Consider the following 144179-nt stretch of genomic DNA (forward strand, 5'->3'; position numbering starts at 1 on the left):
CAGAGGGAAAACCACCTTATCTTGACAATAGCAAGGCCTTCATTGTTATGCATTCTGCTTCCCTGGCACTGAATTGTGGTATGAACTTGTAAAACCATATGACTATACATAGCACAATCGCAAAAACATTAATATCCTTTACAACAGTAATCTTACCCCCAGCAATATAGCTAATGGGAACAATTTTATAGAGGAAAGAAGCCACGTGGTAAATAGGAAAGATTCAACCCAGTGAATTTTGAAGATCTAACTGGCCTTTATTGAACAATTCATGAATTTGGTGGCAGCCCATCTAGCAAGAAGACAGGAGATCCAAAGGACTACACAAAGGGAAAGGTTTTTGAAGGCAGAACGAGGAACTCATAAGTGAAAACAAGGATTGTTTTCGATGAGGTCACCTTCCTTTGGGGGAATGAACAGGTCTGTTAGGGGGATCTTTTCATCTTCCTGTAGGGACTGGAAAGAGCTTACGCGGCAGATTACCTTATTGGAGTTGACCAGAAACTTCTAGACTGAATAGTTAAGATTATATTCCTGGGGAAGATGGAAACCTCAATTAGGTTAAGCCTCTGTGGGCTTAGCCCAAGTGACTCCATTTTGGTCCTGTTGTTTCCTTTTAAGACACAATGTGTGTATGACAAATCTCGCATGTCAATATTCAAAAGAAAGACAAACAGATAAGGCTTATGGGAATCAAGATTTATATCTCCCTGTCTTAACATGGTTGATGGTTCCTTTTTGAACTTTTCTATAAATGTTTATATATGTATTTTTAGAAATTTTGTTTTGATGTATATTAAGTGTTCTGCAAGACCAGGCTATCTTTGCTAGTCACCGAGGAACTTTTTTTCCTAAATGACTCAATAATTTCAGCTTCGGGTCAATTCTGTGATAGGTTCCTTGGAATTTTAGCCACAAACAATACAATCGTGATAACAATAGCTAACAGTAGTTGAGCTCTCAATTATATACTTGTAGCAGGATTCTTACACAGAGGGAGTCCGGACAATGAGGCTTTTCTTTCCAGGAAGCAGCCTTATTTGTTGTGCCAGCAAGGGGTCAGTGGGTTCGTACCCAAAAAAACTGAGCCCCAAGCACAGCAGGGTATAGCCTTTTGTACAATTTTTGCTCCTTTGTCTCCCATACATGGTAACATGCAGTCTGAATGGGCGGTCCATGTTACAGAGTTGGGAGAAATGTCACACAAGCACACATGGACAGATTGCCTTCCCTTGTCTTGAGGTTTTCCTTAGGCACATTCCTTAGGGAAGGGCTCTATCACATACTATTTCAAGTTACTTACATATGTGTTAAATCAATATTCAAACAACCTACTATTATCCCCATCTTACAGGTAAGAGGCAGAGGCACAGCAAGATAAATGAACTTGCCCATTTCAACAGAGATAAGAAGTAGTAGATAAAGCCAAATATCTCACTCAAAGCTGTACTGTCCTCACTTCCCACCCTCAGCACCAGGCTGGGCCCTGCTGGGCCTCTCTGAATTTTTCTGGGTTAATCCACAGTTAGATAGGGTCTGCTTCTGGGGTATAATAATTGTGGCATTCGCCTTCCACTCTAAGTATAGAGTAATAGATGTGAAGCCTTTTCCAAACTTAAGTTTAAGTGACTCTAAAAGCACGCCATAAGCATTTACTGAAGATTTTTAAGGCTGTCCATAATTGTGTCAGGGGTCTCAAGAGTACCTTCAGGTACAATGATTTGGTAGAAGGATTCACAGAACTCAGTAAAGCCATCGTACTCATGGTGAGTATTTATTACAAAAAAATGGTACAGATTAAAATGATCCAAGGAAAAAGGTACATAGGTCAGCATCCAGGAAAAACCAGGCATAACTTTCCAGTTGTACTCTACCAGTGAAGTTATTGGACAGAATTTAATTCTCTCAGCACATAGGTTTTTGGGGTTTTTTTGCTGGGGGTCAATCACATAGGCATAGCACGCTTGCACGACTGACCCTAACTGTTCAGGCTTCAGCCCTCCCACCCCTGCTCAAAGGTCAAACTGATACAGTGTGGCCCAGGGCCCCAAGGGAACAAAAAAGATATTCATCATAAGTCACATTGTTGGCATAAATCTGACTTATCTCGAGTCCTCTGGTACATAAAGACACTCTTATTAGGAACAGTCACAGGGGCTTACAGGTTATTTTGCAGAACCTGGGAAGGGCCAATCTTTTCTTTGGAATATGCAGGGTTTGAGCACCCCCCACACCGCTGAATTAACCCTTTACCGCATAGCAGTAGAATTTAGCAATAGAACTGCATCTACCTCAAATGATAGAAAACTCTCCTGGTCTAGCAGTTCCAAACATGTTCTAGAAAAGCACATGTTGAGACACTAAAGCTTTAGCATTCATATGCATTTTATTTAAGTCAGTTATTACGAGGTGAATTATTTGATTTTCTGTCCCCTTAAACTGAGTATCATGTATTGCTTATTTATGGCTCATCATAAATGCCATGAAAACCAAGTTTTACAACATTTTGAAGTGAGCAGAATAAACTGCCACTTAGACTATCATGTTCTTTATTTTGCCTGTCTTTTGTCCTACATCTCTCTTTCTCATATTATTGTCAGGGTTTTCGCTTCATTCTTCATGGCTTTCTATGACCTCTACTTTTGGGGCACCTGGTAGTTGAGCATCCACCTCTTCATTTCAGTTCGGTCATGATCTCATGGTTCGTGGGTTCTGGGTTCAAGCCCTGTGTCAGGCTCAGAGCAGATAGGGAGGACCCCGCTTGAGATTCTCTGTCTCCCTCTCTCTATGCTCCTCCCCTGCTCACACTTGCTCTCTCCCTCTCTCTGTCTCAGAATAAATAAGTAAACATTTAAAAAAAAAAAAAAAGCCTTCTGCATTCAATGCCCTCCATCTTGGTGGATCTTAGTGAATCAGGAACTCTACAGTCTAAGTCACTGAGAATATGCAGACTCTAAAAAAAAGGCTGAAATGTAATGCATGCTCTTTGTCATGTGGGAAGTGAATGCTTAGAGGCCTCTCTTTCCCTCCAGCAGTGCGTTGGCTACATTCCAGAGAGCCGGGATTATTACACAGATGCTACTAAACAAGCTAAATTTTTGGAGACGATAAAACCGTTCATCTGTAGTCCTAAGTATGTTTTTCTCATCTCTAAAAGCTGTACATTTCATTTTGTAAAACATTGTGATTGCAGGCACACTTTGGGATGGGCTTCCAAATCAATAAGTAAAGAATTGATTAATCGATACATTACATTTGGGTAAATGGTTAGGCATGTCGACAAAATAAAGTCACTTCCCTCATTGTCAACTTAGAATAAATCCAAGACCGATTAAAAATGTACTTGAAAACCTAAGGATTAAACAGTAGCAAATATTAAGTGAATATTATAATTTGTCAGTGTGGCATTATGGGAAAAACTCTGCAGAAAAATGATAGTTTTGACCATCATTTTAGCAAGTAGTAATCATGATAAATCAAACTGAAAAACCATAAACTGGGGAAATTCATCCTCAAATTATATGGCAGAGAAAGATTCAATATCCTTGACAAATTACATCTCTTACAGCTGAAGTTATTTCAGTGCGACAGTAAATGTATTCTACGTTGTAAGCTCTTAGAACAGTGTTTGGCATGTAGTAGGTGCTACATTTTATTTATTTATTTTTTTAAATTTTTTTTAACGTTTTTTATTTATTTTTGAGACAGAGAGACAGAGCATGAACGGGGGAGGGGCAGAGAGAGAGGGAGACACAGAATCGGAAGCAAGCTCCAGGCTCTGAGCCGTCAGCCCAGAGCCTGACGCGGGGCTCGAACTCACAGACTGCGAGATCGTGACCTGAGCTGAAGTCGGACGCTTAACTGACTGAGCCACCCAGGCGCCCCTACATTTTATTTTTTAAATAAATGAATAATGCACAGAAGATTTGAGTAGGTAAGTTAGGAAATTTGGGGTGCCTGGTTAGCTCAGTCAGTAGAGCATGCAACTCTTGATCTCATGGTTATAAGTTCAAGTCCCACACTGGATATAAAGATTACTTAAAAATAAAGTCTTAAAAAAAAAAAAAGAAATTCAAATAGGGACGCCTGACTGGTTCAGTCGGTAGAGCATGTGACTCTTGATCTCAGGGTTGTGAGTTCAAGCCCCACCTTGGGCATAACAATTACTTAAAGAAAAACTGTAATAGATTCAAATAGAAAATTATGGTGTGAATATGTTCAACCATCTAATTAATAAAAAACATAGAGTAAAACCAAAAGAACTTTGGCTTCTGTCTCTCAGAGGGTCTGTGATCATAACTGGTAATAGTCAACATAGCAATTTTGCCACTGTGTCAGGATTCCAAATTCGTACAGTTAGTACAGTTAAGGTATCTGCAATAAAGAGTACAAAGGGGACTGAGTTTAAAGGAAGACAGGGCTAACTTGCAATGTTGAATGGAGAATATTCTGTTACCACAGCGGGGACTCATGCCATCACAGCTGCTGGCAAAGATGGGTCACAGGTTTAACCACGGTCACAGTTCTCACCTTTTTAAATTCTTTTTTTAACATTTATTTATTATTGAGAGACAGAGAGACAATAGAGCGTGAGCAGGGGAGGGGGCAGAGAGAGAGGGGGAGACACAGAATCCGAAGCAGGCTCCAGGCTCTGAACTGTCAGCACAGAGCCCAATGCCGGGTTCGAGCCCACAAACTGCAAGATCGTGACCTGAGCCGACGTCAGTCGCCCAATCAACTGAGCCACCCAGGCGCCCCTTTAGGGAAAGAATATATATTTGAGAACAATTGATTATTGAAAACAGGACATAGAATAGAATAGAATAGAAGACAACTGGGTCGCTCAGTTGGTTGTGTCTGGCTCTTGATTTTGGCTCACGTCAGGATTCCAGGATGAAGCGGCTTGAGATTTTCTCCCTCTGCCCCTCCCCTGCTTGTGTGCTTTCTCGTGTGTTGGATTGCTCTCTCTCCCTCTCTAAAATATAAAATAAATTAAACAGAATAAACACATCCCAATAAATTCTTTAAAAATGTAAATAAATAAAAAAGAGCAAAGGAAATTGACTAAGAATGAAAATAATCAGGTTCAGGAGAACAATCATGAGGCAGACATTCAAATCACTAAAACGTGGCCATGGTGAGTGAAAACTTGCACAGTTAAAAGTGAAAGCATTCAAAATGGTTAAAAGGTGAAAGTTTTGTTACAAACTCTGAGAATGCAATCTACGGATAATTAGCATGAATAGCACTGAATGGAAAGAAAGACAAATGTAGCAGTAATAATAGATAATATAGGAATGACTCTTGAACAAAAATGCAGTTTGCAGAGAAAAGGATCCATTAAGTAAAAACAGTGAAAGTAAGCTCATTATCTCCTTTAAAAAATAACTCAAGAGCACACCTTGAGTATATGTCGAAAATACTAATTCCCCGGTTTGCTCATGGATAGTACGATTCAGTAAGTTTGGATAGATCCAAGAAATCCAGATTTGCAGCCGAAGCCCATTGTGATTGTTATCATCCAGGTAAGTCTGGGAAATTCGAATCTAATGGCAAAGAGAAGGCCAAGGAAGAAACTAACTAACAAATCCGGTAGGTCTACAAACCAAGAAAATGGCAACACAAGCAGAGAATGACAGGAAATATAAAGTAACGTATTCTCCTCCTTTTATATGGAAGACAGTTTTTATTTTTCTACCTCTTACACTACTTATTGAAGAAGTAAATTTCTAGTATCGGTTTAAAACTTGCAGCTAACACATGAAATGTATAAATGGGTATAAGTTCTCCAAATATTGGAGAAAACCAAAGCCAAATAAGAAAACGTAGCTCAAAGAACAAGGAGGAAAAAATAATGAGAAAAAAAAAAGAAGACCAAACATGAGTGATGGTAAAACATTTAATCAAGACCAATACACTGATCACCCTTATAGACTGGATAACAAAAACAATGAGCAACTGTGTTTTCCAAAATAGATTTTTCTAAAATAGGGTGAGATAAAATTATTATCAGTAAAATGATAGACTATTTTAGACCAAGAATAACTGACAAAATACTGAAGCAAAATATACACAATGTTAGTTAACTGATACAGAATTGCAGAGCAAAAACTTTAAATGCAAAAAAAGAAGACTATTTATAAATTAAGGAAATGACAACCCCCCAGGAAATGAAGTACAGGTCTTTTGAAAAGACTAATTCTTGGGGCGACTGGGTGGCGCAGTCGGTTGGGCGTCCAACTTCAGCCAGGTCACGATCTCGCACTCCGTGAGTTCGAGCCCCGCGTCAGGCTCTGGGCTGATGGCTCAGAGCCTGGAGCCTGTTTCCGATTCTGTGTCTCCCTCTCTCTCTGCCCCTCCCCCGTTCATGCTCTGTCTCTCTCTGTCCCAAAAATAAATAAATGTTGAAAAAAAAAAATTAAAAAAAAAAAAAAAAAAAAAGAAAAGACTAATTCACTAGAGAAAACTTTTATAATCTATTTTTAAAAATGACTGAAAAAAATCTACAAAGTCATGAATAAAAAAGAGTATATAACTAATGAAACAAGGGGGATTTTTAATAAATAATCTAATATGTAAAACTCTGCAACAATAAGTTTTATTTCCTTTGAAATATTGGAAGAAGATATGTCCAATTGTCTCAGATAATTTTATGACTTCAATTGGCCCAAGAAAAAAAATACAAGATGTTAATTGACCATGGAGATGGCAGAAATGGAATTTAAAAAATATATCTGAGGGACCCTGGGTAGCTCGGTTGGTTACGCTGCCAACTTCAGTTCGGGTCATGATCTCATGGTTCAGTTTGTGACTTTGAGTCCTGTGTCAGGCTTTGTGCTGACAGCTCGGAGCCTGGAGCCTGCTTCAGATTCTGTGTCTCCTTCTCTCTCTGCCATAAGTCCCACTCACGCTTTGTCTTTATCTCTCTCAAAAATAAATAAACATTAAAAATATATATATACATCTGAAAAATATTGTAGTCCCAACTAATAATTCTAAGTCCACTTTTACTATGCATTTCCAAGAAGATTGAATGTCCGTAAGAAACTTATGTCAGGTTATAAGAAAAACAAGATAAAAAGTTTTCCAATTCAGTTGACCAAATTTGCATATTCCTAAAGCATATACCTTATAATGATAGGGAAGGAGGGAGGAAGAGAGAGGGAGAAAGAGAGGCATAGAGAGGGAGAAACTTATTTAAGAATATAACCCCCAAATTCTAAAGTAAATATGATAAAAAGTGGCTTTAGAACTATTAAAAGGCCATGACATAAAAGACCAAGGATATCATATGACCATTACCAAAATATAGAAAAAGAAAAAGAAGAAAGGAAGAAAGAAAGGAAAGGGGAGGAAATCACCATAAAAACATGTTTGCCTTCCTTACTACTCAAGCAATGCTGATTAAAGTTTTTTTGCTATCATGGCCATGGTCATAATCATCATCGTTGTTAGTGGTGTTGAGTATGTGAGGAAATAAATATCCATTTATGACCAAAAATTCTGATAAGTTTTCCAAAAGTTTGTGAAAATTCTCCTGGCTAATTCTAATCAAGAGCTTCCTTCATAGGAAATCATCAAAGATGCCCACAAAGACTTATGTGCAAGAATATTCAATATATTTTTATTTATGGTGACAAAAATTGGAAACTTTAATGTCCAATGACTTAAGTTCATTTAAATATATGATAGCCTATCCATAATGTGGAATTTTGAGATCCTTCCTAAGGACTTGGCAAAATGATCTTGATATAACATGAAAAGAAATAACAGTATATAGTAAGAGACACATTTAAAATAGATACATTTAAAAATATTGTGCCAGGATAGCCAACACAATATTGAAAGAGAAGAACAGAGCTGGAAGACTGACACTTACCTGATTTCAAGACTTATAAGCCTACAGTAATGAAGACAGAGTGATATTAGCAAAAGAATAAACAGATCGATGGAGGAAAATAAAGAGCCCAGGAATTGACCCACATAAATATATGCAACCTACCTTTGACAAAGGAACATAGATAATATAACATGATAAAGACATGATGTTCTACAAATGGTAGTGGAGCATAGTACATCCACCTATAAATGAAAGAATCTAGACACAGGACTTACAATCTTCCCAGAAATTTACTCAAAAAAGTGTCAGGGAATGGATGTGATAGTCATTCTGTAAGGCACACAGAGAAGCCCTTAAAGACAATTTAATAAAGATGGTTATAAAAGCACAAAATATTTAACTGAAAATGGAGCACAAATCTAACTGTAAAATGTAAAACTACAAAACTCCCAGACTATAACGTAAGAGAAAACCTAGATGACCTTCGATATGTGGTGTGTTTTTATTAGCTACAACACCAAGGACACAATCCATGAAATAAACAATGAATAGCTAGCCTACATTAAAATTAAACTTGCGCTGTGGCAAAGACAATGTTGAAACAATAAGAAGAGTCACAGACGAGGAGGGAGACCTGATAAAGAAGTATCATCCCAAATTTACAAAGAACTCTTTAAACAATAGGAAAAGAAATCAGTTTCAAAGTTGGCCAGAGATCTATCTCAACAGACACCTCGCAAAAGATGAGAAGGTACAGATAGAAGAGTGAGCATATGAGAAGATGTTCCACATCATATCTTATTGGGGAAACGCAAATTTAAACAATAAGGATATACCACTACACCTCTATTAGAATAGACAAGATGTGGAATGCTGATCACACAAAATGCCAGTAAAGATGTGGGGCGATGGGAACTCTGATTCACTGCTGGTGTGAATGCAAAATGGTACCGCCATTTTATAAAACAGTTTGGGGGTTTCTTGCAAAACTAAACATAATTTCACCATATGATCCCACAATCCCACTCTTGGTATTTACCCAGGAAGTTGAAACTTATGTCCACACAAAAACCTACGCACAGATGTTTATAGCAGTTTTATTCACAATTGCCAAAACTTGGTGGCAACCAAGATGTTCCTCAGTAGGTAAATGGATAAATGAACAACCCAGACAATGGAATCCTATTCGGTACTAACGGGAAGTGAGCTATCAAGGATGAAAAGATGCAGAGTGACCAAAGATGTGTATTACTAAGTGAAAAAAGCCAATCTGTGAAGGCTACCTACGGTTTGATTCCAGCTGTGTGACATTCAGGACAAAGTGAAACCATATAGGCGGCAGAAAGACCAGTGTTGTCATGAGTTGGGAGGGAAGAGGAATGAGCCGAGAAAGCACAGACTTTTCAGGCCAGTGAAAAAACTGTGTGATACCATAATAATGGATGCATGCCATTCATGAAACGGTTATCCAAACGTGTAGAATGAATCCCGATGTAAACTGAGAACTTTGGGTGGTTTCTGCTGTGTCAATGTTGGCTCATCGGTTTTAACAAGCGTGGCATTCTTTTGTGGAATGTGGATAATGGGGGAGGCTATACGTGTGTGAAAGTGGGGTGTATACGGGAAATCTCTCTACCGTTCTCTCAATTTTGCTATGAACCTGAAACCGCTCTATAACAAATTTTAAAAATATTGCATATATGGTCATCTGCCGTACACATGAGGTAGATAAGCAGAGAGGTAAATTTGCATAATGGAATTTATCTATGATGAATAAATGTCTATTGTATTAACAGTATTTATAATTTTGGTTTAAGGACTTAAAACATTTTGTCTCCCTTCATACAGCTTTGTCTTTTTTCCCAATTTGTACAAAGATCACGTCAGGATTAGTGGGGGTAAAGACACCTCTAGGTCAAAATAAATACTATGTAAAGTAAGCTTGAGGCTGCCTGAGTTTTGGAACTCTTCCTGGGGATCTAGAAATATCCAATTACAGACGCTATTTTAAGAAAGAATGTGATTCTATTATTTGGTGGCTGTCTGAATTGCACGTCGTGTTTCTTACCAGTTCATTTCAAGTCACATGCCCCCATAACTCAGAGGAGGCTGATCAGTAGACTTGCTCTGTGGTCAGCAAGGCTTTGGAGGGAGGTGCTGTATGCTTTCATTGTCAAAGAAGTCAGCATCTTTCCTTAACTAATTGTATCTGGTAAGCTCAAAATTTACTGTTGCTATTTTAACTGTTCCGAGAAAACCATTAGAAGGTTTTAGCTAGAGTGTGTCTATGAATATTCATAGATAGTCAGCTTCTGTATTAAAAACCACACCCACATCTCTGCCGTATCTGCAGCATGAATAAGGGCTCTGTAGGGCAACATGAAAACTTGACACTGGGCTGCCTGCAGAATGCACATAAGGGCTGCTTTGCTGTGCTGACTTTTATAGTTTATAGAAAAGCCTTTCTGCTTTACCTTTTTGTGTCATGGAAATGTTTTTAAGCTTCGTTTGTCTGTTTTGCATGATGTGCCTAATCGCAAAGCCCTCATAAAATTAAAATTGTCATTTTCTAAAATCAGAGATTGATATGTAGCTTTAAAAAGAGTGCATATACTATTGTATTATTTTGGGATGTACAATGAAGCAGCATTTTGCATATATACATAGTAATGAAAGTAGAAAGGCGGTTAAATATATAGACAAATATGGTTCATACTAAACATCTCGATAAGGCTATCATTTTGAATTTGAATTTGATATATGAATATAGGCGCATAGATAAATGAGTTGACATAGAGATAAATATTTGCAACTTGCCTAAGATCACATAGCCAGCTGGCTAAATCCATTAAAATACATTTCATCCACATGCATCATTTATGTACGTCTATACTGTGTAACACAAAGGTCACCTGGAAATTTCCTGTCCCTGTGGGAAGCAGGGAGCCCTCTATACAAATTTTTTGTCAGTTCTTACGGCCCAGTCTCTCATGACCTCCTCTATCTTGTACATTGTCTTTTAATTGCACTAAGTAGGCAAAGTGGAAATCAATAGATCTTTGAGAATTGACCACGCCTTTCCTGCCATGCCACTGAATCCACAAACACAAAGACATCAGTGAACTATGGACTTACTGAAGCTTTCATGTGAGGACAGGAATTTAAAGCTGAGCATAGAATTTCAAATCTCTTTTGCCATGTTCCTGGCGGGGTTTCTGTGGTCTCACTAAGCATCTGGCCTTTCTTTCTTGTTCTCTTTCCCCCTATTTTTCTCTAAAGCATTTCAGTTCTTCTTTCAATCTGCAGAGTAATACAGTGAATTTGCATATCCCAAATTTGCTTGTCCAAGCCTATCAATGTGTGCTCGACATAAGGCTTTTCTCATTAACATAATGCACATAAGAATAGTTGGGATTATATAATATAAAACTTGCTTTTTTTTTTAAACTGGACACACAATGCTTTTTCCAAACATTAGTGCATCCAGGGTTACAGTTTTGACTGCCCCCTCATGGCGTTCTTCCTATATACCCTTTTCCTTCTCCAGTGTTTCAAACTCTCATTTCTATTACAGTGACCTGCGAATTCCTGTCTCAGCTTCTTCCTCCTGCAGTGCAAACCCACATCCAGATCGGCATACTGGACTTCTAGATATGAAAGCCCCTCCACCACCTTAAATTCAACACGTTCAAAGCAACCTTACTATATCCCGCAAACATCCTGCAGTTTCTTTTTGTGCTCCTTAGATCTGTTCATGCCGCCGCTGTTTTTACAAGCACCAGAGCACTGAAATCTAGGAGCCACTACTAATCCCACCTTTTCCTTGTAATTAACATTACCTCACTAATGGAAGCCTGTCTCCCCTAAAATCTGTAGTCTTCTTTCCAGGCCCATTAGCCCACTTTGAGAACATCAGTGTTTGTTCTCCTAGGCTCTGGGAACTACCCAAATCCCTTGACTTGGGTTTGGTCTGTTCCAACTCCGATCCGTACTCTTCTGTTTCTGCCAGGGAGAGCTTTCTAAACTAGAAATCTGACTCTCGTTCCCCTCCCTCACTCAAAGGTCAAGCCCAAGTACAGGAAGTATTAAATATTAAAGTACAACGTCCTTCACAATCTGGCTCTAGGTGACTACTGCCCTCATGTGTTCCCATCCCCTCCAAACTGCCAGCGCTGGGCCCAGCGTCTTGCTGTGTTCCTCAGTGAGCCATGTCATATCTGATGTTTGGTTTCTGTACCTGTTTAAGTGCTGTTGCTTTGACCTTGAAAGACCTTCCCTGATCTTTTTTTTTTTTCTTGACACTGGTAAATGCTGACTCTTCCTCCAAGACCAGACTGAAAAAAAAATCTTCGTCTGAGAAGTTCTACTTAAGTCTCGTTCTTTTCTCTCCTGCTTAGCATTAATTCCATCCCTGCCCCTGTGTTCCCTTACACTTTCCTCAACACATTACTAAGGCATCTGTTGTCTTACATTTTAATCATTAACTTAACACCTTCGTCTCCCCATTAGAGTGGGGACTCCCAAGTCAGGATGGAATCGTACTCAAATTGATTTCCTCCATATTTAGCACGGTGCCTACAGCAAGGTCAGCAGATGCAAATGGTTGAATTAAATAATGGGTGATTCTTACTGAACTATTGATATATGTAGACAAAGGGACTTCAGACGGGCTCTTAAGGTGACCTTTTATGTGACAAAAAGTCTCCCCTTGACCCAACTTTAGCCAGGTTCCTCTGAGCATCCCTCCCCGCCACCCCCCCCAACTCATTTATTCTTATTTATTTATTTACTTATTTATTTATTTTTATTTTATTTTATTTCTTGCTAGAACTTGACCTTGGGTCCTGTCCTTGACCTGCCTAGTTCAGTTTTAGCAAGAATTTTGCTAAGTCAGTTTAGCAATAATCTCCCTACCCTTGATATTTTATTACCCACAGTATCTGATCAAATTCCTGATCCCCCATGTTTGATGTATAAACCTCTGGCCTGCCTTCAATAAGAATCCTATTGAGACGGTTTAGCAAGAGTCTCACTACCCTTTACGTCTTCTCTTAGTACTTTTCCATCCCCTGACCCGCTCCCTCTGCTCTTTGGCTATAAATCCCTAGGCGTCTTTTTTTTTTTTTTCATGCAGAATTAAGGCTCATCTCTCTCCCCTATTGCCATAATCTTGACACCTATTGCAAAAGTCCTGAATTAAGTCTTCTTTTACTCTAGTATATGCCATGTTGATCCTTATGAAGATGCTACCCTCTGCACATACATGAGGACCTCTGAGAGGTATGCTGATCATTCCAGACCTCTTTTTTTTTTTTTTTTTCAACGTTTTTTATTTATTTTTGGGACAGAGAGAGAGACAGAGCATGAACGGGGGAGGGGCAGAGAGAGAGGGAGACACAGAATCGGAAACAGGCTCCAGGCTCCGAGCCATCAGCCCAGAGCCCGACGCGGGGCTCGAACTCACGGACCGCGAGATCGTGACCTGGCTGAAGTCGGAGGCTTAACCGACTGCGCCACCCAGGCGCCCCTCCAGACCTCTTTTTGTCTACATAACTGAGCTTAGCTAAATGTTCTTCTCAGCCTCCATGATGTTTAACTTACATTCAGAGAGTAACTTACTGATACGTCAGGATGTGTCCATATTTAAGACATTAGATAAACTTTTAAATGATCTCATTAGCACATATATGTGGTCACACTTAAACATGTGAAGGACTGGTTTTATAAAGAATGCAGAAGAATATGTACATTTAAATGATTATTGACCACTGGGATTCCCTGAAAAAGGCTGAAGAAAGAAAATCACCCATGTCTGAGTAATATGAGCATTCATCATATGCTGCTTTCTCTTTTTTCCCTAATCAAAATAATGTCCTTCATGTCCTTAGTCAGTTGTACACTTATTCTGATAATTTTGACACTGATTGAATGCCAGAAGTCTCTTCTGGGGACGTAGAAATTGTAATATTTGTAGAATCAATCCTAACACTTCATAATTACACTTTGGTTTTCTTTAAATATTAAAATATGCCATGCATACCTCAAATTAGATAGTAAAACAACACCTTTCATTGGTACTTTGTTAAATATTTTTTTAAATCTTACTGCTAGACGCTGAGAATGTAAGGGGAAAATTCAGACCAGGTTCTTGTCCTCATGGAGTTTATTTTATAGTGCAAGAGAACGATAGACAATAAGCAAGAAAATATGAAGTCTACCAGATGACGGTGAGAAATGTGGAGGAAAAACACAGCAATTAAAAGAGGTAAGGTTTGTATAGAAGATGCCATTTTATATGGAGTAGTCTGAGAAGACTTCTAAAAAGGTAATCCTAGGCAGGGGCGCCTGGGCGGCTCAGTTGGTTAAGCATCCGACTTTGGCGCAGGTCATGGTCTCATGGCTTGTGAGTTTGAGCCCCGCATCGGGCTCTGTGTGGACAGCTCAGAGCCTGGAGCCTGCTTCGGATTCTGTGTCTCCCTCTCTCTCTGTTCCTCCCTTGCTTGTTCTCGGTCTCTCAAATAAACATTAAAAAAAAGTAATCATAGAGGAGAAACCTGGAAAAGATAGAAACACACACACACACACACACACACGCACACAGAGGAAGAGAGAGAGAGGATTGGTTGGAGGGAAATCCCATACGGAATAAATTCCCAGTGTGAAGGTGAGGTGGGAAAGTTAAAAGTATTCAAACAGCCGAAAGAGGCAATGGTAAGAGAAGATGTAGGTAATTGGAAAACAGGTGGTGGTGGGGCCAGCTCACTGTAAAGCCTCTGGCTCTTATTTTCAGTGAGCTGGGACCACCGGAGGGTTGGGAGCAGAGTGACATAGCTGACTTACTCTTTTTTTTTTTTTTTTTTAACGTTTATTTATTTTTGAGACAGAGAGAGACAGAGCATGAACGGGGGAGGGGCAGAGAGAGAGGGAGACACAGAATCGGAAGCAGGCTTCAGGCTCTGAGCCATCAGCCCAGAGCCCAACGCGGGGCTCGAACTCACGGACCGCGAGATCGTGACCTGAGCTGAAGTCGGCCGCTTAACCGACTGAGCCACCCAGGCGCCCCTGACTTACTCTTTTAAAAGAATCCTTCAGGTTGTTGTGTGAACAGTAGACTGTATGAGGGCAGAGGCATGAGCAGGGAGAATAGTTGAGAGTTCCTTGTTATAACGCTGGGGAAGGTGACAGAAATTTCGACCAGAGCTGTAGCAAAGCAAGTAGTAAAAGAGGGCCTTGTTGTTGCTATCTTTTGAAGATTGGCCTACAGGATTTTCTTATAGACTCATGATTGAGTGGAAAGAGAAAAAAGAAAGCAGGGTGACTCCTTGGTGTTTTGTCGGAACAGCATAAATAAGGAGATTACCAGTAACAAGCATGGCAGGAGTGATGGCTTTGGAAGGTAGGAATTGGGTCATAAGGATATCCAGAGTTCTGCTTTTTAAATATGTTCATTATCTATAACCAGCCCTATCTCCCAGAAAAGGAAGGATTTCTTTTTCGCATTTCGCATTTCCTTTCTTTCCAGCAGTAAGACGTGCCCGTGCAGGGGGCTGTAGGGCTGCATGGTTTGCCATTGCAATGTGAACGAAGTATGCTGTTTTCATCAGAGCCTAGTGGGTTTAGAGATGGGAATGAAGTCTCTCAATGCCATGGCAACCTACCAAAATTTCACAAGGATAAGAACAATGTTCTAATTAATTAAGCCTCAAGGCAGTTTGGCTTGGGTAGAACAGTGCCCAAAGTAAGCCTGCGACTTTCTCCCTAGTATTAAAGCACAGATTGCTTTCCTAGCCCCTGAGATTCTTTAACATATGGAAGTGCCACTTCTAGCAAAGAGGCTTTCTGTGCTCGCTTGTAAAGGGTGCTAACATCACCTCAAAAAGAACCCATCGATGCTGTCTTTCTTAAAATAATAGGCAACTCGGGATGTTGCGATCAACATTTACACGTTTCAGAACGCTTGCACATACAGTATTTAATTAGATGCCCTCGCACGCAAAAATTCTATGAAATGGGTTGGACTACCACAATCGTCACTGTCAGTGACGCAATCCGAAAGTTGAAGCAAAACAGGAACAAAAACAAAAACAAAACAAAACGCCCCAAAAGCGAAGGCACTAAATTCCGGAAGTAGTAAGTAGCAGCACAAGGTTGCAAAGGTGACTGCTCCAGAGCCAGAACAAAGAACCGTCTAAACTTGTAGCGCGGTATCCTTCACACCACAGCACACAAATATAGTCAGTGAGCATTTCCCTCTGTATTTATTAATCTCTTATGTAGGTTTTCTTTTGGAACCAGCAGCAACTTCTGCAGTCTACTTTATATATGAGTGCTGTTGGGAAATAAGTCAGAGGAGGCGATTGGCAAGTTGAGGAGGGACCTGCTTTTATTGAGCGATCATAAAATATCTTATATAAGCAACTGGAGGCTATCCAGTTCTTTCTGGTTGCAGAGAAACTTGTCCTCCAACTCCTGGAAACAGGAATTTTAGACTCAACCAATGAAGCTCGAGCAAATAGCATTACCTCATTGCAAGAGCGTTTCATTGGCTGTTCACTTTCCAAGTAGCTTTAGAATAGTTTCTAATACTTTAACCCTTGTGTTTATAAACCCTGCATAGTGCCGTGTTGGAGCTAACTAGATTCTAAAGACATTCTATGCGATGTAACATATGATTAAATTAGAGAAGCAAATGCCACTTCTTTCCATCCAAAACCTATAACTGTATAATGGTCAACTTGAGTTAAAAAATTTTTTGATTTTCTTTTTGCTGAATCATAATATCTCTATTTGCATGCTAGAAAAATATCGGTCCTTGAGAAAAAAAAGAGCAAAGAGAACCAGAAACTGATGCTCTGCTCTGTGTGCTGGGGCCTCTGAAATAGCCAATATTTTCCACGGGTGATGCCTCCTCACACATTCGTCTTTGTCAAATGAAGAGTTAGCATTGGGTGTAAGTGCCGGAGAGGGGAGTAGAAATAGAAGAAAGATGGAAGAAAACGACCATCACAGCTGAGCGATGGGAAGAGTGTTAAAGGGATCCGGGGGTGGAGAATTCCTGTTGTTTCTCCTGAGCAGATATTTTCTCTTCCGGTTATAGGAACACCTTTACCTGTCTTTCTAATCCCATGGATCCTTTAGGCAAAAGTAAAATCTCACTTATTCTATTTAAAGCAGCTGTCACTAGTCTGACCCCACATTTTGACCCCTCACCTTGGTTCTTCTGTTTCATGGCAGTTCGGCTCTAATACTGGGACCTAGTATATTGTCATCTAATAATTTTTTATGTTGTCAATTAGACTGCAAATCCTATGAGATCAAGATTTAGGAGTTACACATTTTGCACCTCCCTCAGAGAACCTAGCACAATATGTACCTGAAGCCCAGTCAATGTGGTGAGAGGTCAAGTCAGAACTTGAGCAAAAGAATTCAAAAATAACCGTACGTCTTAGCTAACAGAATGGGGACAGTCCACTCCAGAAAAGGAGACCTGGGTTTTCTTCTCTTTTTCAGTTCACAGGTCTGTTGGCTCCGTCGTCAGGTTGCTGAAGGTGTAATGAGCTTAGAAAAGATCCAGATTTGACACCCAGCTCTGTCACTTTCTGTACTGTCACGTTGGGTAAGCTATTTAAATATCATGAACTTCAGCTTCCTTATCTAGGATGATATGGGAGAAAACCGGGAAAAAATGGAGCCTGGTTCCCAAGATAGTTGTAAGAATTAAGGGAAGGTGCATAGATCCACCCACCTGGCCATCTTCTGCACCATCTTTCCTTTACTTTGGGTGAGACTTCTTCATTCTGGATGGTGAGAAAGAAAATTTTGTACTTAGCAAGAACTTTCTGGGATCACTTCCTACTTTACTCATTCCTGCTCAGCTATGAGATGCTGAAGCATTTAACTTGTGCCTTAACCTTCTTCTAAGTCGCTAGCCAAAGCCCCGGAGACAGAAAGAAGTGCATTGGTGGCATCCAACTTGTGAATTACTAGATTCCGAATTACATTTGTCGTCATTGACCTACTTCATCTATGATGAACCTTGAGCATATGAATGTCACCGGGCTATAGCCTTCAGTTTTACCTCTGACTTATAGGCCTCTTTGTTCCAAATGGCTGTGTCTTGTTTCCTGCTCAACGCTTCAGCTCCATGTTGAGGTGAAAGTCTTAACCTCAGGTGCAGCTACTTTATTAGGACTTAAACATCGTGGCTGGCAGCTGGCTTTCCTCTAGACTGGGCTGCACTCTCTTCTCAAAGTATGGGGACTTACTGTCATCAAACACGGGCTTGACATAGATTCTGCATTATCACTGCTCGTAACTATTTGTCTTCATGTCTTCGGGCATTACGTTGGATTTCTAGGCAGACAATTAGCAAATGCATCCTTCAAGCTTAGTTAATTCATTCACGTTTCATTTTTTCATCCATTCTTTCATCCATTTCCTTAGAACATTAACTCTATTTCACCCTTGCCTAAGTGCTGGGATGCAGAGTTAAATATCGTTCCACTGGTTTTGATCTGACCATGTCTCAGCTTTACTGACTACTGCACTTATCCCAACATGACTCATAGCTGAGCTTGAATTATCCTTAAATGTTACCTTATACTGTTTACAGGAAAAGATATTCAAATGGGAAATGAAGAAAATGTTGTTAACAGATCCAAATGCATATTGAATACTTTGGAAATTTCCTGAAACCTAATTCACCTCAAAGCAATGGCAAATGATCTTTCCTCAGTAGAACTATTTGCAGTATAAACAAGGGACCAACAAAATAAGCTAGCACAGAGAAATCTTTAGAAGTATAGTTAAGTAACATATTGCACTTGCCTAGTGAGAGGCAGAGCATGAGCCAAAGCAAATTTAATGCAGGACTCTGTCTTCTCTACACAATTCTAGTTTTAATAGATGGCTGATTTCTTACAGTTCTAATTAAGTAAATGGAAGTAATCAAAATCTTTCCAAGTATTTCTTGCTTTTATTTTAAAAATCAATACCCTGCTTTCCATCAAATTATGATAAGGAATCAAGCCAATATGTAGACTTTACAGAGACTGCCAAGGGTGTCGATTTAAAATGACCTAATGCAGGGACAAATACCCTAAAGTCTTTGTGACTCTCCAGTGCTCGACCCACTTGCAGTAAGCCTGGTGGACCCCGAGCCAGCTCTAATAAGTACAGGGACCATAAATGACAGTTACTCCTCTCTTGTTAGACTTGAGGTTAAGTCACACTCTCCAGCCTGCATTTTAGTGGTCCCATGGAATCCAAGTTGACCGCCAAGTTGACCATGGATCTTGTAAGTGGAAGTGAGCCCATACCACAGCCAGAATTTCAGCCTGGCCCATAGGACGCCAACGTGATTTCCATTTTAGAGATTTCTCTGCCTGATTCGGAAATGTTTTTTTCTTTTTTTCTCTTCTGTCTGGTCTCCAGGGTTAGGATCCTGTTGTTCTGTGTCGGTTGTTCATTCATCTATTTTTGCAACAAATATTTACGTGAACCACTACACTGTGCCACCTAGGTCCTGGGGCAGAGCAGGAACAAGGAGAGACTCCCCTTTCACCGTGGAGTTTGAGGTGATAGATCTTTAACAAGACATTACTAGCAATGTAATGAGTGTTACTAGAATGATAGCTGCTGTCTCCGCTAGGGGCTTGATCTCGACCTGTGCTCAGTGAGGAAATTTCCTAGAACCCTAACAACAGTTGACCCGCTTGCCAAGAATTGTGCAACCAGGACTTCCTCCCTCTTTGATTTCCCGACCCCTTGTCCTCCCTTCCGGATGCTATTTCTCCACACTGACCACGTTGAAATTCGTAATTGAGGCCTGGCTCCCTGTTTCACTGTGCTCAGAGCTGCGTGGTCATTGCGTAGCCAATCCAGTGACTTCCAGCAGGGCTCTGGCATTTGTGCCCCAGGATACCACTGTGCCTCATTCTTCCCCTCAGTTCATGTTGCAAAAGTCCCCGAATCCTGCACATATCAGCCTGTTAGGCTACACAGATCTCTCTGCAAATGGATTTTCATGCAAACTTTGACTTGAAATTGCCTCTCTCTGTGGCTAGACCATGTGGGTGCCTTCTTAAGATACAGTGCGCTGTTTCCTTAAGGAACTTGATCCACTTGAGGTTCCCTGCTGTACTATACCCTTTCTGAATCAGGCATGCACTGTTTTCTCACGTGCAAAATGCAAATAGTAAATACTGGTTAGAGGTAAGTGTTGCTAAGAGAGAACACTTGAGAAAATACTTCCAACTAACTAGCTGCAATGCATCCATCCTACACCCACGTGACCAATATTTTTATAGCTGCTTGCTACGGGATACCCTAGTGGGATGAAAGAAATATTATGACCATCGAGATTGGCTTGCTCGTGTCCAAGAGAGTAAAATTTGTTCTTCCTTGACTGTGGATTTTCCCTTCTCTGAAATGAAGGGATTGCGTTGAATCCTTTCCAGCATTAACATGGCTTCTGCGACACTGTTGTGTTTTGCGGATGCTTGAGTATTTCGGCAAGATCAAATAATAGACAGATCTATCCTTAAATGTTTATTACACACAGAGCAAGTACAAGGAATCATATTGAGCGCTTGGGACAGACAGTGATTTCACACGTGATCATGACCGCTGAGGGACTTTTCTACTTTGGAAGAGAAGCAGCACATATGGAAACGTAGAAGTGTCAGCACGGAGTTCAATATTCAATAAGTGACACTAGAGACAAAGATACAGTCCCCCAGGTAGGGGACAAGTGAGTCACGGGAATAAAGAGCAGATACTTGGAATACAGTCAATGATATCGTAATAGCCGGGCAATGGGACAGATGGTAACTACACTTGAGGTAAGCATACCATAAAGTATAAACTTGCCAAATCACCAAGCTGTGCACCTGAGGCTAAGGTAACCTTGTCTCAAGTCTACATAACTCAAATTAGAAAAAAAATATATTAAATAAGCGACACCAAAAGTATCTGGAAATCAAGCGTGGGAACAAACTTTTACCGAGAGGCGATGCCCCTTATATTCTTTAATCCTTATGATAAATGCAGGATTTATTTTGGTATCCCTGTTTTGCAAATGAACGATATGGCGCTGAAATAACTCCCGTAACTGAACCAAACGAAAACAGCTGGCAACAAACCACACGCAAGTTAATTTTATAACAGAATGTAGGTTTTGGCACAAAGCCAGACATTTGAGGAGTGCCCAGACTACAAGCTTCTTACCGCGTCATCCGCTACCCAGACGGAGAAGATGTGAGACCACAAAGCGGCACTGTTGATAACTACCATGGAACAACAAGACGGCAAAGAGAAATGACCTGGGAAAACCAGGATGTGCGGGCATGCTACTTAACCATGTTTTATTTAAAATGTGACAAAAAAAGAAAAGGGTGTGGGAATAAGTTGGAGAAGGATGGCAGGCAAGTGTCCCTATCACCAGCTTGGTGGAAGGGCCATCTCTCTGCTCTCCCACCACCTGCAGCTCTGTTCTCAGACCTCCAGTGCCCAACTCTAATATTCTCTAGCCGCATAGTCTTGATAGCTTCCAATGATTCTTCTTGCGTAGACCCAACAGTCCTTTGCATGAAACTTGCAGTTAGTTAATACTGTGATCACGAACTTGGGATCACAGGATGGGTCCCCCAAGGAACCTGTGAGTTTGAATAGTCACCGCCATAACTTGTTTCTAGATAGCTGCCTAATACTTGGTACGTCGAACAGAGGGGTGGTGTTTTGGAGTCACCAACAGGCCTAGGTTTGAAGCTTCCCTTCTCTTCTTAAGTGTGCGATATTTGGCAAGTTACTTAACTTGTCTTCGCCTGACTTTTCTCATTAGTTAAAAGGGATGGGGCGCCTGGGTGGCTCAGTTGGTTAAGTTTCCGACTTCCGCTCAGGTCACGATCTTGCTGTTCGTGAGCTCCAGCCCGATGTTGGGCTCTGGGTTGACAGCTCAGAGCCTGGAGCCTGCTTCAGATTCAATGTGTGTGTGTGTGTCTCTCTCTCTCTGTCCCTCCCCCACTCACGCTCTATCTTTCTTTCTCTCAAGAATTGACAAACGTAAAAAAGGAAGGATGATGATGGTGTCTCTGAGATATAGAAAATTCTTTCCAAAAATATTTTTATCTACTTTTGGTGTTAGTATCAGATAATTAGAATTTTATTTCTTTCTACCAAGTACAGGATGCAATCAATGGCTCAATAAGCATGATTTCTGGACACTTGACAAAGAGAGTCACTGGTAGCAGAGTTGGATTCGAGGTTACAAGCCTTGGGTGAAGGTCCTAGCTTTCCCATGGGCAAGTTGCATCACCTCTCTGAGTCTCAGTTCCTCCTCTGCATAAATCAGAGCAATGCTGACCTTCACACAGTAATGTCTACCTCACAGGGTCATTGTAAACATCAGAATAAAGTATCCTCTATTCCAAAAAATGTTACCTAAAAGTAAATGATTATAACTTGCAATCCTAGCATGTTTTATTACAAAGAATTTAATAATTACTCCTAAGAAAATGTGTATGGCACTTGGCACCGTTCAAATATTTTTAGGTAGAAACGTACTCCTCGCAGCTCTTGTATCGCCTGTAACCGAAAGGTGAATTATTCGCAGGATTGAATTAAGATCTTTAAAAGAACCCAATTACCATCAGTTTTTGGTGACATAAACTCTTGTCCAGAATTTGCTTACGGGACAAAAGAGTTGCCAGGGAAGCAGTCGGATACAATCCGCTCATCATATCCAGGCGTTTGAAGAACAGACGCCACCCTCTTAATGCACTCCATATGCAAAAATTGAAATAGATCATACCTTAAAAAATACAAGAATGAGAACATTACCGGGGTTAGGGCTAGCTCTGATTGGAAGAGATTCGTGGTGCATTGCAGAGAAATATGAGTAGCAATGATGAATCCAGTGATAGAAGTCAGCTTCAGTTCCCGTTTGCAACCTTGGTCAAGCAGCCAAAGAAACCAAGAGAAGGAGAGTTCAGCAACTGGCCAGAGAGAACCCCCTGGGGCAAATTTTTCAGAGAAAGGTGATAAATCAGGTGATGGAGAAAAGCCTCCACACTGCTTTCAGTTACTCTAAAAATCAGATTCGATGCAGAAGTTCCCAAGCGAAAAACCTGTTAAAGCAAGCAATCAAAAGTAATTTTGTGTAAAATTTGTATTTTAAAAGGACATCCTGAGATTAATATCCACTGCCCTTGGAAAACATGTGAGCATCTCAATCATGATTCCCAGGGCATTTTGGTGCCATTAATGCCATTATCCTGATCATTATTCCCAGCAGGCAGGACAGTACCATTTTCCAGTTGGAGAAACGGATTGGGTTAGCTGCCCCAAGCTCATGACTGGCCATTTTCAGGCTTGTTCTTTCTCGCTGGTAAACCCCGCCATCATTCAAATATGTCAAGCAGAGAAATTTTATAAAACGCTTTTAAAACTTAAGTGGTTGAAAGAGCTCATGGTTGCCTAGCAACAGAGCTTCCCGAGGTAAGCAATGTGACATACTGAGGAGGTCTCTGGAGAAGAGAGGAAACCTTGCTTCTAGCTGTAGCTTTCTCACCATAGTACGTGGGAAAAGCATTTCAGCACTGAGGCTAACTCGCCAATAAAATGACATGCTTGAGCTAATCATCAGCAGAATTGCATTCGCTATTTTATTGGATGAACCATCAAGTTATAGTCTTAGCCTCTGAGGCACGACACTTGGGTTTAGATCCTCATTTTGTCATTGATTACAGCATCTTTGGTTATTCCCAAATTCCTTAGTCACTTGCCTCTACGTAAGACAAACACACGCCGTCAACATATGGATCTTTCGCATGATTTGCTTAAAGAACAAATTATTTCCAAGCAAGCGCAGTGTGCAAGGCACTGACCTTGTACGAAGGGAGTAAACGTGAGTAAAACACAAGCTCCATCTTTCAGAAGCTTGTGGTTCTGCAGACGGAAAGCATGCACAAATCTTTTGAAAACTTGGAGACAGTCATGCAATTTGCAGTGACGTTAGAGTTCACCTAACAGACTTCTATTTGGCTCCCAAGGTTCCCTAGAGACCCGGACGCCATTTATTTTATGATGAGGTTTATATTGCCAGGTGTCCTGGGAAGTCTGATGCCTCTCCCACATTTTGACACAAGGGAAAACTGAGGCTCAAGGGAAGTGACTTGCCTCAAATCACTCAGCTGATAGGTGGCGAAGGTCAAATTCAAACTCACAGTTTCTGGTTACACATTTCACATTTTCACGTAAGGTGGGCCCCTGACGTAAGGTGCAAATTGATAGACGCACACAACAGCTATAAAAGTAAATGATGGTCTTTGAAAGGAGGGAAGAATTGCATCAGGAAGGAAATGGGGGAAAAAATCATGGAAGAAATGGCATTTGAATTGGAGATCGTAGGCCATGCGGACTTACGTCTCTGAAAATATTAGGAAAGATATTTTTGGCAGAGGGGATATTATGAGCAAAGGAAGCAAAATGCGCATAGAAGGACCACGCAGTTCAGGGGCCTTGATTTCAGTCAGCAGGCAATTGAGAGATGATAACCTTTTTAAGCAAAGGAATGGCATCGTTGTACGTATGATCTTGAAGGAATTATATTATGGTAGGTATAAAGTGCCTTTGTAAAGACCAATCAGGTGGCTGCTGCAGTTGTCCAGGAAAAAGCATGAGATTGTCAAGCAGAATGACAATGGTCAGGGCAGGGAGGACAGAATGGACCCATGTGATTGTAGAGGCTCAGAGAATGATATTGTGGGATGAGGTGGGGGAGTGCTCAAGTGACCACATTGTATCGAGTCTGGTTGACAAGAGGGCAGCCATGTTGGTGCTACAACTATAGATTCTAGCATCATCTGCCCATAGGAAAATATTGCCGGGATGAAGGTGGATAAATGGGTAAGGGAAAGATCATGTAGTATTGATAAGTCTGTAGTCACCACACTAAGTAGCAGGGACTTTGATTGCAGGGACTATATTTTTATGTTTTAATGATACCTAATTACGATGTGACATACATTCAGCAAAGTGCACAGATACAAAATGTGAAAATGTCTTTTCACAGAGCAATTGTAAGAAAACATTATCTGCATCCCAAAAGGCACCCGCATGTCCCCTTGATTTTCCTCTTCTCCCCAGAGATAACCACTAATTCCTTCTTAGTTTTCCCTGCTTCTGTCCTTTATATAAAGACAACCATCTAATATAAGTTCTCTTGTGTGTGGCTTCTTTTACTGAAAATTATGCCTGAAAACTCATCTCATCTATGATATTGCACGTAGCAGCAAATCATTTTTTTTTTCATTCCTGTGTAGCATCCTATTGTATAAATACACCACGATTTACTTACACAATCTGCTATTCAGTGACTTGAAATGAAAAAGACACTCTCACGCGCGTTATTCTTGCACATTTTTGACATTCTTGTGCATCAGCTGTGTGTACGCATGGGCAAAAACCTGGGAGTGTTATTTCTGGGTCTTAAAATGCACACACACAGGGGCGCCTGGGTGGCTCAGTCGGTTGGGCGTCCGACTTCAGCTCAGGTCACGATCTCGCGCTCTGTGAGTTCGAGGCCCGGGTCGGGCTCTGGGCTGATGGCTCAGAGCCTGGAGCCTGTTTCAGATTCTGTGTCTCCCTCTCTCTGACCCTCCCCCGTTCATGCTGTGTCTCTCTCTGTCTCAAAAATAAATAAACGTTAAAAAAAAATTTATCTTCCTATTTTACACACACAGAGACACACACACACACACACACACACACACAAGCCTTTTGTATTGTATCAAATCAGTTTAGGAAGAACACACATCCTTAAAATATTGAGTCTTCAAAGCCATAAACATGATGCATTTCTTCGTTTATCAGACTTTCTATTATTTCCCTCCAAAATGTTTTATAGTTTCCAGTGTAGAGGTTTGTATACATTTTTGTTAGATTTAGTCTTAATTACACAATTTTGAGTCGTCTCGATAGTTTTTGTTAGTGTCACGAGATGCAATTTATATCTGCATGTTTATACAGCATGGCTTTATTAAATTCACTTAAAGTTGTAACAATCTGGGGGCACCTGGGTGGCTTAGTTGGTTGGGCAACCGACGTCCGCTCAGGTCATGATTTCACGGTTCGTGGGTTCGAGCCCCGCGTCGGGCTCTGTGCTGACAGCTCGGAGCCTGGAGCCTGCTTCGGATTCTGTGTCTCCCCCTCTCTCTGCCCCTCCCCTGCTCACGCTTTGTGTCTCTCTGTCTCTCAATAATAAATAAACGTTAAAAAAATTTTAAAAAATTGTAACGATCTGTAGCTTCTGTTGTTTATTCAACAATGCAAAGTCACATTATCAAAGCAAATTACTGCCTCCTCTGGGTCTTTGTATTTCTTTTCCTTTTACTTGCCTTAATATACCAGCTAGGACTGCCGATACAATGTTGAATAAGAGTAGCAGTAGGGGGGCGCCTGGGTGGCGCAGTCGGTTAAGCGTCCGACTTCAGCCAGGTCACGATTTCGCGGTCCGTGAGTTCGAGCCCCGCGTCAGGCTCTGGGCTGATGGCTCGGAGCCTGGAGCCTGTTTCCGATTCTGTGTCTCCCTCTCTCTCTGACCCTCCCCCGTTCATGCTCTGTCTCTCTCTGTCTCAAAAATAAATAAAAAACGTTGAAAAAAAAATTAAAAAAAAAAAAAAAGAGTAGCAGTAGGATTGGTCCTTGCCTCATTTCTCATGTCAGAGCCAAAGCTACATATTTTTAACTATTAAATATGAATTTTGCTTTATATGGTTGTAGCTGCTTTATTTTTTTTTAATTTTTTTTTTCAACGTTTTTTATTTATTTTTGGGACAGAGAGAGACAGAGCATGAACGGGGGAGGGGCAGAGAGAGAGGGAGACACAGAATCGGAAACAGGCTCCAGGCTCCGAGCCATCAGCCCAGAGCCTGACGCGGGGCTCGAACTCACGGACCGCGAGATCGTGACCTGGCTGAAGTCGGACGCTTAACCGACTGCGCCACCCAGGCGCCCCAGTTGTAGCTGCTTTAAATCAGATTAAATAAACATCCTTTTATTACTATTCGACTAAGAATTTTTGTCATAAATGGATGTTCCATATTATCCAATGACATTCCGTCTATATCAAGATGCCTGCATAATTTTTCTTCCTTAGTCTCTTAGTATGGTGCTTTATATTGATTAAATGTTAATGTTAAATGAACCTTTCTTTCTAGAATAAAGCCAACTTGATTGTGATATATTATCCTCTTTATACCTGAATTAATTGTATTTGAACCTATTTTGCTTTTGACATTTGCAACCATATTCTTTTTTTTTTTTTAACGTTTATTTATTTCCGAGACAGAGAGAGAGAGAGAGAGAGAGCATGAACAGGGGAGGGGCAGAGAGAGAGGGAGACACAGAATCTGAAACAGGCTCCAGGCTCTGAGCTGTCAGCACAGAGCCCAACGCAGGGCTCGAACTCATGAACTGTGAGATCATGACCTGAGCCGAAGTCGGACGCTCAACCAACCGAGCCACTTAGGCGCCCCTGAAACCATATTCTTGATTGGCCTGTAATTTTCCATTTGGAAATATCCTTTTCTGTGTTTGGCATCATGTTTATTCTCATCTCATAAAATAATATGGGGGAGAGTTTGCATCTTGCTACTTATAGAAGAGTTAGTGTAGAATTGAAACAGTTAATCGCTTAAACACTTGGTAGAATTCACTGGTTTAGCATCTGGATTTAGGGCTTACTTTGTGGGAAGTTTTACATTTTTGTCAACTCTAGCTTTCATATTTTAAAATTTAGATATTAATATTTTAAAATATTAAAACTATTTTAATATTCAGAATTTCCATTTCTTCTTGTATTGGGCCATGTCTCCTTAATCTTTTATTCTTCCCCTGCTTTCCAATGCCTGGCATGTTGTAATTGCTCTAATACTATTTAGTTTGTATTTAATGAGTAAATGAAGAAATGATTTAGAAGTGGATTGATCATATGAATACATGAGAAAATACCTCCTAGTAACCCAGATTGTATATTTGTGTACATGCATCTACCCTTATACATACATATAAATGTGTGCATGTGTAATTCTAATTTTTTTTAATGTTTATTTATTTTTGAAACAGAGAGAGGGAGACAGATATGAGCAGGGAAGGGGCAGAGAGAGAGGGAGACACAGAATCTGAGGCAGGCTGTCAGCACACAGCCTGATGCAGGGCTCAAACCCATGAACCATGAAATCATGACCTGAGCCGAAGTCAGACTCTCAACTGACTGAGCCACCCAGGTGCCCCTGTAATTCTAATTTTTAAAGTTTATTTATTTTGAGAGAGAGAGAGCGAGCAAGAGAGAGAGCACACATGAGCAGGGGAGGGGCAGAGGCAGAGGGAGAGAGAGAATCCCAAGCAGGCTCTGAACTGTCAACGCAAAGCCCCACGTGGGGCTCAAACTTACGAACTGTGAGATCATGTCTTAAACTGAAACCAAGAGTCAGATACCTGACCAACTGAGCCACCCAGGCACCCCTGAGGTTCTAATTTTTTTAAATGCTTATTTATTTTTGAGGAAGAGAGAGAGAGAGTAGGGGAGGGGCAGAGAGAGAGAGGGAGACAGAGGATCCGAAATGGGCTCTCCACTGACAGCAGAGAGCCCGAAGTGGGGTTCGAACTCACGAACCATGAGATCGTGGCCTGAACGAAATCGGATGCTTGACTGACTGAGCCACCCAGGAGCTCCTGTCATTCTACTTTTTAATGAAGCATGGCTATAAGAGAGCCTGTTATGGGGCATGTTAAACCATCTTAGCTTCTCACTGAGAGTAAGAGTAAGTAGACATAGGCTGGATCACAACTGACAAACCCAAATCTAGTCCTGATCTCTGAGAACGTAAATAAACCTTACTGAGATTATCCACAAGCAACGTTACTTAATTAATTAATTGTTATTGATTTATTTTTTAACTTCATTTATTTACTTAGAGAGGACGAGTACAAGTGGGGAGGAGCAGAGACGAGGAGAGACAGAATCCCAAGCAGGCTCCGTGCCATCAGCGACAGCCTGATGCGGGGATTGAACTCACGAAACATGAGTTCACGACCTGAGCCGAGACCGAGAGTCAGATGCTTAACTGACTCTGCCACCCAGGCACGCCCACATTAATTGTGTCCTCATCCGAGGTGTCATCTATACAGGGAGTGGGATCCCGAATGCTGCAGATAAAGAGAACTTCTAGATCGTGGACAGACACCTCGTCAAACAAAATCAGCATCGTGTTTGCAGGTGGTCTATTCAGTGTAAACAAAACAGAAACCAACAAACGAAGCAGAGAACACAGTTCCAGCCGCCAGAGTAAATACCAATGAAGCGTACGTATGTCGTAGGGCAGAATGCTATCTAGTTCAGTTGGGATTCAGCTCCGATTTCCAATGCCACTGGGGACAGCAGTACCAACCAGGAAATAGAGAGGGAAGCCCAGGCCAAGGTCTGGGGACTGATGGTGGAGGTTAGTGCAGCTGTTCAGTGGACAACTGAATGCGAAAAACGAGACAGAACGGCCCCTGGGCTTGGTGAAGTAAGACTGATCCTTGACCCTCCCTAAGGGAAGCAGCCAGTTTCCTTAGAGGCTTTTTTGGTTTTGTCTAATTTCGTTCAGAGCTGAGTCTTTGCCTGCTAGGCCAAGGGCTACAGCAAAGCCTGACGGGCTAAGGCAGCAATGGGCTCATCGTCACCATATTGCAAAGTTTTCGAACCCTATGTGTTCAAAGGAGGTCTAATTCTAAGTAGAGTCCCTGTTTCAAAGACAAAATTAGGAGTTTTATTGCCTTACTGCTTTGGAAACCATTTTCTCTTCTCAGTGGCATGTGAAATCGAGACAGGTACAATCTCTGAGTTATACATAAGACATAGAATCAGAAATAGTGCTTCCCCAGTGGGATTCTAACGAGCGTACAGGAGGAGGACGTGCCAGTAAATTAATTGCAGTGGGTATACACAGGCAGGAAGTGCCAGAAAATTAATGGCCTCAAAAGCAAAGCTTATAATAACTGTCGTATGATCAGGGCATTCGTTTTTACTCTAGGATGTGAGAGTGACCTGGGGGATCTGGGGATGTGTCAAATATTTATTCCTACATTTTTTTTTTTAATTCTGAGAGAGAGAGAGAGAGGAAGAGAGAGAGAGAGAACCAGCAGGGGAGGGGCAGAGAGAAAGAGGGAGACAGAGGATCCGAAGTGGGCTCTGTGCTAACAGCAGTGAGCCAGATGCGGGGCTCGAACTCGCGAACCGTGAGATCATGACCTGAGCCAAAGTCGGACGCTCGACTGACTGAGCCCCCCAGGCACCCCTATTCCTGCTCTTTAATGATTAACTTTTGCTTTCAGGTTTCCCTGTTTTCCACTGGGCCTTTCAGCGTTCATAAATATATTTAATAGAACATTGTGGAAGAGAATAAAAACGGGGAATCATACAGTTCATGAGGCTATTTTTAACATGGTAGTATTTGCTGATATGTACTAATGTTTCCCATATACAGACTCTGTCCTAATGGCCTTACATATATTAACTCACTTAATTATTACAATCACCTTATTGGGTGGGTACATTATTACATTTACATTTGAGGAAAATAAGGCACAGAGAGGCATGAGCACTGGACCAGGTTAACATGTGTAAATAGTATAGTTAAAGTTCAAACGCAGGCTTTCTGGGTCCAATCTATACACTTAACCACTATATACACCCTGCCTCTTAATGATGCCCGAGTGCTATAGGCAATAAGTAGACCAAATTCAAATTTATTCAAAAGACCTAACTTCACTATCTTCTATGACACTGAGCTGTACTCTAGGTGTGATAAATATATGTCAGACAAGTTGTTAGTAAGGTATAGAGATATATACCCCAAATTACAGACATGGAAAGGTACCCAAGTCCAGCTTTTGATTCTAAGATTACTCAAAAAAAGTTAGCGCTCAACTAGGAGCGAGTTCGGGTTTTTCTAGCCCCTGGCTTAGACTTTAGTTGTAACCCAGTCGATTTTAGCCACGTTTTACAAAAGAATTGGTTTCCGCAAATTTCTCATACCTGCTGACGGCAGTCTTTTGTCACTGTTCCATGACTTGTTTTGTATTTTGCTCATGATCTAACTAGACTTTTACAGTCTACCTATTTCTATAGCTGGAGGTAGCTGAGGAGACAGACTCCCACATCTTAGTTCAACCTTGCAGCCGCTCAGTACCCTTTAAATAGACCATTTGCAAGTATTCAGTTCTGCGAACGATGAGACCAGAGTCTCTGGAGTACTGGTGTTGCTAACCAGAGGCACCTGCAGTATAAACCAGACTGACGTCTATGCTGTGTGTGAGTACATTCACACAGCGTAATCAATACGGCCAAAGGAAAAGGGTGTGAGTGCAGTCAGCCTGTCGGCTACTGCATAGAAATGTTGTGACACTGGGACATCGTCTCCTGTTCTTCCACCCAGTAGGTGTTTATTACATATGCATTCTTAGGTGGCTTGGGGCTGACGGCTGTTAAGTTGCATAGAATCATTCAGATTTCCGTGGTGGTAATGAGACTTCCACAAATCACAAACATTAGATCCTGTGACTCCGGGATCTCTATTTGTAGCATTTTTCATTCTCCGCTTTAACAGGGAGACCTGGTATTTTAGAGATTAGTTGTCAATGGCCTTGGCAATGCTATACCAATTTTATACTTAAAACTGATGGGCTTATCAACCTAGGATAGTGACAAAACCCCAGGGAACTTTAAGCACTGTAATCCTTTCCTTGCCTCTGAAGCTGTACAATGCCAGAACCATCGCTGCTTAGGGCCCCTCCCTGTGTCTTGCCTTCTTTTTTCTTTTCTTTTCTTTTCTTTTCTTTTCTTTTCTTTTCTTTTCTTTTCTTTTCTTTTCTTTTCTTTTCTCTTCTCTTCTCTTCTCTTCTCTTCTCTTCTCTTCTCTTCTTTTCTCCTTTCCTTCCCTTCCCTTCCCTTCCCTTCCCTTCCCTTCCCTTCCCTTCCCTTCCCTTCCCTTCTCTCTTCTCTTCTCTTTCTTTTCTTTTCTTTTTAAATCACTATGACTTCCAAAAATTGCTTGTAAAGATTTTCCTCTTCAACCAAGCAATGAAAAAGGAGGCAAAAAAAAGGAGGCATTTGGGAAATGCAAAATGCTACATAAGTTTAAGCACACTTCTGTTCATTCTAAAGCCAGAACTATACACATATGATTACCTTGCATGAAAGCAAGTAATTGTTTTTGCCTAATTTAGGGGAAGAGTTGATGCATTCGAGGAGTAAACTGGTGAAGACCAGAGTTTATTTTCAGCGCTGCCACTTACTGGATATAAGACTTGGACAGATTACCTTTCAAAGCCCATTTTCTAATCTACATAGTAAAGGTAATCACACACACACACACACACACACACACACACACACACACACTCATACCCCCAGAGACTTGTGACAGCTGAATGAGATAACGCAGGCAAAATGTTTAGCATTAGTTTTCCTAATGTTTGACATTCTGAATTATTAGAGTGGGCGGTGCTCAGTTTAAGACACAGGCCAACAAGTGGTTCATCCCAGCAAAGTTGTTACAAAAGAAGAGGAAACCCTGTTGGTGTCCTTCTTTCTCTCCCTAGCTGTTCTCCTTGGAATAAGAATCTAAGTGGCCCCAGAATAGTGTTGAATGAATACAGGGAACTCGTCTTGACTCTTTTGGATACTGCTCCGTAATGGGTCCTTGGAAGTTCATTCATAACGAGAAAATTACATTGGATAAGACATCAAAGACACATGGTGCCGTGGAAGTGATACTGGAAAAGCGCCAGGTGCCCGGGGATCTGGTTGCATCTGTTTGCTAGCACATCCTCCAGCCTTTGGGGGTGTCGTTTTCCTCTCCTGAACCAAAAAAAATGAGAAAAAATGGCCCAATGACCTTGATAGCCCTGAACCATTCTTCAAATTTGTGCAATGAAATGCCTTCATGAAAGAGAGATTTTCTGCAGCTCAGAAAAAAGACCAGTTGCTAAAGAATTGCTATGAGCTTTCAGAGCAGGCAAGACACTGATTTCTGTCATTTCCCGAATGTGAATTTAGCTTAAGCAGTCTCTGGAGCACTGGCTTTTGGCCAAGCAGGGGCTCCATCGCTGAAGAGTAAAGCATACATGACCTTCCTCCAGATAAAATTGTTGACTGTAGACGCAGCAGCATGTTTGGCCGTTTCATTAATAGAGTTGTGCTAGACCTTGAGGATTTTACAACAAAGTCATCTGTAGTTAACAGGCATTTCATGTGGAATATTTTTAAGAAACAACCCACGCATTTTGAAAAGCCTATTGTGTATTAAGATCCCGCAATGCGTTTTTGTTCTTTCCCAACACCCTGTGAATCCAAATGCGTTAGACGCCTCCATTGGCATTTCAGCCTCCTCCACATTAATGCACCTTTTCTAGGGCAGGGACCTTGGGTTGCTTTCCTCATTATGCATGGAACGTAGCATGGGTACTCGGTTGCTTATTCAGTCAATATGATAATGAATCAGTGGTCACAAAGATCTTGTGAAACACTGATCTGTGAGTGAAATAAGTGGGCATTCAGTGCAATGACATTCTACCAAGAGATTTAAATTTAGAAAGAAGTCTAACTCGGACACTATCAGATGCAGGTAAGTAATTTTCACCTCTCTGAAGTTGAACATCCTCCTTGACAAATGACAGAGTGGAACAAGGTGTCTAGCAGGATGTCTTATCTTAGTTTCCTATGTTCTAGTTCTAAATTCTATGCTTTCATTCTACATATATATTGGAATTTTTGATAATCCCACAATTGTTTTTGGAAAGTACACAGATTTAAGGGGTACTAAAAACTATAAAATGACTTCCCAGCATCCTGATAAATTTCAAGTACCTTACACCTGGCCTTCAAATCCTTCACAACATACTGTTTATCCCATCAACATGATATATTTTCTAGGTTACTGTCAACATACAATAATCAACAAACATACAATATTAGAGGTCACAATGGTCCATTCCCTACCTTTGTAAAAATTCCTTGAGGGAAGGATTTCTGTTTCAATTTTCTTTGAGTCCTCACTAACACCTTGCACATAAGAGCAAAGATATATAAAAATAGAAGTGAAGAAATGACATTACATTTTATTTTCTTTTGAACACACACAAATGAAGGAACAAAGGCAAACAAAGAAATAAACAAACCCCATGAAAGTGTCAGGAAAGGAAAACAGAATGGATCTCCTTCAACCAGAGGTTTGATTTAGATCAGAGAGAGAGAGGACTGGTTGCAGGCAGGCAGGAACTTAGCTCTGTAGCACACCTGTTGAAAATTCTTGGAAGAAAACGCCGATCTATGGGGTTGCGCGTAGACACATCCAGAGAGACTGTTTCTGTACAATTATACCAGTGAGTAGCCTATGAAATGCATTGATTGTTGATGATGGGGCGTCCTGCTTTAACGCCTTTTGCTGTGTGATCCTGATGCAACCACCTCATACCCCTGTGCGTAATAAAACTGTTATTAAATGAGCAAATGTAAAGAATGTAGCACAGCGCTTGGTTCTGCTTAAATGTTCAAAAGTATATTATTTTTTTCCCTTCCACTAGATGTGTATTTCTATGAGATAAAAAGAAAAAGTCGTACCCAGATCATTTAGATGACCCCAAAGCTTGGGCCACTTTGTGACCTGTAATCTTTTTATAATATATAATTTATTTTCAGATTGGTTTCCATACAACACCCAGTACTCATCCCAGCAGGTGCCCTCCTCAATGCCCATCACCCACTTTCCCCTCTCTCCCACCCCCCATCAACCCTCAGTTTGTTCTCACTATTTAAGGGTCTCTTATGGTTTGCCTCCCTCCCTCTCTGTAACTTTTTTTTCCCCCTTCCCCTCCTCCATGGTCTTCTATTAAGTTTCTCATGATCCACATATGAGTGAAAACATAGGGTATCTGTCTTCAGACAGACTGACTTATTTCCTCTGACTGACTTATTTCACTTAGCATAATACCCTCCAGTTCCATCCACATTGTTGCAAATGGCCAGATTTCATTCTTTCTCATTGCCAAGTAGTATTCCATTGTATATATAAACCACATTTTCTTTATCCATTTGTCAGTTGATGGACATTTAGGCTCTTTCCATATTTGGCTATTGTTGAAAGTGCTCCTATAAACATTGGGGTACAAATGCCCCTATGCATCAGTACTCCTGTATCCCTTGGGTAAATTTCTAGCAGTGCTACTGCTGACTCATAGGGTAGGTCTATTTTTAATTTTTTGAGGAACCTCCACACTGTTTTCCAGAGCGGCTGCACCAGTTTGCATTCCCACCAACGGTGCAAGAGGGTTCCCGTTTCTCCACATCCTCCCAGCATCTGTTGTTTGCTGAGTTGCTAATTTTAGTCACTCCGACCGGCGTGAGGTGGTATCTCAGCGTGGCTTTGATTTTTATTTCCCTGATGATGAGTGATGTTGAGCATCTTTTCATGTGTCTGTTAGCCTTCTGGATGTCTTCTTTGGAAAAGTGTCTATTTATGTCCCCTGCCTATTTCTCCACTGGATTATTTGTTTTTTGGGGGTGTGTGGAGTTTGGTGAGTTCTTTATAGATTTGGATACTAGCCCTTTATCCCATATATCATTTGCAAATATCTGTTCCATTCCATATGACCTGTAATCTCATCAGAGTCCGTGCCAAATGGACATGTTTGTAGCCAATTCTGGTCCTTTTCATCTCTCTGCCCTTTTCTCCATTAGTGGTTCTTCTAGACTGCAAATCAAGCAGGGTGTCCTTAGAGACGAAGCATGGGCCTAAAGAATTACCATTGACCCATTTTTCAAGAAACGGAAATTAAAAAATTGTTCTTGTGTGGCAACTGCTTCTGCATCAGTTTCTGAACACTTGGACAGCTTCTCAGTTTCCAAGTGCAGAATTATGTTAAAGACCTATTTATCTGTCAGCTCTCTTCTGCTGAACAAAGATTTAGAGAAGCACCATAGCTATCTGTAAGATCCCTTAACTAAAGATTTCAGTATTTCCACATGAGCCGTACTGGGAGAATTAGCCTGGCTTCTACTGGTTTCCACACTTTCCTGGAGGTCTGTTGTAGTCCTTCTGAGGTGAGCACCAACACAGATCCAAAATCCAGTTAAAGTAATTGAAATTGCTAACACAGAATTTCTCCTGTGGTCTAGCTACATTTAGCGTATAACTTCAATGTTTTCCTATTGTCATCTACATCTACTTTAAATATTTCCACGTTGGGGCGCCTGGGTGGCTCAGTCGGTTGGGCAGCCGACTTCGGCTCAGGTCATGATCTCGCGGTCCGTGAGTTCGAGCCCCGCGTCGGGCTCTGTGCTGACAGCTCAGAGCCTGGAGCCTGTTTCGGATTCTGTGTCTCCCTCTCTCTGACCCTCCCCCGTTCATGCTCTGTCTCTCTCTGTCTCAAAAAATAAATAAACGTTAAAAAAAATTTAAATATTTCCACCTAGATGTTAAGCTCTTCTGACTAGTGGCTCCGTCCACCCATTCAACCCCAACTTTCGTTGCTCCTCAGTACATGGTGCCCACCGTCTATTAATGTTCTACTTTGTTACCCTTCTGTAAATGTTACATTTCTCTGATGCTAAATGTTACATTTCTCTGACGCGTATTCCAAGCTCCTTAAGGTAGCCTCATGTTCTTTCTCTTGTCAAGATAAAATTGGTCTCAGGGCGCCTGGATGGCTCAGTCGGTTAAGTGTCCAGCTCTTGATTTCGGTTCGGGTCATAATCTCAGGGTCCTGAGATCAAGTTCTGGGTGGGCTTCATGTTGAGTGTAGAGCCTGCTTAGGATTCTCTCTATCTCCCTCTCTCTCCGCCCCTCCTCCACTAGAGTGCGTGCGTTGTCTTTCTCTCTCTCTCTCAAAATATATAAATAAACTTTAAGAAATTATTTTTTTAACAGATCAAATTGGTCTCATATTGTTCATAAAAACTTTTTTAAAAAAAATTTTAATGTTTATTTTTGAGAGAGAGAGAGAGACAGAGACAGAGGGTGAATAGGGGAGGAGCAGAGATAGAGGGAGACACAGAATCTGAAGCAGCTCCAGGCTCTGAGCTGTCAGCACAGAGCCCGACGTGGGGCTCGAACTCACAAACCGTGAGATCATGACCGGAGCCAAAGTCGGACGCTTAACCGGCTGAGCCACCCAGGTGCCCCCATAAAAACTTTTCTGATGAGTCCAACCTTTGTAATTCTGAGTTTCTTACCCAACCCCTATCCCCACACCTCCTGCAAACACACCCATTTTTAAAAACATTTTTTTAGTTTATTTATTTATTTTGAGACAGAGACAGAGAGAGACCGCACAAGTGCGAGTGGGGGAGGAGCAGAGAGGGAGGGAGCAAGAAAGAATCCCAAATAGGCTCGTGTTGTCAGCGAGAGCCTGACACAGGGCTCAATCCTACCCCCATGAGATCACGGCCTGAGCCAAAACCAAGAGTCAGATACTCAATGGACTGACCCATCCAGGCACCCCAAACACACCTACTTTTATGATTGGAACTGAGAATGTTTCGCTCGGGATAAGTTGGCGCTCTGTAAGCCAGGCCCCTTCCCTTCTTATGCACGGTCCAGCCATGCATACAACTTTGCATCCAGGTCTTATGCCTGGAAGGGGAATTGTGAATAGGAGCAGGGCCTAAAGAGAAGGACGGGGGGAATGCTTTTATTTCTTTATTTATTTTTGCCTGTTTTCCAAGACTGTAGGGAACTGAGTTTCATGGGATGTGTTGTAACTGACTTAACTGGGTATAAGCTGATCTGCTCTAGGGCTCATGTAATTGCACTGGAAAAGGGGGGGTCGGGGGGTGGAGGATGAATATTCCCCCTGCTTCTGCATGAAACTAAGTAGAATTAGGACACTGTAGCCATCAGGGTCTGGGCCAATCACAGAAGCCATACATGGGGTCATTGGTGAGTGTTACTGAAAGGGACACGGGGGGAGAAATTGCTGTTTCATAAAGAGGTGTGATTAGGGTTTCAGGAGGCTCAAAAATGATGGTAAAGCATCCCGAGAATGTCAAGAGGAGCTAGGCCTTACCATCCTTAGTCTGAAGGGGCAAAGGAGGCCACTGTTCCTGCGAGGGAAGGAGGGGAGGAGAGGGGAGCCGGGAGAGAGACTGCTGTGGGAGAGGCTGCATTGCATAGCACCCGCTGCCCTGTAGTCCAGTGTGGAAGGATCAGAGACATAAAAGGATTGCTGTGCTGCCCTCTCCCTAAATTCCTGTCTGCTGTCTCCACTTAGACAAACCCAAAGGCAAGGCGAGGGTAGAAAGTGAATCTCAGGGGCCCCCGGAGAGTACCAGGGGCCAGCGGCCTGATGATTGGAAGTCTTGCGAGACCTGCAGGAGAGGAATGGACAGCCCAGGTGACAGAGATGAGACACAATCGAGCATGCCCCCAAGCAGGTGAGTGGGTGTGACTGAAGGCACCCTGGGATTTGTTGGTGAGAAACCCTGGGGGGACTTCCCAGAAATAACTGGAGGGCATCTCGAGGTCGGATAATGTCTTCAAGGGAAGAGCACAGAGAGGTCCAGTAAGACCCAAAAATATACCACTATCTTGTGTCAGAGCCCAGAGGTCCAACGGGGCAGGGGGGGTGTTGCTGCAGAGCCTGCATTGTGGGGACTTCGCTTTTCTGCCTCTATTTTGTACAGTACAGAGAGACTTGAGACATGTGGATTGTAGAACACTTCCTATTCTGTGCCCTACAGACCAGGTTTGAATGGCCTACACTTTTGTATTATTTATTGGTAGATATTACTTTCACTATCTAAATCAAAGGGTGAGAACTATTTTTTCCCACATTTGTCATATATATTTAATATCTTTAAGGACTGAGCACATGGCAATTATATATTTGCTGATGGCTTAACAGCCTTTGAAAGTAAGATTTTGATAAAATCAGTTGATGATAGATGGAAAGATAGATAGATAGATAGATAGATGATAGATAGAGACAGATAGATAAAAGCAACTGTCTGCTTCTGGCTATCTTATCCACATAAACTTTCTAGTGAATGACCCATAAAGATGCAAATGAGTATCTATAAATGAGTTTCTAGAAGCTGCTTTCTGGGTATCTCCATTCCCAGTTGCTCATGCACTTAACAGGGGAAGAAAGCTATTACATTTTCTATATCTGGTGTGCATTGTCGCTGGTAAGAACAAAGGATGTTAGGATATCGGGAACAGGAATTAGTGAGAATTATTTTGGTACTTTCTATGGAAAATTAAAGAGAAATATCATCCAAAGCTAGAGTCAATGCTTTGCTGTATGAATACATCAGATCAACTGCTGTGTTCTACAAATGACTGTCACTATGCAGTTCATTGTTATAACAGGGGAAGTGGCTATTCTCACTTAAAATTAAACAATGAAAAACTGAGAGAACAAGACAGGCCAAACATTTCACACCAACCGGATGCAAAAACCTTCCTATTTAGTATACTTAGCGTCCTTCCAAGGTCTTGTGTGTGAGTGTATTTGTTTTACAGTTTATTTTGATTTGTTTTGAGAGAGAGCAAGAGGGGAGGGGCACAGAGAGAGGGAGACAGAATCCCAAGCAAGCTACTCGCTTCAGCTCAGAGCCTGATGCAGGGCTCGAACTCACAAACCCTGAGATCATGACCTGAACCAAAGTCAAGAGTCGGACGCTTAACCAACTGAGCCATCCAGGTGCCCTTGTTTGGTTGTTTGTTTTTTAACTTTTATTTTTTTTTAAAGTTTATTTATTTTGAGAGAGACAGAGACAGTGCACTTTGGGGAGGGGCAGAGAGAGAGGGAGACAAAGAATCCCAAGCAGACTCTGAACTGTCAGCACCGAGCCCTACGCGGGGCTTGAACCCACGCAACCATGAGATCAGGACCGGAGCCGAAACCGAGAGTCAGAGGCTTACCCGACTGATTCACCCAGGCGTCCCCTGTATTTTTTTTTTCATTTCTATTTTATTTTATTTTATTTTATTTTATTTTATTTTATTTTATTTTATTTTATTTATTATTTTTCTTAATATGACATTTATTGTCAAACTGGTTTCAATATAACACCCAGTGCTCATCCCAACAGGTGCCCTCCTCAATGCCCATCACCCACTTTCCCCTCCTTCCCACCCCCCATCAACCCTCAGTTTATTCTCAGTTTTCAAGAGTCTCTTATGGTTTGCCTCCCTCCCTCTCTAACTTTTCTTTCCCTTCCCCACCCCCATGGTCTTCTGCTAAGTTTCTCAGGATCCACCTAAGAGTGAAAACATATGGTATCTGTCTTTGTCTGTATGACTTATTTCACTTAGCATCACACTCTCCAGTTCCATCCCCGTTGCTACAAAGGGCCATATTTCATTCTTTCTCATTGCCACTTAGTATTCCATTGTATGTTCGTTTTTTAACTAGGATTTCTTTCTCATGTTATTCATTGCGGAAGCCGCATGGAAGGAAACAGGGGCCCAGTATCCTCATCCTTAATTCTTGTTCTCCAAGAACGTGGAGGGCAGGACCCTGAGTAGCTTTCTGCCCAGGAGACAGGTGGGCAGTGGGGCTGAAAATGCGCTTAACGATCTCCCTTCGGCGCTGGCAGAGAACGAGGACGTGATGCCTTTGTTACGGAAGAAGGTCATTTGTTCTGGTTCTCACTGTTCTAGGGCCTCAGACAGCCGTTTGCTATGGTGACAATGGAGGTGAAATTCAGACGTCACTCATTTTCCACCTAAAAAACACATTGTTTCTTTTTAAATTACAAAAAGTAATCTCCATTTGGCCTTAACTAGTAAGTGATGCAAAAGAATACAGAGGAATTTAATGATCGCCTTGTCTCTTTTATTTTCTCTGGCCCATAATAATTATAAACTTTAGAGCCTGAGAGATAGTCTTTCTCAAGGTCCCTCAGGTTCAGACCCCCATATGCTCACGCATGATGTAGTCCACTCTGTGCTCCTAATCTATTTAAAGTTAGTGCTTGCCACTTTACATGGGGTTTTTGCTTTACACATTGATCTTAAATCCCAAGCTGGTATAAGGGCCTTGAGAACAAGGATGATTTTAAAGGTTTTCTGTGCTTCCTGTCAAATACATTGCCACATCCCAAACCCACCCTAGCCCACATGGCACCAAAATGAGTTGCCGACCCCATCTTGGCCTTTCCAACCATATTCTGGTTACCATTAGAAACACGGAAATTTCGGGGCGCCTGGATGGCTCAGTCAGTTAAGCATCTGACATCAGCTTGGGTCATGATCTCGCAGTTCGTGAGTTCGAGCCCCACGTCGAGCTCTGTGCTGACGGCTCAGAGCCTGGAGCCTGCTTTGGATTCTGTGTCTCCCTCTCTCTCTGCCCCTCCCCTGCTCACATCTGTCTCTCTCTCTCAAAAATGAGTAAACATTAAATTTTTAGAAAAAAAAAAAAAAAAGAAACACGGAAATTTCTGTGAGAAAAATGTGAGTGTAAAAAAGGGAAGGGTTTTAACCACACGATTGCAAATATTAACATCATTAGCTGATTGAATTTGAAATTCTTCCATGTGATACGGCTATTCCTTTTCAGGAAACCATCACGACTGGTCTTACACGTGTGTGCGTTCTCTGAATCCACGAACGCAAATTATTCCTAGTGATAGAAGGAAAATTGCACTGTCATCTTCGAAATATTGTGGAGTAATGCAAAAGAGTTCAACCATGAACGCATCCAATTAAAATAGTAAATCACTTTTAAAAACCCTCACGTTATTATCGAAGGTTTGAGCGTAACCGTTCTATATTAGCTGTGCTCCTTAAAGCAAAGAGTTGTGAAACAAGCACATGACCCACAAACACATGACAGCCTCACTGTTTTTGACGAAGAAGCCCAGCCCCATGAATGATGCTGTTTCAGCCCTGCAGCAAAGCAGGGTTCTCGTCTTGATCACTCGACCTGCAGACGGATGATCTCATCTACCTCATTTATTTCGGTGGCTCCCAGAGGCTGTGCATTGCATTTCACGATAAGAGAACAATTTACCCTCGTGTGTGTGTGTGTGTGTGTGCGTGTGTGTGCGTGTGCATTTGTTTAATTTTTGAATCCTCCCTTCGTGGTGTTCTTTTACATCGCAGCCCCTTTAATGGGTGAACTCTCAAATGCCCACGTACGGAGAATGCATCTAGGAGCGGTGGACTTGGGCTCCCCTCTTTGGAATTATTCTAGACCACTTCCTGTTTCGCTCATTGCAGCCAGTTCTCCACGAAGTACGGCACTCTTCCATTCCAGTTGATTTCAATAGACAGGCTCTCAATGCATCCTTTGTCACTGAGTGAAGGACCTGCTTTGCGCACGTCTCTTTGGATCAGCGTCAGTTTTGTCCCTCAGTTGCACTTTTACATTGTCCTTGTAGCACCATGTAGGGATGACGATGGGACCATCTTGCTGCTTGCTGAATCAGCCCCTGAACACACTGCCTTCAGCCTGCCTGCCTGGGCTCTCCACTAAGAGAAACCAACTTGAAATAATGAGGAGAGATTACAGTGAAGGTCAGAAAAAAAATTGCATTTCTGGGCATATCAATCAGAAAATCAGGATGTTAAAGTTTGATCAAGTCACTTATTTATTTATGTGAACCAGAACTCTAATTTCTTTAAAAAAGTTTTTTATGTTTATTTATTTTTTAGAGAGAGACAGAGCATGAGCAAAGGACAGGCAGAGGGAGAGAGAGGGAAAGACAGACTCCAAAGCAGGCTCCAGGCTCTGAGCTGTCAGCACAGAGCCTGATGTGGGGCTCAAACTCACAAACTGCAAGGTCATGGCCTGAGCCGAAGTCGCACGCCCAACTTACTGAGTCGCTCAGGCGCCCCCAGAACTCTAATCTCTTAATTAGATTCCTGAATCTCATGATTGCCATATCTGCTTTAACATTGTTTTTTCATTAGTTTCAAATATCAAATGATAGTATCAGATATAGTTTCAAATATCAAATGATAGGTAAAGATTTACAATGAAAGACAGGAGCCTCTCTCTCCTACTTTCTCATTCTTGGTCTCCATTCACTGCATCCTAAACATTCCATACTTGTCTGAAACTCAGGGTTTTTTGACCTTGGAACTACTGACATTTTGGTCCTAGAATTCTTTGATGGGATGCTAATGGGCAGGAGGCTGTCCTGTGCACTGTAGGATGTTCAGGCACATCCCTGGTCTTGTCCTACCCAATACCAGAGGCACCCCCATCTTGTTGCAACAACCACAAATGTCTCCAGACGTTGTCAAATGTCTCCTGAGGAAAAAAAGAATCACCCTCATTGAGAGCTACCGCTCCAGAAGAACTAGAAACCACATCTCAGAATCATAAAGACACCTTGTTCTCAATCAGGTCAACTGTTGTTGATTTCCTCTTGGGGACGGCTCTTCTGGAGCTGTCAGTGGTCTTGCAGCTATGAGAGGTGCTCCCTAGGGCTCCCTAGCACGGCAGTCATCCCAAAAGTTCAGTTCACCCATCTCTGGGAAGCGCCTTTTCTTTCCCCTCTGCTGAATCATCTGTTTACCAAATCTTTTGTCTCCTTTATGTTTTTAATCCTCTAAAATGTTGAAGCACAACCTCTGCTACCTTCCTGTAAGTGAACAACAGGTAAAATTTGGATGAATTGTATGGTGAAAATGTCTATTTTCTGTTCATCTGGATTATTAAGTCCGGCTGAGTTTAGACTTCTAGGTTTGAAAAACATTTCCCCTCAACATTTGAACATACGGATCATCTTACTTCTATAACCTTCCGCCCTGCATTGAAAAATATAATGCCCTCCCTGATTCTCCAGTCTTTCTTTATAACCTGTATTTTCCCTCTGAAGGTTTTGAGTTCTTCCCTTTAAACCTGATGATTTGAAACTACTGTATAACTTTTAAGACAGGTACTTCACATCTGGGAAGTCACAGGCTCGAGTGCTGATTTTTTTTCTTTTTCCCTTGCCATTTCCTTCTTTCTCTCCCTACTGGAAAATATTTAGCTGTAATTTTATGAATAATGTCTACTTTGGGACTACAGCTAGATACAGCTTAATCTTTTCACCTTCTGCTACATCTTTAAACTATTCTTTTATTCTTTTCCTCCAACCCTATATCATTAGGCTGCCTTCTGGATATGCTGCTGAACACAACCATATTTTTTTAATCTTAATTATTTTATGGATATATTTAAATCTACAGGCTAGTTTGGTTTCTTATTTCTGTTGTTCTCTGGTCTTTTAACGCTTTAAATATATGTGACTTTTTCTATTCTGAATCTGTTAATTCCAACACCAATTATCTTTGGAAACTTTCATCCGCCGGTTATTTTTTCTAGTGATTCTTCTTCCTGACGACTTAATTCCGCTTCTGCTGTGCAATTTTATAACATGTCATATCCTGTCCATCGGACCCTGACCGTGAGATAAAAATTGAGTTTGTCATGAAAGTGGCTTTTATATAGCTCTCGATTCACATTTGTCAGTGTTTCTGGACTCTGAAATTTTCCTTGGCTTTCTTATCAATACAACAGTGAATCAGGAAAAACAAAGGTATTCCAAAACCTTTTGGTATTCTGTACCAGGTATATTTCTTTAGCGTTCTAGTTCGCCATATTGCCAGAAAAGGAAGCTGCATTATTAAAGCCTATTAAAAATAGGCTTCATGCCCAGCGTGGAGCCCAATGCAGGGCTTGAACTCATGACCTGAGATCAAGACCTGAGCTGAGATTAAGAGTCGGTTGCTTAACTGACTGAACCACCCAAGCTCCCCTCATGTTCTTCTTTCATACAGAATACATTAACTCCATCCCAACAGCCCCAAATATCTTAACTCATTCTATCATATACTCTAAAGTTTCATCTAAATATCATCTAAATCTGGTGTGGGTGAGACTCAAGGTATGATTCATCCTGAGACGAAATCCCTCTCCAGCTATGAATCTGGCAACTAGAAAATTTAACTGCTTTCCAAATACAATGGTGGGACAGGTAGAGGATAAACATTCCAATTCTAAAAGGGAGAAATTAGAAAGAAGAAAAGGGTGATGGGTTCCAAGCACATCTGAAACTTAGCAGAGAAAACTCCCTAAGATTTTCAGGTTCAGGAATAATCCTTTTTGGCTCTATGCACCTGGTTAGCGGCCCTGCCTTTTTAGACCAACCAGTCCAAATGGAGTGGCTCTGTTCTTTTGACTGTGAACAGTGACCCTGACCCCTCAGGCCTTGGCCTTCTGGCTCTTGGTAGAATCACCATTCCTGCCCACGTTTGAACCACCCTGAGGGTCATTATTTCCTTTTCTTGAAGGATAGCATGTTATACCAGAAAAGCTCTGGTAGTCCAGCTTATAGAATCTCAGAAGTCCAACAGCCTTCCTTCATTTCATCCCATCTCTGCAGTGTTTCTAAAGGCATAACCCAATGCCTATCCCTGGCTTCTGCTGAGATGGCTGACTGGATCCATAAATCAGATATCAGTCATCTTTTAACAAATTATTATGTAGTCATACTCGTGATGTTCTCTCCAAAATATGCTTTCTTAGTTTTGCAGTATAGATAGGCTCAGAAATTTCCAAATCTTCAAGTTCTGGTTCCCCTATGCTTAACAATGGTTTCTTCAATTCCTCTCTCTCTCTCTCTCTCTCTCTCTCTCTCTCTCTCTCTCTCTGACTCCTTTCATTTTGTTACAAGCAGCAAGGAGAAACCAGGTGCCCCCTTCAACACTTTGAATAGGAATATCATCAGCTAAATAGCCAAGTTCATCACTTGCAAATATTACTTTCCATAAAACACTAGGACACAATTTAACCAAGTTCTACAACTGTATAACAAGAAAGGCCTTTCATCTGGTCCAATAACATGTTCAGCACTTCCCTCTGAGACCTCATCAGAAGCACCTTTAACATCCATACTTCTAACAACATTCTATTTGTGATGATATATGTATCTCTCAGAGAAACTTTCTCTACAGCTCTCTTCTTCTTTTTCAACCTCCACCAGAGTTATCTTCAACAGTCATGTTTGTGCCGAATGCCTCTTGAAGGCAATCCATGCCTCTTCTAACATGCATCTCAAAACTTCCAGCCTCTTCCCATGGTCCAGTTCCAAAGCGACTTCCACATTTTTAGGTTTTTGTAACAGAAGAAGCCCCCCCACCCCCGTCTCAGCACCAGATTCTATCACTTACCTTGAACCTTGATAACACATATCATTTAAACAACAGAAATTTATTCCTTTGCAATTCTGGAGTGCAAGATCTTTGCGGGGACGTGATTCAGCCCATAACACAAGTCCAAGGAAAAATTACCCGCTAGCTCCATCAGATACCTCGTAATTCATGGGCATCTGAGTACTTGGTATTTCTCTGCAGTGAGGAATCAGTTGCCCTAGACTGAACACTGCTCTGGACCTGTGTAACGGTCTTAAATGCAAGACCTAAAAGGATCAAATTGCTTCCAAATAACCAACTGCTTTTCAGAACAAAGTTCAAGAATATTTATGGGAATACCAAAAAAAAAAAAAAAAAAAAAAAAAATCCAGGGCCAGTAAGGGTGGCGTTCACAGTGGATGGGCATCTAATCAACAATGACCGTGCATTAAAGAGGCAGAAAGATATGACCCTTATGAGTAGGAAGCTCAATCAAAACCGAACTAGAACTGACACAGAGTTTTGAATGACTGGACAAGGATATTGCAACAGTTATTATTATTGTATTTCATATGTCTAAAGATTTAATTGGAGACATAGAATATACAAAAGGTATTAGATGTTTGCATTGTTTCAAGTCAGAGAGAGGAGGACGATTTTGTTGGATAGAATTGGCTTCAAGTGTCCTTCAAAGTTGGGGCTCCTGGGTGACTCAGTCAGTTAAGTGTCTGACTCTCGGCTTCGGCTCAGGTCATGATCTCATGGTTCGTGAGTTCGAGACCCGTGCTGGGCTCTGAACTGGCAGTGCAGAACCTGCTTGGGATTCTCTCTCCCTCTCTCTCTGTGCCTTCCCCACTTGTGCCCTCTCTCAAAATAAATAAATAAACATTAAAAATGAAAAGTGTCCTTCAACGAGTAATGCTTCTTCTCCCTTGCCTTTCTCCCTTGAAGGACTCTTATTGGGGCTCAGAGGAAGTAAGTTGTGTCCTCAGCTTAGCAGGGAGAGTCCCAGAATCTGTGGAGTTTGGAGGAGAGCTCCTCTCATCCAGCAAAGCATCTGAGGATGGGCAGAGGCCAGGTGCTGCATGAGCAGCTAAGGGAATCAAGAGTCCGACTCTCAGAATTACCTTGATCTGTGTTATTTCCTACTAGTTGATCTATCGTCACTGTGCTTTCTTTCCATTGCCTAAAAAACATAACACATTTCATTTAAATCTAAGCCAGTATTTGATGAGCCCATTTTACATTCTACCCTGTGCCACTGGTCCTGGGTGCTGTTCTAGGCAGTAGCTTCTAGCACAACAGTTGAGTAAATCACGATCTTTATTTTACTTTTTTTTTAATCACTTTTTTTTTTAAAGGAAAACTTTTCTGAGTAGTTTTTCCCACTTTGCTCTTCATATCATATGAATTCACTATACGTATTTACATAGGAGGACGTTAAAATGGCTCACATTTAACCCATTTTCACCTCCAGGGTAACCTGGTTCTATTCCTTGTATTCTTTTCTGGTGAAGGAACAGGTGGAGCTTCATCTACGTGAAACAGAAATGGACAAGCCAGTATCAACGCTTCCATCTACCCCATCCCTGTAAGTCCCTCATCAGTAAGAACGAAGCAATGTGAAGTCCTCCGTTTTCTCTGTTTTCTACCAACTCTGGTCTCTGCAGAGTTTGGTGTCTTCTAATCCGGACGGTCCGCTAGCTTCTCGCCAATCCGCCTTTCATAATTATGACTGTCTTTTTCCCCCTCAAGTACAAATTTGATCATGTCACTGTCACTTAAGTCCCCTAAGTAATTCCTGCTACCTTTAAGATAAACACAGCAGAGTATGTCCTATACAGGCTACCTTTAACCTGCCCTCATATCACACGTTTCTGCACGCATTATAGTTGAGCTATCCTAACTCCTCACCACGAACGGACCTGAAAGACTCTGGTGTGCTTGGCTGGCTGATTGTCCCTGGAATGCTAGCTCTCTGTTTGGCAAAACTTTGTCCATTCGTTAAGCTCTTGATAAAAAGCTTGCCTTTCTGAGAGATTCTCCACTGTACCCAATAGTATACACCTCCTCTCTCTTCTCCTGTCAGTCACATCTGCCGCCTTCTTCGTCTATGCAGTTCGTCACGTGACCTCGAGGCCATCCATTTAGAAGCCTGGGTGCTTTCCTGTGAGGCTTGAGGTCCCTTGGGCAGAGTCTTCTACATCATCTATCTTCAGGCATCTAGAACGATACCTCGGATACAGCAAATGTGCAGTGAGCACCTTTTGAACGATGGAGTAAATGAATAATTAAAGGAACAGAGCCTAAATTGTATCAATCCATATTCGTTATTTATTTTATTACTTTTATGCCATGTTTCCCCCTTTGAGATCTAAGAGTACTATTGGTCTCTGCTTGTCGTTTCGGTTTGTTGGCTTTTCAAAGGGTCCCTGAAGAGTCCTCAGGAGGAAGATTATAGCTTTGGCTGGAAATGGGGTTGTGAGATCCTCCATTTTATCCTGCTGCTTTCTGAGTGTCCCCTCGCTAGAAAACGCAGGGGGACTCAGGGAGCAGTATGACACTGGGTTGGGCTTGGGTCTGATTCTTCATTTCTAAAGGTGGGATATTGAGTAGCACAGTGTCCCTCTGGTGCTATTTTCAGCATGGAAACCTGTTACGCCACCAAGCAGCATGAACAAGATGGAGCAAATCGATTTATTTCTCTTCTGAATTGGTTGGCGGTGCGTCAATATTGAGGTATCCAGTTTGCGCGATGTGCTACCTGGGAGGTTATTTCTTCCTTTCCTCTGCCAGCCTAAAGACGGCAGTAGATAATGATATTTCAAACTATGTCCTTCTGCAGAGAGAGCATCGGACACATTTCTAAGAACGTCAAATTAGTATCCAGCGACTTTCCCTGGTAGACCTGAAGAGGCACACCCCAGAGCCCCATCTCTAGTTTTCTGGGCGTTTTTGTTTTTGTTTTTAAAATGTCACCGTCTCTGGGTAATGAACGTCAGCTTTTACGTCCAGAGGCTGATGTGGATAACGGGAGAGAAAAGGACTCGTTTAAATACAGGCCAAGAAGGACTTTAAGTGCCAGAGGATTTACCTAAAAGCTGTTGCATTTTTCGATCCAGTGAATCCACTTTTGAACCCTGTTGGAACGACAGTAGACCTGTGAACATTTTCTCCCCTCTAATCATCGCTTTGAAACCTGGAGAAGACTGGGAAATGAAACGGACGCCTTGTTCTTTACGACAAAAAACCTAGGCCCACCCACTGCCTTGTGTTGGCCCGCCCCTTTCTAGATCAAAGTGGCCTCTCCCAGAAATAAGCTCCAGTGGCCACCTGTGATGTCACTGTCACCCTGGGGGTATAATAGGTCAGTTTAGAAACTGGAGTGGGTTCGGATCGTGGCTTTGGTCTGAGGCTTATGTGCGGATTTCTGTTTCACCCTTGACCGCTGTGTGGCTGGGCACCTCTTATCCCTACCTTCCTTGTCTGTGAGAGAATACTTTCACAGGGCTTTGCAGTGGGCATCGAATGAGAAATACGGAGAGGTCTAGCGGGTGTGTGGAGTCTGAAAGGTGTGGCACGGATACTCTCTCTTTCCCCACAAGTTAAATGTGACCACTTGTCTGGTGCATTCTTCATTTGATTAGAACCAGGAAGCCTTCCTCAGAGCGGGTCGGCCCCTTCATTGACTCTTGCCATCCCCTGATCCACCAGCTGCAGCCAAATGTCAATAATTCTTTTGGTTTTCCTGCCCTGCACGCTGACAATGAAGGAAGCAACAGACATCTTTCCCAGGCATGCTAAAGCGAACTAAAACATTGCCCAGGCAGAGCCCTGTTCTACTGAGTAAGACCTCCCAGGACCTGAAGTAGTACAACACAGAAAAGGTTCCGGGATCACAAGCAACCCCCTTGGGACGGGCCAGGAGAAGGGTTAAAGGTGCTAAAGTCTCAGGCGCACCCCCAAATATGGTTCTACGATGACAACAGCATGGCAGCCAGGGTCGGGCTAAATTGGGGGGTGGCCCCTGCCCGGCTTGCCTTGCTGTGTGAATCCGTGCATCCTTGTGGCTGTGGCTGTGGCTGCAAAGATTGGGAAGTTGGTGGGCAGGAAATGGGAATGGGGGCAAGATACATTAGTTTCCCTTGCACCACTGTGAATGTTGGAAGGACCTGTGCTTCCTCCCTCTCAAAATTATGTTTACACCAAACAGCGTGGTAGTGATGGGAAACATACTCTCTGGAGGTTGAATCCCTGGGTTGACATTCTGGCTACACTCTTTCGTCCACTGTCTCTCTTTTGGCAAATTATTTTACCTTGAGCTTGATTTTCTCAAAGCGTAAAATGACGATAATAACAGTAGTGAACTCCTAGAGTTACTTTAAGTCAAATAAAATACTACATGCGAAGTGCTTAGAAAAATGCCTGACAAATAGTACGTACTCAGTAAATGCTATATTTGCTCTCCTTGCAGCAAATCACTGATATCCTTGAGCAAGCAGCTGTTGGCTTTTGAATTGACTTACCTAAGCTCTAAAGCAACTCCGGTTCAGTTTCTTTCCGGCTAGCACTTCTATGATCCTATGACGACCCCTTTTGCTCCCGGAGACCCCTGAGGTCTAAAGTTATGTGTATCTTCTTTTCTTAGCGATCAATATCCATTACATATAGTTCCCAATTACAGCTTTTCCTGGAGAAATATACTAATGGATTCTGTCAAGGCCGGGAGACAGCCATTTCCCTTGCATAATGGCTCTCGACTTTCCTAAAAGCCTGAGCTTCCGTCAGAAAGTGATCAGGAAGCGTCCAATAAGCTCAGGAGTCGAATCGATACTTCTCACTCCTTGGTGGTCATTAGTAGGGGGACGTCGATTGTCATGAATGTCCCACCACAAAGTCATAGAAGTCACACAGGCTATGGCTCCTCCTGGTATTTACTAGCCGTTACATATCCCTGGGGAAAGGGGGAGCTCTTCGGGCGTCCACAGCAGCAGTGGCTAATTTGCTGGCCTTCAAAAAACTAAAATAAATAAACAGATCATATAAAAGCAGAAAGCAAAAACAAAATGATCCCTCCGGCCCTCCCCCAGTAGTTTTCAGGAGATGGGGTCATTTGGAGCTATTGACATGTCAGCTTCAACACCACTAGACTTCAAGACTGAAAGCAAACAGGATTTATCTTCAGAATCTAAAACCCTCATTCAAAGTTTTCAGCCTCGGGTTGCCTGGGTGGCCCGGTCAGGTAAACGTCTGAGTCCAGCTCAGGTCCTGATCTCCTGGTTCCCTGAGCCCCAGCCCTGAGCTGTGCTGACAGCTCAGAGCCTGGAGCCTGCTTTGGATCCTGTGTCTCCCTCTGTCTCTGCCACCCCCGCCCCCTGGCACTCTGTCTCTCTCTCTCTCTCTCTCTCTCTCTCTCAAAAATAAGTAATACACATTAAATTTTTTTTCTTTTCATTCAAAGTTTTCAGGCTGTCCACCCAACTCCCCTTTGCTCAGGGCCTCCGTTTCTGTTTTCCTAACCCAACCCACAACCCTGGCAGAGAAGAAAGGGGTCTGGCAAAATTCTCCCAGAGCTACGTCTTCCGTAACCAGCAACGGACTTGAACAAACTTCTTGGTAAGTTTATTTCAAGTCAGGATTTTGCAGGCCTGGTGTTGTGTGAATTCCCTGGGCGAGTTTCCAGCTCATAGATTTAGATTGTTAGGTGGCCACCTAGTGGTCGTTGTAGAAACTTCATCGATGCGTTGTGCCATGAGGACTGCCAGGGCCCATGCATGTATTTGTGCCCTAGATCAGGAAGCGATCACTGGTCTTTTAGGATGTGACTTCCCAATTCTAGCACGCCCCAAGAGTGCCTTTAAATTCCACAACCATTTGGAAGGACCGATGCTTTCTGAGAATGGCAACGTGGTCGTGTGGAGCTGGCCGGTATTTAGAATAGTGGATGCTGTCCTGGGAATGCTGATTTTTGGTTTAGTTTGTGTGGGATCTCCATCACTGCATTCCTGGCAGAACTGACGTGAACGTATACGGGAGATTCCTTCGCACAGTAGTATTTAAATACTATTGCGACAAGTATGAATTTTGATTTACTTTTGAGTGTTTTTTAAAGGCACTTGTCCAAACTTAAACTGCAGAATCTATCGCCCACCCTCTGCCTCCTGGGATGTACAGCTGCTGATATGTCTGATTTGGTTTTGCTTATTTTTGTATTTTTTTTTAAATTTTTAAAAATTTATTTATTTACTTTTGAGAGAGACAGAGAGACAGAGCACGAGTGGGGAGGGGCAGAGAGAGAGGGAGACACAGAATCCGAAGCAGGCTCCAGGCTCCGAGCTGTCAGCACAGAGCCCGATGTGGGGATTGAACTCATGAACCGCAAGATGGTGACCCGAGCTGAAGTCGGATGCTTAACCGACTGAGCCACCCAGGCGTTCCTTAGTTTTGTATTCTGTATTGTTTTTCTATGGGTCGCGCTGGGTCTGCATTGCTCAGGGTTTGGTGATTTGCACACAGGTTTTGCTCAAACTCAGCAAGCTGGTAAAGCCCTGGCCCTCGGCCATTATCTGTGGGTGGATTGGGGAGCACAAAGTTCGCTCCCCTCTTGGATTTTCCTCTCTGTGGTGCTGTCTGGGAACTCACCTCCACCCAAGCCTTTCCCCAGTCGGCCACGGGTTTGCTGAGGGTTCCTCACACCTGCCATGCTGCTCTCATTCCCAGATCCCCCCATCCCGTTTCTGGCTGGTCATCTCCTTGCCCTTCCTGGAACCACCAATTTCTTCCTAACACAGGGCATCTTTGTCCTGTCTGCTTCTTAGGTATAGGCCCTATTGCCGACACATCATTTGAATTCATTTGAGTTCTCACTTCCCAACCCAAACCAGCCCACTGTCATTAAAAAATGTAAATGTCAAATTAGATAAAAGGTCTGGGAAGGAGCAATGCACGCGATAGACCCTGAAGCTCAAGCTTTATTAGCTTCTGGATAAATCCACCTCTGTCCAGGGCAGAGGGTACAGGGACCCAGCTACCGAGAGTAACTCAGTACCCCAAAACACAACATCCCAGAGCTGTAACGAGCTCTGTCTTACTTTAGGCAAGTTCCAGCATCAGGAAGGTTCTCTATCTGTGTATGGGGTGGGAAAGCAAGCAGTTCACAGGCTGAGGAGGAAGACAGAGTTCCTTAGCCCATAAGTCCTGCAGGTCTGTTCTTTCACAACAGGAGTTCTGTCTGCAACTGTTGGTTCAAAGGAAAAGACTCAAACTGTCCAAGGTGATAAGAGCCATACATATTAGGGCTATGAAATCATACCTGGCTCCATAACCAGGGACAGGGATAGCACTCCTGCTGGTTCCCTCCAAGGGAACCATGAAATTGCTTCCTAATCTGCAGACAGCATTGGAAGAAGATCCCTAAGAAACACGGCACAGGGTGGCAGCATCTGAAAGAAGTGTAGGTCAAGTCTCTAGGGCCTCGGATAAGTAAAAAGGGCAAGCATGGAAAATATTCCCTAAAGTAAAAAGGAAGCTTACCCGGCAGAGGGCCACTGGGGTTATTTGAAGAATGGGGGAGCAGACTAGAAGTCCGGAGTGATTATCTAGGCATGAAGCAGCAAAGCAGGAGGACTCAGGTGATGTCAGGCATATTTATAATTTGAGAAAGAGAAGAAAAATTTGCAAAAAAAAAAAAAAAAAGAAAGAGAAAGAAAGAAAGAAAGAAAGAAAGAAAGATCACTGGAAACTAGTAGTTGGCTGAATGTGGAACCCAAGGCAGAGATGATGGTGAGTCTTTTGGAAGAAATACAAGAGCAAGAAGAAACATAGTGAATCAAGAAGACAAGATATATATATTGTTCAGCAACATATGTATTGTTCAAGCAAGTACAAGTATGTGACTGTCCCTTCGTTTTAGACATCAGAAGACTATTGTTTGCTTTAAGGAGTATATACGTCACACAATTTCTTTTTTTCACAAGTTTGCCTAAAACATTTGTCTTTTAAAAATCTTTTCAGGTTCCTATTTAAATTCTAGTCTGTTAATATGTAGTGTAATATTGGTTTCAGGAATAGCATTCAGTGAATTATCACTAATGTACAACATCCAGCGTTCCTCACAACAAGAGCCCTCCTAAATGCCCATCATCCATCTAGCCCACCCACCTCCCATCCAGCAACCCTCAGTTTGTTCTATGTCCTCAAGAGTCATAAAACAGTTAAATTAGCATCCTTTGCTTTCAGTGGGCAATCGTCAACACTCTTTCTCAAATGAGTGGTTTTAATCAGAAAAAACAAACGCTTATGGAATTCTTGCTTAGGTGTGAAATGCTGAGTCCCTGCTGTCCTTTGCTGATCTCACTGTGTCCTCACATCAGCTAGTCAAGTAAAGCAAGAAGAATCTCACCAAGAACAACCAGCTCTCTTCCTTGCTTTATTTATTTATTTATTGAATCGTAAAATTCTCATTTAGCACTTGAAAACTTCACCTTAGTATACAAAGAAACAATTGATGCAGCTTTAACCATTAACAAAAAGAAAATAATACAAGAGAAAGTGCTGAGAACAGGGGCATAAGACATATCTGACATCATTCCTTGGACAGCCCCACACACCAGAATCAGGGAAGGCTAGGGACGGAAGAGAAATTGCACAGTAATTGCACAAATCTGTGCACTACAAGGATCTCACAAGCACTTAAGGGGAGCTGTGAGTATTTCTTCTCTGCTGGAGTTAATTTTCTGAAATTCTTATAACCCCTCTGATTTCTCTGTCAGGTTTAGAAGGAATTCTAAAAATTTAGGAATTTAAGATGAGATTCTAGGAATTTAACCAGAAGCATCTCATGTCCTCCTTTGCTGCCACAATTTTAAGATCTATTCTGTAGCGAAGAGGACTATTCTCCTGCCTCCTTCACTGATAAGACATGAGCCAGACAGCCCTCTACCTTTTAATTATTTAGTGGAATCAGATGACTTCCTGCACTGAATTCCTTGGCGTTTCTGCAGGAGAGAACGTCATTGAAACCAGAATTAGTGGCAATCGTGTCATATTCCAATTAAGGTTCAGTAGTTTTATGATTCCAAAGAAATAAACTTTTATAAGAACTGTTTTGCTCCTTAGACTCAGGGGTGTAATTTAATATCCTCAAGGTTAAGAGTCTCTTTTTAAAGTAACCAGATTGACATTCTTTAGGAAAATACTAGAGCAAGGAGACTATTTTGTATTAGTCTATTGTATTAGTATTGTATTAGTTTTGTTATTGTATTATATTGTATTAGTCATTGGAAAAACGCCAAGAATCTTTTTGTAGCATATGTCTACACTACAGGCTGTAAATTCTACAGGTAAAGATTACAGAAAGAAGTTGCTTCTCATCAACATTTTCTGTCTTGATAAGAACTTTTGAAAAACTACCAGGAATTTGTGTAGCAAGTATCGAGGGAGGGTTATGAAGATCTTTCATCCAGAATCCTCAGCCTAGCCTTGCACAGCCATTTTGGATATCCAGTTTCAAGCTCTAAATAGAAACAGACGGGTAAAAAGAAGTTATTTTCTCTAAAGTCTACGGCACATTGTATTTCAGTTACTCATTGTTATCTGCTAATTACAGCAACTTTCCGGGATTCTGTTGTACTACGCTTGTTCACATTTTTTCCAGATCTCCTTAGCCATGGCTAATTAAGCAGTCATTATGAAATGAACAAGCCTATCACAAAAGAGAGAAAATCATTTTGTTTTCCATTACAGGACGCCAAACAGTTTTCTTGCATTAAGGCCATCTCTCTCCATTCATCAGTATGAGACATGTCCATCATTAAGGAGTGGAAGGACCATTAGAAAAGTCCTTCCTTCCCCATTCCAACATAGAAAGTGTGTTGGGCAAGATTTCTTGTGAAGAATGTTTTTTATGGGGGCGGCACCTGAGTGGCTCAGTCAGTTGAGTGCTGACTCTGGATTTGGCTCAGGTCATGATCCCACGATTGGGATTGAGCCCCATGTAGGGCTCTGCACTGAGTGTGGAGCCAGTTTAAGGTTCTCTCCCTCCTTCCCCGCTCCCCTCTCTACGTCTCTCTGAAATGAAAAAAAAAAAAGATGAAAAAAGAATGTTTTGTGGGGGAAACTTCTGATTAACCCAGGACATTGTAGAAACTCAATAGAAATCGATGAATGGATGAATGAAGGAATGAAAACAGAAACTCTGAAATGTAGCCACAGTGCTCATTTTGTCTCCTTTTGACAAAAATCACAACTTTTTGATAAATTTTCTAATATAGCCATTGCACTTAAAAAGTGAAATCATCCCTCAGATAGAGTCAGTTATTGATTTAGTAGGTGAAACTTTGATAAAGCAAACATGAAATAACTGTTCCATTAGGAATGATACTTTCTCCGTAATTACCAGTGCTATTTGGTCCTTAAAATTCTTCATGAGAGGGGTGTTTGGGTGACTCAGTCGGTTGAGCATCCCCACTTTGGCTCGGGTCACGATCTCACGGTTTGTGAGTTCGAGCCCCACGTCGGGTTCTGTGCTGACGGCTCAGAGCCTGGAGCCTGCTTCGGATTCTGTGTCTTCTCTCTCTCTCTCTCTCTCTCTCTCTCTCTCTGCCCCTCCCATGTTCACACTCCGTCTCTCTCAAAAATAAATAAACATTTGAAAAAAAATTCTTCATGAGAAACCGTAAGTGTGCATACTCTGGGCAAGAAAAGTCTAAGAAAGAAGTTTTGTTTCTGTTATGTCTAAAATGCCCAAGACTCTGACACTGTTAAATCCTAGCTTGCTCCCATAGTCAGGTTTGAAACTCTCAGACTGAAACATACTCTGTTAAATTGTCTCTTAGAAATTTTAGCACACGGGAGAAAACAATTCCAACCATCTTATTCTTCTGATAAGGACAGAGGGTGTCCCCTCTCCATCAATAGTGGGTGGGGGTACCATCTGTCACAGGAACCTACCTCTTTGGCACTTTGACTGGGATCTGCGATTCCTCTTGGGTCTTTATTTGCAGATTTCTGGAATACACAAATTGTGCTGTGTCAGGAACTGTACCAGATGTCACACGTAGACACACATACACACAAGCACATCACATGCAGACGGTCTCTTCTTGATCCATGAACAATCTAAGAAAGTTTGTACATTGTTATGGGAGACGATGGGGAGATAGTCCTGATTAGTGAAGCCTTATCCGAAGCCATTTTTTTTTCCTTGTAATCTTTGTGGCGGATCTCTCCAACCGTGTATTTGGTAAGAGATTTCCAAACATTTTTCAAGCGCTGGAGTTTCCATTGCGAAAACATCCCTGTTGAAACCCCAGTAAAAACAATTTGTCAAAATGGACGGTACTGGTTGAGTGGGGTATGGGGAGAAATGATCATTCAGCCCCATCCCAGCTGGGTGGCACGCTCCGAGATCCTTTTGTGGGAGAGGAGGATTCTGGGGAACCATAGACTGAAAGCTATCTTAATCACACCCTTTTAGCTACTAATATAGACAGCATAATGAGAATTGTTCATTTGAAAAATAGTTGAAAATCTTGGTGCTTTCAGAGCTTTGTTATATTATTTGACTTTTTCAAGGAACCAGCAAATAGTTAAGTGACACCGAAATTATTACTGAAATGGCCACAGACTAGCACAACCCAACAGAAAGGGGGTAAGGGACCATACCCGTGTGATGTAGTGCGGACTTGAAAAACTGGTTGGAAGTCTCTCCAAGGACTCTGCAGTTCTTTGCTAGGAAAAAGAGATACTATTATCCTTGCAATTAAGTGTTCTGGCAAGTATGACCGTTTTCTAAGCCTGCACAATAAATTTTCTAGCTATCTCTAGAAAACACCTAGTAAATGTACAAATATCAAAACACATGGGGAAATATTCTTCCCTAAGTTATTCTCTTATACTGAAGAAGTCTAAGAACTCACAAAACAAACTTACATGGAGAAGAGTGGGAGTTTCTTTATGTATTATAGTAAGAATTGACCAAGGCAGATCTTTTAGCATCCGAATGTAAAGTCAATTTCTGAATGTTTGAAATTCCATAACCAGCTATATTCTTGTTTGTATATGAAAACACAATAGGTTCTTGTGCACAGATTCATATCTTAAAATCTTAAAGAGGTTAGAGTGGGAGAGAGCCAAAGCATAAGAGATTGTTAAAAACTGAGAACAAACTGAGGGTTGATGGGGGGTGGGAGGGAGGGGAGGTTGGGTGCTGGGTATTGAGGAGGGCACCTTTTGGGATGAGCACTGGGTGTTGTATGGAAACCAATTTGACAATAAATTTCGTATATTGAAAAAAATCTTACTAAATTCACTTTTTTTACTATAGGATTTATTTATTTATTTGTTTTGAGAGAGAGAGAGAGAGAGAGAGCGAGTGAGTGCACTAGTGGGGGAGGGGCAGAGACAGATGGAGAGAGAGAATCCCAAGCAGGCTCCATGCTGCCAGCACAGAGCACAATATGGGGCTCTATCTCACAAACTGTGAGATCATGACCTAAGCTGAAATCAAGAGTCAGGTGCTTAACCAACTGAGCCACCCAGACACCCCTAGTATAGGATTTTTTATAGGTGATAGTGTCTTCAGCAAATCAAAAGGGTTTACTCTTTTTCTCTCTAATTTTTTTTTTCCTTATTGTAATGGCTATAGTCTCAAGTAAAATGTTCAATAGAAGTGGTGGGAGTGGACATCATTGCTTTGTTCCTGTTGTTATAGAAAAGGTATTCAGTTTTTTTAACCATAAATATATCAGCTATAGGTTTTTTGGTAGATACTTTCACCAGGTTCAGAAAGTTCCCTTATGTTCCTAATTTACTGAGTTTTATCGGGAACATAGATTACATCTTTTCCAAATGCTTTTCCCACATCTATTGAGATGGTCATATAATTCTACTTTTTGCCAAATGATACCGTGGATTAGCTTGATTGGTCTGTTGATGTTAAATTTTCCTTACGTTCCTAGGATAACCCTCATTTGGTCACAATACCATATCCTTTTTATGCATTGTGAAATTCAATTTGCTAAAATTTAGTACTTATGCACTTATATTTATTAGAAATATTGGCAAACAGTTTTCTGTGTTGTAATGCTTTTCTCTAGAAGGATAACAGAAAAATACTGTCCTTGTTAAAAGAGTTGGGAAGTATCCATTCTTTCCCATTTTTTGGAAGAGTTTATGTAGAATTGGTAATATTTCATCATTATATGTTTGGTAGAATTCACCCATTATTATTATTATTATTTGTAGAAAGTTTTTTACTACAAATTCAATTTTTCTCTTAAACACGGAGATATTTCGGTAATCTATTTCTTCATGAGTAAGCTTTGGTGATTTGAAACTTTCAAAAAGTTTACTATTGAATTACACTGTCAAATATATATATGTTAAAATAATAATTTTTCAAATTAATCTCCATGTTCAAAATATTGCCAATTTAATAAGGGACATTACTCTCCTGGGATGTCACCTTTATGATTCCGGATAGTCATTTTGACTCTCGTACTGTTTTCTCTTCGTGTGACTGGAAGTTTGTAAGATTTATTAATTTCTGGAAAACAGCTTTTGCTTTTATTGTCTTCCTACAGGATTTTGTTTTGTTTTGTTTTTAGTTTCACTGGTGACCAATATTTATTATTTTCCTGTCCTCTATTTGCATGGGGTTTTATTTGCTTTTCTTTTTTTAGTTTCCTAAAATGAAAGCTGATGTCATTGATCTGATACCTTTCTTCTTTTCTAGCATAAGTATTTAGTGCTATAAACTCTCCTTTACTGGTTTCACTACTTCCCACAAATTTTGGTAGGTATTGTTTCATTTTCCTTTAGTTTAAAGCGTTTTCCATTTTCCCTATTGATTTTTTATTTGACCCAGGTGTTCTTTAGAATTTATTATCTAATTTTCATTTGGAGATTTTTTCCAATAGTTTTCTGTTACTGATTTTTTTTTAAATTTTTTTTGACGTTTTATTTATTTTTGAGACAGGGAGAGACAGAGCATGAACAGGGGAGGGTCAGAGAGAGGGAGACACGGAATCTGAAACAGGCTCCAGGCTCTGAGCTGTCAACACAGAGCCCAACGCGGGGGTCTAACTCACGGACCGCGAGATCATGACCTGAGCCGAAGTCGGCCGCCTAACCGACTGAGCCACCCAGGCGCCCCTGTTACTGATTTTTAATAAAGTTTTGTTTTGGTAACATTGTGTATGACTCCCATTCTTTTAAATTTACTGACTTGTTTTATGCCCCAAAATATAGTTTACGTTTGTAAATTTTTCTAATAGTGCACAAATCAGTATTTTATTTAACTCTTAGATTCTGCTGTGAAATAGTGTCTTCCTTTGCTTATGTCCTGCCATTTTTTCCTTCCCCACATGTAGACCAAAGGCTTCATTGGTGTGGAATCACGTTAAACTGTTCTTTAGCACCTCCCATATCACTTAGCTTAGGGCTAGTTCTACTTCGAATACACATGCAACTACTTTTTAAATCAGTCAGCTGTTGCAAGTGACATTGGCTTACGTGGAAGGGATGAATGTCGGGAAAGATGGGCTCAGTCCTTGTCTGCTGCTCATCACCAAAGTATCCTTTATTCTCCACTCCCAGTGTCTCTCTCGGTGGGCTGTCAAGAGGAAGTTGAATATTGACATAAGCTACGGGGTATGCCTGTGGTTAATATTTAATCATCTAGGAGATTTCTAAACGATTGATACTCAGGTTGCACCCTATAACAATTTAATTGGAGGGAGAAACTAAAAAATTCTTGTATTCTTGTAAAAAATCTCTATGATTCCAATGTGTAGCAAAACTTTGGGAACCATCGGGATAAGGGTTTGGAGATGAGAACATAAATATGTAAAAGCTTGATTTACTGTTACTCTTACTTCGTCTTCAGTAAGAGGCTTAGACTTTTCCCCCAGGGAATATCGTCTACAGTGACAGAGCTTATATATCGTTAGTAGTGGTCCCATTTCACTAGATAGAAAATACATACCTCTGAATTTGCTTCAGCTTAATACATTTTTGGTAACGAATTAATAATGCGACAACCCCTACACCAATAATCACCAGGACAAGCACAACAACCAGGATGGATATATCTGCAACATTAAAAAACATAAGCTTTAGCCAGGACATCAACCTTAGGACAAGGGAGTATTAACTGAGCTATTACAATCCAGCTTCTCCCTTACTTAAAGGACTTTAATGTCCCCTTCCTCCATTTTTTAAAAATATAAAGTAAAAGACCAAAACATTATACAAATTATCATGCGTATTAACAACTGACACTCAACCTGAGAGTCCGTTATGTTTAAGAACAACAATCGGCAGGAAATGTGTTGACTGTTAGTTGTTAATTGACTATAAAAAGGCCTTGTTGTGTTACAGTTTCTTAGAAGATCCTATCCAAATATAAGTAGAAGAAGATACATTAATTGAAACAGCAATTGTAGTATACTCAAATTTAGGTGTTTCAATATGCAAAATAGTAAAAAGACCATACAAATCCACACGGAAACACATATACGTATTAGACTTGGGAAATAAGGAAAACAAGCTTTCTCATTGTCTAGGCTTTTGATATTATATTCTAGAATGCTCACTGGTAGCATTTAAGTTTTCTCCCCAGTCCACATGTTCCTGTTCTTCCTCACACTGGCACTGAAGTTCAGGGCCATCCACCTGGAAGAATAGTTAATCATATAATTTTATCAGGTTATATGTGTGTTTTGTACCTCGCTTAGCTTGGTGCTGGTTCTACATCACACACACACACACACACGCACACACACACACGCACACACACACACACGCACACGCACACACACTTTTACTGATTAATTAACTAAACTGCATATCAAAATCAACATTGGAAACAAATAAATAAATGAAATTACAAGAAGCAGCAACTTTTGAAGGTGGCCTTTGGACAAGAGAATGATTCTAAAAAATTCAAAACCAGATGAATTAGATGGCTTTACTTATCTTTCTAGAAGACATGAATGTTATTAAAAGAACAGCCCTGTTAGAGTTAGACATATCATAGCCACACAGTTGGCTCTAACTAGCCTTAGTAATAACGAGATAACATTAATATGAGAAAAAAGAGTGGTGCAATGTTTTCTTCATCAAAGACCATTGTGTAATGATTAAGGATATGCACTCTTTCTGTACTTATATTTCAGCTTTTCCTTCAACACAACATCATGTGACTTATTCTCCACCTGTAATATTGGGCATAAGAATAGTACTCGCTTTTGAGGCTGTTATGAAGTGTTTAAAATGTAATATATGTAAAGTACTTGGAAGGGTACCTGATACATATACAACTTATATATAAGTGTTACTGATTAATTGCACTAAGGAAAAATGTTACCCACAAATGCAAACTGCTAGGTACTGGTAGTATCAGGTAGTGTTTAGTAATTATATATATTTATATATATATGTGTGTATATATACATTTACATATACATATATGTATATACATATACATATACATACATATACATATACATATATACATATACATATATACAATTTTTGTTATTTGGTCAAAAGCTTTCGATTAATGTTGACATTGTTATAATTTTACTATAAGTGACATTATGATAGATCCTTTAGGTTTCAACTTCATATGTACATAAGTTCCTAGGTTTCTAGATTACCAGTCCAATGATAAAACTATATACTTGTAATATTGGCAATATCTATAAGTCATACCTGGTTTGGATCTTTAGATCAATTTTATGGATGATACATGAAAACATGGATCCCAAATGTGTATTTTATTTAAAAATCAACACTCGTACACACACACACACACACACACACACACACACACGCTCAGGAATGAAGTTGTATGTAAACAAATGACTGGCAAGACATTAATTTAAAAAGGAGCCAAATCTTACAGCATTTTCACTGCACAGAGACAAGCAATTGGTTGAATTGTAGACCTTTTCGAGTTTCACACATTCACCATTGCTGCACACCTGGGAATAAAGTTACCAATACGAATTAATGACTTGCTCTTAGAATTTACATGATTTTTTTCTATTATAAAAAAAACACAACACATGTAGAATCTTCTGTAGAAGAAATCCTCCATAAATGTTTGATGAGATATTTGAAATTAATGTAGCATACAATCAAACACTGTTATATACAAACTCACCATTAAAATGCCTGAATCCTTACTAATTCTTCAAATGTTAACCTAGCAAAGATTCTACAGTTGTAAGTGCAACAATTTATGTTATTATTTCTATCAAGTGTTCTTTTTCTGTTTTTTTAAAGTGTATTTGTTCTTTTTATTTATTTTGAGAGAGAGAGGCAGAGAGAGAGGGAGAGAGAAAGAATCCCAAGCAGACCGCATGCTCAGCGCACACCTGGACCTGGGGCTTGATTCCACGTCGGCAAGATCATGACCTGAGCCAAAATCAAGAGTCAGATGATGAACCGACTGAGCCACCCAGGCATCCTGCAAGTTTTCTTTTGGTTCAATAAGATCCATGCTGGGGCGCCTGGGTGGCGCAGTCGGTTAAGCGTCCGACTTCAACCAGGTCACGATCTCGCGGTCCGTGAGTTCGAGCCCCGCGTCAGGCTCTGGGCTGATGGCTCAGAGCCTGGAGCCTGTTTCCGATTCTGTGTCTCCCTCTCTCTCTGCCCCTCCCCCGTTCATGCTCTGTCTCTCTCTGTCCCAAAAATAAAAAAAAATAAAAAAAATAAAAAAAAATAAGATCCATGCTTGCTATACCACCGTTGTCAACTGTGCATTTGGTTATTTTTAATATCAATGAATCTTCTTATTTATGCTTATTAACTTTGTTTTCCATTTTGCTTGTTACTTTTTTGTACATGTTATAACGAAATTATTGTTGTTTTTGTTGCTTATAATTATTGCCTGGCTTATCTTAGCCCATTTTTTAAATTTTTTCTTTTTGAAAAATTTTGTTACCTTTATTTTTGAGAGACAGAGAGAGACAGAGCACAAGTGGGGGAGGGGCAGAGAGAGAGGGAGACCCAGAATCCGAAGCAGGCTCCAGGCTCTGAGCCATCAGCACAGAGCCTGAGGCAGAGCTTGAACTCACGAACTGTGAGATCATGACCTGAGCTGAAGTCGGACGCTCAGCTGACTGAGCCACCCAGGCGCCCTGCCCAATTTTTAAGTTTTTAACTGTTATTTTTATATTTACCTATTTGTTTTATCTTTATGTTTTTAATGCTTATTTATTTATTTTGAGAGACAGAGAGAGTATGTGAGTGGGGGCGTGGGGGGCGGGCAGAGAGAGAGAGAGAGAGACAGAATCCCAAGTAAGCTCCACACCGTCAGTGCAGAGCAGATTCGGGGCTCAATCCCACAAACCATGAGATCATGACCTGAGCCAAAATCAAGAGTCAGATGCTTAACTGACTGAGCCACCCAGTCGCTCCGATTTTTGCCTATTTCTTTTAAAAAACGTGTATCAGGAAATGTTTTTCCAACTCTATTGAGGTATAACTGGCAAATAAAAATTGTATATATTTCAAGTGCATATTGTAATGATTTTATATACAATGTATACATTGTGAAATGATTACCAAAAACAATGAACACATCCATCCCCTCAAATAGTTACTTTTGTGTGTGTGTTGAGAACACTTAAAATTTTACCCCCTTAGAAAATTTTAAGTATACATTACTGTATCATTAACTATAGCCACCTTCTACATTAAACCTTCAGAATTTACTGATAACAGAAAATTCGTATGCTTTGACCAACATCTCCCCATTTTCCCCACCTGAAAACCATCATTCTACTCTCTGCTTTTGTGACTTTGACTTCTTTAGCTTCCACACGTAAGTGAAATCATACAGAATTTGTGTCTCTGTGTCAGGCTTTATCTTGCTTAGCATACATGAAAAGTCTTCCAAGTTTATCCAGGTGGCTGAAACTGACAGAATTTCCCTCTTTTTCAAAGCTAAATAATATTCCATTATATATATTCCATAATTATGTAGTATATATTATTGTGATATTTTATATGCATATCACATTTTCACTATCCATTTTCCTGTTAAAGGGCATTTAAATTGTTTCCATATCTTGGCTACTGTAAATAATGGTTCAATGAAATTAGGAGTACAGATATCTCTTCAAGATCCTGATTTCAGTTTCTTCGGTTATGTGCCCAAAGTGAGGGTGCTGGATCATAGCGTAGTTCTATTTTTAATTTTTGGAGGAACCGCTATACTGTTTCTATAATGTCTGTACCAGTCTACATTCCCACCAATAGTGCACAAGGGTTTCCTTTTTTCCACAGCCTCACCAACATTTTTTATTTGTTGTCTTTTTAAAATGTTTTTTTAAACATTTTATTTATTTTTTTGAGACAGGGAGAGACTGAGCATGAACAGGGGAGGGGCAGAGAGAGAGGGAGACACAGAATCTGAAACAGGCTCCAGGCTCTGAGCTGTCAGCACAGAGCCCGACGCGGGGCTTGAACTCACGGACCGCGAGATCATGACCTGAGCCGAAGTCGGCCGCTTAACCGACTGAGCCACCCAGGCGGCCCTGTTGTCTTTTTGAGAATAGCCATCCAAACAGGTGTGGGGTGACATCTCTTAGTGGCTTTGATTCACTTTTCCTTGAAGATTAATGATGTTGAACTCTTTTTCATTTCCTTGTTGGTCATTTGCATATCTTCTTTGGAAAAAGTGTCCATTTAGGTCCTTTGCCTTTTTTTTTAATTGGACTGTTGAGGTTTTTTGCTCTTCAGCTGTATGAATTAGTTAAAGCTTTTGTATATTAACTCTATCAGATATATGGTTTGGAGATCTTTTCTTCCATTCCATTGGTTGCCTTTTTCCTTTTCTTGATTGTGTCCTTTGCTGAAGAAATGTTTTACTTTGATACAGCCCCCCTTATTTATTTTTGCTTTTTTGTCTGTGTCACATACAAAACAAAACAAAAATCATCGCAAAGACCAATGACAAGGAGATTTTCTCCTATGTTTTCTTCTAGGTGCTTTACTGTTTCATACCTTAAAGGATCTTGAGTTCATTTTGGTTCATGGTGTAAGTTAAGAATCCGGTTTCATTCGTTTGCATGTGTAGTATTCCCAGAACCATTTATTCAAAAGACTATCCTTTCCCCATTGTGTATTGTTGGTGCTTTGCCAATGATTAGTTGACCATATACACATAAATTTATTTCTGGTATCTCTGTTCAATTCCATTGGCCTATATGTGCATGTTTTAAATGTCGGTTCCATGCTGTTTTTATTACTGTATAGCTTTGTAATATTGTTTGATATAAGGAAGTGTGACGCCTCCAGCTTTGTTCCTTTTTGCTCAAGATTGCTTTGGTGATTCAAGATCTTTTGTCGTTCCTACATATTTTTGGATCGTCTTTAATAATTTTCAGTCTATGGACTTTTCACCTCTTGGTTAAATTCACTCCTAAACATTTTTATTGTTTTTGATGCTATTATAAATGGGGTTGTTGTTTTTTTTAATTTCTTTTACAGATAGGTTTTTTTTCTTTAGTGTACAGAAATGCGACTAATTTTTCTATGTTGTTCTTTATCATGCAACTTTACTGAATTCACTTATAAGTTCTAATAGTTGCTTGATGGAGCCTTCAGGGTTTTCTCTCTTTTTTAAGTTTATTTATTTATTTTGAGAGAGACAGAGACAGTGCAAGTGGGGGAAGGGCAGAGAGTTTAGAGAGAGAGGATCCCAAGCAGTCTCTGGACTGCCAGCACAGAGCCCAATGCGGGGCTTGAACTCATGAAGCTGAGATTGTGACCTGAGCTGAAGCCAAGAGTTGGACACTTCACCGACCTAGCCACCCAGGTATCCCTGGGGTTTTCTATATATAAGATCATATCACCTGCAAACAGAAAATTTAACTTCTTCTTTTCTGAATTGAATGCCTGTTGTTTTTTTCTTGCCTAATTGCTTTGGCTGGTAATTCCAGTACTATGCTCACTAGAAGTGGGGAGAGTGGGTACACTTTTCTTGTTCCTGATCTTAAAGGAAAATCTTTCAACTTTTCACCATTGAGTATGATATTAGTTGTGGGTTTACCACATATGGCCTTTATAATATTGAGGTGCATTCCTTCCATACAGAATTTGTTGAGAGTTTTTATCATGAAAAGATTCTAAATTTTGCCAAATACTTTTTCTGAATCTATTCAGATGGTCATATGATTTTTGTATTTCACTGTCTTAATGAGGTGTATCATTGATTACTTTGTGTAAGTAGACTCATCCTTGCATCTCATGAATAAATCCTACTTGATTATGGTGTATAATCCCTTTAATGTGCTACTGAATTCAGTTTACTAATATTTTTGTTAGGATTTTTGCATCTATGTTCATCAACCATATTAGCCCATAATTTTCTTTTCTTATAGTTTCCTCTTCTGGCTTTGATAGAGCATAATGCTGGCCACATAAAATGAGTTTGGAAGTGTCTCCTCCTGTTTGATTTTTTGAGATGATGAGAAGGAATGACATGAATTCTTTAAATATTTGATAGAATTCACATGTGAAACCATCTGATCCAGGATTTTTCTTTGTTAGGAGATTATTAATTATGGATTTGATCTCTCTTGGTTTATTCAGATGTTCTCTCTCTTCATCATTTAATTTTGGTACGTTGTATGTTTTTCAGAATTTATCCATTTCTTTTAAATATTCAACTTGTAGAATTATCCATAGTATTTTTTATGATACTTTCTATTTCTGTGATATCAGCTGTGAGGTCTCCTCTGTCATTTATAATTTCATTATTTGAATCCTCTTCCCTTTGTTTCTTGGTCAGCCTGTTTAAAGGTTTGTCAATTTTGTTTATCTCTTAAAAAACAAAACAATTTTGGGGGTGCCTGAGTGGCTCAGTCAGTTGAGCGACCGACTTCGGCTCGGGTCATGATCTCACGGTTTGTGAGTTCGAGCCCCGCGTCGGGCTCTGTGCTGACAGCTCAGAGCCTGGAGCCTGCTTCTGATTCTGTGTCTCCCTCTCTCTCTGCCTCTCCCCCACTCATGCTGTCTCTCTCTGTCTCAGAAATAAATAAACATTAAAAAAAACAATTTTGTTGGTATTTTTGGATGACTTCTCTTGTCTGGAGTGAATAAGAAACTATTTGATATTTTCTTTAACGTGGTGCCTCATATACTCTACCATTGAGAGTCCTTGAACTTTCTAGCATGTGGTTGGTACACATACCTAAAATTTCACAGATACACATTCCTCACCATTTTGATATTTAGTTGTTATAATGGGAAACTGTAGTAGTTAAGAATATGGATTTGCAATATAAGGCTCCATTAAATTATTAAAATTCTAGTTCCCTTTTTTACATTATGAATTTTGTTTTCCACTTCATTTCTCTATCACATGATATGAATGACACTGTAATGTTTGGGGGTGGTGGTATGGGAGGAAAGGAGGTGTATTACAGAAAGAAGCCATACTATTTCAGAATAACTGATTTTTTTGAAAGTATTATATTTGCCATATATTCCTGTGTTTATAAACCTTGATGAGTTGGCTATTATTTTTAGTGTCCATTCTCAACTTTTCATCTTGGAATAATACACCCTTTCTAATCTGGCCTTATTCTAGCTGCTCAATTTCATTTTCTGATATTTCACCCAAAGCTCCTGTCACACCAAAATTTCCCAGTTATCTGACTATGCCATACACACTGTATCTTTGCATATTATGTTAGTATTTCTTTCTAAAAAGTCTCTTCTCGGGGCACCTGGGTGGCTCAGTCGGTTAAGCATCTGACTTGGGCTCAGGTCATGATCGCAACGTTCATGAGTTCCAGCCCTGTGTCAGATTCTGGAGTTCTGAGCCTGGAGCCTGCTTTGGATTCTGTGTCTCCCTCTCTTTCTGTTCTTCCCCTGCTTTCTCTCTCTCTCTCTCTCTCTCTCTCTCTCTCTGTCTCAAAAATAAATAAACATTAAAACAATTTTTTAAAGTCTTTTCTCATTTTGTCTGCATTGAAAAATATTCATTACCTCAAAGCTGAAACGTCACTCATTTAATGGCATCATAAGATGCCTTTTGTGTTTTACGAGTAAAGTCAATCACTTCTTCCTTTAGGCTTGAATGTATATTGGTCACAACACTATGAATGCACTTGTGTTTGATTTTAATATTTAATGCAATCTATGAAGTTCTCAAGTACAGTCATCTTTACATCATTTGTATACAGCATGGTCACTGGCACCACAGTATGGTGGTAATAATGGCAATAAATGTGGTTGAATGAATAACATAATTGAAGAACCTATAGCTACTTCATAGTCAAACTAATTTGAAAAATTATGCCTATAACTTCACTAGATGTCTACTGTAAGATACTAATTAAGCACACTTATAACATTTACACATCATTTTGTCTAACAGAGATTAGGCGAAATGAATATTTAGTATCGTGTTATTACTATTTTGCTCCATAAAAAATAAAAACGTTGCCCATTTGTTTCTGCTTTCACATATATAGGCCCTCAGGAACCAATTACAAAAAGTAATGTTTTCAAGTGACTGAACCAAGAAGTTTTAATAGAACAAAAGGCTTTCATCTTACCATTTTATCTCCACATTTTGTTCCAGAAGCTACCAGGCCCAAATCTTTAGAATTGTGGTATGAACTAAAAGTTTTGCACTCAGTAGTGACATTCTTCTTTGAAACCTTCTTAAGGTGATTGAGCTTTTCTTCCCCAGGTAGAGACAAGTGCTTCCCTCTGCTGCAGTGTATCTTCCCACATTTGACATCTCTGAAGGAAAGGGAGAATATTCTCAGACTTGGGACCAGGAAATAAGGATTTCACAGAGACGAGACCAGCAGTGAAGCAGTTTGGTAACTTTTCTCTAGACCCAGGCTTATCAGTGGGCTGCCGAAGCACCGAGAGAGGCGGGATGAAAGGTTGGACAGTCACAGTCCTGACTCTGGGAACTGTGATGCAGAACGATCGTATTTCTTTAGATCTCTGTGATTGTCACAAATCAACACTAGCTCACGTTTCCAGAAGAATATTTCCTATTAGTCATTTGAGTTAGCATAATGTTAATCAAGACATTCGAATCTCTTTGTGGCACAGAGCACCCAGTTAATTCTCACAGCAAACCTATGACTTTGCTATTATTATAACACCCATTTGACAGATTGGGCAACAATTGGAAGGAAGAGGAGGTTAAGGGATCGCCCAGTTTCACCTAGTATATTTAGGAGCAAAGTGAAACTCAACCTAAGTCTTTTAGCGTTTGTTTTCAGTCCATATCCCTCTGTGGCACATAAAGAAAAAAAAAGCCTTTCTGAGCGTAACAAGTCTGGAAGAATGACACAGCTCATGGTTTTTAAAATCAGATCGTTCACTTCTCCCCTTCCTTCCAGTTTCAAGTTCTACGTTTCTTTCTCGATATGGCTTCACTCGCTTCCTTCTTTCTGCTTCTTTCCACCCCTTCCCACTTTACTTTCCTCCTCCTCCTCCTGTTTGCTCTTTCCTATTTTTTGCAGCTTCTCTTCTTCCCTTTCTTTCCTAGGAATTTTAACTCTTGCCCATCTTCCTTCCTTATATTCCACGACCTCCAGCTCATAACTACAGTACATAAATGCCGGTTCCACTGCCAGGGTTGTGTCCTTGCTGCCTCACTCCCTTTCTTCCTAATCTCAATCAAAAGAGGTTAGCAGCTGCCAGAACAAGAGCCATTCTGGTTCTGATTTCACAAAAACACTCTTAGAAAGCACTTGCTTTTCTTTACGTGGTACTTACTTCTCTTCGCAGGGAATTAATCCGTTTTCCTTATTTTTGCAGTATCCAAATCTATTTCCCTTTTTATTCATCTCATAGCAGAGATCAGAACTGTCTTTCACCTCTAGGATCCAAAGTAGTATGATTAAAGTAACGCAATAAAAACGAATGTTATACATCACAAAATACCTTATTTTTCTAATCTAATTGAAATGTCAGTATCACGGGGCGGTGAGGCAGAATGGGATAAATAAATCGCTTTAAAACTATCCCATTGCATCAGGAAGATATTTTACGGCAGAGTGGGGATATAAAAAAAAGTAACAAACATACCTTAACCCACATACCGAGGCAGTTAATTAACGTTAACGGTAATATCAACTAATATTAAAGGTAATATCCAGAGAGATTCTAGGTGATATCTGGGAAGAATGCCACAAACGGCGTTATCTTCAATCTTGCCCATACATTTTTACAGGATAATAATAGAAATAATGGCTATTATCATTATCAGCCATTTGCGGTAATCGTCTCTCACCGTTATCAAAGAGTTCAGAGCACTGATCATCCCGGGTGGGGCATTTCCCCATGAAGCAGTAACCTTTTGCATTCTTGCAAGGAACGCCATTTACTTGGAATTTGTCCATAGGGCATGCAGAAGAGTGGCCCGTGCACACTTCAGGAAAATCACATTCATCTTTTGCTGGCCTGCACATGGACCCTGATTTTTTCATCTATTGAAGAAAAACAAAGAAGACTAAATCTTGGGCACATTCAGGTAGCTTAAGGTTAAGTCAGTAGGGGAGGGTTGACCCATTTAATTTATCGTAAAAAAAAAAAAAAGTTTGAAGGTTGGATCGTGACTTTCTTCTCCATTCCACTGAGAATTGTTATCATTTGTAAATGCCTTGGTGCTTATGTAATTTCAGGAGTGACAGGATGGTTAGAACAGCATTGGGCAGAACCAGAAAGGACATAAAATGGAGAGGTGAGCAAGTGCTCTGCTCATCTTGCTCTGGTACATTCCGTCCCCAGCACACACACAACCAGGACCCCCTCCTGCCTGTATCTATAATGAGGCATCTCCACTCCCAAGAAATCAGATCTCTCCGTATGAACTAGAAAAGTGCCCTGACTCATTGCTGGAGGAAAGTGCATGAAAATATTCTCTTATTCAGCCATTCAATAGGCACTGAATTGCGATGAGTTCTAGAAAGATTTGAAGATAAAGAAGACATGTTTCCTTTCCTTTGTGAGTTCCGAACATAGTGGGTGAAAGAAATGTCATTAAACCTTTGGACAGAGTCATTTGGACTTCTGATTGCCCTTTCTGGGAATAGATCTCCATGTGCTAGTTATTTCCCACTTTTAAATCCAAGTATAATCCTTTTCCCTTCTATTTCACTGTTGTTAGAATGACACCCAAGCTGAGGTTAAACAGGTTGGTAATGATTTCGTAAAGGTTGGCCAAGAACAAGAGTAATGTTGAGCATATAATTCTATTCCTAACAGACCATATGATACCTGCTTCTTCACTTCCCAGACCATAGATCACTGCCAGGACTTAGACGCCAGAACATCTCAGAAGAAGCTGCCAGAACATCTCAGAAGAAGCTTTATTGGGGCCAAGCAAGCATAACCCTAATCTGGGATTAGTAATGTAACTAGTAATGGACAGACAATTCTGTGGTCCTCTGTATCCTTAATAAACTGAAAACGGAGAACCCAGTCTTAGCAAAGGTCCTTACCTGACAAGATTCACAACATTCTCCTTCGGCACAAGTAAATCCTGGCTTCAACACACATTTGTTTGCATCACAGCAAGGATTGCTGCACTCCTGGCAACAAGCAAAAGTTAAAGATCGGAAATGGGTTGGTAGTTAGGCTCCCGTTTAATAAGCTGTGCGTGTATATAACATATCGTTACTTGTCTTTCGGTTTGAAATGCAAATGCATTATCCTTGGTTATGACATGTATGTGAAGACGATTCCTTGTAACTGGTCTTTGGGACTTTTACTTTGTTTCCTTCCTGTTTGGCCATTCAGTACTCCACACTCAGTGCATTTTCCCTGGCAGGGTACAAAGCCCAAAGCTTCTGACCTTCCATTTTCCTTTCCACTCTTTGGAAGGAAGGGTCCTGCTACTGCTTTATACTAAAGGTTTAATATGAAATAATAGAACTTCTGAAGACATAATTTAACATTTTTCTCAAGATGCTAAGTATTTCAGGCTGGATTTTGTTGCTGTTGTTAACGTTTCATCAAAAACTCATGGACACTTAGGCCCTGTCTCCTCCAACGAAATTAAAATTGCAAAAGAAGGGGCGCCTGGGTGGCTCAGTCGGTTAAGCGGCCGACTTTGGCTCAGGTCATGATCTCGCGGTCTGTGAGTTCGAGCCCCGCGTCGGGCTCTGTGCCGACAGCTCAGAGCCTGGAGCCTGTTTCAGATTCTGTGTCTCCCTCTCTCTGACCCTCCCCGGTTCATGCTCTGTCTCTCTCTGTCTCAAAAAGAAATAAACGTTAAATTTTTTTTTTTTAATTGCAAAAGAAATTATCTGCATCCTGTCTGGACAGCACTTCATATGTTAAAATAAAACTGTAGAACTATTTTAAAGAACAGGCACGGGCAGACACATCAATTTCCAAAGTTAAGAGCCTCTTCACATTTAAGGTGAGACATTTGAAAACTCTGGACATGTCACTGTCCCCACTCCGATCGTGCAGTCTCTGGTTCGCCACACAATTAGATTTATTTTGAACTGTAGAGTGCCTATAGTGTGTGGACCACAAATACGGTCTTCAGTCCAGTAGTATCAACGTGACCTTGGTGGTTGTTAGGAATAAAGGATCTCTGCCTCACTTCAGGCCTCCTGAATTAGAAAATCCACAATTAACAACATCCCCAGGTGATATACATACACATCACTTGAGAAGTAGCTGTTTAGGACTCATACCTACATGATAAGCTCTCAACCAAAATAGCCTCTATGTTGGAGAAAAGCAGATTAAGAATTACTCTAGGGGCACCTGGGTGGCTCAGTTGGTTAAGACTTCAACTCTCGCTTTCGGCTCAGTTCACGATCTCAAGGTTCGTAAGTTTGAGCCCCACATCCGGCTGTGAGCTGACGGCATGGAGCCTGCTTGGGATTCTCTGTCTCCGTCTCTCTCTGCCCTTTCCCCACTCGTGCTCTCTCTCGTTCTCTCTCAAAATAGATATTTTTTTTTAATTAAAAAAAAAAAAAAGAATGACTCAAACATTTGTCTTAAATCTTCTTCTAAGTGTTCCAGAGACCAAGGCTGTAATAAATATGTGGAAGGTTAGAAGGTTTCTGCTCAATTAAGACCGAGTTTTCTATCACATGAACTGTCCAACTGGGATATAGACAAGCTTCTTAAGGTCCTGAGTAAAACTCAATTGACTGACTGTGGAGAACACATTCCTACTGTGCATGAGATCAGACTTAATGACATCTAGGGGGTTTTCTCACAAGAAGAGCCAATTAATATATAAACGAGGCAAATGTGATACTGTGGGTCTCCAGCAAGATCATTATGCATAATTCATGACTTGGTAAGATGCCTTGCAATGAGGCTACGCCAATAACTTGTTTCAAAATGAGACAAAAAAACACATTATTTAACACTTTACAAGAAATATGGTTGATTAAAGGCTACTTACCTGTCTAGGTTCTAGCTGAGCACAAACTTTGTAATTTAAATACAACATTATTTGCAAATACCTGAACAGGGCCACAGTCGCACTCTTCTCCTTCGTCCAACTTCTTGTTTCCACAATACGGGTAATCACTTAGCTTATCAGAAAATGGGACATTGAACAGGCACGTCGGATTGTAATCCTTCACGTGTTGCAGGTACCGAATTCTGTTGCATTTACTGAATTTTAGTGCCGGAATGCTACAGTTTAGAGGAGCGAAAAATAAAGATTAATTTTATCCATGCATACTGGTGGAACAGCTATGAAAGTTTTATGAGGGATTTAGAAAGAATAAATATAAACGATCAACTCTAAAAGTCCATTTACTTCTCCTACTCTTGCCTTAGTGGTGTAAGAGAGTAGCAACTGGGCTTTTATAATAGACAATGTCTATTGAAACAGGCAATGCATGCCATTCTGGTGAAAATACTCGGACTATATCTCCTCCAGAAAGTCCTCCCTGAAGCCCACAGTTTAGACTGAATGGCTTGCTGCCCCATATCACTTTTTGCTTGTGCCTCTTGCCATCATCTATATAATTATCATTCATGCAAGATTACAAGCTTCTCAAAGCAAGAAATAGATCTTCTTCTTCTTTTCCAATAAACGCTAGTTTAACACCGTAAAAATTGTTTATCATTCATGCAAGATTGCAAGCTTCTCAAAGCAAGAAACAGATCGTCTTCTTCTTTTCCAATAAGTGCTGTGTCTGGCACAGAGTAGGTCTCTGTAAACATTTGTTGAAACAAAGGATCCATTTGGTAACATCTCACACATCCTAGGAATGCACTATACTTCTGAAAAGTTTAAAGATTCACAAAACTGATATTCACCTCCCTTCTGTCTTCCTCTTGTTTTGACTCCCTTGCCATTGACACAATGATTGGGTACAGATGTACTTTTTGAGCCTTAAATGCATTACTTTGGGATGGTGGGGTTCTGAAAAACACTACTAATTATGTAGATAATGATATAAAATCAGCTGTCAGTTACTTAGTTCCTATTCTGTGCCAGTCACCGTAATTTGGGGCTTTCACTATTTTACCTCATTTAATCAATATATAGAAGCACTGACCATCATCAGCAAACACTTTTCTTATATGCAATGCACTGTGTCCCCTCTGTGAGGGAATTCCAAGACATGTAAGGTTTAGGACCTGGATGCACGTAATTCACAGCTTGATGAAGGGATATATATATATATATATATATAGATATAGATATAGATATAGATATAGATAGATATATATACACACACACACACAGGATATACAGTCCTATATTCTGTAACTATTTACAGAGTGTATCTGGGACTTTTCTAGATAGTGTGATGAAATAGTGAACGAAGCAGACAAAACCCTCTGCCTTCATGAAGTTTATAATTTATTGGAAAAATAAAATAATAAGCAAGCTAAATAGCTAAAGCATAGACTATATTAAATAGTGATTAATACTAAGAATGGGGGGGAATGCAAAGAAGAGGGGATAGATAATTCCCGACAGGGTGTTATGAGGAGACAGGATTGAACAATTGGATCAAGTGGCTGGGGGAGGCTTGGCTGAGAATAACATGTGAGTAAAGATTTGAAGGAGGAAATTAGAGTTTATAACAAAGATGATAAAATGAGGCACATTGAGTGTATCCCTCCCCTATGCACCTTAGTGCAATTTACTAATTAATCATTGCATACTTTTGTAGTATGCTCAGATGGAGTTTTAAATTTTCTCTCACTGTATCACTAGAACAGACACTACCAACTGATAAGATTTAGACCCCAAAGGGAAGCCTATCACGGCTGGTTTTGTAAGAGAATTTACGGAATATATTAGGAAAATTTTCACATAATAATATGGAGATCTAATCAAGAGCCAGTTGCAAAATATCTAAATGTCTTCTCTGCATGGTTTGAGCCTCACCTTCCACCGTGATCCATCACGCATCTCTCAAAAGTACAAGTACACGGGTAATCATTATGCTTCATCCCAAGGCTATGCCCCAGCTGATGTGCAATTCTGCTTGCGACTACATTTAGGTCAGGTAAAAGATCCTAAGGCCAAGAAAAGATGTGCATCAGAAATTTCTATAAGATAATGCACTCTAGTACATAGTGTTTTGAACTATTGGTTGAGACCCAGTTTCTAGCTTCTGGTTAAGTAGTACTTATCTGAGAGGCCATGGACTTAGTTATCTCCCTGTCTTGCCCTCGGGTCCTTTAATTATATAATGATGTTGGACAAACGACCTTCTGAGTGTCTCTAACACTAGCATTTTGAAATTCTTTTTTTGTGGCACAGCAATAGTCATTGTTGGATTTCTATAAACTCATTCTTACAAATAGCTAAAAATGATAAGCTAATGTCGTACACAATACAATAAACATTATTGATTTGCCTTTTATATACTAGATATTCAAAGAGGGTAAAAATAAATATGCGAGGTTCATGTTTTCCAAGTACAGTCTTACACTGCACAACAATGTTATGTGATCATTGTGGAGGAAGTTTCTGCTATGAAAAAACCCAGAAATTCAGTGATTTGAAATCCCAGGAAGGGTTGATTGTTACCTGTGTTTTAGCTCTATTTCATGTTTTTATCTCTATATTAATGACTAAAAAATTAATTTCCAGAAAGGAGTGGGATATTAGGCTACTGTAAAGGTAAAATTCCTCTAATTTGGCTATCTCATTGCACTCATTTGAAATTTATAATGTGTTCTGGACGAGTTGTAATGCCATAATTGGAGTGGCAACAGCCTGTGTTAGATTAGACGGACTCCACTATGCAGAATTTGTGTTATTAAAATACCGGAGTCAAGGCATAATCATAAAAATATCCATTTAAGAAATAGATCATGTACTAGGTTTTAATTTCAAGGTCTTTAATAAGACTGAAATAAGATTACTTGGACACCATTTACTAGAAGCTTAGTGACTTGGGAAAAATACCAGATAAAATAGATAAGTCAGCAGTTTGAAGGCCTTATTCTTCCTGAAAATGAATTGCAAGGTTGTCTTGCTATGCTATTTTAAATGGTTTATGCACTCCCTTTTCAGCACGAGAACAATTATCACTTGCTAACTCAGCCATCAAGTTTTGTGCACTTTATGTGTCCTTGTAAATAAAGACACATTATATTTAATATGCCAAAAAGCTTTCTTAGTTTTTGTATGTTCCTTTGTGTGTGGTGTTCTTTTAAGCTCTGAACAACACTCGTTTACTTTCATTGTTCATCTATAGTTTTTATAAAAGATTATTTTCTGATTTGATAAAAGAAACATAACAGCTTCATCATGACATATCTTGGTGGGAATATATGACAGAATGCATGCGTGTTCTCTTCAGTGGGATGCAGAAAATTTACAAAAGTTTAATTCAAACTTTATGATTAAGTAACATAACATCAGTAAAACACAGCCTACCTTAACGACACTGGAGGAATAATAGGGCAGGCATATACCCCCTGGATAAGAAATTCCTTGTGCATTTGTGTAGAGCCACTTCCCACTGGAAACAAGGTGCAAATACACTCTTCAGTCTGAGGTCATAGTTTAACACAAAGATTGAATTGCTACGAACCCTCACAATGCTAGTACCTTTGCACATAAAAGTGCCTTTTGTTCTAGAGGTCTAGAATTGAGGATGATCTTAGTTGTTATTAAGCTCATTTAAAACCTGTGCTATACTAGAGGCATTGAAACAGTACAGTCCAAAGTTGAAGTCTTAAAAAATGTACTTTCTAAAAACATAATATGGTGAGAGTCCAATTTTCCATGGCTTACTCTATACTCAGCTTTGGATAAAACCACTTAAAAGACCAAACAATTAAGCTAAAAAATGTTTGGAGGGAAAAATACAACACAGTGAGTCGACTCAACACCATGACTAATTAATTAGCTATAGTTGAAAATTTTTAGAAAATTTCCATCAACCATAGAAATTCATAGAGGACTTGATAGCTATAATCAAATATTTAAATTTTTTTTTAAACATTTATTTATTTTTGAGACAGAGAGAGACACAGCACGAGCAGGGGAGGGTCAGAGAGAGAGGGAGACACAGAATCCGAAACAGGCTCCAGGCTCTGAGCTGTCAGCCCAGAGCCCGATGCGGGGCTCGAACTCACAGACCGCGAGATCATGACCTGAGCCGAAGTCGGACGCCCAACCGACTGAGCCACCCAGGCACCCCTATAATCAAATATTTTAAAAAGGTGTCACGTGAACTATTCTTGGATTACCTAAAAAGACAGATGTAGTTGTGTATGTTCAGGGAATCCAGACCCGATATGCTTTCAAGAACATTTAGAGTTGAACCACTTTAAAGACAGTGATCATGAGCTGGAGGACCACACGTGGAATTTAATTAAGAAGGTTCAAATACAAGGAAGGTGGTCAGGCTAGGCGACCATCTTTAATCTTTAACTTTTTTGACCAAGAAGATCAAAAAAGAAACATGCTCTATTTCTTTCTTTGCTTTCGAAATGTTGTACATTGTAGTCTCAGTGTTTGGCTACACATCTTGGAAGAACTTAGAATTCTGGTCTCGCTAGACTCTGGAGATCTTGGAAGAACACCGCCTATGGAAACAAAGCATCAGAGCGCGCACGGTCTGATTTTGCTCAAGGTCACTTAAGAACAAAAGTCACACCATGATAATGCCGTATATATTGTCTCATCCCTTCTGGTTTTCTGTGAACATAGGCAAAAAGACGTCCAAGAAGCTCAACACATAAGAAGTCTCAAATATGATGTCCGGTTAGACATTTAGTAGCCCTTTTCTCATCTCCGTATTTGCAGACGTACTATTGGCGTAAGAAGCTACTTCTCAGGATAAGAGACATTGAGGAAAGCAAAGTTTTCCGTTTACAGCCATGTAAATATTTCTAGACTAATTTATTATTTTAAAACACAGGCCCAAGAAATAGGCAAAGAGATTAATCTTGCCCACAACAAAGGTCATGGTGATATTTTACTTTAACCTCTGTAATTTTAGGGCAAACTGGTGCATGAATCTCTGAGTCCAAGTCAGGTACAACTATGACCCCCTGCAGATGTGTGCTGGGGGCCATTCCAGATATAAAAATCAGAACTGATATTATTTTGGAGGTGCATTACACTCTCATCAATCTGCCAAAGAGCTGGACTCCAACTATAGGCTTTGGAAGGTTCACTGTTCTGAGTTCAAACTGAAAGTTAACACTTATGTGATGCCGGGAAGCACATTTGTAGGCCATCCACAGACCTTAGGAGAAGCACTGCTATTATAGGAAAATGAAGTGGGTCAAGTGGGTACCATGGTTATATACATAGTAGCCGTAAGGGCACCAGAAGAATTGCCGAAAGATTCCATTGCTCCAAAGGTGTGTTTTCGTAATTTAATTAGGATAACAGGACTATGGTTAACACAAGGTGAAGATCAGTTCGGCTCCACAATTATTTATCATTTTCTTATAGGCTGAGTAGTGTGATAGGTATTTTGAATTACAAAAATATGATAAAAATGCCCCCCACCCCGCTTTAAAGAATGATGTAGTACTGTACGTAAATCCCAACCTTTACTTAGGAATATTAACGCTGTGATAGATTAGTTATTTGTCATCTTTAACAGCAGAAGAGATGCTCTTGAGAGGCTAGTCACTGGATAGGGACACTCTGTTGAGGGAAAATATCCAGGGAATGAGGATATTCCTTTCCTCCTTTCCACCGGAAAGGTTGGTTTTGGTGGCGCATTGGAATGACATAACATGGAAGGAGTTAGTGTTGGATGTTGATAAGTGAATCAATTCTAAAAGTACATTGCTTACCTAATGACATTTTCAACCCTGCCCAGAACTGGAAATATATCATATGTTTACTTTCTAGTATTAACCAATACTAGAAAGAAAGAATATGAAAAAGTTCACTTAGAAATTTTACGTATGGCTAGACATAACATTTTGTCACTGTGTACTATGCAAAAGTCAATTGTTTTAAAAAGTATTTGGTTGCTGTTCATTTGTTTTATTTTCTTTTTTTTATAATCCACCTAAGTTACGCAGGAAAATAGAGAACTTACATACCTGAGTAACAGAACGTGATCAAAATTATTCCTTTTTTTAAGGAATATTTCTTGCCAACTTGAGAAACGCAATAAGGTATTTTCCATGTTTGAATCTATGTCTATTTTATCTCCATTTGTCCACATTTCAAGGCCAACCAATGTCACATGAATGTCCATGGTTTTATAAATCTGTTTAAAGGGGAAGTAAGTTTTCACAGAGTCAAGTTACAGAAGGATCCTTCATCGTTACTATATTCCTTTATATTAAAATAAGTACTTTTAACATGTGAGGTACAGGGGTGCCTGGGTGGCTCAGTCAGTTGAGTGTCCAACTTCGGCTCAGGTCATGATCTCGCAGTCTGTGGGTTTGAACCCCGAGTCGGGCTCTGTGCTGACAGCTCAGAGCCTGGAGCCTGCTTCGGAATCTTGGTCTCCCTCTCTCTTTCTGCCCCTCCCCCACTCATGCTCTGTCTCTCTCTGTCTCAGAAATAAATAAACGTTTTATAAAACAAAACAAAACAAAATATGTGAGGTACATCAACAAAAAGCACAGGCCTTATTTTACAAATGGTTATTTTGCAACAGAATGTAGAGTAAATTGGCCAGAATCCTGGGTGAATTATCATGACCAACAAAGACACTTGACTAAAAAATCATATTCCCTTGGCACCTCTGGGTGGCTCAGTCTGTTGAACGTCCGACTTCAGCTCAGGTCATGATCTCACAGCTAGCAGGTTCTAGCCCCACATCGGGCTCTGTGCTAACAGCTCAGAGCCTGGAGTCTGCTTCGGATTCTGTGTCTCCCTCTCTCTCTTTGCCCTTCTCCCACTTGCACACACACTCTCTCTCTCTCAAAAGATAAACATTAAAAACAATAAATAAATCAGATTCCCTTTGAGCTGTCATAAACTTTACAGACACTGGGCTCAAGATGTGCCTAGAATAAATAATTTATTAAGGCTCTGAGATTATAACTGACCTATGTGAATTCACTAACAGTGACACACAGAGGAATAAATGTACCTTATTTATCTCTCCATTTAAGTCATTAGCTGGTTCTACGGCAGATTAGAAGGTTGATAATGATTTTCAAAGACCAATAGCTTAGCTGCCATATTTTGTTTGATTTTTGGAACTACTTTGTAGTCTGAGAAATCTTACTGGAGATTGCTCAAAACAGGCACAAATTGCTATAGCCCATAAGCCTTCTCACCCCTATTCCCATTTGCTTTTGTAAACTCTAAGCTGGCAGATAGTTTGATGTCATCACAAAAGAACATAAAGTTTTAGTACACATTATGAGGATTTTGAGACAAAAACTATATATAGCAGCCAATACAAAGTAGATTGAAAGAAAGAATGAATAAGAAACTGAATGGAGAGCTCACAGAATTAGTAGAGGATGCAATCAATCGTTACTACGAAGCGTATCCATATTCATGGATAAAGAAGATATGGTATATAATGGAGTGTTACTCAGCCATCAAAAAGAATGAAGTCTTGCCATTTGCAATGATGTGGATGGAGTTAGAGTGTATTATGCTAAGTGAAGTAAGTCGGTCAGAGAAAGACAAATACAATGATTTAACTCATATAGAATTTAAGAAACAAAACAGGTGAACACTGGGGAAAGGAAAAAGAGAGAGGCAAACCATAAGAGACTCTTAATTACGTAAGAGATTAATGTTATCATTTTGTTTTTTTATGATTTTAATTAGCATTCCTTTTCTTCCACTCAAAGAAATCTCTTTAGCATTTTTTGTACGGCAGGTCTGGTGGTAATGAGCTCTCTTCCACAGCTTTTGTTTGTTCAAGAAAGTTTTTATCTCTCCATTACTGAAGGACAGCTTTACCAGTCATAGTATTTTTAGTTGACAGTTATTTTGATATTACATCCTCTCTTGGCCTAAAAAGTTTTTGTTGATAAATCTCATTTGTAATGGTAAATGTATAGTCATTGTTAGATTCTGCAATTTGGTAATAGTGGTATATAATTCACGACTCTAGTTTAAAAGCTAAAAAAAATGAACATAGCAAAAAAAAAAACCCCATAAGTACAATGTGCACAATGCTATTTGTTACAAAATATTTAAAAACCATGTAAATTATAACAGCAGGAATCTAACATGTAAGGAGAAAAAGGAGAAGTGCAAAGTATATGAATTCTAAGTTGTTATCAGGTTAAATCAGGATGTGATAAGTTTGATATCTTATGTAAACCTCATGATAACCACAAGGGAAATTTTTCTGGCAATTATACAAAGGAATACAATAAAGAAGTCAAAGTGTACTGATACTAAAGATATCAAAACACAAAAAAAAGACAGTAGGATAAGAAATAGGGAAAAATGGATCTACAAAACAACCAGAAAACAATAAACAAAGTGGCAATATTAGGTTCTTACCTATCAATAATTACTTTAAATGTAAACAAATTAAATTCTTCAATCTGAAAGACATAGGGTGGATGAATGGATAAAAAAGCAAAATACAACAATATATAGCGTACAAGACACATTAGCCCTACAGACACACATACACTAAGAGGGAAGGAATGGAAAAAGACATTTCAAGCAAATGGTAACTAGAAGGAGAAAGAAAGAAAGAAAGAAAGAAAGAAAGAAAGAAAGAAAGAAAAGACAAGTAGTGGTAGCTATATTTATATCCAACAAAGTAGATTTTAAACTAAGGGCATTAGTCAATAATAAAGTGGTCAATATATCAAGAAGATATAACTATATAACTATATATATATATAAAAATATAAATATAAATAACTATGTATATATAACTATATATATATATATAACTATATATATATAACTATATATATAACTATATATATAACTATATATATAACTATATATATATATAACTATATATATATATAACTATATATATTCTTTTATATATATAGTTATATATAGTTATATATATATATATAGTTATATATATATATATATATATATATATATATAAACCCAATATTGGAAAACCTAAATATATGGAGTGCCTGGGTGGCTCATTTGGTCAAGTGTCTGACTCCTGATTTTGGCTCAGGTCATGATCTCATGGTTCTTGAGATCGAGCCCTATATTGGGCTTTTTGGTGATGGCATAGAGCCTGCTTGGAATTCTCTCTCTCCCTCTGTCTCTCTGCTCCTCTTCAGCTGTGTGCACATTCTCTCTCTCTCTCTCTCTCTCTCAAAATAAACATTAAAAAAAAACTTGAAAAAAAGAAAACAAATATACAAAGAAAAACCAGCAGAAATAAAAGGAGAAATAAACAGTAAAGCAATTATAGTTGGGCCTTTAATACCCCACACTGAACAATGGATAGATCAGACAGAGAATCAATAAGTCAACAGTGAATTTGAACAATGCTTTAGCCCTAATGGACCTAACAGACATATATAGAACATTCTATCCAACAACAGAATACATAGTCTTCTTATATGCACATAGAATATTTTTGTGATAGACTATATATTAGGTTTTAAAACAAGTCTTAGCAAGTTCAAGAAGACAGAAATCATACCAAGTATCTTTTTTGAATATAAAGGTATGGAACTAGAAACCAATAACAAGAGGAAAACTGGAAATTCATGAGTACATGAAAATTAAGCACACTCTCCTACACAATCAATGGATCAAAGGAGAAACTAAAGGGGAAACAAGAGTTTCTTGAGAGAAATGAAAATGGAAACACAACTTATAGGATGCATCAAAAGCAGCTCTAAGAGAAAAGAAAGTTCATAGCCATAAATGCCTACATTAAGAAGTAAGAAAGATCTCAGATAAACAACCTAACTCTACACACTGAGGACCTATACATATTTAAAAAACACCAAACCAAAACAACAACAATAAAAACAGCCCAAACTTAGCTGAAGAAAGGAAATGATAAACATTATAGGAGAAATAAATGAAGTAGAGAACAGAAAAACGTTGGAAAAGATTAACCAAACTAAGAGTCAGTTCTTTAAAAAGATGAAGACAATGGACAAACCCTAGCTAGACTAAGCAAAACATAAAGGACTTAAACCAGCAAAATTATAAATGAAAAAGGGGGCGTTACAACTGATATCACAGAAATTTAAAGGATAAGAGGCTGCGATGAACAACTATATGACAAGAAACATGACACCTAGGAGAAAAGCAAAAATTATTGGAAACATACAACTTACCAAGACCAAATCAACAGAAATAGAAACTCCGAATAGACCAATTACTAGTAAGGATATTGAAATAATAATCGAAACTATCCTAATGAACCCCAGGACCAGATAGTGTAATTATACCAAACATTTAAAGAATTAATACCAATAATTCTCAAACTCTTCCAAAAAGAAAAAGAAAAACTCAAAGGGAAGGAAACACTCCAAACTCATTTCACAAGGCCAACATCACCTTGATACCCAAACCAGAAATGGATACTACTAGAAAAGAATACTTCAGGCTAATATCCCTAATGAGTATAAATGCAAAAAAATCTCAATAAAATGCCACCAAATTGAATTCAGCAGCACATTAAGAGGATCATTCACATGATCAAGTGGAATTTACCCTGGGATGCAAGGGTCATTCAAATAAACAAATCAATGAATGTGACATATTACATTAATAACATGAAAGAAAAGAATCATAAGAATCGTATCTCAACTTGACAAAATTCAACATTTTATTCATTATTAAAAAAAAACCTCTTAACAAATTAGGCATAGGTGGAACATATCTCAACATAATCAAAGCCATATATGACAAGCGAATAGCTAACATCATGCTCAATGGTGAAAAAGCTTTTCTTCTAAGATCAAGTACAAAACCAGTACCCACTCTTAGCAACCTATTCAACATAGTACTGGAAGTTCTAGCTACAGCAATCAGACAATAAAAAGAAACAAGGGTATCAGAATTGGTAAGGAAAGTAACATTGTCTCTATTTGCAGCCATGATTTTATCTATAGAAAAATCCCAAAGACAACCCAAAATTGTTAAGATCTACTCAATGAATTCAGTACAGTTGCAGGATACAAAATTAGCAGGCAGACATTTGGTAGCATTTCTAGACAATAACAGGGAAATTTCTGAAGAGAAATAAAAATATTTATCCCCCACATACACGAACGTCAAAAATAATAAAATACTTAGGAATAAAGTTAATTAAGGAGCTGAAAGATATGTATGCTTAAAAGTATAAGTCGATAAGATAAATCAAAGAAGACACAGATAAATGCAAAGGTATCCTCTGTCCATTGAGTGGAAGAATTAATAATGTTAAAATGCATATACTACTGAAAGCCATCTATATAGTCAATGCAATCCCTATCAAGATTCCAATGACGGTTGTTATGAAAGTAGAAAACAAACTCCTAAAGTTTATATAGAACCACAAAACACCCAAATAGCCAAGAAAAAAAAAAATCCTGAGACAGACAAAGCAGGAGCATCACACTTCCTGATGTTAAATTTTATGTAAATCTAAAGTCATCAAAACAGTATGGGACTACCATATAAAGAGACAAATAGTCCAATGGGACAGAATCAAGAGTCCAGAAATGAACTGAGGCATATACAGTCACCTAATACTTGACAAGGAAGCCAAGAACACTCAGTGGACAAAACATTATCTCTTCAATGTAAGACGCTGAGATGATTGCGTATTCACATGTAAATAAATGAATGAAGATGAACCGGTAACTTATGCCATTCACAAAAATGAATTCAAAGTGGATTAAAGACTTACATGTTGAGTCTTACTATGAAGATCCTAGAAGAAAACAAAACTAAAGCTCCTTAACATGGGTCTTGGTAATGATTTTTTGGATATGACACCTAAAAGCACAAGCAATAAAATAAGAAATAAGAAATGGGACTGCATCTCAAGGCTTCTACACAGCAAAAGAGTCCATTAAAAAAGTGAAAAGATGGAATGGGAAAACATATTTACAAGCCATATATCTGACAAGGGGTTAATATCCAACACACCTAAACAACCCATCAACTCAATAGCAAAAAACATACAAATAACCTAATTCAAAAATGGGCAAAGTACCTAAACAGACATGTTTTTCAAAAAAGATGCATGAAAGGCCAATAAGTACATGAAAAGATGTTCAACATCACTAGGCATTAGGATAATGCAAATTAAAATCACGATGAGGTATGATCTCATGCTTGTTAGAACGGCCATCAACAGATGCTGGTATGGATGTGGAGAAAAGGGAGAAAATCAATCAATAAAAAGAAACAGGAAAAAAAACCATAGGTGACTATGAGATATAACTATTTCACACCACATTGTTCCTCCCTTTTAGAAAAATATGGGGAGGGTTTTTAATAGCCATAGAAATAGGCTTAAAGCTCAGAGAATATCTACTTCTGGCTCAGATGTACAAAACCGGAAATAATATCGCTTCTACCCTGACAGAAAGAAAAAGCCAGAGAATCTACAAAGTCATATCAGATCGGACCGTAAGTTAGCTGAGGTAACAGGGCAAGTAAGATGATGCCTGAAATCTCAGGAAAGATTGCTTCTTTAAGGCAGAAATGGTACTGGAGTATCTCCCAGCAGCAGAGCATGCTGAGCGCCATACAAGACATAAGAAGAATTTACCAGACATTTTTAAGGAATTGCTAAAGGGCAAGTATGTGACAGAATGAGTATAGGATCCTCTGAGAGACACAGGCATAAGGAATCTCACACCTATGCTCAGAATCTTCTCCATGGGCCTCCTCTGCATGCCCATGAAACCATGGAGGGCAGAATGGGAGACTTGGAGGTCCCCTCCTTTGGTGGGATAGGCTTGAAGGATGACAGAAACTGCTGACTTGGGAACATCTTTGAACCTACCAGACTCTTGCTCTCCAGAAAAACAAAAGCACTAAGCTGCTGTGTGACCTTCAGAAAATTTTTTTTTCCTGTTCTTATCTCATTGTTCCTTCTTTCCTCGTGCTCACTACGGGCTTAGTTTGCTCTTTTTGCAGTCCCTTAAGGTAGAACTTTAGTTGTTTATTGATATTTTCTTTTTAATTGATATATGTTTGCATTTATAGCTATAAACTTTCCTCCCAGAGCTCCTTTTGTTGCATCTCATCCGTTTTGATAGGTTTTGTTTTCATTTTTTGTACCAAGATTTTTTTCTTATGCCTTTCATTTATCCGTTGGTCCACTTGTTGTTCAGGAATGTGCTCTTAAATTTCTGCATATTTATAAATTTTCCATTAATCTGGCTGGCGTTGCTTTTTTACTTTCATACCACTGTGGCAGGAAAAGATACTTGATATCATTTCCATCTTCTTGAATTTGTTGAGATTTGCTTTGTGGCCTACTCTATAATATATATCATGAAATGTCTCTTCTGCTCTGGGAAAGAAATGGTGTATTCTGTTGCTCTTGGGTGAAAAATTCTGCATATACCTGTTGGTTTCATTTGGTCTATAGTGTTGTTCAAATCCAGTCTTTATTGATGATCTGTCTGGATGGCATATTGATTGCTGAGGGTAGGGCATTTTTTTTTTATTCTCCCAGAACTCAAGTGAAAACCTATTGTTACTGAAAGAAGGGAAAAGAAAAACCAGAAAAACAAACAAACAAAAACCTTCTGCCCCTGGAGGACAGACAGGAAGCTGTCCTAAGGCCAGAGCCTTCTAGGTCTCCTACCAGTGAAGGAAGAACATAAACGATGAGAATAATCTACCCAAAGACCCCATGGGCAGAGCTTTCCTAAAACGGGATAGATCAGGTTAACAAAACTCTCTGGGTCCCCTAACCAGGCTAGAGATCACTGAATTAACAAACAAAAACAGATTACTACTGAAGGAGAGATAAGAATTGTGAGTATAGACCTTTCAGCTCTGGCTCTTAACAAAGGCCTGAAGTTGAGGGTGAAGCGGGGACAAGGTGGGTGAAGCGGGGACAAGGTCTCCAACAGTGCTAGGTTCTGGAACAGTGATTTAAAATGTATTAATGGATTTGATTTATGCATGATGAGTTTTCAAGTCTTTATATGTCGCTTTATAAATTTTGTGGTTACTAACCAATATTTGAAATTTATTTAGATGTTAAATGTCATTCACTTCAAAACCCAAAATCTCAGAGCTGTGTTTCCTTTATTGCCTTACAGTTTTCAATGGATTTTGGTTCATTAGTCTATGCAGTGAATTTCTGTGTTTTGGGCCGTCTCAATACTGAGCTTACCACAAAACCCAGGAGATATCTACCCTAAAAGGTATTTTCCATTTGTATTCTTAGATTGATTCAAACGTTATCAGATCTTACCATGTTGACAAAATTGACCATTCCCCAAATTCGATTCCTTATTTTACTGTGAGGATGATTATTCCTGCGACACTGGAAATAAAACATCAGATCAACATTCATTAATAACAGATGATATGAACTCAACAAAATACTTCACCCACTGTGAGATATTTCCAGGGTGGGGGGGAAACTTATTGGTATTCTTTCTGGTCAGCTAAAAATCGTGGCAATTTATGCAGAATTACATTTTTGATATGAAATCACTACATACAGCAGTTTCTAAAGACATGCTTCAGCTTAGCACTATTTTTAAGATTTTCTTCATAACCTTGTTCCCTTTTCACATCACAACATATTGCATTACGTTGATTTATTAAACCAACTGATAAGTGTTCTTTAGAGTCCATATTTATCATGCTGATGAAGCAAAACTTATTGAAGTGTCACAGAAATCCTTATATTGCAAAACAACCCGGAAACTTTATCAGCCCTTCTGTATCCATGGTAGTAACAAACTACGGAATGTAATCAAAGACCACCCTGGAGCCAGAGATGTGATGGAGAGGGGCAAGAAACTGTGACACCCCTTCTCTCCAGGAAAAGGCTGAGAAAACAAAGCGGACCTTCCTGCTCCAGCCTATTCTGTCTTTTGTTCCTAAGAAATGGACTCCCCATTTGTGGACCTTGTTGTTGGCATTATCTATTGAAACCTGATAAAATATACTTTATAATAACAAAAGTATCCTGTAGGGATAAATGCAAATGATCAAGCTTGTTTCATAATAAGAATAAAAAGAAATATGGCTTTTCTGAATCCTACAAATATCCTCTATTTACTATTCCATTGCTCTCCTGTTGTCTCACATACCTAAATACCTCAAAGATATAACGTTAGACTCTCTTCACTTATCTCTCATTCATCCCTCAACCCACTACTCATTAGTTTAACTGCCTCTATTCCACGGAAACTATTCTTGACAGGCACATAAATGTCCTCCTGCTTATCCAGTCCATTGAACACCTTTTCCTCATCTTCCTAGTCATCTCATCTACCTTTAATATTGACCATTTTATCTTTCAAGAAATTTCTTACCACCTTTGTGTCCAATACCCTATCCCTCCTAGTGTTTCATTGTACAGAGGTTCCTTTTTTCCACCATTCCCTTAAATTCTGGGTGGCAAATATGGTTTCACACCAGAATTCTTGGTGACCAGTTGGTAGAGCTTGCCTAAAATACAGTTGAGAAAGATCCTGAGACTGGGGTGCCTGGGTGGCTCAGTTGGCTAAGTGTTGGACTCTTGATTTTGGCTCAGGTCGTGATCTCAAGGTTCATGAGCTCAAACACTGAGTCAGGCTGTGGGCGGACCGCATGGAGTCTGCTTGGGATTCTCTCTCTCCCTCTCCCTCTGCCCATCCCCAGCTCATGCTTTCATGTTCTCTCACAAAATAAATAAATGCACTTAAAATTTTTTTAAATCTTTCTATTTTTTAAAATGTTTATTCATTTATTTTGAGAGAGTGACAAAGAGAGTGAACAGGGGAGGCGGGGGAGAGAGAGAGAGAGAGAGAGAGAGAGAGAGAGAGAGAGAGACTCCCAAGGAGGCTCCGTGTTGTCAGCACAAAGCCTGATGTGGGGCTCAAACTCATGAACCATGAGATCATGATCTTAGCCCAAACCAAGAGTCAGACACTTAACTGACTGAGTCACCCAGAACCCCCCAAGTGAGTATCTTAGAGATCATAGGGATAGGGTACTTTATCAATCAGTGATTTCCACCAATGGGGGTAAGGAAGACTAATGCGTACAGAGTCTTTGCATCCTTATTGCCAAGGCTTTATTAATGGTTAGTCTTCCCCAGTATCTAGACACCTGTGTTCTGCTTATCCTTTCAACTTGCTGGGTCTGGTTGTATACATCCATATCCTTACTCACCTGCTTAAAATTCGTCACATTGTCTTCAAGATATGTAAACTCCTCAACATGTTTTCCAAAAGCTGCCTTTGTTTTTCTATTCTGTCTTACCAGAATACAATAACTCTACATTGTTCTTGCTGTTGCCCTTTATAATCAGCTAACATATACATGTATGTACGTATGAATATATTACTCATATAATTATAAATATATACATTCAACACTCTGCATCTAGCATATTAGATGCTCATTAACTATTTGTTAAATGAAAATGAATGATTTACTATAGGAACTTCTCTTAAAAAAATTTAAATATTTAAAGACAATATTAAGGCAGCTTATGTGAGAGTTATGCCCAGTTTAATGCCCTTAAATCATATCAAGCAAATATTTGCCTGGTACCTGGGGTAAAATATTAAATTTAATAAACTGTTCTTACTTTTTACTAATAACTTATTGTTAAGAGCAAAGAAATTATTTTAGCACTCTTTTAAAAGTGAGTTAACATGTTCTCATAAACATGTTAAAGTAAGCTTATTTAGTGCCCAAAACTTACCAACTTCTTTTTTTTTTATAAAATTGACAATTGTAGTTTCTCCTCATTTTTAAAAATATGCAATAATGTTGTGTCTTTCTTTTAAACTAACATAGATCCCATTTATTTTGTTTTATTATGGTGACTAAAAATTTCAGTGAATATGTTAAAATAAAATGTATTGACAGTGAAAATAAATGTATCTTATTCTCACTTTTGGAGGAAAAAACCTCCAACATTACAGTTTAAGTTTAATATTTATACAGGATAGAACGATTTCGGTAAATGTTCTTTATTTTCTTCCATCTTTTACTTGCTAAGAGTTTTATCAGAAATATTTGAGATGATTTCATTCCTGGGATAAACCATTGCCATGTAAACTTTCTTTGGATCTGTGCAAGGACTGGGTTTTCAACTATTTTTTTAGGGTTTTGCAGTTGTTTTGGTAAGTGAAATCGTCTTACAATTTTACTTTCCTGTCTGGATTTGTTATCAAAGTCATCATAGATCGTTCCAGTAATGATCCTTAAGAAATCCCTCTTCCAGATATCCACACCCTTGTGTATTTCCTTCCAACATCGATTCTAGGCTTGACTCTATGGCTTAGTTTGGCTAAGGAGACATTAACTAATAATTGTAGTACAAGCAGGAGCTTAAAAAGTCTTACATACTGAAGCCTGGCCTCTTTCTTGATATTTTGATGCCCAGCTATCATATGAGAAGCACAGGCGAGCCTACTGCTTACGTGGCCAACTGACATTGGTACTACATATCAGTCAAGTGTCTGAAGCCATTTTTACACCAGCCAGCTAGCCCAGTGGAACTGCTATACAAGCGAACCACACTAAGCTTGGGGTTGTTTGTTACACAGCAGTAGATATCTAATGCAAAAGGTATAATAACTGTATAACATGTGCGAAGAATTTTTCCCTTTGCTTATTCTTCAAATTTGTTTGTAAAAGATATTATCTGTTAAAGCAAATTTTGGCAAAATTTGTGTTTAAATGCATGTGAGCCTAGTGTCTTCATTTGTTGAGAGACTGTGGACTGGTTATTTAATTTTTAAAATCCATTACAACCTTTTTTGGGTTTACTATTTCTTCGCAAGTCAGCTTGGTAACATTTTACTGCATGCTTCTGCTCGTAACTGTATTGGCACAACTGTATTGACATGTAACCTGTACTATATTTATAGTTATGCTTCCTTTTACTTCTAATTTTATTTGTACTTTTATTTTTTTTAATAATTATTGTCAGAGATTTCTCTATTTTACCAATCTATTCAAGGAATGAGCATTTGGCTTTGTTGATCTACCAGTTGCTTCATTTTGACTCATGTCTTTTATTAATTTCATGCATTGTTAAGATTTTTTTCTCCTTTCTATCCTTTTTTGATTTATTCTGTTTCATTTTATAACTTTTCCAGTTAGACTCTTAGTTCATTAAATTTTTCTTTCTCTTTCATAGAAATGTCTAAGACTACAAATATCCTTCTAAATACTGCTACGCCTCCTGCATCTAAAGTTTTCTCTATACCAGTCTTTTCTTTTTGCGGCTATAAATGTTTCATAATTTCGGATTTGACTTCTTCAGTCAGTTAATATTTGGAAATGTATTTTGCTTTAGTTTCCAAACCAATGATCATTTAGTGGCTTAATGTATCAATTTTTGTTATAACTTCCAATTTGGTTGTGGTTTAAAAACAAAAGTGTGCTCTTTATTATATATCTATTTTTTTCTTTTTTTTTTTTTAATTTTTTTTAACGTTTATTTACTTTTGAGACAGAGAGAGACAGAGCATGAATGGGGGAGGGTCAGAGAGAGAGAGGGAGACACAGAATCTGAAACAGGCTCCAGGCTCTGAGCTGTCAGCACAGAGCCCAACGCGGGGCTCGAACTTACGAACTGTGAGATCATGACCTGAGCCGAAGTCGGATGCTTAACTGACTGAGCCACCCAGGCGCCCCTATATCTATTTTTTTCTATTTCTTTTTACTTTCTTTGTGGTCAAATACCAGTTTAATTTTTGGAAGTATTTTGTTTGCATTTGAAAAGATTATAGATTGTCTATTTTGTGTGTTTTGGAGATTCTACCAATTGATTATATCAAAACGATATTTATGTGACTCAGATCTTTTCTACTTGTGTTGAATTTTTTCCTACTTTACCTAAAATTTCCTGATAGAGGGGAACTGAAAAAAACTTAATCTGCCTGTAACTCTGTTATTTTTTGTTGTACATCTTTTTTGACTCTATTTTTAGGTATATAATCTGAAATATCAGTGGCTGGTTTACAGTTCTTGGAGAGCTTATTCTCCTTCCCATTATGTCAGTTGACTCTTCCTCATGTGATTAGTTTTATCTTAGATTATGAAAATGTCTTCATAGAACATTTTTGACTTGAGCTGTAACAGTTTATCAAGTTTCTAATCAAGTTTTACATTAAAAGCTTTGCTTGGCATTTCTGTATCTAAAGAAAAATATATCACGCTCCATATCATTATATGATACGTGTTTAACATTTTTGCTTTCCTGTGTGTAATATATTCCCTTCCTATTGCTACAAACAAACAGAACATTCCTTTTCTCTTTGCAGTTTCAGTAGGGAGACATTCTCCAGTTCCCTTTTCAGAGACGGGGCAGCTCATCATGGCTCTGGGCATTATTCAATACATTCTATATACTATATGTCACCAAGCCTGTGAATTTTACTTACTGCTCTGACAAGAGATTCTCTTCTCATTTTTAGGACTTGGAGATTTTCTGTGTTTTCTTCTGAGCTCAACTATAGATTGTGCACATTTTTTCAATTTTGTGTATGTTGTTCATCATTTCCATATGCTCAGAAAAAGGAGGAGAATTCTATTTTGGCTTAGTCTTCTATACTGCCAAAGGACCTTATCATCTCTTATATAAATCTGTTTGGGGAAGCTAAAAACAACATTGAGCCCAAAATGGAATTCCGATTAAAATATTTTTTTCTCTTTTTTAGGATCACTATGGTTTTATAAGTATGAATGAGGAGCAAATATTCATTTGAAAACTTACCACGTTATCATCAGCAACAATGAACAGTTCCACATACTTTTCTTTATGGGTGTTCTGGAAATTTATGAAAAATTTAATAGAGTATGGTCAATGTTTCTCATTTCACGTTAAAATTTTCATGGTAAGAAATGTTAGTATTATTGATACAGGAAGGTGAGGAAGAGGAGTATAACTAATAATTCCAGGAATTTATCTAAAGAAAGCCCCATATATTATTAAAACATGTGGCCCTTTACATCAGATCGTCTTTCAGGTAAAATAAGTTGTATTTATTGCAGCATTATTTACAATGGCCAAGATATGGAAGCATCCTAAGTGGCTATTGGTAGATGAAAGGGTAAAGAAGATGTGACACACACACACAAACACACACACGCACACACTGATATTATGCAGCCATAAGAAAGGATACGATCTTGCCATTTACAACGGTATGAATCAATCCAGAAGGTATTATACTAAGTGAAATAAGTCAGACTGAGGAAGACAATAACATTTCACTTAGGTGTGGAATCTAAAATTCAAAATAAACGAATAAACAAACAAGTTAAACCAGAATCAGACCTATAAATACAGAGAACAAACGGATGGTTGTCATAGGGAAGGAGGGTGTAGGAGGCAAAATAGGTGAAGGGGCGTGGGAGACACAGGCTTCCAGTTATGGAATGAATAAGTCATGGAATACAAGGCACAGCATAGGGAATATAGTCAATGGCATTGCGGTATCGTTGCATGGTGACAGAGGGTAGCAACACCTGTGGTGAATGTAGCATGATGTATGGAGATGTTCAATCACTAGGTTGTACACCTGAGCCTGATGTAACATTGTCAGCTATACTCTAAATAAATAAATAGAAGAGTTATAAATAAAGAATCATGAATACAGTTTTTAACTTTTTTTTTTCATTTATAAAGCAAATAGCTTTATAATAGCTAAATAGCTCATATAAATAGCTCATATAAAAAGGACTCAACTCATCAAGAGTGGAGAGCAAATCGTGGGACTGGCTAATAGGACTGACTGTATTCCTTCTACTCCTCTCCTGTCTCTCAGTCTCCTACTTTGTGGTAGTCTCAATTCCAAAGAAATGTATAAAGGTTGCTAATAACAGATCCTTATTTTTTATAAATCAACAATACCAGAAAATTCTGTCTTCAGCTTTCAATGTCATCTATTGAGGTACATGCATATTCTCCGAGTAATAAACCAGAGGCGTATTGTTCAAAGATCTAACTAAGTCATTTTGGGAGGGACTTTTTTTTAGTGATCATTTATTAATTGATTGAATCCATCAAAAACATCAGTTAGGCACCTACTAGGTTTCAGACACAATCTGGACCATGGATACGTGAAGCAGATGGGCACTCATGGATCTTTAAAGGCTAACACCTCGTGAGGATTTGAGGTGATATGAACTAGTCATACAAGAAAGCTTAAAACACATAGGACTCTCATGGTGCAATCATCTGCCAGAAATTGAACTTGCGATTACTCTTAATTGTCCTTAATAATTAATAATTAGAATATTTGGCCTGATGAAAGGGGCAGACCTTGACTTATCATCAGCAAATCCCCCCTCTCCCAACAAATTGATGGCAGCGACGACAAGGGGAAACAATAGCTCTTAGAGGTTTTAAGACATTGCAAATTTCATTCTTTCCAACCACTTGTAGCCCTGATGGTATAAATCACATGTAGGGTTGCAAAAATTCCCGTTCCTTAAAACTGATGGGACAAACTGAGATTTGCTGTAAGTAACGAACATTTTCTATGTTGATAAAAAGTTTGACATTTTAGATTTCAAACAACGAAGAGTCAGACTCAGGTGGCATGTATATTTCACTAGTTGTGCTCATTTCTCTCTTTTGAGATCAGAAAGGAAATAAGAGGTGCTTATCCTGACATTAAGATGATTTTTTCAAAAAGGCACTTACTTCTGTTTTGAGGTCTTCCACCATTTTAATAGCATCCTTCGGATCAGTTGTCCTGGTAAAATTGAGTTCCGTACAAGAATAATTGGCAGCGAACTGTGCCTTTGGATTATATCTGAACACAAAATGTTGTCCCTCATCTGAATATTTCACTGGTTCGATGAGGTACCTTTGGTTATATATCCTGAAGAATCCCCTACAGAAAATGGAAATATGATGTATATTCAATCTATACCATTTTACTACTTTATTTCTCACCATATTTCTCTGTTCCATTTTATTGACTTTGCCTAGCTAAGAAAGGAAACTGTAAGACCAAGTCCTCATGAGCATCTGGCTGCACACATATTCTGAGTGATAAAAAGGTGAGGTGATATGTGGCCTTTGAATCAATAACGTGCGTAAGAATCAACTCCTCTAGATTTTCAGAAGCTTACCAGCCCAATCTCTACTTTGAAATCTCAGAGTTCTCACAAATATTTTGTGAATTTTTATGTCCATCATGCTTTAATTGTAGAGTAACTATATGAAAGCACAAATACTATTACATGGCAATTTTGTCATTAAAAGAGTCTTTATTCTTGAATATATGGGGATCTACTTAAGTAAAGTACTCATAAATGAAGGCGGAAATGTCTTGTTCTCCTATCCTGCTACCCCACATTTCCTCTTTTATCCTTAAGCCCAAGATCTATAAGGAACTGATACAGACTATACTTCTGGCTTTTTTGATTTCTAAAGACTCTAAACTCCTGAAGAGCAAAAAGCTGTGAAGTGTTGTGTTGTGGTGGGAATTCACAGGACTAGAAGTCAGGAGACCTGGTTTTTCCATAGAGTTCTATCACCAGCACATTGAATGTCCAGAGGCTAGTCTCTGATTTCAGTGTCTCTGACATGAGAGGACAGGGTAGATTATTCCCAGCAGTCTCTGAATCCCTTGACAAAAAATTTGTCTTGCTTAGGGCTGTGCATTAGACATCTTTTTGTCAGAAATGGACATCAGTGATGGGCTAGAAGGGCTACTCATGCTGAAAATATGCAGTAGCTTTTTCCCATGATTTTTTCTATTTATAAGGCTGTTTGAAAGATGAAAAGCAAATGTCTCTGAAAATGCCTTAAGCAAACTTATAAACAAAATAGAGAACTGTGCAATACCTCAGACCATTACATGTGCTGATACTGGCAGAAGAATCAAATTCATGTATGATGGATCCTTGGTAAAAACAGTGATCCTAAAATAGATGAAGAGACTATTGATATAAATACATATGCTCATATTGCATAGATATCACTATACACGTATTTTACGTTCACAATATATCAGCATTGCATTCTCACAAATCACACCCATGCTCCTTCATGTATTCGTTCATTGCACTCTGTCATTTGGAAAATTTTGAACTCCTTCAGAATCCTTTTATTCTAATTGCATCGTTACTTTGTATGAAGCAGGATGTGGATTCTTTCCTCACAGATTTAGGAGTATATTAGTTGATGAATCCAGTCTCAGAAATGTGACCCTTTTCCATTTAAGTATTTCTCCTTTCATCCACCCTAAAATGTCTACCAAACTACCCTTCTCGTGTTGTTATTATAATTTTTCCCCAGTTGCCTATGAAATCAGTCCAATTTAAAAAAAAATTTTTTTTTAAGTTTATTTATTTATTTTGAGAGAGACAGAGACGGTGCGAATGGGGGAGGGGTAGAGAAAGAGGGAGAATCTCAAGCAGGCTCTGCACCATCAGCACAGAACCCATGCAGGGCTCAAACTCACGAAATCGTGAGATTATGACCTGAGTCAAAATCAAGAGTTGGACACCTAACGGACCGAGTCACCCAAGCGCCCCATGCCAATGTTGTTGATGATTGCTAAAATTAGGTTTCGCTCTCCAGCCAGGTCCCCTCAAGCCCTTCCCTCCTGCGGCCTTGCTTCAGTCAAGTTGGTATCCCTGTCACTCCCTACGTGGTGCTCTGCCTGTAATGGTTCCATCAGGTAATCACCTTTTCCATTTTGTCCATTTTGTCCATGAGTGACACTCCCTGTGTGATCGCAGACCCTCTTAGGCCAACAGCCACCCCCTGCATAAAAGCATGTTGCCCAGTTTTCTTCCATTTCTATTTTACAAAGATTGCCTGAAGGTTTACATTCCATGATTGACACATGCCTTAACCAGGAAATAAGTTTTTAGAAAGTATACTTTTGGTGAAAAGGAATAATGTCATCTTCAGTTAGAAGGCTACAGAGGGCATGGAAAGGGAAGGAAGGCCGTAAAAATAGAACCTGTATCCACTGGAATATTATTGATGATAAATGAACAAAAATTCATTTGGAGAATGAAGGAGAGACCACAATGTTGGTGCAGCAGAAGGCCTAGGCCGGGGAATAGGACTCACATAAGGGTCAATTAGATGGAGGTTTTAAAATAGTTTCATGTCTTTAGTTTTTATCCCTTTAGCCCGATGACAATCTCATCAGGGTGCCTTCTACTTCTTTGGTTTCTGCTTTACCCTTTCTCCAGACTTAACACCATTTGGGGTACACAGAAGTCAGTTTAGTTAAGAAAAAATACATTAACAGTCATCAATCTGCTTGTGAGACAGTAGTCGGCCTCCTTTAGAGTTTGAATTGTCATGTTTTCTATTCTAGAATGATTCGTGACAGTATTCAATGTAAGATTTGCCTCTGACATAACATTTTCAGAAGCTGCCTGTACAGCTGGATTGCGTTTCAAAATCCCATGAGAAAATTTCAGAAGACATAGGAAAGTTCCATAAGATACCGTGGTGGAAGGGTAGCTGGTGACGGCCTCTCCTTTTACAGAGTAGTAGGTTTCACTGTAATTTGAGGCTAGGAACTCCCTGGAAAAGAGGGCAGAGAGGTAGTGAGATTTAGTCAGTTTACAAAGATAGCAGATAAAACCAATTATGGGGAAGAGAAGCCTTGAGGCTATTTCCAAATCTCAGCATGTTCCTTTCATGCTAAAAACACATAAGCAAAATCAACCCCACTCACACGAAAAGGCTTTCTGCCCAGATTTCATGATTTGGTAAACACTAGAAGAGACTGAAAGAGATTCTGGGAGCAAGTTGAGAAAAAAACTAGAGAAAATACTATCGAAGTAAAGTCATATATATATATTTGATCCAAAATATATTTGATGTGTATATCAAATATACATAAAATGCATATATCTTAACATATATTAACCCAACAACTATATATTTAGATAAAAGCAGTATGTATTAATCATAATATAAATTTAGAAAACACAGAAAAGTATCAATGAAACTCGCTACAGAGAGACAACCTCTGCTAATATCTTCATGTAACTCTTCTTGTTTTAGGTTAATTTGTTTATTTTGAGACAAAGGGGGGGAGGGGCAGAGAGAGAGGGAGAAAGAGAATCCCAAGCAGGCTCCCTGCTGTCAGGACAGAGCCTGATGTGAGGCCCGAACCCACGAACCCTGAGATCGTGACCTGAGCCAAATTAAGAGCCAGATGTTCAACCAACTGAGCCACTCAGGTTCCCCTTCGTGTAATTCTTTATAGTTTTTTTTTTTCTCTGCACAAGTTAAGGGATGGCATTCTGAGCAATCAGTAGAATGACTCTATTTTCCCACATGCCCTGTAACAAATCCCATGGGTATCCTCAGACCAAGAACTAAGGTCGTATATCTCAACTCTCTCAGTAGTGAATGCGACAGAAGTACATAGGGAATCATTGGATTCTTCTTACACCATTCTGTAATTTACTTAGTTCTATCTGAATTACCCTATGTGGATAATAGCCATTCTATTTTAAGATTTACGAGGCCCCAAGAAGAAAAGTGGAATATTGGCTCTATTAGAGAGGAAATGGTGACGGAGTAGAGAAAGCCCTGGTATCAGAACCATCACTTGGGTTTGAATAGAACGAGCTCAAAATCACTTTGGAGAGGTAATACGTGCACTATCTTATATGAACGTGCAAAACAAACATTTGTGTAGTTTGTAGAGACATAAACACGTTCGTTATTAAAGTTGACATCATCCTCTCGACATAGCTGTTTACCCAACAATCTTACTTTGTTATCTCATGAATTTGAAAACAGATAGTTACAAAACACAATAAAGAAAATATTGAACTTAAATTAAACATATCCACCTGGGCGATGTTACTCACCCTTCCTCAAAGAGCTGGCAGAACAGTCACAATGTGCCCTACTCCAGCAGAGTCAGTAGATTTCCCTTTATGTCCATGCTTCGTGGACACAACCTGCCTCATTCTCAGTAACTCCCAAAAGGTAGGATTATATGTTCAGCGTGCAACCAGAATGCACATTTTAATGGGGTGAATCATCGTGGGCATCGCTTTTCTTTCCCCAAAACTATATTCAAAAATTTTATTTTCTTAGAAAACAGAGGATCCCACATTTTTCCGATGTATGAATACAAAGTACTAGTATCTCATTTTTTTAAATTTTATTTTGAAATAATTATAGACTCATAGGTAGTTACAGAGATAGCGTAGCAGAATCTGATGTCTGTGCACACCTCCCTCAATTTCCCCAGCAGTTACATCTCACATAATTATAGTACAATAACTATACTATAAGAGCCACTATAAGAGCCCGATGTTCAACCAACTGAGCCACTTTGTGGTTGTTTCCAACAAACCCAGAAATACACACTAGTCTAATGCATGTTTGTGTTCACGTGGCATTTTATCATAGGTGTAATTTGCACCACTGCAATCAAGATACAGAACTATTCCACCAGAAAATGACCTCTCATCTCTCTCACTGATCCCAGGAGTACAATTGCTTCCCCTGAGGGAGGTTGCATGTTTGTTCTTTTTTTAAATTGCCAAATTGTTTTCCAGAGTGTTATATTATTTAATATTCTCATCAGCAATGTATTAATGATCCAGTATTCCTTATATCCTTTGCCAGCTTTCTGGCGACGTAATTATTGTTTTAGGTTTAGCCATTCTAATTGAATGAAATGATATTTCATTATAGTTTCATTTGCATTTCTTGAATGATTGATGATGCCACACATCTCTCAAGTGCTTATTTGTCATCCGTATATTGTCTTTGGTGAGATGTCTCTTCCTACCTTTCGCCTATTTTCTGATTGAATTGCTTGCGTTATTATTGTTGAGTTCTGAGAACTCTTTATTTTTCCAGGCGCTAGTCCTCTGTCGGTTTGCCAATGTCTCCTCCCAATTTGCACTTGTCTTTTCATCCTCATAATGAGACTTTGGTAGAGTTAAGCACTTTCAATTTCAATGAAGTCCAATTTATCAACTTTGTCTTTTATTAGTCATGTCAAATGAACTGATGTCAAGTGGAAGAATTCTTTGCCTTAGCCCAAGATCCTAAGATATTAGCTGTTTTATCTAAATGTATTATAGTTTTGCATTCTACACTGACACCCATGATCTATTTTGAGTTAATTTTGACATAAATTTGGTAAAAGCATTGAGATTTAGGTTGAGTTTCTTTTTTTTTTTTTTTGTATTTTTTTGCTGGATAGTTTCAGCACCTTTTGCTGAAAAGATTCTACTTCCTCCATTGATTTGCTTTACAAACTTTGTCAAAAAAGAGTTGGCTTTACTAGGGTGGAACTATTTCTGAGATTTCTATTTGATTCCATTGATCTCTGTGTCTATTGTCCTGACAGTCTGACTCTCTCTATAATAGCTCTCAAAGTGATTACTCCTGTTTGTTTTTTTTTTCTTTTTTCAGATTTCTTTTAGCTACTCCAGTTCCTTTGTCTTCCCCTATAAGTTTTGGAATAATCTTGTCTATATTTATAAAAAGTCTTACAGTAATTTCAGTGGGAATTGTGATAACCCTATATATCCACTGGAGAAATTAACATCTTTCCCATGCGGTCTTCCAATATAGTAATACAAAATAAGACCCCACCTATTTACATCCTTTTGATGATTTTCATCAGAATCTTGTAGTTTTCAGTGAACAAGCTTTGTATTTAGTTCTCTGATTTGTAACAGTTTTATTTCTTTTTGAACAGTTGCAAATGGTGTTACAGTTTAAACTTCAGTTTCCTCATGTTCATTGCGAGTGTTTAAATACAATTGATATTTTTATGATGCAATATTCTGTGACTTTGCTGAATGCACTTATTACACCCAGAAGATATTTTTTGTTTGATGCTTGGTTAGCCTGTTAGATTTTGTAGAATTTTCTATGCCAACCACTGTATGTCATCTGCAAGTAAGGACTTTTTTTTCCTTCTACCTTTCCAATCTATATGCCTTTTATTTCCTTTTGTTTCTGAGTTGAACTGACTAGATGTCCTGGGAATATGTTGACTAGCAGTAGTGAGAGTGTACGTATTTGCCTGGTTCCAGATTTTAGGAGGAAAACATTCAGTCTTTCACCAATAATAATCCTATGGCTGTAGGGTTTTGTAAATACTCGCTATCAAGTCAAGGACATACTGTTATATTGCTAATTTTCTGAAATGTTTAATCATAAATGATTGTTGTATTTAGCAAAAGCTTTTTTTGTGTCAATTAATGATTTCATGTGATTTTTTTTCTTCTTTCCATTGTTAATATGGTAAATTATGTTGATTAATTTTAGAATATTGGGCCAGTATTGTATTCCTGGAAAAGATCCCATTTGGTTATGGTGTATTACTCTTGTTGTGCATTGTTGAATTCTATTTAATTTTGTTTATACTGTCTTTGTCTGGTTTAGGTATCAAAGTAATGTTGGCTTCATAAAATGAGAAGGGAAGTATTCTCTGTGTTTTCTGGGAGACATTGTATAAACACCGTAAAGTTTAGTGATATTTTTCATCCACTCTGCCATTTTCAGTATTTATACAATTTGAAGTAATTATTAATATATTAAGACTTAAGTCTGCTATTTTATCTTTTGTTCTTGTTTCTTCTTTTCTCATGTTTTAGTTTCCTTTTCCTGCCATCTTATGGATTGCTTAAATATACTTCCAAATTCCATTTTGATTTATCTATAGCGTTTTTCAGTGTACCTCCCTGTATAGGTTTTTTAGTGGTTACTCTAGATAATACATTTCATACATGTGTATGTATGTATATAGAAAACCAACCACGGTATGTCTTGGAATTGTTTGAGATTTATATATTGGAGATTGTCTGAGTTTATCCTGTTTTGAAGTTGTTCAGCTTCTTGAACCTGTAGGTTTTTAGTGTCTCCTTTGCCAAATGTGGGTATTTTCAGTATCAAGATATTCATTTGATATTTTTTCAGCTCCATACTCTTTCTCCTCTCCTTTGGGGTCTCTGATGACCTCAGTTTTTCATCTTTTGTTTTATTACCACATATTCCTGAGAGCGGCTTTTTTTTTTTTCAGAAAATTTTCTTTGTTAGATTGTGTAATTTCTATTATTCCATATTCACTGATTATTTTCTCCTGCCGTCTCTGTTCTTTTTTGTTTTTAATGTTTACTTTGAAAAAGAGAGTGAGAGAGCATGTGCACAAGTAGGGGAAGGGCAGACAGAGAGGGAGAGAGAGAATCCCAAACAGCCTCCATGCTGAGCACAGAGCCCAATGCAGGGCTCAATCTCACAATCATGTGCCTGGGCTGAAATCAAGAGTCAGATGCTTAACAACTGAGCCACCTAAGCATCCCTGCCCTCTCCATTCTGATATTGAGCCCATGCATTAAAAGTTTTATTTTTTCCATGTATTTTACTTTTCAGTTCTAAATTTCCTTTAGATTCCTATTTATATCTTCTATTTTTTTCTGAGGTTTTCTATTCATCCCCTGAGACATTCTATTTTGTTTCATTTGTTTCAAGCATGTTTATAATTGTTCACTGAAGCATTATTTTTTAATGTCTATTTCCTTTTTTATATTAAATATAGTTTATTGTCAAATTGGTTTCCATACAACACCCAGTGCTCATCCCAACAGGTGCCCTCCTCCATGCCCATCACCCACTTTCCCCTCTCTTCCACCCCCTATCAACCCTTAGTTTGTTCTCAGTCCTTAAGAGTCTCTTATGGTTTGCATCCCTCCCTCACTGTAATTTTTTTTCTCTCCTTCCCCTCCCCCATGGTCTTCTGTTAAGTTTCTCAGGATCCACATACGAGTGAAAACATACGGTATCTTTCTCTGCCTGATTTATTTCACTTAGCATAATACCCTCAAGTTCCATCCATGTTGCTACAAATGGCCAGATTTCATTCTTTCTCATTGCCAAGGAGGATTCCATTGTATATATAAACCACAGCTTCTTTATCCATTCATCAGTTGATGGACATTTAGGCTCTTTCCATAGTCTGGCTATTGTTGAAAGTGCTGCCGTAAACAGCAGGGTACGAGTGCCATTATGCATCAGCACTCCTGTAGTTTATTTATTTTTAAGAGAGAGAGAAAGAGCAAGCAGGGGAGGGGCAGAGCGAGAGGGAGAGAGAGAGAATCCCAAGCAACCTCCACAGTGTCAGAGCAGTGCCAGACATGGAGCTCAGTCTTACAAACTGTGAGATCATGACCCGAGCTAAAATCAAGAGTTGGATGCTTAACTGACTGAGCCACCCAGGTGTCCCTGTTCACTGAAGTATTTTTATGATGGATGCTTTGAAATTTTGTCTGATAATTCAAAGGTAAAATTCTGCCAGCAGACCCTGTACTACAAAAATCAGTAAAAGAAGTCATTCAGGCTCAAGGGATTGGCAGAAGATGGAAAATTGAATTTCTAAGAATAAAAAGATAGGAAATGATAAATAATCCAGGAAATAAAATTATTTTTTCATTGAATTTCTTTCAGGTACACATGACCACTTTAAGCCAAAATTATAGCCATGCATCATGGAATTCATAATGTTTACAGATGTATACATATCCAAACTAACATAAAAAATCGTGGTCTAAATAGACTTATATGATTGTGAAGTTTTTACATTTTATATTAAATGATACAATATTAATTTTAAATAAATATTGTAATATCTGAAATAAAAGCTTAAACCTAAAGCAGAGAGATATTTCTAAAAACCCAATAGATAAATAAAAAGCCAGTAAGGAAGGTAATAAAAAAATCAAATAATCCAAAGATCCAAAAAAGAAGACCAGAGAAACAAACAACAACAATAAAAAACTCAGACAGAAATCAAATATTAAATACAACATATCATTCAAAACATTAAATGTTAATGGATCAAACATTATAATTAGAAATCAGATTGTCAGAATTTGCTAAAAAACAGCACCCAACTACTTGCCAAATTACAAGAGACACATTTTAAATAGAAAGACAGATATGTTGAAGGAAATGGATGAAAAATAATACATTACACAAAGAGTAAATATATGAAGGCTAGGATATTATGTTGATATCAGGTAAAATACACTTCCTGACAAGACAGATATTGTATAATGTCATAATGATAAAAGAATCAATTTGCCAACATAGCTGGAGGTGTCATAAATCCAGACTTTAAGTTATACTATAAAGCTGTAGTAATCAAAACAGTATGATAGTGGCATAAAAAAATACACATAGATCAATGGAACAGACTAAAGCCCAGAAATAAACCCACAATTATATGGTGAATTAATCAACAAAGGAGGCAACAATGTGCAATGGGGAAAAGTCTCTTCAATAAATGGTGCTATAGGGTTGCCTGGGTGACCCAGAGAGTTAAGCATCTAACTTCGGCTCAGGTTATGATCTCACAGTTTGTGAGTTCAAGCCCCCCTTCGGGCTCTGTGCTGACAGCTCAAAGTTTGGAGCCTGCTTTGGATTCTGTGTCTCCCCGTCTCTGCCCCACTGGTATTTGTACTCTGTCACTCTCTATCTCTCAAAAATGAATAAAATGTTAAAAACAGTTTTAATGGTGCTGCAAAACTGGACAGCTACAAACAAAAGAATGAAACTGGACCACTTTCTTACACCATCCCCAAAAAATAAGCTCAAAATGGATTAAAGATATAAATGTGAGTCCTGAAACCATAGAAATCTTAGAAGAGAACACAGGCAGTAACTTCTCTGAAATTGGCCATAGCAACATTTTTCTAGGTAAGTCTCCAGGGGCAAGAGAAACAAAAGCAAAAAATAAACTATTGGGACTACATCAAAATTAAAAGCTTCTGTACAACAAAGGAAACAATCAACAAACCTAAAAGACAACTTACTGAATGGAAGAAGATATTTGCAAATGACATAGCTAATATAGGATTAGTATCCAAAATGTATAAAGAACTTAAATAACTCAACATCAACAAAATGAATAATCCAATTTAAAAAATGGGCAGAAGACACGAATAGACATTTCTCCAAAGAAGACATCCAGATGTCCAACAGGCACATGAAAAGATGCTCAATATCACTCATCATCAGGGAAATACAAATCAAAACATAATGAGATATCACATCACGCCTATCAAAATGGCTAAAAGCACAAGGATGTGGAGAAACGGGAACCCTCTTGCACTGTTGGTGGGAATGCAAACCGGTGCAGCCACTCTGGAAAACAGGGTGGAGGTTCCTCAGAAAATTAAAAATAGACCTACCCTATGACCCAGCAATACCACTGCTAGGAATTGACCCAAGGGATACAGGAGTACTGATGCATAGGGGCACTTGTACCCCAATGTTTATAGCAGCACTCTCAACAATAGCCAAATTATGGAAAGAACCGAAATGTTCATCCACTGATGAACGGATAAAGAAATTGTGGTTTATATACACAATGGAGTACTACATGGCAATGAGAAAGAACGAAATATGGCCCTTTGTAGCAACGTGGATGGAACTGGAGAGTGTGATGCTAAATGAAATAAGCCATACAGAGAAAGACAGATACCATATAGTTTCACTCTTATGTGGATCCTGAGAAACTTAACAGAAACCCATGGGGGAGGGGAAGGAAAAAAAAAAAAGAGGTTAGAGTGGGAGAAAGCCAAAACATAAAAAATTCACCATAAAAAAATTATAAATATGTCTGAACCTAATAGTTAAGCTTCATAATACATGAAACAAATATTAAAGGAATGGAAAAGAGAAAAAAATGGAAAGAAGAAAAACAATTTCAAAAACCATAGTTAAATATTTTGACACTCCTCTCTCAGCAATGGACAGAGAAAATAGACACATAAATTAAATAAAAATAATTCTAAATAATCCACCACTTTTTCTAATTGCTGTTCATAGAATATTTCACCCAACACTGTAAAATACGTATTCTTTTCAAGTGCACATGTATGTTTAATGAGTTAGAAACATGCTTGGCTATAAAAAATTGTAATACATTTTTAAAAAATATGATGTTATACAAACTATATTCTTCATCAAAAATAGAATTAAAATAGAAAAATTTGACACAACGATACATTTTTTAAAAAACACCAAATATTGGGGGGTGTCTGGATGGCTCAGTAGTTAAGTGTCTGACTTTGGCTCAGGTCATGATCTCATGGTCTGTGAGTTCGAGCCCCATATCAGGCTCTGTGCTGACAGCTCAGAGCCTGGAGCCTGCTTCAGATTCTGTGTCTCCTTCTCTCTCTGCCCCTTCCCAGCTCATGCTCTGTCTCTCTTTCTCTCAAAAATAAATAAACATTAAAAAAATTTTTTTAACTCCAAATGCTGGAGTTAAATAGCCACTCTTAAGTAATACATGAGCCAAAGAAGAAATCTCAAAAGAAATTAGAAAATATTTTGGAATAAATGATAATAAAAATACAACATATCAAGATTTTTGAGATGCGTCTAAATTTATGTTTAGAAGAAATGTCATAGCTTTAAATACTTTAAATACTTATGACAGAACACATGAAATGTTTCTATAAAAAGAGAAAAGTAACCATTAAATAAGTGGGACAAATAAAATAATAAAGATAATTAAATCAGTGAAATAAACAGTAACATTAGTAAAATAAAATTTTAGTTATTTGAAAACATCAAATTGATAAACTCCTTTATATTAGTCAAGGAAAAAAGAGAACTCAAATAACCAATATTAGATATTATAAAGAGATTATCTCTAAAGATATTACAGACATTAAAAGAATAGAATAGAATGAGTAGAACGAAAGAATAGAATGAGGGAAAAAAAGAATAGTAAGAATATTATGAAACACCTTATGCCAAAAATTTGACAACTTAGATGAAATATACATTTTCCTTGTAAATTACAATCTAAAACTGACTCAATATGAAGGGAAATCTGAATAAGCCTTTATTAATAAGATTGAATTTGTAATCATAAAATCTCATTCCCACATATACACAAAAAAATCCTCAAGGCACAGAAAGTTTCATTTAGGAATTCTAACAAACATTCCAAAAATGTCCTTTATAAATATAGGAAAAGAGAATACTTTCTAATTCATGTTATGAGATCACCATAATCCTAATATAAATATCTGGCTATGACATCACAAAAAATGAAAAATACAGAATAATATTAATCATTAACATGGTTTTAAAACCCTTAACAAAATAGTAGTAAACTGAATACAGCAAAGAGTTTTTTCCCAAGAGTGCAAAGAGATGGTTTAGTATTCACAAATCAATTAGTGAAATTGCCATATGGACATTTCAATAGTTGAAGACAAAACACTTGCAGCAAATTTCTCAGGCAACTATCTTAATCTAGTAAGGTAAACCAATGACAATTCTCCTAGCAATATCATATTAATCCTTTAATATTGAATGCTTTCCCCTTAAAATGAAAAATAACAAATGGTTGCCAACTCTCATTACTTCTACTCAAATTGTACTGGAGTTTTTAATCATTGGAATAAGATATAGAAATAGAAGGAATAATGACTAGGAAGAAAGTAGTAAACTGTCAATATTTGCTGTTGAAAATCCTTAAGCAACCTACAAAACAATCAATAGATTCATAGATGAAACCCTAATAGAAAAATAAAATAATGAGAAGCAGTTCTGCTTACAAGAATGCCACAAACATTACACATGTAGAAATAAATTTAACAAAAGACATGTGAGAGCTCTACACTATAAACTACAAAACACTGTTGATAGCAATTAAAGACCTAAGTAAATATAGAGATACGACATGAAGAGTTTTAATGTTATTGATATCAATTCTCTCCAAATTGATATGCACATTCAATAAAACTCCAAACAAAATTCCAGGGCTTTTAAAAAATAAAATTAACAAATGGGGCGCCTGGGTGGCTCAGTCGGTTAAGCGTCCGACTTCGGCTCCGGGCATGAACTTATGGTTTGCTTTGGATTCTGTGTCTCCCTCTCTCTCTGCCCCTCCCCTGCTCATGCTCTGTCTCTCTTGGTCTCAAAAATAAAGAAAGATTAAAAAAATTAAAAATAAATAAAATAAAATTACCAAATAGATTCTAAATTTTAGAAAAATGGAAAGGATCTAGAATTTTTAATTTCTGAAAGAGTAGAACAAAGTTGGAGAGGTTACCCAAACTGGCTTTTGATTTACTATAAAGCTGCAGTAAACAAGACAATGTGGTCACGGATTCAGGATTGAAAAGTAAATGAACAGGATAGACTAGAGAGATCCCAGAAATAATCATTGGATCTTGTTTAAGGTATGAAAGCAATCCAATGCAAAGAAAGGCAATGTAACAAAGTGGGCTGGAATAACTAGCTAAGCATATGGAAAGATAAGAACCTTGACCTTCCCACAAATTGCCCACACACGCACACATTCACGATAGCAGATCAAATCTAAAAACCAAAACAATGAAGACGTTAGAAGACGGTTCACATAAAGCAATTACCATAAATGAAACATGTGATAAATTAAAATTGTTTTCAAACGATAAATTTTTACTTTTTAGGAGACACAATTAAGAAAATGAATAAAAAAATCACAGAATGGAAAACGCCATTAACAGATATATTTGACAAAGAGCTGATCTTCAAGATATAAAAAGATAATAAAAAAGGTTTTCAACAGGGGCTGCAAGTTTATTGAAAATGAAATATTACCACAAACTCACTAGTGTAACTAAAATTATAAAGGGGAGCCCCTGGGTGGCTCAGTCAGATAAGCCTCCAACTTTTGATTTCTGCTCAGGTCATGATCTCACATTTCGTGAGATTGAGCCCTGCATCTGGCTCTGTGCTCTCAGTGCAGGGCCTGCTTGGGATTCTCTGCCACTCTTACTCTCTCTGTCCCTCGCCTTCCTCTCTCTCTCTCTCAAGACAAATAAATTAAAAAAAAATTATAATGATGAAGACGACAGGGAGCAACTAGAATTCTCATATGTTGTAATATACAAAATTGTGCAAACACTTTGGAAACTGATTGGAAGCCTTTTATTTATTTATTTATTTATTCATTGATTTATTTATTTTTATTCTTTTTAAAAAAATTTTATGTTTATTTTTGAGAAAGAGAGAGAGAGAGAGAGAAGAGAGACAGAGAGAGACAGTGCAAGCAGGGGAGGGGCGGAAAGAGAGGGAGACACAGAATCCGAGGCAGGCTCCAGACTCTGTGCCGACAGCAGAGAGACTGATGTGGGGCTTGAACTCACAAACGTCAAGATCATAACCTGAACTGAAGTCGGATGCTTAACTGACTGAGCCACCCAGGCAGCCCCAATTTTTTTTTTTTAAATAACACTCTATGACCCAGAAATTTCACTCCTTGGCTTTGACCAAGGAGAAATGAAAGCATGTATCATATAAAGGCTATACAAGAATGCCCATTTAAGCTTTACTTGTGATGGCCAAATTCTGGGAACAGCTTAGGCTGTCCAACCATGGGAGACTAAATAAATAAACTGTAGTATATTTATACAATGGAATAGTACTCAGAAAGTAAAAGACTCAAACTTCTGATACTTGGAACTACATGAACGAGTCTCGTTAATGCAATGCTGAATTAAAGAAGCCGTATGCAAAAGAGTACATGCAGTGTAAACCTATTTATAAGAACTTCCAGAATGGACAAAAATAATTTGCAGTCGATGAACCTCTATGAGCAGGTTTTGAGGAGAATCGGTTAGGAAAAAATAGAAGTAAATTTTCTGAGTGACACTTCTTCTATGGTTCATTTTTGTAAAAATTTGGGTAACACAGGTATGCGCATTTGCCAAAATTCAATGAATATACACTTAAGATATGTGCATTTCTTTGTATAAAAATTTTAAATGAGAAGAAGAAAACTGTAAACAAATCTTAAATTCTAATGATCTGCTGCTTGTTGAAGTATGTAGTGGGAAGTTATGTTAATGTCTAAAATGTATAAAAATAAGATGATGGATGGATGGATGGATGGATGGATGGATGGATGGGTAGGGGAATGGATAGACAGGAAAATAGGATATAAAACAAGCATATTAAAATGTTAATGGGTATATGTGCATATGTATATCTTCTTGGGATTATGGGTATATGTGTATTCATGGGTATATAAATGTTCACTCTAAAATTATTTCAACTAAAAATAAAATAAAATAAAATAAAATAACTTCAACTTTTCTCTCTGTGTGAATTTTTTTCATAACAAACTGTTGGTTAAAAATGAAAGACATACAACAGGTAAATAAAATACAATCATATTTGTGGTTATTTTCAAAACACATAGGTATAACTTTTGGTAAAGTGCTTGATTATATAACATATTCTAAATTAATGTTTCTTTTGCCTCATATATACATACACATGTAACTTTTCAGCTATTATTGGATTTACTATAGTGAAAACTAAGTTGACCCAATCAGTGTTTCCACTGGATGAACAAAAATCTGATCTGACATGGTTGGTCTATGAAGATTTACCTCTATTTCTCAATCTCAGCTTATAAAATAAGTATTCGGTATGGTTAAAACCAAGTCAGATGAAACTCACAGGGGAAATATGGGAAAAAGTGGCTACAAAAAACAAAACCCAAGACAAAAGTCTAAATTAATAAGATCAAGTTTCTGTTTGTTACCATAAGATATGAAAACATCTGAATAAGTAGTATTCACAGATTTGAAAGCCTCCATGGTATGCACTAAATTCACTTACTTCTTGGAGGGGACTAAAGTAATGTTGTCCATCAGAGGCATCAATATTAGATTAAACTACTTTATACGTCCACAAGTCTATAATATGCCACTCCAGGCTGATTAACAGAATTACACAATAGCTAATGTATAATGAGATTTGGCTACTTGAGGCATAGGCAGCATGGAGTAATTTCGAAAACAGGTAGATCTGAGTTAGAGAATCAGCACCATCATCTGCACTGTGACCCTGACAGGTTTTTGCTTCAGTGAACCTATGATTTTTCCTCAGTAAAATAAAAGTAAAATCATATATTTGCTTGTATGGATATTGTGCGAATTAAGAGAGCACTCTGAGAGAAGGCATATAGAAATTGCTCAATAAATGCTAGCCTTCTTCCATCCTGAGAATGTATGCAGAGTCTGAATAAATTATCAATAGAATTATGTTCTTAGATTAATTCTATTTCTGTGCATCTGTCCAGTGGGCAACTCTGGAGTGGAAGAAAGGTTTTTTGTTTGTTTCTTTGTTTTATATTTTTTGTTGCTGTTCTTTTTAGCTAATAGGCTAGAGTCTCCATTCTTTTTTTTTTCTGAGAGAGAGAGAGAGAGAGAGAGAGAGAGAGAGAGCGCGTGTGCACATGCAATTGGGAGAGTGGCAGAGGGAGAGAAAAACAGAATCTCTTTGTTGTTGTTGTTTTTATTTTTAAAAAACTTGAATATAACTTATTGTCACATTGGTTTCCATAAAACACCCAGTGCTCATCCCAACAAGTGCCCTCCTCCATGCCGATCACCCACTCGCCCGTCTCCCCCACCCCCATCAACCCTTAGTTTGTTCTCAGTCCTTGAGAGTCTCTTATGGTTTGCCTTCCTCCCTCTCTGTAACTTTTTTTCCCCCTTCCTCTCCCCCATAGTCTTCTGTTAAGTTTCTCAAGATCCACATATGAGAATGAATCTCTAGCAGGCTCCACACTCAGCAGAGAGCCAGACATGAGACTTGATCCCACAATCCTGGGATCATGACCTGAGCCAAAATTAAGAGTCTGATGCTCAATCACCTGAGCCACCCAGGTGCCCTCCAATCCTTCAGTAGAGTTATCCTTCCACTTAGCATTTAATAATTCTTCATGATTTTAATGTTTGGGTCTGGGAGGCAGAGCTATTGTGTATAGGAATGGCCCAAAGAAAAACGATGGAAATTTAATAGTAACAACACAGAAGTTGTAAGGAAAGCTAAGGAAGAAATGAAGGCCATTAGAATTATTTAGCTAACACAAGATAACCTGATGAAGTAAATTCTTCCCAGTTCTGGTTTATTCTCCCACAGAACTTGGTTTGATATCTATTTTAAAGAACTTAGCAGTCCACTCTAAAAAGCCATGTTTTTCAAATTTCCTTTGTTCCACTGATTCACAAAGGACTCCAAGTTTCCAAATAAAGAGTAACTCGGGAACTGAAGGGCAGTGTCTGTAATTGTTGTTAAGATGTCGAAATGCAAGGGGCATATATTAGAAGACTAGGAATTCAGAATATATACAGGTAACAGTGACTTGACAAATTCACTTCGCTGGCAGTTTTTACAAAAGCTGACATACTACAGACTAATACATCTATAAGGTGGTGAATTATAATAGAACTTACCTTGATTTTAAAAGGTGAAGTATTAAGGTTTTTCTAGTTAGCCTTAGTTCATACAACAATTCTTCTTCATAAGTTTCCTGCAAAACAATATCCATCGCATGGCTTAAACGTGTGCTCATTTGGTGTGTGTTGGGGTGGGGAGTGGGGTGGATCCTGGGATAAATTAGACTTTATCAATCTATCTGGCAACCCAGCAGTAAGGGCCAGACAAAATGATCAATACGGATTAGGCTGAGTGAACGAGAACCAATATACAGAAGATTTTGCTTGTAAGTTATGTTTTCGTTAAATTTTTTGATGGGCATTTTTTCTAGTTATAAAATAAAATGAAATGAAAGGAAAATATTTATAGTCTCTGCTCATAGAGCTTTTGTTTATGTATTTTTAACAATTTTGGGTATAGTGTTTTATAGTCTACTGTCTCACATAAAAATAAATTATGACCATGACCATTTTCCTATCCCAATAAGTGTTTTTCATAGCATGTATTTTATGGCTGAAAAGCACAATGTGAACTTATTTAATCTATATCCATATCAGAAATTTGATTTGAGGTATTCACTGTAGTTAGACATAATTTCTTTATCGGCAAGGTGGAAAAAATGCAAAGCTTTTAGAGAAATACTGCAAAATAACCTGAAGAAAGGAAGCACAAAATTAGAATTTCACCAGAAATTTACAGTGGTTCTTGGTTTTTTGCCTTAGATGTTAACAGTAATGAATTGATAACTTATTGTGACAAATTGTTTTCTTCGATGACCATTGGGAGTGATATTTTTCTTCTGTTCATTTAGTTTATGTTGTTATTTGTATACTCGTATATGATTTCCTAATTTATATCCTTTAACTATATTCTTTTGTGGTATTTTCTTTCTTTATAATTCATAAGAACTATTTATAATTTCAGGATTTACAGTTACTGATCATACGTCTAGCACATTTCTTTAGTTTATTGTTCACCCATGTATTCAATGGGTGTCATTTCAGGCATACTGATCATACGGAAAATACAATGGTGCACAAGATAGAGGTCACTGCCCTTATGGAAGCTATAGGTTGGCAAAGAAGAAAATCAATCAAATGTAACTGAGTATTATTAAGCATCATAATAGGAGAAATGAAGTGACTGTGTGAGGGATGTAGAAGGAGGAGTCAGGGGCAGAGAACAGCACATGCAAAAGCTCTGACGTAAGAAAGAGCTTGACATGTTTGAGAAATCCAGAAGAGTTCAACATGGCGGGAAAAGCAAATGTAAATTGAATAAATACGAAAAATGCCAAGGTAGGAAGGCGCCAAATCAGGTACCAACTAGTTAGTCACTTAAGAAGATTTGGACCTTATCCTAAGAGCCAAGAGAAGAAAAAAAGGCAGAAGTAGGTATGGTATTTTAGGTGGTTTACTTATTATGGGTAATGGATCAGCAAAAATCACAACCGTAGGCAGGAAAAGCATTTAAAGACTGTTGCCGGATTATAGGTCACTTGGGCAGGGGAGTGGCAGCAATGATAAGGGGGGGAGGGTGGATAATTTCAAAGGATATTTATTTACATGCTGGAATCAGCTCAGTGATTCTTTGATGGGGGAGGCACCAGTGAGGAGTGAAGAATTCCCTCAGGCTTCTAGTTTGTTTAAACTATGCTATTGAAATGAGGATCTTCTGAAAAGGGGCAGCTTTGAGGAAAGGAGGGGAGTTTTGCGTTTGTTGAATGTGAGGTGTGCATTAGGGCATTTTTGACTGCAAGTTTAACGTAAAACTAGGACTTTATCATAAACACATAGTTCACAGTGGGCCAGCAAGAACCTGGGTGTTTATTCAAATAAAAAGGGTGGATTTGCATTTACAAACACGAGGAACCGTATACATTGTGTATTAGCTAATATTCAGACACTATTGTTAATATTGTTAAATGTGACATTATCGTTATTCTTGTCATTACTATTGTTTCTACATGAACAGAATTTTGTGATTTTATGTTTAATTTAGAATTTTATTAATCTTATTTAATTTAAATTTTTTTTATTTTTTTCCTCTTAACGTTTATTTATTATTGGGAGACAGAGAGAGACAGAGCATGAACATGGGAGGGGCAGAGGGAGGAGGAAACACAGAATCCAAAGCAGGCGCCGGGCTCTGAGCTGGCAGCACAGAACCCGACGCGGGGCTCGAACTCACAGACCGCGAGATCATGACCTGAGCCGAGGTCGGACGCTTAGCCGACTGAGACACCCAGGCGCCCCAAATTTGTTTTTAGAATCATTTGAGACTTAGAGAAAAGTTGGAAAGATAATACAGAGAATCCCCATGGACCCCACAACTCAGATTTCCATATTGCTAATATCTTACATGGCTATTATGTACCTATCACAACTTATGAACCAAGACTACCATTATCAATTAATGTATACATTTATACAGATTTCCTTAATTTTGTTTAAAGTCCTGTCTTAGGATCCCATCCAGGACAGCACATTACATTCAGTCATGCTTCTTTAGGATCCTCTATGACAGTTTCTCGGACATTCTTTATTTTTCTGAAAACGTTGACGGTTTTGAAGAGTAACAATCAAATATTTTATAGGTTGTCCCTCAATTTAGGTTTTTCTGAAATTTTTCTTATTACTGGATTGGGATTGTGGAGATTTGAGGGAAAAAGGTGCCATTTTCATCGCATCATACTAAAAGTACCTACTATCAACATGAGTTATTACTGATGATGTTAACCTTGATCGGCTCACTGAGGTGACATTTGTCAGCCCTCCTCCACTTCAAGGTAACAGTGTTTCTCCCTTCCATGTTCTTCTCTATGGAGAAGTCACTATGCACAGTCCATGCTTAAAGGGTGGGGAGTTATGTCCATCTCCTGGAAAGGGTAGTGCCTATGTCAATTTTTTCACTCTTATGAATGAATAGATTCGTCTATCCCCCCTCAATTTATGGAGGGGATATGGGTTCATGGGCATTAATTTATCTTTCTTTATGGTCCAAAACTATGTTATTAATTTTGTTCCTCAAATTGTCCCTTCTTTCGCTACTGGGAGCTCCTTCCTTTGGCTCCTATGTTCTTTTGACATACTCCCATCGATGCAAGTTTGGGTTGTTTGAGAATTTCCTCACTTTCTGGTAGCATAAGATGCTTCAAACTCATCTTGTATAATTCCTGCCCCAGGCCAGGCTCATCTTGCATACTCATAATGGGACTTTTAAAGCTTTTATTTTGAGAGAGAGAGAGAGAGAGAGAGAGAGAGAGAGAGAGGACACACGAGGGGGAGAGGCAGAGAGAGAGGGAGAGAAAGAGAAAGAATCCCAAGCAGACTCTGTGCTGACAACACAGATCTAGGGCTCGATCTTATGAACAGTGAGATAATGACTTGAACAGCAATCAAAAGTTGGACCCCTAACTGACTGAGCCACTCAGGTGCCCCCATAATGGGATTTTTAACGTAAGTCCTGATTTGCACAATGGTGGCACAAGATTGGCTTTGCCCTCTTGGGTGAGTACCAAACTTCAACCAATAAAAGTTTTGCTTTTTTTTTTTTTTATTGTTGACCTGCAATGTTATATTAATAAAACGTTTAAGAAGGTGATAAAGGAATTGGAGATCAAGAGAATACACTATTTGTAAGGAGATAACTAGAGAAAAAATGGCTAGACATTATTTCCCGATGGCCGCAGGTAGAGAGTTGCATTTTCATGATCTCAAGCCATGGGAAAGACATTTAGGTGGGATCTTTTGGAATGCTGAAATGTGTCATGCTTATGACTGAGAAACCTAACAAATGAGAGCATGGAGGGCTGGCTCTTTTAGTCTTGGAGGGAAGAAAAGCAGCTGCCCTGGGAAAAGTTTACCCACTCAAAAAATGTTGGAGCAAAGTGACAGTCAGTATTCTCCATGGACCAAGTAAGAAACCTAAGGCTCACAATGCAACTGCCTGGTAATAAATATCTAAGGACAGTCATTGAATGCCTTTCATAGTAGCGGGAGTTGAAAAATTTTGAAGTTTGTTTCCTATTAGATTTATTACATATTGTCTGCATAAACATTTAGGTTTTTTTTTTTTTAAATAAAATCTTAAATGCTTATGTTTTAACACCTGAATAAACACTATTCTAAGCAACGGGCCAAATGTGTTCCCGTGAAAGTTGTCCAACTTTGCTGCAGAAAGCTGCTATAAAGCAAACAAACCTGCATATTACAACTCTGAGAAAGCAAAATGCTCAGAGATTACATTCCACGGGCACCAGCTCAGAACAAACGAAGTTGCCTTAAATCAGTCCGGAAAGCTGTTAGTGGAAATCCTCTGTTAGTGGAAGGTTTTAAATGGCACCCCCTAAAATCCAAATTTTACTCCGTCTTATGTCCTAATCCATCAAAAGCTTGCTGCCTCCACAACCCTCACCCCCACCAAGCACACGCTGTACCCTGGGTGGTGGGGCGGGGGGAGTCCGCAGAAACATCGAGACTCCTCTCTTGTTCAGTTCGGATTGGAGCACAAGCTGGCTTTCTACATATCCTGTGAATGCAATAAATTCTATTTATTCAATCCAAACGTGTACCTGTACGTCATAATCATGGATGTGCCAGACATCTCTCTTCTGCATCAGAGGAAGCCTTTTCGGATACACCAGTTCTTGGCCCTCCACTCCAAGGATTACCTTTTCTAAAAGGAAACATAAGGGGGAAAATACATCTGGCATTAACATTCACCCACAGTGACTGGAGAACGAATATTCTCACAGAGTTCACTTGCCCCCAGTTAGCAGTCATGTACAGCATCACGAGGAAGTAGATCCCCATTCACAGGTGAGGAAATTGAGACTGTCATTTCCAAATTGGGAAAATATAAGCAAAATTGGAAAGTAGACCAAAAAACTATGAGGTCCTTTAGCTTTTTCCATCTCTCCACCTTGTTCTGCGGTTGCCTGTCTCCTCACGCCTGTCTCTGGATTCTGCCCCCTGTCCCAGCCTGCCCTGGGATGGATTGTAGATGGTAAATTACCGATTTTAGTGTAAATTACCGATTTTTGTCTCCCAGGAACATTTGCATTTGAAATCTTGACCCTCTTAGATACACACAAGTCTTTCTCTTGCTAAAAAAGGTTTGAGGTACTCTTGAATCAGTGCTGGACATAATATTCTACACAACCGGTGGCCATCTGTGAGGTGAGCCCTGGTAACCTCCCTGAAGAGCAATAGGGAGGAAAGACCATAGGATTTTAGAATCTGCTATTATCTGAATCAAATAAGTTTTACCAGTTTATTAGCAGTGTGACCATAAATACTATATCCATTCTCTCTGATCTGTATATATTATTCTCAATTCCTTTATCTATAAAGTGGAGACAGTAACTCAGAATTTTACGTGTGCTAATGTACAAAGTGGCCAATGGCCAGCTCGACGTGTGCAATGTTGCAGATATTCAGAAATGTCCATTCCTTCCTCCTTCTCGGTGTAAATCAGAATATGTAAGATCGAGAAGGTGTCTCATAGAATCTCAGTATTTGTCATAACTGGCCCAAGTCCTATGCTATGTTCTCAGTGAAATCATCCATGGGAATTCCTGTTTTTATCATTTACAGTTTAAATTTTGTGACTAAAGAGACATTACCTCATAGCCTAGTAAGAAAACACTAATAAAAAGATTAAGACATACCTTTAATCTGAGAAATGAGTATGATCATGAAAAGCAAAGTCCCGGGGAACATTCTGAAGGATTCTGGTGGAAGGGGGCACAGGTGCTTGAGAAAAGATGCACACAGCTCCCTGCCCTTGCTTCCTCAGTGGGGTCAAAGCGCCCAACAGATGGACAGGCAGTTTTGATGCAGCACAAGGAAGTGTTCCTTGCTTGTGTTGCATCATTTGTGAGGTGCCTGAGGCTAAAACCCGGAGGCTTGACATCATGTACTAATTAAAAGGACTACTGAGGTGCTGTCATGGGGGTGGACAGGGCAGAGATCCCTGCTTCGTGCCTGATATAAATACAATTCCAGAGGTACTAAAAATCCTAAAGTGAAAAAAAATCATGTGGGTCTTAGAAAAAAAAAACATTAAAGAGCGTTTATATAAACTTGGGTTGATGAAGGTGCATAGGAAGAATGCCACGTGTAGGAATTGTAAAGGAAGATTTGTTAAAACCAGTTAGAAATACTGAAACCTTTTCCCCCTAGCTATTAAAGAAAAGCCTATGCCGCATGGGGCAGGGGCATAATGGCCTTTCTAATGGTGCCCCAAACACAAGATATTAATTCATATTCCACCCCCAGCCTCCACTCCTACCCTTATAAAAGAACCCAGAGTCCTGAGGCAAGAAGAGAAAATGAGGGGAGATAACTTGATCTCCCCTCCCCCCACCAGTTTTATCAAGATATAACTAACAGACAGCACCGTGTAAGTTTAAGGTGCATGGTGCAATGACTTGATTTACTCTTATTGTAAGTTATATCCCAGTAAGTGTAATTAACATCCATCATCCCCTACAGATGCAGACACAAAAGAAAAAAATGGCTTTTTCTTTGTGATGAGAGCTCTTAGCATCTGCTCTCTTAACAATTTTCAAATACACCATATAACAGTGTTCACTATATTCTCATGTTTTACATTTTGTCCCTAGTACACATTTGTCTTGTAACCGGAAGTTTGCACCTTTTGACCACCTGTATCCAAACTCATTTATGAAAACATGTTCATGCCATAAATCACATATAAATTTAAATGAAAAGACAAAAACTCCAGGAATGTATGCAAGGTAAGGGTAAGGGTAAGGGTAAATATCCTTATAATATGGAACTCCTTCAAATCAATACAAAAAATAAGACATTAATAGACAAATGTGCAAAGAACCTGTATAAGCCTATCTCTATGCCTATGATTTCTTCTTACGTTAGAAGAGCTATCCCTTTGCCAATATAATCCTTTGGTGTTTGGGATTCTATCTCCTCCCCCATCTCATATTATTGATTATCCCTCTAATATTCCCATAAATTGAACCAATCTATGATAACTAGAAGCATTCTTTTAATATTTAAATAAGTTTAAGTCTCTTCCTTTCAAAAAATCCTCCCCTCAATCCTATATTCCACAGACCCCTACCATCACCTTGTTTTCATTCCCTTTTCAACTAAACTTTTCACAAAGTTTATCTCTACTTCTTCTGGCAATTTTCTCCCAGCTCATCCTAACACATTGTACTCTGCCTTCATTATTCTGCTGATATAGCTGATCAATCTTGCCTATCATTTCACAATTTCTATACCCAATGGCTATTTTGGTTCCTTATATTACTTGCCCTCTTAACAACATTTGGTACTCTTGACCTTATCTTCGCCATTGAAATACTCTATTTAACTCCCTCGACACAGACCTTTTTAATGTTTTCCTAGCCCTCTGGCAACCTGTGCGTGCATTTCTTTTTTTACCCAACCTTTAAATTTTGGAGTTCCTCAAGGTATTATCCTATACCCTCTTTTCCTCTAACTGTATGCCCGTTCCAAAGCCATCTTATCATCAGTTATGGCTTAATTATCATCTCTCTGCGATGTCCCACATTTATACAGCTAGCCACCTGAATGGTAGACCTTTACATCCAACTCTCTACTCAACATCTTCACTGGCAGGGCTCAAAGCCCCTGCAAACTCAGAAGGTGCAAAACTTGTTCTCTGTCTTTCTTAATGATGTCAATATCCATTCCACCTTGCGAGTCTGAAATCTGGTAGCCATCATTGATATCTCTCACAATCGACCAAATTTCATTCTGAAACAAGATTCTCTTTTTTTCTGAAAACTTATGTTAGTTTATCACACACTTACGCATCTAAGTATTTTATTATCTACCTCCTCCAGCAGACTATAATCTCCAGAAAGCAAATATTCTGTTTGTTTTTGCTTACTCTGGTACCACAAACCTAACAGCATGTTGCAGATAGACATGACATTTAATATAAAATTGTTGAATGCAAGAACATAATTTGCAGCATCATTGTTTCCTGGTTACACCCTCATGTGTTTCCAGAAATTTCGAACATCATTGAAACAGCTTTAATGCAAATGATCATCTCTACCAGTAGAGTCTATGACACTCTTTCAGGTCAGTGCAAAAGAGAGGTGAAGACTGATGAGTGTCCTCAGGGTATTTGACCCATTATCAAACCAAACAAATACTCATCCACACATCAAATGGAACTTACCAGCTTATTCATCATGACAGTCAAAAAGATCATTTTAAATTGGGTGACAGGAACTATATTGAACTTGCCTTTGTTACAGTCAAAGCTGTGGGAGATAGAAGAAACAATTTTTAAAATACAAATTGTGAGGGGCGCCTGGGTGGCTCAGTCGGTTAAGCGTCCGACTTTGACTCAGGTCACCATCTCGTGGTCTGTGAGTTCAAGCCCCACGTTGGGCTCTGGGCTGATGGCTCAGAGCCTGGAGCCTGCTTTGGATTCTGTGTCTGCCTCTCTCTCTACCCCTCCCCCATTCATGCTCTGTCTCTCTCTGTCTCAAAAATAAAGAAATGTTAAAAAAATTAAAAAAAAAATACAAATTGTGGAATCTCAATTATTTATAGTGTCATGGTAAATGGTAAGGCTTTGAGGCCTTAGTCTGGTGTCTTTGTTCTAGTGACAGCCAGACTAACTCGCTGCCGTATCTAAAGTATTACAGATACAGTATTATCTATGGTTAACCCAGGTGAAACAAACAAGCACTTTCAAAGAAGAAACATTTTTGTAACTTACTCAAGCCACCTGCTCAACAAATGGAAGGCAGAGATTAAAAGAAAATGTCTGCCTGACTCGGTGTTCTTTCTATGATATCCCGGTGTCCCTTTTTAGAGAGGGAAACAAGCTTTACTCTTTCTCAAAATCCCACTCTAACCAATCTTTCAAACTTGGAGAATGTTGCACTCAATTCCAAACTCTACCAAGTTGCTAGCACAGAATAGTGCAACATAATACAACTGGTTCATTCATTGTTCTCACTCTTGCTCACAGTTTTCTGTTTAAATTAGCATGATCACTAAAGTATATGAAACTTTTTTTTTTTCCCAAAAAGCAATGAACCCTGGAACAGATTTCAATATCAAAGGGAGTCCAAATGTCAGACAACAGCCGATTTGAAAGAAAGATTAGACATGCATGAGAATGTTCTGTTCTCTTCCTATTTCTCTGTTACAAATTAGCGAAGCAGCCTCTCTTGGAGGTTCTCTAACCCACTCTTATCTTGCTTTCCGCGAGAGGTTTGGAGGCTATAGATTCTGGTGTTCATTCCTTATTGCCACTAGGATCAGCTCTTTGCGAAATAGTCTTGGAGGCCCCCAGCTTTGTGCAGACCTTGTACACTTTCTCCTTTTGACCTCCCTCACAATCCAGATACTCCTCGGGCTTGCCCTCTGGGGCTCCCTTCTGCTGTTCTTTTCCTCAATGTTGTTCCCACTCTCCTCGCTAGTGACTTAAAGAGCAACCCCCAGACCCTCGTAAAAACTTAAAGGAGTGTGTTCACAATGGAGGCCCCAGGAAGGATGATAGATGGTGCAGAATGTATTCTAAATCAGAAATGAGCAGCAGACCCCAAATGCTTACTCTTGTGACTACCTTTGTGAAGAGAATCATGAAGGAAAGGGGCACTAAATACAAGCGAATGAAGAGAAGAAGGTGAATAAAGAAAAACATTTAAATTGTAACAAGGAAAAAGCTCCACAGAGAAATACTGGAATAAAAATGAGCATTTTTCTGTCTGGCTTTGAAAGAAATAGCAGTATAAAGTACTCCAAAACCACAGTAATCAAAGGAAACTTGTAATTCTCTTTGTAGACGCTGATTTCAGCCTATTAATTATGTTTTAGGTGCATCGAAAAGAACACTAGGTTCAAAATCAGGAGCTCTGTGTTCTCCTGTGACTAATTCTACTACCTTTGGCAAATCACCGATTTTCTTGGCTCCACTGCCTAATTTATAAATTGGGATTGTCAGACTGTTTGAAGTCTAAGATTATTTTTTTAACATCAAAATGCTATTTCCATGCTTTCACTTGTTGGGGTTTTTTCCCCCCTTTTCTTTTTTTTAAAAATTTTTTTTTAACGTTTATTTATTTTTGAGACAGAGCATGAACGGGGGGAGGGGCAGAGAGAGAGGGAGACACAGAATCGGAAGCAGACTCCAGGCTCTGAGCCATCAGCCCAGAGCCCGACGCGGGGCTCGAACTCACGGACCGCGAGATCATGACCTGAGCTGAAGTCGGACGCTTAACCAACTGAGCCACCCAGGCGCCCCTTTCCCCCCCTTTTCTAACACCTTCACTGTAAGTGGGAATTTTGATTTGGGAGAATAATGATAAATTTGGGACTTTTTTATCACTATCATATTTTTTTTATTTCTAACTACAGGTTTATCAATAATATGCATAGGAAACATCATGTAACAAATACAACAAGAGTCATAACAAATTGACTCACTCTGTCACCCAGAGGGACAAAGTTATTCCTGGGGAATGGCAGTCCCAGAGTGAACAGAAGGTGTAGTCATTTCACCTCTTTATTCTGATAATCACATTGCTTAGCTAGTGACATCGAACAAATCACTTGATATTCCTAGAGTTTGGGTTTCCTCATGATAAACTAAGGATGAGAGTGTGTTTTTTTTTTTTTTTACATAGGATTGTTTTGTAGATTGAGATAATGAATTGTGTTACCGAAGGGTTGACATTATTTCTTACTCTCAACCTAACTGTTTCATACCAGCTTTAAGAAATGCACTAAATTCAGCAAGGCCAAAATGGTTTAAAGAACATAGACATAAAACTAACTGGTGGTAGGATAGAAAATGAAATGCAGTCTAATTAGATTTTTTCCTGTTGGATAACCAGGCACAAGATGATGGCTCTCATGTTTCCATTCATCAGTCCCATTTTCCTACACAACTATGCCACACCTTCTCCTCACACCTCAACAAGCTGTGATTTTCTTCATCTTTAAACAAATTAGAGTAAGTTTCTTGTTCTTACTTGCCCTCCCAGCAGTTTCAATATTTGTGTTTGAATCCCTTTACAACAAAATGCTCTCAATACAGTCACTGCCCCTGATTCTTCATTCTTTCTTTAAGCCACTCCTATCTGGGACAAGAGACAATCTCTTTTGTCCCCACTAGTCTTCTGAAATGACTCATTGATGTCACCAATGACTTCCACATTTTAAATTCAATGGTCAAGTGTCAGTCTTAATTTCACTTCTTTGCCATGTTTGGTTTCTTATTTGAGCCTTTCTTTGTCTTTGTCTTTTTTTTTTTTTTGACACACTTTTATTATTGGACTTCTAGCCCTGCATTTTCTCCCTCATTAGCCATTTCTTCTTGCTTTACTGCACTCCTTTCCCTCACACCCTAGACCTTTAATCATTGGAAAGTCCTAGGAGGGCTCACTGTCTGAACATATTCTCTTTTCTGTCTACACTAATTCCCTTGGAGATCTCAACAAATCACAAGTCTGGGGCGCCTGGGTGGCTCAGTCGGTTGAGCATCCGACTTCAGCTCAGGTCATGATCTCATGGTCCGTGAGTTCGAGCCCTGCATCGGGCTCTGTGCTGACAGCTCAGAGCCTGGAGCCTGCTTCAGATTCTGTGTCTCCCTCTCTCTCTCTGCCCTTCCCCTGCTCATGCTCTGTCTCTCTCTCTCTCTGTCAAAAATAAATAAACATTAATTTTTTTTTAAAGCACGTCTTAAAATCTTTGGCTATGCTGTTGACTGCCAAATTAATATGTCCCAGAGATATTTCCTTATCAGTTGTCTAATTGGCCTCTCCATTTTGATGTGTACTGGGAACCACAAATTTAATTTATACCAAAACCAAACTCCTCGTCTGCATTCGCAAAAGTGTTCCTCTAAATGTCTTGCTCATCTCGGAAAATAACAATGCTGTAGATCAATATAACCACTCAAGCCAAAGACCGTGGGGCTGTCCTTGGGCCCTCTCTTTCTCTCACACTCCATACATAACCTGTCAGGACATCTTGCTGGCTTTTTCTTCAGAACGTACTCAGAATCTAACTTCTTCTCATCGGCTCTACTGATACCACACTGAGCAAATCCACGATCATCTCCCTCCTGCACGGAGGACTACCACAGACCCCTGATCAGTGCTTTCATTGTCTATCCTTGCCTCTCCCTAATAGTCTATTTCCCGAAGCAGTTGGAAATCTTTTTTTTTTTTAATTTTTTTCATGTTTATTTATTTTTGAGACAGAGAGAGACAGAGCATGAACAGGGGAGGGGCAGAGAGAGAGGGAGACACAGAATCTGAAACAGGCTCCAGGCTCTGAGCTGTCAGCACAGAGCCCAACGTGTGGCTCAAACCCGCGGACCGTGAGATCATGACCTGAGCCGAAGTCAGACGCTTAACCGACCAAGCCACCCAGGCGCCCCTGGAAATCTTTTTAAAATGGAAGAAGTAACATGTCATTCCTCTGTTTAAAATCCTTCAGTGGTTTACCATCTAACCAAGTAGAAGCTATATTCCTTGTAACACTCTTAAAGTCCCTATATGATCTGGTGCCCTGTTACTCTCAAACCTCATCATTTACTCTTCTCCTTGGCTCTTTTCAGCTACTCTGTCCTTTTTGCTCTACCCAGAACCAATATGCCAACATGTTATCAGTTCAGGGCTCCATCCCTTACCTCAGTTAGTTCTTTCCTCCAATATGCTTCTTCAGAGGAGGAGCCAAGATGGCGGAACAGCATGGAAGCTTTCTGTGTGTCTCGCATCCGTGAAATACAGCCAGACCAACACTAAACCATCCTACATACCTAAAAAACCAACTGGAGGATTAACACAACAATCTGCACAACCTGAACCACAGAATTCAGCAGGTACACGGTGCAAAGAAGTCAACGTGGGGAGTGAGAAAGTGCAGGAGGGCAGGTGCTTTTGTGAGCGGAGAGAGGACAGAGACTGGGGTGGGGGGAAAATACGGGAAAAGCACCCCTCCCCAAAAGCAGCCGGAGAGAAAGTGGAAAACTGGAAACAGCTGCAGGGACTAAACTAAAAAGGGAGAAAGGAGAAAGGAGAGAGTTTAAATTCCATGAAGACTGTAAACAAGGGGAACGCAAAGTTTGCAACTCTGCAGCTCCATACCTGGCGGTGCCCTGGTGGGAAGGGCGAATCCCCAGGAGCAGAGTGGGGTCTGGGAGGTTCTCGGGCCACACGGGGAAAAGCAGTTCTACTGCTGGAAGGACTGTTGAAGCCACCTGGTCCCAGCAGACCCCAGAAAACAGCCATATTCGCTGGTGCTGGAACAAGGTCTTTAAGGGTGAAGCCTGGTGCCAGGTGTGTGTTGTGATTTTCCATCATCCCTGAAACACTGCAGCTACACTGTCTCGCGAACTTTTCTGGGACGGGCTGGCACCTGGCCAGTCTCAGGGCCCTGGCAGCAGCAGGGTCCAGCGGGCATTCCTGGGTACAGCCGACATTCAGCCATTGCTCATTTGGCCATTGCTCGGTGAGACCCTCCTGCAGAGGGGTGGAACGGGTCAAAGCCGCAGTCCTTCGGAAGTAAGGGGCCGGGGAAAACAGCCGCATCTGAGACAAAACTCGGGAGAGAGGTACTGCCTGGGGACTGGTCACGGAGAGTGAAAAAGTGGGGAGTGGACAAAAGCTGAAGACAGAGGACGGGTGCACGATTGCTGATCCGGGAGAACAGACTGGGTAAGCTGGGTGGTGCCATTTTCACCACTCCTGCACATGGGCATACACACCTACGAGCTCCACAACAATCCACCCCAGTGGGCTAGCAGCGCCATCTAGTGGAGAATGGAGCTGTTACAATGAGCCCCGCCCACCTGGGCCAATTTCGCTCTCAAGAACACAGATCTCAACACCGGTTTGGTTTATGAACTATAAAGTGCTACATAGACTGACTTCTAGGGGAAAACGAAATAATTTCAGTCCTACTTCAATCTGTTAGCAGGTCCATCTATTCAATTTTCTTTCTTTCTTCTTTCTTTCTTTCTTTCTTTCTTTTCTCTTTTATAATTCTTTTCTTTTTCTTGAATACAGAAAGAGAAAAAACTCATTTTTACTTTCAATTATTATTAAAAATATTTTTCTTTAATTTTTATTACTATACTTTTTACTTTTGAGCAATTTCTTTTCAAATTCTTTTACTTCCATCATTTTATTTTAGTCTACTTCAGTGTATTCACATTTTCAAATTTTTAAACGATTTCCTTTTTTCCTTTCTTTTTCTTTTTTTCTGTTTTTTGTTTCTTTTCTTTTTCCTGAATGCAGAAAGAGAAAAACTTCATTTTTAATTTCAATTTCTATTAAAAATATTTTTCTTTAATTTTTTTACTATAGTTTTTGCTTTTATATATATATTTTTAAATCCTGTTTACTTCCATCATTCTATTTTAGTCTACTACAGTGTATTCACTTTTTCAAATTTTCAAACTATTTCTTTTTTCTTTTTTCCTATTTAATCTTTTTTCTCTTTTTCATTTCTTTTTTCTTAAATACAAAAAATGAAAAATTCATATTTATTTTTAATTTTTATTAAAAATATTTTTCTTTATTTTTTTCTACTATATTCTTTACTTTTGTGTATATTTTTTGAAATTCTATTTGCCCTCATTATTTCAGTTTAGTCTACTTCAGTGTGTTCATTTTTCAAATTCTCAAATGATTTCCTTCTTTTTCTTTTTTCTTCTCCTCCCCTCCTTTTTTTTCTCTAATCTGTCAAACCACTTTCAACACCCAGACCAAAACACACCTAAGATCTAGCATCATCTATTCGATGTGTGTGTGTGTGTGTGTGTGTGTGTGTGTCTGTGTGTGTTTAATTTTTTTTTTAATTTTTTTTAATGTTTATTTATTTTTGAGACAGAGAGAAACAGAGCATGAACAGGGGAGGGGCAGAGAGAGAGGGAGACACAGAATCTGAGGCAGGCTCCAGGCTCTGAGCTGTCAGCACAGAGCCTGACGCGGGGCTCGAACTCACGGGCCGAGAGATCATGACCTGAGCCGAAGTCGGACGCTTAACTGACCAAGCCACCCAGTCGCCCCTGTGTGTGTTTAATTTTTAATTTTAATTTTTTTAACTATAATTTTTTTTAATTTCAATTTTTCTACCTCGTTAATTCCTTTTCTCCCTTCAAAATGACAAAATGAAGGAATTCACCCCAAAAGAAAGAGCATGAAGAAATGACAGCCAGGGATTTAACCAACACAGATACAAGCAAGATGTCTGAACCAGAATTTAGAATCACGATTATAAGAATACTAGCTGATGTCGAAAATAGATTAGAATCCCTTTTTGCAGAGATAAAAGAAGTAAAAAATAGCCAGAATGAAATTTAAAATGCTATAATTGAGCTGCAATCACGGATGGATGCAGCAGCGGCAAGGATGGACGAGGCAGAACAGAGAATCAGCGATATAGACGACAAATGTATAGAGAATAACGAAGCAGAAAAAGAGGGAGATTAAAGCAAAAGAGCACGATTTAAGAATGAGAGAAATCAGTGACTCATTAAAAAGGAACAACATCAGAATCATAGGGGTCCCAGAAGAGGAAGAGAGAGAAATAGGGGTAAAAGGGCTATGTGAGCAAATCATAGCGGAAACTTTCCTAACCTGGGGAAAAACACAGACATCAAAATCCAGGAAGCAAGAGGACCCCCATTAGATTCAACAAAAGTCAACCATCAACAAGGCATATGATAATCAAATTCACAAAATACTCAGGCAAGGAGAGAATGATGAAAGCAGCAAGGGAAAAAAAAGTCCCTAACCTACAAGGGAAGACACATCAGGTTTGCAGCAGACCTGTCCACAGAAACTTGGCAGGCCAGAAAAGAGTGGTGGGATATATTCAGTGTGCTGAATCAGAAAAATATGCAGCCAAGAACTCTTTATCCAGCAAGGCTGTCATTCAAAATAGAAGGAGAGATTATAATTTTCCCAGACAATCAAAAATTAAAGGATTTTATGACCACTAAACCAGCCCTGCAAGAAATTTTAAGGGGGACTCTCTGAGGGGAGAAAAGATGAAAAAAAAATATATATATATATAAACATCAAAAGCAACAATGATTGGAAAGGACCAGAGAACACCACCAGAAACTCCAACTCTACACGAATCATTAAGGCAATAAATTCATATCTTTCAGTACTCACTCTAAACGTCAATGGACTCAATGCTTCAATCAAAAGACATAGGGTAACAGAATGGGTAAGAAAAGAAGATCCATCTATATTCTGTTTACAAGAGACCCACTTTAGACCTATAAAGACACCTTCAGGGGTGCCTGGGTGGCTCAGTCGGTTAAGTGGCCGACTTCGGCTCAGGTCATGATCTCGCGGTCCGTGAGTTCGAGCCCCGCGTTGGGCTCTGTGCTGACAGCTCAGAGCCTGGAGCCTGTTTCGGATTCTGTGTCTCCCTCTCTCTGACCCTCCCATGTTCATGCTTTGTCTCTCTCTGTCTCAAAAATAAAAACGTTAAAAAAAAAATTTAAAGACACCTTCAGAATGAAAATAAGGGGATGGAGAACCATCTATCATGCTAATGGTCGCCAAAAGAAAGCTGGAGTAGCCATACTTATATCAGACAATCTAGACTTTAAAATAAAGACTGTATCAAGAGATGCAGAAGGGCATTATATCATAATCAAGGGCTCTATCCACCAAGAAGACCTAATAATTGTAAACATTTATGCACCCAAATATATAAATGTGGAGCTCCCAAATATATAAATCAATTAATCACAAACATAGAGAACCTCATCGATACTAATACAATAATAGTGGGAGACTTCAACACCCCACTCACAGCAATGGACAGATCACCTAATCAAAAAATCAACAAGAAAACAATGGCTTTGAATGACACACTGGAACAGACGGAGTTAACAGATATTGTCAGAACATTTCATCCTAAAGCAGCAGAATATACATTCTTCTCCAGTGCACATGGAACATTCACCAGAGTAGACCATATACTGGGACACAAATCAGCCCTAAGTAAGTACAAAAAGATCGAGATCATACCGTGCATATTTTCAGACCACAATGCTATGAAACTCGAAATCAACCATAAAAAAAATTTGGAAAGGTAACAACTACTTGGAGACTGAAGGACATCCTACTAAAGAATGAATGGGCTAACCAAGCACTTAAAGGGGAAATTAAAAGCATATGGAAGTCAATGAAAATGATAACACCACAACCCAAAACCTCTGGGATACAGCAAAGGTGACATAAGAGGAAAGTATATAGCAATCCAGGCCTTCCTAAAGAAGGAAGAAAGATCTCAGATACACAACCTAACATTATGCCTTAAAGAGCTGGAAAAAGAAGAGCAAATAAAATCCAAAACCAGCAGAAAACAGAAAATAATAAAGATTAGACCAGAAATTAATGCTACCAAAACAAAACAAAAAAACAAAACAAAACAAAAAAAAACACAGTAGAACAGATCAATGAAACCAGAAGCTGATTCTTTGAAAGAATTAACAAAATTGATAAACCACTAGCCAGTTTGATCAAAAAGAAAAAGGAAAGGACCCAAATAAATAAAATCAAGAATGAAAGAGGAGAGGTCACAACCAACACAACAGAAATAGAAACAATAATAAGAGAATATTATGAACAATTATATACCAATAAAATGGACAATCTGGAAGAAATGGACAAATTCCTAGAAACATATACACTACCAAAACTGAAACAGGAAGAGATTGAAAATTTGAACAGACCCATAACCGGTAAGGAAATTGAAGTAGCAATCAAAAATCTTCCAAAAAATGAGTCCAAGGCCAGATGGCTTTCCAGGGGAATTCTACCAAACATTTAAGGAAGAGTTAACACCTATTCTCTTGAAACTGTTCCAAAAAATAGAAATGGAAGGAAAACTTCCAAACTCTTTCTATGAAGCCAGTGTTACCTTGATCCCAAAACCAGACAGAGACCCCACTAAAAAGGGGAACTATAGACCAATTATAGAACCATGATGAACACGGATGCAAAAATCGTCAACAAGATATTAGCCAACCAGATCCAACAATACATTAAAAAAAAAATATTCACCACAACCAAGTGGGATTTATACCTGAGATGCAAGGCTGGTTCAATACCTGCAAAACAGTTAACATGATTCATCACATCAATAAAAGAAAGGACAAGAACCGTATGATCCTCTCAATAGATGCAGAGAAAGCATCTGACAAAACATAGCATCCTTTCATGGTAAAAACCCTCAAGAAAGTAGGGATAGAAGGAGCATACCTCGAGATCACAAAAGCCATATATGAATGACCCAATGCTAATATCATCCTCAATGGGGAAAAGCTGAGAGCTTTCCCCCTAAGGTCAGGAACGAGACAGGGATGTCCACTCTCACCACTGTTATTCAACATAGTATTGGAAGTCTTAGCCTCTGCAGTCAGACAACACAAAGAAATAAAAGGCATCAAAATAGGCCAAGAGGCGGTCAAATTTTCACTCTTCGCAGATGACATGATACTCTATATATATGGAAAGCTCAAAAGATTCCACCAAAAAACTGCTAGAACTGATTCATGAATTCAGCAAAATTTCAGGATGTGAAATCAATGCACAGAAATCGTTTGCAATCCTATACACCAACAATGAAGTGACAGAAAGAGAAATCAAGGAATCGAACCCATTTCAGTTGCACCAAAAACCATAAAATACCTAGGAATAAATCTAACCAAAGAGGTGAAAACTCTATACACTGAAAACTATAGAAAGCTTATGAAAGAAATTGAAGAAAACACAAAAAGATGGAAAAAGATGTCATGCTCCTGGATAGGAAGAACAAATATTGTTGAAATGTCAATACTACCCAAAGCAATCTACATATTCAATGCGATCCCTATCAAAGTAACACCAGCATTCTTCACAGAGCTAGAACAAACAATCCTAAAATTTGTCTGGAACCAGAAAAGACCCCAAATAGCCAAAGCGATCTTGAAAAAGAAAACCAAAGCAGGAGGCATCACAATCCCAGACTTCAAGCTATACTACAAAGGTTTAATCATCAAGACAGTATGGTACTGGCACAAGAAAAGACACTCAGATCAATGGAACAGAATAGAGAACCCAGAAATGGACCCACAAACGTATGACCAACTAATCTTTGACAAAGCAGGAAAGAGTATCCAATGGAATAAAGACAGTCTCTTCAGCAAGTGGTGCTGGGAAAACTGGATGGTGACATGCAGAAGAATGAACCTGGGCCACTTTCTTACACCATACACAAAAAGAAACTCAAAATGGATGAAAGACCTCAATGTAAGACAGGAAGCCATCAAAATCCTCGAGGAAAAAGCAGGCAAGAACCTCTTTGATCTTGGCCACAGCAACTTCTTACTCAACACGTCTCCAGAGGCAGGGGAAACAAAAGCAAAAATGAACTACTGGGACCTCACCAAAATAAAAAGCTTCTGCACAGCAAAGGAAACAATCAGCAAAACTAAAAGGCAACTGACAGAATGGGAGAAGATATTTGCAAACGACATATCACATAAAGGGTTAGTATCCAACATCTACAAAGAACTTATCAAACTCAACACCCAAAAAACAAATAATCCAGTGAAGAAATGGGCAAAAGACATGAATAGACACTTCTCCAAGGAAGACATCCAGATGGCAACCAACATATGAAAAAATGCTCCACATCACTCATCATAAGGGAAATGCAAGTCAAAACCACCATGAGATACCATCTTACACCTGTCAGAATTGGTAACATGAACAACTCAGGCAACAACAGATGTTGGTGAGGATGCGGAGAAAGAGGATCTCTTTTGCGTTGTTGGTGGGAATGCAAGCTGGGGCAGCCACTCTGGAAAACAGTATGGAGGTTCCTCAAAAAACTAAAAATAGAACTACCCTATGACCCAGCAATTGCACTACTAGGCATTTATCCAAGGGATATAAGGGTGCTGTTTCAAAGGGACACATGCAGCCCCATGTTTATAGCAGTACTATCAACAATAACCGAATTATGCAAAGAGCCCAAATGTCCATCGATGGATGGATAAAGAATATATATATATATATATATAATATACATATACACACACATAAACATACATGTATATTATGTATATATATATATACACACACTATATATATATAGTATATATATGTATATATGTATATATACACACATGTATATATACATGTATATATATATGTATATATATATATATACATGTATATATACATATATATATACACACACAATGGAGTATTACTCGGCAATCAAAAATAATGAAATCTTGCCATTTGCAACTACGTGGATGGAGCTGGAGGGTATCATGCTAAGTGAAATTAGTCAGAGAAAGACAAAAATCATATGACTTCACTCATATGAGGACTTTAAGAGACAAAACAGATTAACACAGGGAAGGGAAACAAAAAGAATATAAAAACAGGGAGGGGGACAAAACAGAAGAGACTCATAAATATGAAGAACAAACTGAGGGTTTCTGGAGGGGTTGTGGGAGGGGGGATGAACTAAAGGGGTAAGGGGCACTAAGGAATCTACTCCTGAAATCATTGTTGCACTATATGCTAACTAATATGGTTGTAAATTTAAAAAAATAAAATCTTAAAAAATATGCTTTTTCAGAAAGTCCTTCTTTGCCTACTCAATTTTAGATGCACACTCTTCATAAAAACATCTAAGATCTCTTTATCTGCTTTCCCACTTGGTCATTGAAGAGTAAGCACATGATCAGCACAGAGACTTTTAACTATGCACTTGTTTTTTTTGTTTGTTTGTTTGTTTGTTTATCTACCTGCACTAGGATGTAATACAATCTTTTGTGTCTGTTCAGTGCTATATCCCCGACATCTAGAGTTGTATCTCACACAAGGGAGACTCTCAATAAATATTTCTAGGGTAAGTTCATTTGAAGATCTTGTCCTTATAGTTTATGTTTGTTTGTTTTCCAAGAAACTGAACATTACCAATGAATGACTGAGACTCTGTCCTCTTCTGCCTTTTTGAAGAGGGTTTCCCAGTAGCCTGGGTGGCTAAATGTAAGGAAACCTAAGTTGTCATAACCAGATGCTGTATGTGTAATATTTTAAGACTACAAACTAGAAAAGACTAGATACTGCTTTTAGCCAACAGATCATCTGATTGGTTGGCCTGCTCAGGTCTTGCTCCCCCTGCTTTTTTTTTTGTTTTTTTGTTTTTAATTTTTTTAAACATTTATTTATTTTTGAGAGACAGAGAGAGACGGAGCATGAGCAGGGGAGGGGCAGAAAGAGGAGGAGACAGAGAATCTGAAGCAGGCTCCAGGCTCTGAGCTGTCAGCACAGAGCCCGACGTGGGGCTCGAACTCACAAACTGCCAGTTCATGACCTGAGAGGAAGTCGGACGTTTAACCGACTGCACCACCCAGGCGCCCCTTCCACTACTCTTTTTTTTTTTTTTTTTTTTTTTTTTTATCAGCACACCTGCTGAGCTCTCCTTTCATCTTCCTACAGGTTCAAGTGAACTATCTTTTTCAGGGTTGGTTGAACACAACTCAGTATACCTATCAGTCCTTGTGGCTTAATCATATTCTTTATTCTAGGCCACTCTCCTCCTCCAATTTGACAAATATAAGTCACTTTGGGGTGAGGGCCTGCCCACCCTTCCTGAATCCACACATGTAGTACTACATTCTTCAGGATACTTCTGTTACCCCACATAGCCCATGCTGCCCCCTCCTTTCGCTGAATCCTAAGAATGCTTACTTCTGCCCTACAGTCTGTATGTAAGGGGTGTGAGTACCTTTGAGGGAGTTTTGTTGCTTTTGTCTGCTTGTTTCTGTAGGCTAAATATAGTGAAGGCTAAGGTGTTTATGTGCCAAGCCAAAGGTATCTTCGAAGTATCTAGACCTTAATTAAGTGATATATCTGAACTCGCTTGCCTTCTGCCTCTTAACATTTGCAAAGTCGGGAATTATTCGTGAAATTTTTACCGTATCTTCTGAAATATGTACACACCTGTTGAAATCAGAGGTCTGGGCTAAGATGCACGTGTCCCTGCGGGGTCCAACATCTCTAGACCTCGCACGTTGTCGGGATTCAATAAACAGTGGTTTAAGGAGGTGATTACTTTAGCATAACTTTGCTGCTGCGCTCAGTTTGCAGAAAGGTGATAAACATTATAGATTTCCTGTGCCCGAAAACAAATTTCCACAACTCTTGTTTTCCCGAAAATCAAGTTCCTTTGGGTCTCTCTATAGCTAATCCAAGGCTGCATAACCGCTCCAGACACACCTGTGACCGAGAGCTCTTCAAGGACTGGGAGTTGAGGTTACATTCGGATTTCTAATAGCTTGACTATCCATCATGCCTTTCTTCTGAAAGTAGGAATGAATACGATAGCATCTCTACAGTCTGTCCGTTCAAATTCGGCAGACTGCTTTCACCCACAATTGAACCTTCCAGTACAGTCTGTACCAGCAGCGCTCCATTAACCATGAGGAAGCGGCTTGGTACGGCCCTCGAACCCGCGCCAGACACGCCCCGCATCCAGGTTGTCTCCTTACAAAGGGAAAGTTGAGGCGGGAAATGTTGGCACCCAGCTATTCCTTCGCTCAGAACACACTTTCAAGCCTTGATTCAGGCTTGAAATGAGCCCTACGACCTCATGATGCAATAAAACTTAACCCCTTGAGCACTTACTCTGTGGGGCACTTGGACATTCAGTTCTGACAAGAGGGAAATTTGCCTGCTCAAAGGTAACCAGCGACTGGTGGAACTTTGTATAGACCCAATTATCTTAGGCTATTAATTTATGAGGTTCCCACGCTTCCGTTCTCATTTCTGAGGATTACAGAGAGAGCCTGTCTGTGCTAGTGACAGTCGCACACAGAAAAATGTTTTAAAGTCTCAGAGTAATCAGCATCTGCAGGAGGTTTGAAATCAAGGGACGCGTTCCCCTTCAACTTTAAATATCAGCCACAAGTCATGTAACGTATTTGGAACCTTTGTCTTCCACTCTTTTGTGCTGCCTATTCGTGCCCATGGTTAGAGACAGAAATAAAAATTCAAGAGTTTTCAATTTGTTTTCGAGGCACCTGGGTGGCTCAGTTGGCTAAGCACGACTTCGGCGCAGGTCATGATCTTGCACCTCACGAGTTCAAGCCCCACCCCAGGCTCTCTTCTGTCAGCGCAGAGCCCTCTTCAAATCCTCTGTCTCCCTCTCCCTCTGGCCCTCCCGCACTAGTGCATGTGTGCTCTCTCTTTCTCTCAGAAATAAACAAACATTCAAAAAGTAAAATTTTCTTTCATCAGAGTTTCTTCTTTTAAAAATAATACTCCAAAAAGGGGTGGGGGGGCGCGCCTGGGTGGTTCGCTCAGTTGAGCTGCTGACTCCTGATTTCTGCTCAGGTCATGATCCCAGGATCGTAGGACTGGGCCCTGTGTAGGACTCCACGCTGAATGTGGAGCCTGCTTGGGTTTCCTCCTTCTAACTCCCTCTGTCCCTTTCCCCTGTTCAAACTCTGTCTCTCTCAAAAAAAAAAAAAAAAAAAAAATTATACTCTTTTATCCCTAATTGTTAAGGAGGATTCACAAGAAAACCACTTCCTTTCTCTCTCCCCCTATGAAGTCAGGAAGCCTGCCTGTGTTGTGTTGTGTGGTGTGGTGTGGAACAGTGGCACCGTCCCTCACTTCTGTTTGTTGTTATGGTTCGACATCCTCCCGTCTTTGTGCCTCCCATTTCCTCTGCTGAACTTTCTCGGTTGTTTCCATGGAACAACACATACTTGTAGCCATTGTAACAGTCATTGACACAGGGCCAATAAATATTAGTTAGATATTAGTAAGATGCTGAGATGTATTCTCTGGTCGAGTATGAATTGAAGTGAAATTGTTTAAAAAACAGTGTACATGAAGTCAACTCACATCTGAAACTCTGACCGATTCTGGAGCTGGGTGCTCGGTGGAGATGTGTTTAATAAAGGGCCAGGTTAAATGGGATTGGGAAGGTGGGCTGTGCCATGAGATGAAGCTCTCCAGAAGGTTGGAGATGGATTGGGAAGAGGTCTGTTTGCCAGAGTACGAAGGTGCTAATTTATCCGGAAGGCAATATTCGCAAAAGTTTTAAACACAGAAATAACGTTGTTGGTTCTTTCTCTTGAATGAGAAGGGTATTTAGGATAATGCATTGGAGGGCGGAAAGGAGAAAGTTGTTTTGATTGGGCCAGACCTTCCATCCAGGAAGAATAATGTTGGTTTCATTCACCTTGAGAAGTTTTAGTCTTATCCCTCAGATTGAGGAATTCCATTCCTGGGACTTTTCCTTGTTAGAGAAAACATATCCCAGCTGTACTTAGTATGAGCTACTAAGTGCAATGATTTGGAACACACGATTTGGAAGACTGCCCTATGATTTGCTACAAAATTAAGAAATAAAATCATATTCACTGTATTTTTTAAGCCAGTGGGTCAAAATACTATGGTCTATGGGCCACAGCCAGTTTTGTAAATAAAGTTTTATTGAAACGCAGCCACGCCCATTTGTTTGTGTATTTTCTATGGCTGTTTTCATGCTGCAATGGCCAAGTAGTTGTTGGATCAGAGACCACATGGCCCATGAAGTGCTAATATGCCGTCTAGATCCTTACAGAAAATGTATACCAATTCCTGTCTTAAGCAATATTGTTTTTATATGTGCGTGTTATTTTTCTTTTTGTCTCTTCTTCTAAAGTTTGGAAGAGTTTTGAATCAGCGAAAAGATAAATATTTGACAGTAGTTACGTTGTTGAGATCCTGGGTCAGCTTTTGCGAATACATTTCAGGCCAAGGACAGATAGACATAATGCAATTGTGTTATTTGACACTGGAGCTCTCATGGAGATAATTACATTTGCTGCTCAATCTCTACTAACTTTTTATATGATGTTGAAAAAAAATAGAATTAAATGTCACTACGCATATAAAATGCACAGTACAGTGCTTGTGATGTAAGAAAAGGTTAAAAATTGTTTTTACGACTTGCATTGAATTTTAAATCATACCCAATTAGTTGATGTAAAAACAAATGTGAACTTATTTAATCAGAAAATCTCTTGCTAACCTCAAATTCCAATGTGCATGACAACTGTAGTCACAAAAGGCATTCTCTTCTCCAGACTTTCAGGATAAGAGAAAAGAACAAAATATTATAATTTTTCAAGACCATGAACCACCATAGAGAGCTGGGCTACACTGGAGGGTCACGACAGTGAAATTAGGAGACAAGTTGAACTTCAGGCATCTCATCTGGGAGGCCCATTCTTACATTGTGATTTAATTCAGCCTATTCTGTCAGAGCTCTCTGGATGAGATCACTTACATACACCCCCTTTATATTTAAATCAATGATTTCATATTAACATATTGCTAGACTGAGCCTCTAAAGCACCCTAAACACAAGGAAACAGTTAGAACTTTTGTCTTCAAGTCTACAGGGGAAAAGTAATGACACAAATGGGGAAAATCAGCAACTAAACTGATGATGTAAACAATTCATTATAAAACGGACATGAGAAAATGTATGGTTAAAATGAGAACATGACTCTCAGACACTAAAGATACTATAGCAGCAAAAGTTGTATAACATATCTCTAATATTAAACATGCAAAGAGTGTAAGTGTAGATTTCCAGTGGGGGCAGCAAAGCCCTGGTTGGATTAAGAAGTGTAAAACCCTGGGGGTGCCTGGGTGGCTCAGTAGGTTGGGCAGCCAACTCTTGATTTCGACTCAGGTCATGATCTCACAGTTCGTGACTTCACGTCCCACATGGGGCTCTGCTTTGGCAGAGCTAAGCCTGCTTGGGATTCTCTCTCTCTCCCTCTCTCTGCCGCTTCCCTGCGCATGCTCTCTCTCCCTCTCAAAAATAAATAAGTAAACTTAAAAAAAAAGGAAGTTTAAAACCCCGACTTTGATGAAGAATATGACTGCAGCATACTAATCATATAGTTGGGCAATCGGTCAAGCCAAGAAAGATGTTTCAGACAAGGCAAGAACGAGTGAGTATTAAGAGATTAAGCAAGCTGGAAGGAATTGCAATCTCTGTGGTAAAATATTCCAAAGTCCACACAACAAAAACAGAAAGTAAGCCAATAGATTTTAAGGATCAAGTTTCTTAAAGCTGCCGTTCACTGAAGTTTTCTGTGTGCCAGGAACTGCTCCAGCTTGATATATATCAGCATTAAATCCTAATATGAACCCTTGGTAGAAGGTAAAATTGTTATCTCCATTTTGGGTCATGAAGTCGAGAGGTCAATAGCGAGCAATAAACCAGTATTTGTATCTATAACCAGCTTCAAGAGCCCTTGCCTGGAAACATGGTGCGATCCTGCATCCTGGGAGATGAGCAGTCCTTCCATTTATGGGAGGCCCACAAAGGCATTTAGTCTTTCTCTCCCTCCAACCCTTCCCAAGAAGTCATTTGCATTCAGCAACTAAATGATTTCCTTAAAATATAAGCCTCGTCAATTTATTTTATGGCTGAAAACCTTCTAAAGGCTTTCCAACACACTGAAAACAAAAGCCAAATGTCTTATCCTGATTCACAAAGCCCTACTTATCTGACCCCTGCTTACTTCCCTGACTTTATCACCTAAAGATAATTTTGTCAGCTTGATTACTGTCCTAGCTCTAGTGCTTAGAGATTGTCTGACAATTTATAGTAGAGACTATATTGTTGATTAAATTAAAATCAGAGATGACCAGGTGAAGCATTGCAATTAAAAGTAGGGATTAGGGGTATGTATTTTAATCCAAAAGCAGATGCTCTATGCTCTCGGGACCTTACTCTCAAGACACAAGTGAAAGATAAATGTGTTTGGCAGTCAGGCAAGAGTGTAATCCTTCAGGTTAACTCCAGTAAAGGCAGACTTATGAAGGATTTTAAACTAAGTGTGGACCTAAGATTTATAAAAATATCTGCTCTTAGTTGTTTCTAAGAGCAATGGTCCAGTCAAAGGAGAAAAACTAACGCCAAGCAAATGAGACTCCAAGGAAATAAATATCCAGCATAAATGTATAGCTATGAAATTCTTTGCTTCAGGTTATTTCTTCTAAAATAGATTTTCTGCTAATTACGCAGGTACAGCCATAACTCATTATTTTATTACATGGAAGGCATAGGGGAGAGAAGAAGGAATCATTTTTTCTAAAGATGTGTTTTGTTTCAAACTATTTATTGTACTTAGATGGTCCCTGCATTGCCTTTTACTGACCAGAGCTCTAAAAAAAAATTTTAATGCTTATTCACTTTTGAGAGACAGAGAGAGAGACAGAGTATGAGTGGGGGAAGGGCAGAGAGAGAAGGAGACGCAGAATCCGAGGCAGACTCCAGGCTCTGAGCCGTCAGCACAGAGCCCCACACAGGGCTCGAACCCACGGACCACGAGATGGTGACCTGAGCTGAAGTCGGACACTTAAGTGACTGGGCCACCCAGGCGCCCCAAACCAGAGCTCTTAAGAAGAGCTGAAATGGAAATCTGAAGAAAAGGCCTCTCAAATAGCCAAAGTTACAGAGTACTGCACATATGCATACAGGCATGTGCACACACACACACACACAGAGAAAACAAACAAACAAACAGAAAAGACAAGAAAAAAAGAAGAAAAAAACACGATGAAACCAGGATGGAACTATTTGTTTCGTCCACTGGGTCAGCTAATGCTGTATCTCTTTGGAAGAAAAAAAGGAAAACTTGTGTCTCGGAATATCTAACCTTATAATAAGATTTCCAGGCATTCTTTCCATGGACTCTGGGGTACCACTCTTTGTTGAAGGTGTACAAATGATTGTGGCATCTTGAGTTCCCTTCCTGTTGATGACGGAGATGGTGGTGTTATGGAAGATAAGCAGTGCTTAGATATTCCATCTGAGATAGGACAAAGAGGAAAACACTTTTATTATTGTTATATATTACCTTTCACCTGTTGAATGCTGACTGTTCACACTACTAGGCAATTTGTACATCTCTGTTAAACTTCCAAAAGACTGCAGCATGGAACCATACTTCACTTAGCGGGTGTGCATCCTGCGTCCTCATCTGTAAAAGGTGGGGCAGGGGTGAGGGGTACGATTTCACAGATGACTCAACCAATTGCACCTTCCAATTTCCACACAAGTAGTAACTGGCAGAGTAAGGATTCCAAGTCAAGTGTATCTTCTACCGAGCCAATCCTTTTCAGGATACCGCATTGTCTCTAACAAAGGTAACTTAAAAACAAAACCTCTACCGTCTACCTTCTGTCAAGAATTATGATTCAAAGCTTTTAGAAATCTCATCTGGGTTATAGGAAAATGGAAAAATACCTGGAAGTAGATATTTCTGAAGAAAGGCAAACTCCATCAGTACTGCAAATCAATATGTGTCCCAGACGTATCTTATTCTAAAATTAGCTCTAAATCCATTAGCGTTGTCAGATATTGAAAGTCTCTCCTAGCTCTAAAATGCTCCGTTCCTAATAAAGAAATCTGACTTCAACCACATGCCCTGGGCAAAAGCACTTATTCTGAAAGAATACAATCACCAAAAGAACATTTTAAGGCAACCTAATGAGTTTTCCCCCATTTTACAATAAAGTAGTTGGGGTCTCTAATTCTCTGAAGCTTATTTTAATTTCCCAAGTGGAAGTAAAAAAAAAAAAAAACCAGAAAAACCAAAAAACAAAAAAACAAAACATGGTCATTTTTTTGGTGTAAAAATAACGGGTTTATTCTGCTTATTTGTTTTGTGTATGTGTACATGCGTGGGATGATCTATATATGTATTTACTCTAAAAAGAATCAATTAACTAGGAAACTAGTTGAAATGTCTGGGGTTGACTGGAACAATAAGTTGAAGAGAGCAACTTCAAGGACTTTACCTAAAACTACTTTCTCCTATGTTTCATGGGAATATACATTTTATGACCTTACCATTATGTTTCTAAGGAATGTGAGTGAATATTTTTTGCGTTTCTGCAGATGTGTGGCTTTCTGAATCAATTTTGCAGAAACTTCATACTCTGACCTAAAAGCAAGTCTTGACAAGTTCATTTATACCATAGATATGAGTTTATATTTGAAGGGAAGATGAGGCTTGGGAGATATTTCTGTAGGTCATTAAAGCCTGAAAGTCTGGAGCATATCTGGCTTTTGGAGTTATTTATTTATTTATTTAGATTTTGTGTGTGTGTGTGTGTGTGTGTGTGTGTCTTCTTTTTCTTTTTTTAAAATTTAAATCCAAGTCAGTAAACATATAGTGTAATAATGATTTCAGGAATAGAATTTAGTGATTCATCACTTACATAGAACACGCAGTTCTCATCCCAACAAGTGCCCTCCTTAATACCCATCACCCATTTAGCCCACCCATCCACCAACACCCCTCCAGCAACCCTCAGTTTGTTCTCTGTATTTAAGAGTCTCTTATAGGGGCGCCTGGGTGGCTCAGTCGGTTAAGCGTCCGACTTCAGCTCAGGTCACGATCTCACGGTCCGTGAGTTCGAGCCCGGCGTCGGGCTCTGGGCTGATGGCTCAGAGCCTGGAGCCTGCTTCCGATTCTGTGTCTCCCTCTCTCTCTGCCCCTCCCCTGTTCATGCTCTGTCTCTCTCTGTCTCAAAAATAAATAAAAACGTTAAAAAAAAAAAAAAAGAGTCTCTTATGATTTGTCTCCCTCTCTGTTTTTACCTGATTTTTGTTTCCTTGCCCCTATGTTCATCTGTTTTGTTTCTTAAATTCTACATATGAGTGAAATCATATGATATTTGTCTTTCCCTGACTGGCTTATTTTGCTTAGCCTAATACATGCAAGTTCCATCCATGTTGTTGCAAATAGCAAGATTCATTCTTATGAATGAATAAAATGTTCCATTTTATGTATATGTATACATACAATATATATGTGTGTACGCACACACACACACATACACACACAGACCAGACACACCACATCTTTATCTATTCATCCGTCGATGGACATTTGGGCTTTTTACATGCCTTGGCTATTGTCCATAGTGCCCTTAAAATTAGCATTTTTATATCCTTTGGATAAATGCCTCGTAGTGCAAACGCTTGGTCATAGGGTAGTTCTATTTTTAATTTTCCCACCAGCTGTTTCTCCACACCTTCACCAAGATCTGTTGTTACCTGAGTTGTTAATATTAGCCATTCTGACAGGTGTGAGGTGGTATTTCATATTGGTTTTGATTTGTATTTCCCTGATAATGAGTGATGCTGAGCATCTTTTCATGTGTCTGTTAGCCACCTGGATGTCTTCTTTGGAAAAGAGTCTATTCAGATCTTTTGCCCGTTTCTTCACTGCATTATTTGTTTTTTGGGTGTCAAGTTTGACAAGTTCTCTGTAGATTTTGGATACTAACGCTTCACCTGA

At 39.2% G+C, this 144179-nt stretch overlaps 1 protein-coding gene across 1 annotated transcript; it reads right to left on the minus strand.

Annotated features, from left to right (window-relative positions):
* Window positions 1-55451: 55451 nt before the first annotated feature.
* On the minus strand, window positions 55452-119494 carry ADAM7 (ADAM metallopeptidase domain 7). Its single transcript, XM_042982640.1, has 22 exons — window positions 119443-119494; window positions 118345-118448; window positions 113789-113865; window positions 98990-99068; window positions 97365-97441; window positions 96213-96405; window positions 94278-94331; window positions 88797-88868; window positions 80536-80705; window positions 77897-77981; window positions 76394-76524; window positions 74502-74676; window positions 72510-72599; window positions 71300-71495; window positions 70783-70885; window positions 69597-69786; window positions 62922-63002; window positions 61611-61689; window positions 61001-61106; window positions 60529-60628; window positions 56965-57021; window positions 55452-55528 (listed from the first exon to the last, which is right to left on the minus strand). Exons 1-22 carry the CDS (start codon window positions 119492-119494, stop codon window positions 55484-55486), a joined length of 2316 nt encoding a protein of 771 aa, XP_042838574.1. The 3' UTR covers window positions 55452-55483.
* Window positions 119495-144179: the final 24685 nt, after the last annotated feature.

The sequence above is a fragment of the Panthera tigris genome, chromosome B1, assembly GCF_018350195.1.
Source record: "Panthera tigris isolate Pti1 chromosome B1, P.tigris_Pti1_mat1.1, whole genome shotgun sequence".
NCBI lineage: Eukaryota > Metazoa > Chordata > Mammalia > Carnivora > Felidae > Panthera > Panthera tigris.

Bases quoted from the DNA above. Each gene is read 5' to 3' on its own strand.
- ADAM7 (XM_042982640.1), bottom strand. From the start codon at position 119,494: ATGTTCCCCGGGACTTTGCTTTTCATGATCATACTCATTTCTCAGATT. The intron at 97,442-98,989 runs GTATCTTATGGA...CATCTATTTTAG, and splicing joins CCAGCTACCCTTCCACCACG to GATCACTGTTTTTACCAAGG. The intron at 55,529-56,964 runs GTAGGTTCCTGT...GTTTCTATTTAG, and splicing joins CCAGTCAAAGTGCCAAAGAG to AGCTTGAAACTGGATATCCA.